Source organism: Molothrus aeneus, chromosome 15 (assembly GCF_037042795.1).
Source record: "Molothrus aeneus isolate 106 chromosome 15, BPBGC_Maene_1.0, whole genome shotgun sequence".
Taxonomy (NCBI): domain Eukaryota; kingdom Metazoa; phylum Chordata; class Aves; order Passeriformes; family Icteridae; genus Molothrus; species Molothrus aeneus.
The window spans coordinates 2,791,488-2,933,677 of NC_089660.1; the positions used below are offsets into that span (position 1 = coordinate 2,791,488).

Sequence of the window (142,190 nt, forward strand, 5' to 3'; positions counted from 1 at the left end):
TGTTTCAGAGCCTTACAGTCCATCTGCTCTGGAGTACATGTGAACGTTTTCTAGTTCAGCTCCTTCTGTTAATTTTTGTTTAGAGGGGCTGTTTAAAAATGTCTTTATCTGGGTTTGCTTGTGCCATGCTTGTAGGATTCTTGGGAGGAAGCCACGTCTTGGAATCCCACAACTTTCTCAGGCATGTTTTTCACTGCTTACTGTGCTCTGCTGCCATTATTTTCCTGGCTTTGAAATAAGCATTTTTATCCTTTTTTTTTCCCATCCTTTTCCTTTAGCATCAAAAAGCAGCTTTCCTCCAGTTCCCTTGATAAAATGTACAGTTGGACATTCTGCTTTCTGGAGCTGCATCTGAACCAGGAGTGCAGACCTGAGTGCTGAGCAGCAGGCTGAGACAAAACTCTGCTTTGTCCTTGGCACTCACATTTTCTGAGACTGTTTTCTTGAGACCACATCAAAATGCAAAACAGAGATCTGGACCTGTAAGTGTGAAAACTTGCTTACTTAATTGCAGGTGGTTTTGAAGGGCTGTTTATAAACACTTGAAAACTGAGTGTTACAAGAGTCGCCGTGCCAAGGAACAGTTAAAACTTTGAAAAGTCTTAGTGATTGAGAGAAACTAAAGGTTTTGGCATGGAGACCAAGCTTTAGTACCTCTAGGCAATTGTGTAAGACCAAATCAGTTTGGCCTCGAGTTCACCCCCTGGTTTTGGGGTTTTATACACTGAAATACTTGGTCTGCCAGGGCCGTGTCAAGGCTTAAACACTCCAGGCCCTTCACAAGGTGTTAACCACACCTTTAAGGCAGCAGGAAATGTGCACAACCAAGCCCAAAGACTACACACAGAGCTGAAAGCAGGAAAACTTGAGTTTAATTTGCACTGGGAGAGGAGAGGATTTGACTTCTGAGTGCTTGTGCTCCCACACTGCCCCCAAAGCCAGCACGTGTCAGCTGGAGCAAAGAGCTGCCAGGTCAGGAGGGTTCTGCTCCAAGGGCTCCCCAGTGACCAAATGACCTCTCTGAGCTGCAGCTTTTCCATCCAAACCCTGCTGGCCTGAGCCTCAATCAATGCCAGCAGAGCTCTCCACGTGAGTGCTCCCCAAGCCTGGGGTGCTCCTGCAGCTGCTGGGGCTGGCCCCAAAGCAGGAATAGCAACCAGAGGTGTCTGTCCTGCCTCTGACCCTGCAGCTTCTCACTCGTGGGTCAGAGCCCTCTTTCCCTGCCCTTCACCTTCCCCTCACACAGCTGCCTGCAGTCCCACCACAACGAGCATCCATTTGACTCCAGCCAGGAGCTCTAATTAAATTAAGCTGCTTCCATGACCAGCAGGTCAAATTTCTCAACTACAATTGACATTTCCATTCTTATTGTGTCTTCCTTATTGGATTAAGGCTTGATCAAGGGAGATCATTTACTGGGGCAGCATCCAGAGGGACACAGGCACGTCCTGGAGCCTGCTCCCTGCTCGTGTGCTGTGAGAGGATCTCAGCCTGGGGGGTCACACAGGGCAGTTCTCCACAGCCCTTTGCTGGCCAGTGGTCAACTACAATTTTTTCCTGACTGAAAGCTGTTAGCATTCAGGTAGGTTTATTTATAGGCTTGTTTGTGCTGGCTGTGTCATGGATGTTTATGATTTTAGCTGCTCTGCTCTCTCCAAGAATGTCCCATTCTGCTGGCAGTGTTCACAAAGGCCAAGGGGAGACCATGTCTTGACAATAAATTCTCTGTCAGGAGCCCTTGCAAGGTCAGACCTGATATATCTGTAATGTAGATTGCATTATGCTTATGTTTGTGTGTGACACATACATATATTCTGTATGTTGAAACACCAACACTTAGCTCTGCAGCCCCCAGCTTCTCCTGCAAAAAATGAAAACCTTCTGGTTAAAAAATGTCATGTGCTTTAGCTTCTCTCTTTCTTTTTTTTTTTTTTTTTATTTTCTTTAATAGGGATGTTTGGGCTGAGTTTAAAAAAGAAAATTATTTAACTTCTGATTTATGAGGCTTAAGGGTTATGTCTTTAAGCTTTTCTTTGCAGTTGTGGTATCTAGGAAAAATGAAAGCGAAGACTTTTAGTTAATGAGAAGAGTCCAGCAGTTTAGACTTCATGAAAATTACCCAATTCCACGAGGCTTGCAGGAAAACTGCTGGGGGTGTGAACCCAGCCATGTCCTGGGCAGGGCTGTGAGGAAACACTGCCTGGGCTTCTGCTCCTATGAAGTGAGGGGGAACCAAGAGAAAGGGCTGTAGCACTGGGGCAGCGGTGCTGCCCAAACCTCGGTGCAAAGGAGGCTGAATTATTGATGTAGCCCATCCTAGCAGAGCTTCCCAGCTGCATCACAGGCTGGCAAATCCCCAGGCAAACCTTCCAGGCCAGGCTGGACAGGACTTGGAGCAGCCTGGGACAGTGGGAGGCGTCCCTGCCATGGCAGAGGTGGCACCGGATGGGGTTTAAGGTCCCTCCCAGCCCAAACCACTCCGTGATCCCAATTCATGGCACCACCTCCCTCCTGCACCTGCAGCCAGTGATCCTGTGCTCCCAAGGCAGGAATTTACAGCTCAGCCCTGCTCTGCTCAGGTGTTCAGCTGCTGGTTTCCATCCTCAGCATCTCCAGCCCCGTTTCCTGGATGGCACCAGAGCCAAGCTGTTCCCTCCCCAAGCTCCCAGGCCATTTCCAGAGCTCAGTGCCAGCTCCCCCAGGTGCCCCAGGAGCCCTGCACACCCCGAGGCTGCCCGGCCTGGCCAGAGCCCGGGCTCAGGCAGGGATGTTCTGTGCCCAACGAGGGCTGTGCAGGCAGCTCCTCATTTCTATGGTAACGCTGCTCCTGCTCCTGCTCCTCCCTGTGCTCACACAGCCCCATCCACCATCCCCAGCCCCTGTGATTGCACCACTCCCAGTCCTCCACCCCTCGGGCCAGGATTTAGAAATGTCCCTTCTCCTCAATTCCTGTAGCAAGGAGGAAACAGGAATGCCCAGGCTATGGGATTTATGTGAATTCTTAATTATCAGAGGTTTTCTTTGCAGGAGTAGGGCAAGCAGAGCATGGCTTCTCCTTGGGACTTTGCAGGAGGAAAGAAGGTGATGGCTCTGCTACAAATGGACTGGTTTAGCCAGCTTTGGATTGTTTTGGATACACTCAGGGATGCTGCAATGACTCAGAGAAAATTGCTGCTTTGTCTGAGAGACACGTTTACTTCTCAGGGTAATGAGTTGATCTCCTCTCTGATTAGATTTCTCTGCAGTGCTCCTCACCAGTGGGTGTTGGCAGCCATGGGAGTGGTGGAAGGTTTAACTCAAAGGAGACAGCAGAGAGGAACCTGCTCTGCAAAGGGATATTAAAATAATAATAATTTTTTTTTTTAAAAAAGAGCTTTAATTGCAGCTTAAGCTGATCATACATAACAGCCACCTCCTCCCAGCTTGGTCAGCTTCTTCAGCCTGAAGCAGCCTGATCTCTGTCAGCTCTGAGATCAGCAGGAAGCTGAGGTGGTTCACAGCCCTGCCAGCACTTCCTCCAGCTGGCAGACTCACGGGTGTCACCAGGGCAGCTCAGTTCCCCACACAGAGGGTGCAGAGAGCTCTCAAGGTGGGCTGGGAGCTGCCTCTGAGCAGGGAAGGAGCTCAGGAAGGGCTCAAACCAAAGCACATCCAGCCCTGTGGAGCTCATCCCAAGCTCCAGCTGCTGGGGAATGTCACTGCTGAGTGTTCATCTTCAATATTATGATTCATTCCAGAGCACGGGAGAACTTTGTTTCAGGCAAACATGACATAAGAGTACAGCTGGCTGAATAATAGCAGTGACATTTTCTACGGCAATTAATTAGAACTGAAATTCCAGTCGGATCTGCCCCTCTTCAAAGGCCTTCTCCAGGCATTCCCACACAGGCACGGAGTGCTTGCACAGGTGGAAATGCTGAGCTCACATAGGCAAGGGCTTGCAGAGGAACAAACTTGATTTGGGGAGTTTTTCAGCGAGGGAAAACTCCCCAGCAGTTTTATTTCTCACGTTACAGAGCAGGAATGAATTCCAGCTGACACCTGAATATCAAACAATAATAATTAGAGGGTGAAAAGTAAATAGCTTGTGAAATGGTTTTGAATAATAGACAAAAGCACTGCTTATGCAGGGGTTGTTTCAAATGGAGGGAGAAAAGGGCTTCTATGGCCACGTCTCACAGCCCATGTGGGACAGGCCAGCAGGGTGGTTGCACTTTCAAGGCTTCCCTCTCCCTTTCCCCATTCTTCCTCAAATTCCTCCTCAGCCCAGCAGTGCACTGGGAACCTCAGCAGTGGTTTGGCAGCTGCCATGTCACCTCGACAGCAAGGCTTGTGATCTTTACAGGGAGTGGGATACGATGCTTTGCCTCCAGCCCAGTTGTTTCTTCTTGCAAGAAAATAAAATTTGGAAGGACAAGATTTTCCAAAAGACCATTTTGGCTTAATTTTGAAAAAGGCACAGAAATGTCCAGGCCATTTCAATTGACATTTCAAACACATCTTTTTTTTCTTCTCTTTTTTTTTTGGTTTGTTTTTAATCTTTGTTTTGATTCAGGCTGACTCTTCCTTTAAAAATGTTCTGGAGTTTGGTTATTACGAAGTCCAGCGGGAAACATTTTTTTGCCCAGTGCCAAGCTGCCTCTTTATAACTTCTAAAATATCAAACAAAATTACTCATTTGTGTTTACAGAATTGTCAGCCATCTGAAAACTCCCATGCCTGATCTGGCTGTACCCACTCCTCTCATCCATCCTTGCCACGTTTTGGTTGGGAAGTGCTGATGCACCACAGCTCAACGGAGCCTCCTTCATTCCAAGGCACATTGGGCTCTGTTTGTTACAATAATAATAATAATAATAATAATAATAATAATAATAATAATAATAATAATAATAATAATAATGGATTTGATCCAATTCCCTGAGAAGCCAGGAGTTGTCCAGCATTGTGTCTCTTCCCATTTCAAGCCACACCATTAAAGGTCTGAGGAATTCTCACTTTCCTGCAGTTTTCCCCCCCTGTGCTGCCCCAGAGCTGAGTCCTGGCTGGGCAGAGACTCAGTGCCAGCCTGTCAGGTGGAAATGCTTTCCAATCATTCTCTAGAGGGTTTTTCTGGGAGCAGGCAGAAATTTTAGTCTCATTTCAGTCTCTATCTGGTACCTCACAATCCCAAATCCTATTACTGGCTCTTCTGCACCAGCAGAAATTGCCTCTTCAGCATTTCAGAACACAACTAGTGAGTTCTAGCTCTGAGAAAGAAAACAAGAAGTTTCATCAGGGTTTTGTTTTTTATTTTATTTATCAGAGATGATCCCTTCCTCTCACAAAATGCATTCAAGTCAGGATGTTCCCCCAAGCTCATCCTGCTGGGATGAGAGCTGTGCCTTCAGCTGAGGGAATGCTCCTCGTGGAGGGAAAAATGTTTTCCTCCCTGTCCCCCTCTCTGTGCACGTTCTCCCTGTGCTCTGACAAACCCAAGAGCAGCGAGCAGTGTGTGAGCACAGGGGATGTGTTTGTTCTCCTGCAGGGGAACAAATCAGAGATTAATCAGCCTTCTGCTTCTTTCATTGCCCAAGGAAACCTGCAAACCTTAAATAGCATTTGTGGTCTTGTTCTTTACGTTCTGGAGGGGATTTTTACAAATTGCTGAGCGCTTTGCTTTGGTGGGCAGGTTAGTTCATGTTGCAGCATTGCTGGCTGGGGCTGTCAGGGCAAAGGATCAATAGCATTTTCCACTGGGAATGTGCCTCCCCTCCTTCTCCTCCAGTCCCCTCCAGCCTTTCTGACTTTGTGGATTCTGGCTCCAAGGCAAGCAGTTCCCTTTGCTTTGGGAAGCAGCATCTTCTCCCACATAAAAAAATCAGTTTAGCTTGGGATTTTCAGTGCAGCCTAAGATGTGTAGGTGCCCAAACCCCCAAATTAGATTAATCTAAATCCCAAAGCAGCTCTGAAACATCTCTGTCGAGGTTCCTTTTATCACTAAGGGACTTAAAAGCAGAGTAAGTTGATGATGACTTCGGGTGGCTGATTTAATGCCTAGAATGTGTTAGGTGCTTGTTTTTTATGCATTTCAGTGGGATGGATAGATGCCTCAGCAGCAAGCGGGTTCACCACTTGGTCTGCAGGGCTCAGACCCTCTCTGGTGTTTGGGCAACAGTGTGAGAGTTTGGGGGCACTGAGGCTGATGTGACAGAGGAACAGAGCTGGTGGAGAGCAGGCCAGTGGAGCTGCTGCTCTGAGGCACTGCCATGTCCACAGGTGACACAGAGGGGTCAGAGGTGGGCACAGAGCCCAGTGGGGCAGACCTGCAGGCTGGGGCAGAGCAGGGTGCTCGGCACAGAGGTGCAAAGCACCAGGAGAGGTTTCAGGAAGGATGAAGGCATGAAAGCCACGTGGGCAGGGCCAGGGGCAGGTGGGGAGAGCTCTGCTTTCCCTGCAGGAGTGTTTTGACAGCTGTGGGAGCTGGGAACTGGCAGAGCAGGGAGAGCTCAGGGCTGTGCAGAGCTCGGGGCAGGAGCAGCGGTGCCTTGGCAGGGCTGAGGCAGCCCCTGAGGCCAGCAGAGCTGTGCTTCACTGCCCAAAGCTTCCTCTGCAACCCCCTCTCCTCACCCTGCATCTCCCACCTGCTTCTCCATCAGCACTGCATGCCCAATGCCTGGGTGGGAGGCTGTGGAGCCACAGGAGGAACGGTGGGGAGGCTTTGAACAGGTAATTCTGGTGCTGCTGGGGCACAAAGGAGGGGCTGGCTGCAGGCAAGCCAGCAGGCAGTTTGTGTTTGGGAGTGTGGGAATAGAGGAAAGGCTGAAATGGAACATGTGGCAGGAGAAATGACGTGGATTCCACGCAAGGGTGAGTCAAAGACTGAGACAAGGAGGAAGCTGAGGCTCAGACTGGTAAAGAAGGGACATTAGTGCCTTCTGCAAAATGAAAACACACCAGGAGAGAAGGTGTGGGGGGAAGGAGTGAGAACATCCTTGGGTTCTTGGCCTCTGAGGACAGTTGTCCTGTGCTGTCACCCAGTGAAGTGAGCCCTGGCTATCTCAGGGTAGGAGTTACCTGTATTGAGGTGGGTAAAACCCACCCCTGTCCTAATAAAAGACAGAGACAAACCCAGAACCTGCCCACTGAGCATCTCCTAAGGCAGTCGCTCACAAAACACTTTGTGAAGAGCTCAGAAAGTCATTCCCAGAGGCAATATTCCTCAGGGGACTGTCACAGCACACTCACTCATGAATCTCTACACGTAATAACAGGTGAGGAATGCACAGAATAAAGCTTTTTCTAAAGACAGCTGAGAAAAGCTGAGTTGTCTCAATGTGGATCTGCAGCTTTTTCACTCAAATCAGCAAAGCCAGCAAGAGGGCCTGAATCAGGACCATCCTGTTTGGAAAGCAGGGCCCTGGGAATGGGAGCAGGAACAGGTACATAAGCAAAGTGGAAATCATTACACTACAGGCTTGCATGAGCATGGCTTAAAGAAGGCATTCAGGTCAGTCTCCACCCAGGAGGGATCCAAGCACACACTGTACTGGGAAGGGAAAAGTCTGAGCCAACTATGTAATCATTCTCCACCTTATCATTGCCCCAACATGACTAATGAGCCAGGGACAGACTGCAGGGAATGAGGAACGTGGAAGCAGCAGCAAAAACAAAGTAGGTGTTTGCAACACCTCTTACTCTGAGCAAGTGCACTGAAATCATTGGCACAAAGCAGGGGAAACGACCCTAAATCAGGTGTTTGGGTGGTTTTCTAACTTGTCCACCAAACTGGTTTTTATCCCACTGGGAGGGTGTGAGGTGAGAATGAAGGAGCTGTTATTGTAAACTTAACTTTGATCATCTTGTCTCGAGCCTTGGTTTCAAGCCCTTGCAGCAGACCCCAGCAGTGGAAATGAGGTCAGACTGACAGCAGGAGCTGCTGGTTCTGTGCACCAGGTGCTCAGCACATCCACCTGGCTGCTGCTCCTGGTTTGGAGCCAGGTCTGAGGCAGGCAGGGCTGGGAGACCCTGCAGGGCTGGGCTGAGCTGTGCCTGCCACTGCTGCTCATCTTTCTTTTCAAGTGCTGGATCCCACAGGTCAGGGGGGGAGATCCTCATCTCCAGTTATTTATAAAGTGTCTTTTGACAGAGCTGTGAGTGAGGGAGGACTTGGCTGTACTGTCAGTGACCAGAGGTATAAAAAAAGCCCTGGCTTTCAGGAACACTAAACTAACTGCGAAATAAATAAATAAAATGAAGAGCTCACTCTCGTTATTGTGCTGCAGGCATCATTTATTAGATGCTGCTGTGCTGTGGAGTCCTTATCTCTCCCTCCAGATAGTGTAAATCAGAACTCCTGTTGCTGACACCCCGAGAGCATTCTCATCTGTCAGAGATTTAGCTGCCCTTTCCTCGTGTGTTTTCCTGCAGAGTGATTTTTTATTTTCACTTTAACCCTCGGCGCTCTCATCATTCATGGCTTACACTCTCAGCAAATAAAGGGCTGGGGAGGGATGCTCCAAGGTCTTTTGTTGCTGTTGATGAACGTTTCTCTCTGTCCTCAGTGAGAGCATCTCTGTCACAGGCAGATGCTTCAGCCACACTGAAAATGTGCTGCTTTATGCAGGGCAACCCACAGGTTCCTCCCTCTCTTCCCAACCCAGCTGCAGCCATTGGGTTTTCCCCCTCCCTGCACTGTGCCTTTCAATATTATTCCTTTAATGGGCTTAATGATTTTTCCACTCCTGAAACATGAATCAAACATACAAATTACTCTTGAAGGTACTCGGGAAAAGCTGTGGTTTTATTGAACTCTCAGTGAGAATCAGCAGCACCTCAGCCAGAGGCAGGAGGAGCAGACCCCACGTGAGGGGTGATCCATCTCAGCCAGGCAGCAGATTTGGTGATTCATCACTGTTTACCACCTTTAAACACATTTTCCATTCATCCTGATGATTTACTGTGGCAATGGGGCTAAAAAATCTACTTTAAATGAGTGGCTCTCAGACTAGCTGGACTCTAGGAAAGATGTCAACTTCTCTCACAGTGCTAAGGCACTTTGTGCAAAGTCATAGAGCATGGGCTGTAAGTGATAACTCTGCTTTTGCTGATATTATTTAAATACTTGTGTGTGTGCTTACTTTTATGACCTTTCTCATTTCTCTCTTGCCAGTGGGTGTCTTGGCTTTATTAAAATTTATGTGTTTCTCCAAAGTCAATCCAATCTTCCCTCCTTTTGCCATCACACTCATAACATTCATAACTCAGCTGTAAAAGCTGTCAATAAGGAAACAATTGAGTTTTAAAGGGAAAAAGGGCAGTGCCTTCTTGCCCATAAAACTATATGCAAACTATCTGGGTAAAAGCCCCAGATTTGGACTGCAGCAAAGAACTTTGTGCCTTCCTTTCAGCAAAGGTCCTGAGCACACCAATTTGCTGGATCTAATTTCACCCATTTTTAATCTGTCTGTGAAACAGAGATGTCCTCAGGTTCTACTGTCCAACCAGAAGGACAGAAAGGGACTTTCTGAGGAACTCAGATTAAAAATTAGGGTAATGTGCTGAGAAACAATCTGAGTTGTGATTGAGACATTCAAAAGTGTAAATTGATATAATTTTGGTGACCAGGGACTATGAAAAATTAGGTTGTGCCTGGCTCTCTTGGGAGTGTTCTGACAGCTAAACCACACACCTGAATGCAAAACCAGGCGTGTTTGTATACCCTGTAAATATATTTATATTCACCTGTGGCTTTAATGAAGATAGAAGTGTATATTGTGTGTGTGCTCCATACATTCTGCACTGAGATACTCAGCTCCCATCTTAGTGCAAACAATAGTGCCAAACCCCATTTTTCATGCTTGAATCTTTCAGAGACAGATTCAAATAGTTGTTTTGTGCCCAGAAAATACTACTCTCAGGAGATGGTGGGTCACCAAATCCAATTCCCTTTTATGGTGATTCTGATCCAGCTGTATTTAGCTCCCAAAATTGCTTAAAAATCCAAACAAAGCAACCCATCATTGGAGGAGAACTTCAGAAAGTAGCTCTGAAGCCTCCCAGCAACAACTGCTCCATGCTCTGCAGGTTGGAGCTGCTGTTTTCAGCACAGGAACACAATCCATCACCAATCCCAACACCCAGTGCTGCAATTCCCTGCCCAGCTGCTGGGGTTCAGCAGGGTTTGACTGTTGCAACACATTTTGCACAAAGAGCGAGAATTTGGCCTGCAGATCTACAGAGCCTTGGATGAATTTCAGCCCACAGCCTGCAGTAGTAGGAGAAGCCTCAGGAAAGCTGCCAGAATTAAGTCAAGGTTGCACAAGAAGTGGGTTTTTGCTGGCCCAGCAGGTCAGATGTAACACCTCTACTGTCCTGAAGAACCATTTATTAGGATCCCAAACCCTCAGTTTGTTATTTTGGGTGCCAGTAGATGACCTGGGGACACTTGAATTACTTTGCTGCAGATTTATTGGGTGAACTGTGTCCAAGTCAGTTGGGTCAAGGTAGGAAAAGATGTTTAGAGGCTTGAACACAGTTGATACCAAGACAGATTAAATTCCCAGTTCCTGCTGAGGTGCTCACCTAATCTCCCTCCACTCCAGCTTGTCAGATGTGTCCTGCTTCATTTCCTTGCTCGTTTTTCATAGGTTGCCAGGGATAAAAGACCAAGAGGCACCTGCTGCAGGGGTAAACAGCCATTTAGAAGATGTGTGTACAAAAGTGATCCGATAGATCAGAACTGATACAGCAGGAGGTGATAAAACCACACGGCAAATTGGGCTGGCCTGTAACAGATTGGGATGTGGCTACTTTTCCTTACTAGTGGTGTACTGTAGAATAATTTGGGTTTTTTTTCTTTTTTTTCCTTTCTTTTAAGCTGATGCTTTTAATGCTGTGATTAAAAGATTGTTGTCAGAATGAAAATTAATTACATGCAGTGCACTTGACCCAGGTATGGTGAGAACTTGGAAAACATCTCAGAGACATGCCTTTGGAATAGAGAGTGTTCAAAAAGCACCAGGACACCAACCCCAAGTGCCCTTCAGGAGAGGACCTGCCTCCAAAATATAAAATTGTGTTGACACTGAAGCTTAGCAAAGGTATTTTCAAACCTGTCAGCACGCTCTGGCTCGTAGGATTAGCTGCCAGTCAGGGTGTCCTGCTGCCAACTCGTTAAATTTACTGATAATTGTTGATTTCCCTATGTTTTGGAATTAGCTGCATTCTGAAAAGGTGGATAAAAGTGAGGAATGAATCAGATGCAGGAAGTCAGCAGAGTCAGCTGTGGGTAACATAACCTGGAAACACAATAGAGCTCAGAAATGGCCCCAAGGATATAGATAGCAGCTTTTATCTCCCTCAGATATAGGCCAGAGCAGCAAAGTTCAGATCTAGTTTTGGATCACTGAACTAGTTCAATATCATCCAGCAGGAACCTGACCCCAGCAGATTCCCTGTTTGTCTTGGGAGGGTTTTGGATCTGCTTCCCTTGCAGCTCCATCAGACCTCGTTTCACCCATAGCAAGTGTAAAACTGGGTCCAGATCTGCCATCCACAGAACAGGAAACCCACAGAGAACATCTTCTGCCTTTTCAGGAGGTGGAGTTTAGTCTGCAGCAATGGAAAACTCAGTTCTGCTGCTCAAACATTCAATTATTGCATTTCTGCTTATTGCTAGAGGCGTTTGGGACATCAATATGTTGTGGGTTATGTACAAACACCAGGGAAGGAATATTCTGGAGAAAGCAGAGGGGAGAGAAGGGTTAGGATGAGCTGGAAGGTTCTCCAAGGTAGAAAAGCCACCATGGCATGTAGGATGATTTGTGTAAGGCAGCAATGCATGAAGCTGTGGCAGAGAACACTTCAAATTTCAAACCAGAACTGCAGATATTGGACATTTCATGTTCCTGGTGGTTTTTATGGTCCTGTCCCTTTGCATGGCACACCTTCCATTTATTTTTCAGAATTTCAATTGTAAGCTTCTAATTTCCCCCTCACCCTGCCTTTCTCTTATTTACATCCCAGAGATTCTGTGTTTCTCTGAGGGCTGACATGCCCTGGCTTAAACTGGAGCTGCCCTGAGGACGATTTTATATTTAGTAGCTCCTTATGAGCTGCTCTCATTTGAAGCAGCCCAGACTGCCTGATCCAATATTTACTGCAGAAATCTCTCTTGCCTCTCCTGATTGCAGTCTAATGATAAGGCTGAGCTTGAGAAGGGGCCAGGGCCTTGCCCAAAGTGTGCCAGGGCAGCAGAGCCTTGCAGGGCACAGTTCCTACCCCCTTTATGCCTTCAGAGTAACCCACAAGATCCACGGTAAGGGATGAAATTCTGTCCCACAAAAATTGCTGCCAGGAGAGCACAGCTCTCAGCTTCTACCATTGTACATCTAGGAGAGGCCTAACCAAGTGCAACCTCTGATATTTTCCTCTCATACGCTGATATTTTTCTGCATTTATTACAGGTTGGCCTTTTTTAGAGTGGTGTATTGATTTAAAGGGTTTAAGAGAGAGATGTCTTAAGAGAGTGCAGCAGGGCTACAAACACAAAGTCACCTGGCTTCTCCCATCCTTGGGGTGCCAGCTTTTAACAGGGAGCTTTCTGTGTCTCAGTTTTATACAAAGCTCCTGGTTGGAGTATCCAGGTGCTCTGATCTGACTCTGGCCAAATCCTGGTGATAGTGATGGGCTGAGCTCTGACCTGCAGCTCTCCTCTTTCCCAAGTCAGCCCTGCAGGTTCACAGGACAGTGCAAGACCCTCAGCTCTCCCTCCAGAGATCCCCCTGGGCTGCAGGCTGCCGCAGACAGACCAGTCCCTTCTAAAATATTCCCAATTTTGAGCCTGTGATGCTTTCAAGCCTGTGAGCTTGTGGGGGGAGGTGATGCATCACACAGAGCACTGCCTCAGCTCTGACATCCCGAGCCTCTGGAATAAAGGAACAGCACAGCATTGCCTCTGTGGAGAGCTCCCTTCCTGGAACACTGAGCAGAGCAGCGAGGTGCTAACACAGCCTGCTCTCTCCTGATTGTGTTCCTGGAAAAGCTGCTCCATTATCAAGAAAGTTTGCACCGACAGCACCAAAAGCCAACGAGGCTCTTGCTGGCCTTTAGTAATATCTTACTCAGCAGATGTTTCACTTCCAGCTCAGCAGAGTGGGCACTGCAGGCACATCAGCTGAAATACAATCTCTGTGCTGGAAAGACAGACTGCCAGGCTGTTCCATTGCAGACTAGGAAGGAATACAGAGCTGACAGCCCGGGCACTCTGCTCTGCACAGCTCGAGCTGCCATCGTGCTCTTGGCACTGCCAGCTTCTCTTTCCTGCTGAGAACGTTTGGTCCTTGTTCATTGTTCACAGCTGCTCTTGGGTTCCTCCTCCCCCACTCACCACATCTGCTGGAAAGGAGGATTTCCCAATAAAGGTGAAGAGGAGGGACTGGTACTCACGTTCCAGATCTAAATCAATTTAGCCAGCACTGCTCCAGCTAGGAAATCTGCTGCTGTTCTGTGCATGGTATAGTGCTGACAGACAATGCAGGGAGGAGCATTAACCCCCTGTGTCCCTTGCAGGAGGTTTACTATTCCAAAAGACATTTTTTTTCATTAAAGAAAAAGCTTTAAGCCTAAAAGTCTCTTTGAGATCTCAGACTGTCCTGGGTTTGTCCCTGTGAATGTGCCCTACAGAATCAGCACCAAGTGGGAAGCAGAGTGAAGTTTTGGAGAACCCTCAGGTTTGGGCCAGAAGTTGAACTGTCACCTGAAATAAATGCATATGAAGGGTTCCTTTTTTAACCTGTATTGTTCATAGACATTTCTGAGTGTCCTGGTGGCTGCCATTCACCTTATTCATGGGATCACTGGCTGCCTGTGACATAAGGAGGCTAATGACTGAGGCTCATCAGAAAATGGGAAAGACTCTTGTATCAGCAGATCTGAATGTCAGGCAGGGCTTCCCATCACTTTCAAAATGTGAGAGCTGAAACTTCCCAGGAATTCCAGTGTGTGCTGCAAAATCCAAACCTCACACCAGGGTCACACGTGGGGGAAGATCCCCCTGGCCCTGGGCTTTCACTGCAGCATTTCCATCTTGTCTGAGGCCTCTGCAGCCCCAGGAGCCGCAGGCACTCACGCCACCTGTGTGGGGGCTGGTCTTGCCCTCAGGTGTGACAGCCAGGGGTCCCTGGGTGTCGAAGGAACCTGGTTGGGGTGCCCAGGTGCAGTGCCAGGTTCCAGCTCCTCTCTTGCTGCTCTGCTGGAGGTAGATGCAAACATTGGGTTGCCAGCGCTGCTGCGTCACTGATACAAACAATTTTCATCAGGGCAAAAGCCCGGATGAAACCACCATGGCAACCAATTTTAAATAGAAACAATAGCCCAGCTCCTTCTCTGAAATAAAGGCACAGGACCCAGGGATCTGGTTCCATATTCCTACAGCAGACAACACCATTTTTTGAGCATTCATATTTTCTGGGTTTTTATTGCATCTTTCAGAGCACCTCAACGAGCTGTTTGCAAATTCTATGCAATAAATTCTGATGGAATGAAGCCATCGCTGTGGGGCCAGCAGCAGTCAGAGAGCAGCATGGTGGATAAAGCAAGTTCTTGCCAACTCCTTTATCTTTCCAGTTCCAGGATCTCTAAGTCCCACACAGAGAAGTCAGTCCAGTTTTTCCCTTGAAGATCTGCAAAAAACAAACAACAAATCATTAAAACTGAAAAGATGAAATGCTGAATCATGCCTTCCACTCTTTGGAACCCTGTGTTCCACTGAGTCTAATTACTTCACACTTGCTACCTAAATCTTTGAGCAGTCTCTCCCAAGAATATTCACTATGAGAGTTGGAAAAAAATAAGTTCTGATGAACAGTCTAACAGGGGGACAGTAGTTCTGGTCAAACTCCCTGGAAATTAATGTTGGCTTATCTCATAAGAATGGGATTTTATTTGGCCCAAACAACCTCAAGCAAAGTTGAAATTGCACTGAGGGCAGTACAGTCAACGAGCAGCTGAATGAGCGAAGAGAAACTGCCAGGAAATGTCAAACATAATTTTAAGCATTTAAACCAGTGTCTTTTGAGTATCTGAAATGAGGTGAAAATGCATTAAAATCCAACCAGATCCCTCTCTCTCCCTTGTTGTAGCCAAAACCCCCTGAACAGAGTCAGTGGGTGCAGAAATAAGAAACTACATTTTGCTTTTGCTTAGGTAGTGGGGGTTTACTATTTTAAAAAAATCAAAATAAAAAATGCCTGACCTACAGCACATTCTGGAAGGGCACATATCAAATATCCTCAGCTCTTAATCTAAGAAGGAACTTCAGTGCTCTGGCATTGTTCTCCCCTGTGCCATTCTTATCTGACACGTAGTATCAGTTGCCAGAAACGCTGTGGGTTTATTCTGTACTTTGTATTCTAATATAAATGGAGCTGAATAGTTGTCATAGTCCTCCGGGCAGGGCTCCTTGCTGCTGCAGAGTTTAATATTGAGGTTGGCAGCACGAGGGTGGCTGATGTAATCCCTTCCATTACCGATATTTACGGCACACCACGTTACAATGCAAAGGTTTGCAGACTGGGAAGATGTGACAAGCCAAAAAGCCAAACCATTCAAAACTGAGCCTGGCCCTGCAGGGGTCAATTCCCCTCACTGGATGTTCACTGAAATGTCTTTTAATGCCTTCAGGAGCATTTGTGATGCAGAATTCAGGCATAAAGCACTGATGGCAAAGTCCCCATTGCACACCCCACATCTGACTGCAGGTCTGACTTTAGAAAGAGCCAGTGACTCAGGATCACCAGCAAGTGCTGTCCAGAGTCACTCCTGGGTTTCACCATTCTCTGGCCAAGCATCACAAGCCTTGGTGTATTGTAACCCAGGGGGAAGGGGCAGCACAGAGGAGGGCTTGTTCCTCTTTCCAGCAAACTCCTACTCCTGCAGCAGCCCAGGAGCTGATATAGTGACCTGCATGAGTCAGAAAACTCCGTGCTGCTTCTTTGTGCTTTCAAAGTCCAGGATAATTCCTTCCATTTCTTATTTACCTCCAAGTTTCATCAAACCTGCAATTTGTTCCTGAGGGGCAGAGCAGGGGCAGCTCTGATCTCTGCTCCCTGGGACAGGGACAGGAGCCAGGGAAGGGCTGGGGCTGTGCCAGGCAGGGTTGGGGTGGATTTTGGGAAAGGTTCTTCCCCAGAGGGTGCTGGCACTGCCCAGGCTCCCCAGGGAATGGGCACAGCCCCGAGGCTGCCAGAGATCCAGGAGGGCTTGGACAGCGCTCCAGGGATGCCCAGGCTGGGATTTTGGGGCTGTGCAGGGCCAGGAGATCCCTGGGATGATCCCTGTGAATCCCTTCCAGCTCAGGATATTCTGTGCTTCCACAAAACCTCCTCAAGCAGCTCTTTCAGGTTTGAGGGTGGCAGCTGAGTGACTCTCCACACGTTTAAGAGCCCACTTCTGTCCTAGAGCTCTCCTGGAGGATTTGCAGCATCTCTTCTGCAGAATCAGCACTTTTGTTGGTCTTAATGGAGCCACTTCTTGTGGAAGACACTGGAAAGGCTTTGTGTGGAAATGAGTAATTTCTATTCCAGCGAATACAGCCCACCCTGCCTGGTGCTTGTGATCTGATGTGAAAATAACTCTGCTGGTGTGCTGGGAATGCAGCATGGTGTTTCCCACACAGATGGGCCCAACCCAAGGGTTTTTTCCCCAAATTTCTTAAAGTTCAAAGGAGGTTAGAACCAAAGTGCTTCCCTGAACAGTTTAATTTTGTGTTTTAGTTGCCATGGAAGTGGCAAAATTGACTTTATCAAACAACTGCTCTTTGCCATACCATCCAATCAGTTTCTTGCCATTTGCAATGGCTTCCTTGTGCTGTTGGTAAAAATAATATTGCTTTTCCAGTATGTCATGTAAAGTGATTTCAGCTGTGTTTTTTCCACTCCTGACCTCTGCAATGCTTGCATTTCAGGCAATTTTATACATTTATTGATTACAGGAGGTACTGTTCTAATTTCTAGGAAGCAAGAACATAGCCCTTAAATCATCCAGACTCTGAAATGTTTTAATTTCCTCAAGTAAATAGAGCATATTTTGCCAGGAATCTTAAATGTATGATACATGGATTTGATTCCACTTTCACATAGGTCTTGTATAACTCTCTTCACTTCAGTGAAATTACTCCTGATTAGCATTGAGAAACAGGTCCAGAATATGGGGAGGGGAGTGGGTTAATGCCATTTTTTCTGACACTGAGTGCTCTAAAAGCACTCTGAGACTGTAAACCATTACCATTTCTCAGTAAGTGCCCTCTGAGAGGACTGGGGAGGACTGAGGAGTTTTTAACCAGTAAGTCACCTCTGTTCTTTCACAAAAGAGTAGAGATTTAGCCTTGTCCACCTCATGGCTGTCTGCTGATTACGTGGAGTTGGAAAACCGGCGTTCTTGTCATCTGCTGTGACCACAACTGCTGCCATTGGGTTAATTCCCTTCCTGGCAGCCTGGAAGCACAGGTCTGGTCCTCTTCCCAGGCTTTGCAGGTTTTCCTGTCAACCAGGAAGGGAAGAGTTGTACAGAAGAGCTCCACAGAGGTGGATGATGTGCCTGCCGCGCTCGTCGTGCCTCAGCGCCGCGGCACCAAGGATGTTACTCACCAACAGCGCCGTCAAACGCCCCCTCCTCGGTGACTGCTCCGAGTTATGAGCACTCCCGAAATAGGGCTGGATTTTCACAGTGATAATTGAGAGCCATAACTTTCCATCAGAGAGGCTCTGTAGGTGGGAGCAGCAGCACAGACAGCAGTATCAACAGAGTCAAGGCTTTTTGTCAGGATGTTATCTAATTTTGTGGCGGTATTTATCCCATAATCCCATCAAGGTAGAGCCTTTCTTTAAGGGGTGTCTCCTGTGCACAATTTTGGACCCATCTTTGACCTATGTGAGAAAAACCCTATGGGGAGCTAAAAAAACCTGACTTTATGATGGCCCTAAGCTTTGGTTCAGGAAAATGTTCATATTCAGGAAGGGGTTTAAGCTTTTTGAACATTGTTGAATAGTGCTGGCTCCAGTGAACTGATGACTAGAAAAAATGTTCATGCAGGGTTTTGTTTTGCTTCAAAAGAACTTCCACTGCTCAGGAAACCCACTCATTAGCTCACTTCTGATGCAAATATCAGAATATTTAAATGCCAGTTAATAGCAGAGCAATATTCTCAGTCACTGGAAAAAATAATTGTTCTTCTTTTGGAGCTACGTGGCCAGAAAGGCTGAATCAAAGAACATTTATGGGTCACATTCTTATCTGGTGCTCTGCCACCTCCATCAAGTAACACCAGAGCAGCACTGCAGCAGTTGCTGTTGAGATCAGAATCTGCATATAGAAATTGTGTCTCTCAAGTTCTAAAAGTACTGTTACATTTGAAGTCAAAGGGAAAAGAGAGAACAAATAACACAATTTACTGCTGCAGATTATTTTTATGCCTGTGTGCTCCACTTAAGAGAATACTCTGTAAATGACTTATTATCAAGAAAAGTTATTTGTTTGCACTAATCAAGCCTTAAACTTGGAGGCATAATACGGAACTAATTATTTTTAACTAACTAATCAACATGTTTCATTCATAAGTTGGGATTTATCAATATAGCACATGAAAGGAGAGAACATATTATTATTTCAATTTAGATAATATGCAAAAAGCAGTGTGTTTGTAATGACCTGCTTTCACTGAATATAATCAAGCTCCAAAGCTCTATTACAGGCTGGAAATAGCAGCAGCTTACTTTAATGAGATTTCTGGCTCTGGGCCCCAGCTGTTCTACGCAAGGCTCTCCCTTTGCTCTATGACCTACCAATATGTGCTGTCACCAGTAATGAGACAGGACCTATTTCCTAACATGGGGAAAAATTGGAAAGCACGAGTTCATTCTATTCTGAGGAAACACACCCTGTTCCCCCTGCAAGGCATGAGGAGGGCAACACTGAATATGCAACATGCCCCCCTTCCCTCGCCAGCAGAAATGTGACAGGAAACCCATCAGGTAAGGAACTCCAAGGGAAAACTGGAAGTCTCTCCTGAACTGCTTCCCTCAGCACACAGAGACCCAATATTCATTAAATTTATCCAGAATATCTTTGTCCCCTTCAAGGACCCCAGCAAAGGACCTCCCATTACCTGCAAGGCACGGGAAGGGGGAACAGTGGCAGCCACGGGCTCTGAATCTTATGGATTTTGTGGAATTACGCTCGTCTCAGGGCCGCGTTGGGAATGTGCCAGGAGCCAAAGAGCTGCACTTAATTTGCCTAAAATGGAGCAGATTACCACTGCTCTCCTGTTTAATAATGGAGATGCAGTCTGGAGACTACAAATTCCAGCAAGCAATGCTCCAGAAGGAGAAAGGAGATCCTGGGGCTGGAGGTACTCTGGCTCCCAGGTGGAAAACAAGGCCAACCTCATTTTGATCTCTCTGAATTGGACTCCTAATATTGTTCTTTTTGCTTTTTTTATTATTATATACCAGACTAGTCAGAAATTCTGTTCTAGAAAATGTTTGATTAGCTACCATTTGGGGGGAAGGGAGGCTTATGCTATTTTTATTCTTAAGCTGTCACTTGAGTTCATTAACACTTTGCACGTGAATCTGGGTTTTTTAGGACAAGAAGCCTGTGTTTTCTTCCCCCGAATAACATTGTTAAGTATTTCAGGAATCTAAAATCCACAAACTATTTCTGTGCCCTGAATATAAACCTCTTTGGAAAAAGCCAACGAACATTTTAGACAGAAAATTGGAAGGCGTGCGCTTAATGCACTTTGAAATTAAATGATTTGATGCTTTTCAATTTGTCTTTTTGCCCTTCCCAAATACCCAAAGGCACTAGCCCACTTTGTAAATGAGCAGGCTATGAAATCTTACTTTGAGAAATGAAGGTGTCACTGAGTTGCAGTAAAAATTATACTCGGCACCGGCGTATTTCGCAAACCCCGACAAACTGGCCCCTGACACTGCCCTGCATTCCTCCTTTATTAAGAGGAATTAAATAAGCAGTTATTTATTTGAGAAGTGGAGGGAAAAAACTTCCAAACCCCGAGAGATTGAGAAGCTTAGTCTCCATGGGATAAACAGCTTCTTTCCCATGGAATTCATTGGATGGCCATCGCTCTCCAGGTGCCTCTGGTGGTGTCCCTGGACACGCTGTCCTTGCTCATCCCCTGGGTGCTTCTTCCCTTCAACAATTTCAGAAATAAGATTACAAAGTGAGTTTTCAAATTTGAAACTCTGTGCCTGTGTGGATTTTTTTTTGTCCAGCTCAAGGAAGAATTCTTAAATGAGAGAAGAAAAGCACATTTGCAAAGGTCACATCGACAGATTTTGAAGTGCAGTGGTAAGAAAACCACAGCCTTTGCAACACTACCTATTTCCTCTTCTCAATTATTTATGTATTTATTGTATTTTACATGAGCCATGGAAGCTAGAGGCATTTTTGCAGTGTCAGGTCATTCTAAAGTACATGCCATACAAAGAATAGGCCTAGAAAATAGTTGTATGTAATACTGTTCATTAATATTACATAATTACTGCACACAAAATAGTTCTCTGGGCAGTGATAAGGATTTTTTTCATAAAAACTAAAGACTCCAAGGCAATGTATTCCATTAAAGGGTTGCTTAACATATGAGGGTATATCAATATATAGTACTTTCACCTAGCTGCAGCAAAATGACGAAGCCAGCTTAGTCAAATGAAGCCATTAGCATGTATAATGTGCTTTACACAAGAGTTAAAAGGTTTATAAAATCATACTTTGATATTGCAATGACCAAGCTGAGATAGGATCTAGCAAACAGCAGTTTGCAGCTGCATCAGCACAAAAATGAACTGTTGGGTTTTCTCTGCAGTCTAGAGAACATTTTCTGCAGTCTTTGGAAATTGCTCTGGAATTAAAAAGTTTTCTGTATGTGTAGGCTAATATTAGCTACTGACAGCTTGCCTGGGGTTTTTAGTTCAGCCTTCCCGGAGCAATTGTTTAGGATAAAATGTTGATGCAGCTTTTCAGGTCTGTTGGCTGCTTTTATTAGCACTGAATGTGAGCAAGTCCTGTGTCTTCTATGATACACCAGACCTAAAGGAATGTGGAGGAACATCTGAGTGACTAACAACCCCATAAATGATCCCTTTGAATTTTAATATATCCCACTGCACCCTTCCTAAAATCCCTGTGCTGTAAGTGTAGGGTTAATTTTGACTTTAAATTTGATTTACTAAACTGTGTTAATATGCTGTTGGGTGGACAAGATACAGCAACAATGTTTAGTATAAAACTGAAGATCTGAACATCCTAATAGGTCTTTTGACATTCAAGAAAACATCAGTTGCAGTTTTTGAGACATAAGAAACAGCTAATAATTTTGCCTTCAGAAAAGAGATTTTTATCCTCTTTCTGCTCCTTTTCTTCTAAGGCAGAAGATGACTTAAATGAGACTTGAATTCTGTGTTTCCCCACCAACAGTGTGAAATAGATGCAGCAATCTGATGTTTCTGCAACATGAGCAGTGTCAGCGTTTGATGTTCGGGTGTTGAGTCACCAAGGGCTCACCTTTCCCTCCGGATGACACCGTGACAGCTGCAACCAGCAGATGCTTGAGAGCTGGCAGTGCTTTGATTTAAAAAAGAGAGGGTTGCTGGCAAGGCATTTTCACAAGGAGTTCCTTCTCAGCTCTGCAAGTCCTTTCACTTCTCAGCTCAATGGGACCTTGATTTGATAACACTGGGAGCGTATCACAAACAGCACATCTGCTGTGCCAGGATGAGCCGTGTGACTGAGCTGGAGAGCTGCTTCCTGGGGATCCCACTTGCTTTCAGGTTCAGTTTATCTGTGAGCTTATCCTACTAAATTATCATTAGAAATTCCACCTCTTGCGAGGCACACGGCCTTTTGAGCACACCTGACAAACTGAGGATGTTCCCTGTGCTGTGTTTCAGTGGGTGTGGGGCACTGAAAGGCTGAGCAAACCACAGACCTCAGGGTGACCTTATCACTCTCTGCAGCTCCTGAAAGGTGCCTGTGCCCAGGTGGGGCTGGGCTCTTTCTCCAGGCAGCACTAACACAACCAGAGGACACAGCCTCAAGGGAAATTTAGGTTGGATATTAGGAAAAAGTTTTTTCATAGAAAGGGTGATAAAGTTCTGGAATGGCTGCCCAGGGAGGTGGTGGAATCCCCATCCCTGGGGGTGTTTAACAAAGCCTGGATGTGGCACTGGGTGCCAGGGTTTAGTTGAGGTGTTGGGGCTGGGTTGGACTGGATGATCTTGAAGGTCTCTTCCAACCCAGTGATTCTGTGAATTCTGTGATTCTGTGATTGCTTCTGACTGACCAAAAGCAAGCACATGCATTTCTCTACATCAGTTCAGCCACACTCAGTTTTTCCTGTGACCTGAGTCACATTCAAGCATTTATTATGTGACATTCACAGCGAGAGTGGCAGAATAAAAACAGGCTAAGAAATCTAATCCTCAGAGGAGAGCAGTATGTTCCCACTTGGGGTTTAGTCTCACAGTGAAGAGGTTGTTAAGGGGTTTGTGATCCTGGAGATTGATGCTGGGGGGAGCCTGGGTAGAGCACAGAGCCATTGGCAGTCATCAGCTAAAGCTGCCTCATGATGGCAGCTGGAATGGCCAGAGGAATCCCCTCCTCCAAGGAAGCCAGAAGAGTTAAAGTGCTTCCAGAAATGAATCCATTAGATGCTGATGGTGATTAGCAAAAAGTACTGTGATGACTTATAGTACTTCAAGTGTCATTCAGACTGAAACCTCTCTCAGGTGAAAAGTGTTGGATACATCAGGATTGAGCTGCAGGGACCAATCTGGGGGATGTGGCAGCAAATCTGGGCATGAATCTCACCAGTGTTTGTGAGCAAATGCTACTGAGAGAACTCCCCCCTTTCCTTCCCATTTCAAAAGTCTTGAGTACTTACTTTTCTGGTGAAGGTTTTCCAATTATTTGAATCTTATGTTTCAAATTTTGTCCAAAAGTTAGGTCATGGCATAAGCTACAGCAAAATCGGTGTGATAAAGGGGTTAATTTGACTCTACAGGGATTTGAGCTTACAGCTTGAGTGATTTAAAAAACTGGAGCAACCTGGTTTAGTGGAAGGTGTCTCTGCCATGGCAGGGGTTGGAACGGGATGATCTTTAAGGTCTCTTCCAACACAAACCATCTGTGATTCTGTGACCCTATTGTCCTCTCTATTCTTTGAGACTCTCTTTACATCATCCAGCCACCAAAGTGAGAATTTCCTCACAGGTGGTTAAATCCACTTATTTATAGACAACCCTGACTTTCTTCATTAATTTATTATTCTTGGTAAATAATGCCTGCAATCCCTGCACATTGGTCAGGCATTTTTCTCAAAGAGGTTGAATAAACAGCCATGAATCCTGCTGGGCAGCTGAACCATCCCAGCACTGGCCCTTGAGGAACCTCCCATGGTTTCAGCAAACAATGTTTGTCAGGCAAAGTGATTAAAGTCAGATTTTAGAAATTCTGCTCGTATCACTCCAGTCCATCTGCATCTACCCAAATGCACTGCAAGGGTGTGCCTGAAATTAAATTAAGGCCATAGACTCAGTCTTTCCCAAACTATGCGTGGAACAGCAATCTGCTGCTGGAGCCAGGTCCGTGGCGTTCGGACAGAAATGCCTGTTAACCCTGAGCCATAAGAGGATGATAACAACATTATGACTAGAAAAATGCAGAGGAAAATAATGCCCAGTATCAGATGAGCTCACAGAAGTTGCAAACAGTAAACAAAAGGGGAAATTATAACCCAGTCATTGCATTTTCACAATGTTTTCACTGTCTGTAAACAAGGCCGTTTTCACATATAGAAACAAGGTGTCTGTGATTGCAGAGAAAAAGGTTTATTTAATAAAATTTCTGGGAAATACTTGGTTTGGTAAAAGTATCATCCAAATTACATTCGCGTTTGACAAGGAGTCTGCGAGCAAAGAGGACAGCCCTCTACTAAGAGAAAACTTTTGAGGAAATGTCTCTGCATATTTCCTTTTAAACTTGATTTTTCTCATGGTGAACCTACATATACTTATTTAAATGTCACTATATTTTGATATTAATTTCTGAACTATATTTTCATTTGCATGCTGTAATATGTCGGTGTGCAAAAACAGCACCCATCCCCAAAATGAATTAGTGTATAAACCAGATCTGTAGTAAACAGACTTTTTGATTCTTGCCCTTGGACTACTTAGGTTGCATGGACGGAATAAACTGTTCCCTGTGAGGGTGGTGAGGCCCTGCCACAGGCTGCCCAGAGAGGCGGTGGCTGCCCCATCCCTGGAGGTGTCCAAGGCCTGGTTGGCCGGGGCTCGGAGCAACCTGGGACAGCGGAAGGTGTCCCTGCCACGCAGGGGGTGCAGTGAGGAGCTCTTTACGGTGGCTGCCGAGCGCGGCCGCTGTCTGTGACACCGGGCTCCGACAGTGACAGGTGACGCCCTGCCCTGCACAAACATGGCGGCCGCCGCGCTCCTCACTCCAAGATGGCGGCGCCGCCGGCATCCGCCTGACCTCCCGCCCACACCTAAGATGGCGGCGGCGCCGCGGGCGGTGCGCGCCCAGCCCCGGGGTGGCCGCCCCGGCCGGGGAGTCCCTGCCCGCACCAAAGATGGCGGCGCGGCGCCGGGCGGAGCCGGAGCCGGTGCCGGGGGCGGGCCGGGGGCGCGGCCGCCACCGCCCCGGAAGCGCCGCGCGGCCCCCGCCAGCTGGTTGTCATTTGGTGCGGCCGCTCGGTCCGGGCGGCACGGGCTGGGCAGCGGCCGCGCGGGGACCAGCGAGGCACCGGCTGCGGCGGCCGCCGGGGGGGTGGGGGGCGGGGAAGGCGGCAGAAAAAAACACACGGAAAAAGACGCAAAACGAGGCGGCGGCAGCGGGGGCTGCGCGCCGGGGACACGTCGCCGGCTACCGAAAGCTGTCGATCGCCTCGTCCTTCCAGCTCCCCGCAGCATCGAGCCCGCGGAGACCCCCCCCCGGTGCGGCCGGTACATGAGGGGCACGGCCCGGCCGCAGCCCAGCCGAGCCGCCGCAGGGCAGGGAGCGCCCCGAGCCGCCGCCGGAGCCCCGAGCGCTGCGCCCCGAGACAGAGCCTGCCCCGACCCCGCCGGGCGACCCGGGAGAGCCGCTTAAACACCTTCCATGGGGGAGAGAGGAGCCCGGCCGGCCGCGCCTTCCCCTCCCTGCCGGAGGCTGCTGCGCTGCTGAGGTAAAACCCCTCCTGCCTTGCCCGGCTCGAGCGAGGGCGGGGGACGCGCGGGGCACCCACAGCCCGGCCCCGCTGGATGCCGAGTGCCTGAGGAGGGAGCGCGTTCCGGGGGCTCGCTGGGCTGCGGGAGCCGCGATTCCCGGGGAAGGAGGCGAGCCCCGCACCACAAAACACCTTCCCGGCAGCAGAGAGCGAGAAAAAACCTCCTTCCCCTTCCTCCTGCACAACTCGCTGTCCCCTCCCTTCCCTTTCCCGAACGGTGAACGCTGATTTCTGAGATGAAAACCTTCCTCCTCGGACAGTCAGGACTCATATGAAGGACACGCAAATATTGGATCATAAATAAGAAGCGAGTCTGGCGAGCTCAGAAACCCAGCCCAGAAGGAGCAGCATCAAGAATCCACCCTTCTCCTGCACAACTCACTCCCCACCAACACACAGAGAATACTGATTTCCTGAGATAAGATCTTACCCCTTTAAACAACCACACACGCACACACACGGTGTATATTATTGCTAAATATAATAGGTTAAACCCCAGCAGCACGGGATAAAGCCTCTTCTGCAACTCACTCCCCCATTTCACCCTTCTGAATGCTGAGATCCTGAGGTAAATTTTTCCCTTGTCCACAGCAAAGACTCTCTTTTTGAACAGGACACAAATATATATTAGATTATAGAGATGTATTAAATTATTCCAGATTTAAATCTATTTTTTGCTGCCAAGGGGTTGAGGGACCAGACGTCATTGTATTTTTTTTTTCTTCCCTCTTAACTCATTTATGGGCGAGTCAAGGCTGCTGAGGAGGAAAAAAACAGGATAGTTAGAATCTCTTTATCCTTATTTCCCAGAAGCTTATTCTCTCATTGCTGTGCATTTCCTTTAGAAAAAGGAAACCTCTTATTTTGTGAACCAAAGATTTATTTTTCCCTTCCTCCTGGCCAAAGGAAGGAAACGGACGCAAATTGACACATTGAAATAGTCAAAGAGATCTATCTTTTGCAAAAAGAAAAGAAAAAAAATAAAAAAGCAAACATCTTTATCCAAATCTGAAATAAATAGCGTGGAGGGAGACACTGGAATATCTAGCGAAAACCAGGATACTTGCTAATCTTGCCTCACAAGAGGACAAGCTAAACACTAAACATCAACTTGTTCTTGCAGGGAGGATTCAAACCCTAAATATAATAAATGGGGGATTACGGGTTTGGAGTGTTAGTGCAAAACAACACTGGAAATAAGTCAGCTTTTCCAGTCAGATTTCATCCACATCTGCAGCCTCCACACCATCATCAAAATGCAACCCCCAGCCCTGCTGCTTTTATAAATAATAACACAGCTGCCAATGGCAGTAGTGCTGGGTCAGCTTGGCTCTTTCCTGCTCCAGCTGCCCATAATATTCAGGATGAGATTCTGGGGTCAGAAAAATCTAAAACTCAGCAACAGGAAAAGCAAGAGTCCCTAGAAAAACAGCAGCTTTCCCCTGGTCAAAGTCAGGAAGCAGGCATGCTCTCTGAACCTGAGAAAGCTAAAACTGAAGAAAACCAGGGCGATAATTCTTCAGAGAATGGCAATGGGAAGGAGAAAATAAGAATAGAATCGCCGGTTTTAACAGGATTTGATTACCAAGAGGCTTCGGGGCTCGGTACTTCGACACAGCCCTTGACATCCACCGCATCTTCTCTGACTGGTTTTAGTAACTGGTCTGCAGCTATTGCTCCTTCTTCCTCTACAATAATCAATGAAGATGCAAGTTTTTTCCACCAGGGAGGGGTCCCTACTGCCTCAGCTAATAATGGTGCTCTGCTGTTTCAGAATTTCCCACATCACGTCAGCCCTGGCTTTGGCGGTAGCTTTTCCCCCCAGATCGGACCCCTCTCTCAGCACCACCCTCATCACCCCCATTTCCAGCATCATCACAATCAGCATCAGCAACAGAGGAGGTCTCCTGCAAGTCCTCACCCACCTCCATTCACACACAGAAATGCTGCTTTTAATCAGTTGCCTCATTTGGCCAATAATCTTAACAAGCCACCTTCTCCGTGGAGCAGCTACCAAAGCCCATCGCCCACCCCGTCCTCCTGGAGCCCCGGCGGCGGCGGCTACGGCGGCTGGGGAGGGTCCCAGGGCCGAGACCACCGCCGGGGACTGAACGGAGGGATCACCCCCTTGAACTCCATCTCGCCCTTAAAGAAGAATTTTGCAAGTAATCATATCCAGCTGCAGAAGTATGCACGACCCAGCTCAGCCTTCGCTCCCAAATCCTGGATGGATGACAGCTTGAACAGAGCTGACAACATTTTTCCTTTTCAGGTGAGCGCACTCTGTTGTATCCATAAAAAAAAAAAAAAAAACAAACTAAAAAACCAAAGCTCCCCAAAGAGCATTAAAATGCCCTGCTTGTGGGATTTCTGTGCTTGCAACTGAAAAAAACCATATGGCTAACTCAAAATGTCATAGTGGGAATGATCCTCCAAGCTGTGATTCATGGGGTTTTTTTTAACAGTGATGGTCATAAATATCTATTGCACACCAGCCATCTGTATTGGCCACTTTGCTTCAGCATAACACTTACACACAGAAATAGCCAATGGAGAAATTCACTGACAAGTATTTCAACAAAGAGGAAAAAGGAGAAAAAAAAAGTGCCTGGTGGAGTATGAGAGATCTGAGGCCTTTGAAGGCATTCAGCAATGTACCACATCTGAGAAAAAGTAATGGAGTGATTTTATTTGGTTTTACAGTATCACATGGGCTTGCAGTGCAACATAATTTTTGTAGCATTTTTGGGGGAAACTTCGCTTTCTACAAATAATGGTAATCAGTGCAGTTTGCTCTCCTCAGGAATGGCAGCAAATTTTGGTTACAGGCCATTAAATCAGCACTAAAAATAGATGTGGATGAGATCAGTTGGTGGTCTCCTGTATTTTGCTGTGGCCTTCTCCTGGCAGGAGGCAGGTTGTCTGGCAGCTCAGCCTCTCCTTCTGGGCTGACTTGTTATGAATTTGAAAAGAACTGTATAATGTTGAACCTAATTTGCAGTAGGAATTAAACCAGAAGTCCCCTTCTTTTCATCTGACCACCAGTCAAACCCAGCTTTTATGTGTGTGTGTGCTTTCTGTAAACTCCTTTAGGGTGAATTAAAAGACCCAAGAGTTCTTTTACATTTCCAGGGTTGTTTTTCAAGCTCTTCAAATGAGGGCAAAAGTAAAATTCTCAACGTGATTGCAGTATTTCTTGCCATGCTGCAAGAACCGGGGTGACCTACTTAAATACAATTCCAGAGATACAAACTGTGCAATGTGTCTCATGATGGAAAGAAACAGAAATACATTGAAGAGTGACTTTGTGGATGTGGGGATAGTTGGGTTCTTTGCAGACTGCAGGTTTTTGGTGGTGTGCAGGCCCTGCTGACAGCACAGCAGCTGCTGGCAATAACTTTCCTTCAGAGCCTTTTTTTTCTGCTGCAGTGCTACTGACTGGTTCACTATCAGGTAGAGCCCTTCCAAATTTAGAAAGCCGAGTAATAATTGATTTTAATGTCAGGATTTATAATGAATACAATGAAGCTGTGTCAAGCATACTCAATTTATCCAGTGAAAGCATTAGAAAAAGGGACCCAGCTGGAGCTGGTCTTTTTTCAGCCTCACTGCAGCGAGCCTTGGCTCACGGTTTGATTCACTCTGTACCCTGACACGTAGCTGATGTTGAGAGTGACAGAATGAGATCAAGTGTGTCCTTGCTGCTGTGTGTAAGCCCCAAATATATACACAGGCAGAGCAATGTGCTTGGATTGGCATCAAGGAAATTTCAGGAAACTGGCAAAGTCAACCTTGACTTCTGGATGGTGTTCCAGACACAGAATAGCAGACACACGTAGTTTGATCATGGTAAAGAAATCATTTTGGTGTAGCATGTTGGTGTCTGTTTACATAAACACTCTGATGGAGCTGTACATGTCAAGACCAAGTCTGACACTCCTTCATGCCAAGAAAAGGAAAGTGTGGAGGGAAGTGCTCTCCAGTCCTTTGCCATCACTTGTGTGAGGAAAAGGGCAGGGCAGCAGAGCAGGACTTCAGCACTGCAGCCCTAGAAAGATGCTGATTAATTTTGAAGCCATCTTGGACAACTTTTTGTTTTCTTTTGTAGAAAATCTTTAGCTCTTTTGGTCACTTTAGCTGAGTGTTGAAAGCACAGTGAATTTTTGAATCACTGGAAACAAATGATGTAAAATTTGACCTTTGATGTCTTTTTATTTTTTTTTCTTGACTATGCTGATTCTATTCCTGACTCAAAGCAGAGTTTTGCTTATTACGTATTTGTGTTCATGCATCTCTCTCTGTCTTTCTCTCTCTCTCTGCCCCTGAAGTATCCTTGCTGATGCAATCATGTACTGGACAAGGCTATTTTGTTACTGGAATCTTCTTAGATTCCTGTTTAGGAAATAATTGAAAGCTGTCTTTGCTGCAGCAACATAATGGAGTAATTTGATACAACAATCCCTTTCATTTAATATTTATGTTTTGCTGCTTAAATCATTAACAAGTGGTGCTGCAATCTAGTGAAAATGAGTTTCTTTAGAAGGCAAAATGTAAGCCAGCAATTGCAAACATTTGGGGATCGCTTTCTTTTTTTCTTTTCCTCAGAGGTTGTGTCTGTTCCAGAGCCTGGTGGCACACAGGATTCTGGCTGTGTTTTGATGGAAATCTTGGGGTGACCGGGACCAAAAGCTCTTTTCCTCTTTGGAGAGGATGGCGTCACATAATTTCCCTGTAAGCCACTGATGTGAATTCCTGCTCCCTTCAAACATCCCTGCCCATCCCATGGGATGAAATGGGTGCTCCAAATGGTGCAGATGAAAGGAAAATACTGTGGTGATCAGTTTGATAACCTTGCAATTTGATGATGCCTTGCCTTGGCACTGAGAGCTGCATGCAAACCCTGTGCTCTCTGCTCTGAGTGTTTTGCATTTGGAATCCTGTCTCCTGCAATTCCCAAACGACGCTGACTGTAGGAACCTCTTGCAGGGATGGAACTGGCAGCAAGGTCAGAGAAGACTTAACCAGATCTGTTAATGAAATTAAGTTTTGATGTTGTGCTTTAGCCACTGGGCAGGCTCCCCCCTTCAAAGATCTTTTGAAAAGAGAAAAGCCATTGTTCTTTGTGTGTTCGTTTGAAAAGGAAATGGTCTCCAAATGAAAAAATGGTTCCTGAATTCAAATTAAAAGGCAAAAAACCGGAGTCTGTTGGCTCTCACAGCCTTCCATGAGAATTAATATATGAAAATGCTTTGAGTGTGACTGTGGCACCTTACCAAGTTAGTGATTTTTAAGAATAATTCCTTGTCCTTCTCTCCCAGCAGCACTGACAAACTTGGTGCTCAGTAATTGCGTTTCACGGCAGCGCTGCCTTCAAGATTGTTTTGGCTTTCCTTTGGCTGTGTACTTGCACTTCCTCATGAGTGGAACATCCTGCCTGTTATGCAATGCATAAATCTTGCTTTGATAGGCATTTCCAGCTTTCCAGATCTCATCTTCAGTGCGTGATGATGTTTTTTAAATGGCTCTCTGAAGGCACAAGCAAGTGAAGCAATAACGCTCAGCTTTCTGTAAAAATGCTTAAAAAGAATTTGTGTTTCTTCCCGGAATCAGGCTCAAAAATAACTGCCCATTTCAAAGAATTTTGTACATGAGAGCAGTTCATTGTATCCACTTGTTCAAAATGTTTTTTCCTTTCTTCCCCAGTGGCTGGTTTCCAAGTATATAACCCCTTCCAAATCCAGCCAGGGCCTGTGCCAGGGAGACTTGCTCTTCCCCCAGGCAGATATGGAATGTTTGAGAAAACACATTCGTGATTACAAAACGTGTTTGAATTCCGACCTCTACGTCAGCATTTGTTTGCCCATAGAAATGGCCTGATTTAATAAGTGCATTAAATAAATTCACAGGGAGCTGGAATTAAAAAAATAGCCTCTTGAGCGAGTTTGTCAAACTTTCCTCTTGAAGGGATCTTGCAAATAAATTTCTTTACCATTCCTCTTTGTTTTAATATTTGGGTTTGAGGAACCTTTTCATAACTCGTGATAGCTGGCTGCACAAAAAGAGCTTATTTGTTTTGCAGAATTTAATTTTTTTTATTCTAGCAACAGCAATTATTCCCAATCATTTCAAGGTATCATTTGAAAACAGGGCAAATCCTTGAAGCTGGGTTTTTAAAGCCATTCCCCCATTCTTCTCTAAGTCCATCAGCTGTGCAGTAATTAGTTTTTTGTGTGCTGTTCCCCACAGCTACTCATCTGTGGGATTAGCAGCACTCTAATGTGGTATGACATGCACAAGTTAAGTGCTGTGGAAGTTAACACTGTTCTTGTTTTATAAACTTACTACTGACGTTCATACTTGGGCTTTGGCCCTCCTGTGTGTTTTTGACCTCAGGGTTCCTGTTTAAAGAGAGCTTTTGTTAAGAAGCTATTTGAATTATGTTTGTCTTCTTCCTAAGATTAAAAGGAGTACTCTTATTAAGCATTTTGCTTTGAAAGTTGCAGCCCAGCAAAGAGTGAGAATGCAAGATATTGTGGAAAATCATTGTGGAAGATGCATGATAAACTTAATGTGCAGCTAAAATAGAATCACACATTACAACCATTTCCAGTAAAGGTTTGTCATTTTTAACACTTAAAAAGTTGGACTAAACTTGGTGCTTTGTGCCACTTCATTTTTCCAGCTTTCTTATTGTTCCCTGGTGAAACTATAAAAGATGATCTGGGCAGAATGCAGCAACATCCTTTCAGGAAAAACCTGTTTATTCAAAGCCTTTAATTCACTGGATACTGGACTGGGAGCTGGAATACAGGCTGCCGGGGAAGGAGGAGAAGCTTCCCCAGAAGCAAAATCCAGTCCAAATTTGTGTTGCAATTGAAAGAGAAATGTGGAAGTTGTGTTTATGATAATAAATATGGTGATACTGGCTCTCCTGTGCCTGAGCCACGTGGCTTTGGAGTTGTGGGAAATGGGAACAGGGTTTCAGAAAGTTTCAGGCTTCTCCTGCTGTAATTAAGGTACAAATGTAGCTGTGAGGTTTTTGATTTGCACAAATGTTCTGGTTGGACAAAGATTTAAACATCTAAAACAAGCCCCACTTCTACAACTAGACCTACTCCATAAATGCTGATCAATAAATTGCTTAATGCAATGACATCTTTTGCATTATTATTACTGATGCCTTAGACTTCAGATCAACCTTCTTTTAAGAGATCAGGCCCAGCCTTAGCTACCAGCAAGTGTTCAAACCTTGATTTTTGGTGCAGTTTGGGATTTTCCACTGGGAGGCCCATCCTGGGAAGTGCTCTCAGGTTCTGGCATCTTAATTATTCAGGTGAAGGTAATGCTGTGGGTGCAGACTAAATATAGTGACTTTATAAAGAGTTAATAGCTAAATTAAATGTGAATTTTTCTGATGTGCAGGGCAATGAATGCATGGGATTTTTAAATTCAAAGTATGATACCCCTGTGCAGGAGAAATTCCTGTGGAATTTCTTTTGCATGGGAGGATGACCCATTGTATGTCAGACATGTTATGCACCAAGTGACTTTGTTTTAGGGATGAAATATAAACAGGGATGAAAAATAAAGTTAGAATAGGGATTAGAATTTAATTGTTTTGTAGGCAGAGATGGCCAGGGTAGAGTTCACAAATGGTTTGTTGGTTATTGTAGACATTTACAGACTCAAAACTAATTTTTCACCAGATCTGGAGTCTGTCACCTCTTGTACATTGTGCAAACAGCTCTGCTTATGCCAAATTATGTTTAATGAATCTCTTCTGGGATGTTGGCTGAAATTTTCAACACTGTCATGTATTAAAACTGCAGGTTGATTTCTTTCTTTTTTTGGTTGTTTTGTGGCTTTAGTTTGTTTAATTTGCTTTGTGCTTTGTTTGTTTGGGTTTTCTTTTTTCAATTTTTTTATTGTGTTCTCATGTTTAGCTGATGTCTGTACGCTTCAGTTCTGTTTCCCAAGGGTAAAAAACTCTGTAGCCTTTGAGCCCTCTGATAAAGCAACATTTTAGATACCCTAAACAAACTTGTGTAAAGCCAAGTTCTTTTGGAACCCAGGTAAATAATATCAGGCTGTGGTTGCCACGTTTTGTTACTGAATTGTGCACACTCTGCTTTCGTCCAGGGTAGTCATTATTACCCCTGTATATTTTCTTTATCAATAAATAAGTGTAAAGCACCAATACAGCTCCAAAGTGCTGTAACTTTGGGAATTGCTCCATTAAAACCATCACCATATTGTTTTTAATTCTCTCTACATGAAATCTTTTAAAGAAAACATTTTTTCCCTAAGTTCAGTGTGGTTTATGTGCTAAATAAACAATATGTATCTGAGAAAAGCTCACATTTAGCTACTGGTTTGTGATCAATATTTTGATTATTAGAGCTATTTTTGGATTCATTATTAGAGCTATTAGATGGATTAGCTATTATTTAGATGGATTATTAGAGCTATTTTTGGATTAGAGTTTTTGGGATGAAATGCAGAGTTATAAATTTCTTCAGCGGTTTGGCCACTCCCAGTAACCTTCACCAGCCTTTATTTTTTCTTTAGGTGCATAATAAATGGATACATTTCAGATGTGGTTCTGGTAAAATGTCTTGCCAGATAAGACTGATGAAATCTGTGCTGCTGTTTTCAAAGGAGTTTCACTATAAAAATTACTTTAATTTGTATAAAATTCTCAAAACTACCAATGGTGACTTTCTCTACTAATGTTCAACCTGTCAGTGCAAATAATCAGCTAAATAATTGGATTTATTTTTTTTTTAATAATAATAATAAGCACTGTGCAGAGCTGTGACCCAGCTGAGCTTGGCACCTTGGCTGGTTTTTATTTAGGCCTGACATCTTTTCACTGGGTGGATGCACAGGGTTCCTTATCCATCCCAAGTTTTGGCCATTCCTCCTTTTCCTGGGTGGGAAATATCACCAGTGAATCTGTTGTATCACTGTGCAGGGCTGTGTTTTAAAGTGTTTGCAGTGTGATTTGCAGCTTAAGAACCTCACCCTGAAAAAGGGACAGCTTGAAAAGGAAAAGAAATTCCTCAGCACCAAAAGCTTCCATTGGAGAATGCACTTCCTTGTGAGCCAACCAGTTCAATTCCATTTTTTCCCTTCAAATGTTTAAATTCTCTGTTCTCAATATTAAAAATGAGCATTGCAGCAGCTCAGGCCAACATGACACAGATATTTTAGAGAGAAGAGAGTTGCTTCAGGCTCAGGTGCTCAGCTCAATACACTGGGAATTACTTGGCCTGGGTCACTTCCTTTGTGTCTCTCACACAACTGAAATGTGAAGTGCCACAAGTCCACAAAGATTTGGAATTACTGAGGTTCTGCACTTTGTGAAATTCGAGTTTTGTAGCTGTTCGTGGGGTGGCCTTGAGGTTAACACAAGAATTCAGGAAGGAGAAGCTGCTGAGGGACATCAGGTTTGCAGTGAATGCTCCCACCTGTGTTTTAGGCTATTTTGGTCATTTTGTGAGGACTGCTGGAAATGCAGAGGTTGCCTTTTAATATCCATTCCTGAGTTACTCAGCTGTTGGATCCTGATGGATCCAAAACCTGAGGGCTTGTACTCACTCCTGCTAAGGGACTTGAATGTAACTAGAGTTTGAAATAGGTGAGAAATATCAATGTTTCAATGTTTAAACCAATCCAATACATTAAATCTGCTAGGACAAGCAGAAAACTGTAGGAAATCTATGAAAGAAAAGCACAAAATTGAAGGATTTGAATGCTCCTGATATTTTCTCTAAGGTGCCTCAATTATCTTGTAATAGAAATGACCACGGAAATCAATCCTGTGGGGAGACAGGGCAGTGCTGTGCTTTTTATAGCAAATTTGATATTTGCTAGACCTAATAAAGGAACTGGTTCCAAGCTCTGGCCTTTTTAATGCTATTTGAGACACAGCACATCCGGGTTGGAATACGTGGCGTGTTCTGTCTCAGTAATAAACTGTTCTGAAGAGAGGAAAAATACCAGGAAATTCGATTGAAAAATGGTATTTTTTAGTGATCAGAATGTAATTTACAACTTGGAAATGGATCAGGAGCTGGTGAGTTCCTGCTCTTGGAATAGTTTGAGGTATTTAAAGTCCAGAATGGGGGATCAGTGAAATCAGGAATGGCCCTTGCAACACGCAATCACTGCTGCTTCAGCACTGAAATAAAGCACTTTATAACTCACCACTGCCTTTAAAAATATTCCAAGCTGGATCTGTGTGCTTTGGAGAAATTTCAGCTTCACAGCCAGTGTTAGGGACAAAAAACACACTCAGTGCTGGAATAACAAGAGTTGTGGAGAAGGAGTCAAGAGCAAAAATGCCCAAAATTTCTCTTTCTTGTTTGAGCAGAGACTTCCCAATGCCTGAGCTCAGTTCAGAGAGGATTCCTTAGAACAGGAATGAAATAAAATCTTTAAAGCTGATGGTAGAGACAGAAAGAAATTAAAATCAGGGTGGATTAATGTAATTGTATAAAAATCTATCCAATTCCAAATGTATAAATACACAGAAAGCATGGATATGTGAATAATATTGGGAATTAGTGTGACTTTTGCCTCCCTTTTGGACCTTTTATGATCCTGTAAAGATTTCAGAGATTACAAGAAATTTCAGTTTTTCTGAATTTCCCAATTAAATTAAAGCAGTGCCCAGGGTATTTTACATTGTGTTTTGCTTTTATCACATCAGATTTGTACTGTGTGGGATTTATTGTTTGGTTGGAAAGTCTGACCTGGGCATGTGTAAAATGATGGCTTGGGTTAATAGGAATGAGAAAGAATTGGTGTTAGACTTCATTGGTTATGATTAGATTATTCTAGATCAGATTCATATTTAATAATACTGTAATTTTTAATATTCCTCTATCAGAGGAAATTTGTAATATTCCTCTATCCTTTGGTATATGGTTTTTGCTTAATTCTGCTGTGGTTATGTAGAAGAAAGTGGAAGTTTTTGTGTTTCAGGTGCTCAGTTTAACACTGGCTGTGTTTGTGTTTTCTTGCAGGATCGCACGAGGACTTTTGACATGCACTCACTGGAGAACTCCCTAATTGACATAATGAGGGCTGAAAATGATTCACTGAAAGGTAAATTTAGACTGAGACTATTTCCTGCAGCAAATAACTGGGGAGAGGGGCTTACTGAAAATAAGAGACTGCAGTTGTGGCTAGGAGAAGTGAATTTCCCTTGTGCACCTGATGGGTTTTTGGTTGTGTGAATGAAGCAGTTTCAGCACTCAGCTTGTCTGTGCTTGTCCAGAGCAGTGCAGAACACAACCACAGCCTGACCTTTTTGTTATTGGTCAGGGGTTTTGATCAACTTCAGGAACCTTGTGCAGCTCAGCAAGAAGTAATTTTTTGCCTAACAGGGTTTTCTTGATGAACTCATAGTTTTTTCTGTCTTGGGAAAGAATAAGGTTTATTCATGTCCTTTGAGAAAAACAGAGTATTTAGTCTTTTTTTACCTTCTTGGAACCATTGGGAAAGGAAAAGGGAGGTTGAAATTATTTGGGATTTATCTCTTTTTTTTTCCTTTTGTTTTTTGGCAAAGGTAGTCGTGCTTTGGAAATACATCAGCTTACAAAGTATTCACAGTATTGTCTACACATAATTTTGTCTGAAGAAAAACTGCTTATGGTCAACAATTCAGAGCTGTAGTTTCATGTCCTGTAGGATGAGTAATCCATTGCAGTTCAGTGGTTACATGTATGAGTGGAGTAGTCAAATTCTCACACACACTTCTTATCTAACCACTCACTTTTGTTACCAGTCATGAGACCACTAAAAAAAAACAAACCTGCACTTGTGGTTTCTGCAAGTAAATTCCTTTTGATATCAAGGCTTGTGGTGGTAATGAAATCTGACTTGTTTTAATAGTGATTCTTGCTCAGAAGACCAACCTTTGATAAACTGGCAAGAACTTGTGTTTGTTGCCTTCTCTGTGGTCTGGAAATGCAACTTGAGTTTCCCATCCCCAGAGCTGTGCAGAAATTCAGTGTGGGGAGAAACACCACAGAATATTTCCCTGTTGAAATGGCAGGGAGAGCCTGATGTGAATGAAAGTGATGCCAGATGAATTAAAACCCCAAAATTCCTTCCCTCTTTATGCACTGGGGACCAGGTTTTTATTAGTGACAAGTATTAACAGCTTTGATTTGATTTGTGTTCTGTCTGGCAACATCCTGCATCCCCAGAATTGCATGTAGAACCAAGAGGGAGGTGTTCTTCCTTGACTGAGCACCTGGGATTTGCCCCAAAACTCTCTATCCAGCTGCCAGGCACTCCCAAACCAGGTTACAGCTCTGAAATCTGGCCCAAGGTGACGTGGCCATGGGATAAATAAAATCTCCCTTTAAATCTGAATTTAACAATTCAGCTTCATATGTATTTATGGTCAGCTCCTAAGCAAGGGTACTTCTGAAAGCAGCTTGATGTTTAGTTGAAATGCTTTGGAAAGGTTCTTTGCAGTTGAAATATTTCTTTTTGAGTGCTTAGCATGTTTCAAGAGTGATGGAATAAGTATGTCAGCAAGGAATACAAATAGTTCTGACACGCATTAATTCCTGCTTTAGCCTGAGTGTTAATCCCCTCTACAAAGTCATCTGTGGCTTCTCCAAAGTTCTGTGTGCCTTGTCTCACACTGCTTGAGGCACAGGGATAGCAGTCAGGTCCTGGGCTGGCTCAGATTCCTTGTGAATTATTCTGTTTCCCAGTTAACAGTTATATAACTGTACAGAAAAAAGCCTCAAAGCCCAGATGAGACATTTAAGTGACTCTCCATAAAATACTTTGTTCTGAAGCCTCATTTTTCAAGGATCTCCTCAGCAAGAACATGAACTTTGCTTCCAGAAAAGTGTGCAGTGCCTGAGTTTGGCTGTGCTGCTCTGGCACAGCACTCAGTGACTTAATTCCTGTCGGGTATTTAAGGAATGGATCCTTATTGAAGCCAGCATCCGCTGGGCCGTGCTAACTGCAGAGATCATCCCTGCCTAGGGTGGGGTCTGCAAGGAGAGGAAATACCTTCAGTTAAACCAACTGATACAGCTGGAAAAAAACTGTCAACTGCTGGGACAAAACATTCCTCATCAGGCCTGGAGTGGGGCTGCTGATCACGAGCCCTTTGTGTTTATTTTCCATCTGCTAGCACAGATCCTGTCTCATGTTTTCTCTTTTCTTGCCCCATCTTTATATAAAACTCGGATATAGAAATCTTTAAATACGACAAATTATGGCTGTCAGCTCAAATCTTGTTTGCTGTTTCAACCACCTGCATTTAAATCAGCAGCAGCAGCTCCATAAGAAGTTTTTCAGTTTGCATTTTAAATGGGTTAATCAGTGCATGCAGTGCTTTGAACTAAAGTTGGATACTCTCAGAAAGGAAAAGCTTCTGGGTTTGAGACTTTAAAAATAGCCTGGGCAAGACAGTAATAAAACATACTGTGGAGAGCAAGCTCAGAATGGCATGGAAATAATTCAGATGATCTAATAGGTCTCATTGCTATCTTGTGAGAGGTTTAATCCTGCCTCAGCCTGAGTTTAGTGTGTAACACTAACAGCACCCCCTTCACATTGTCAGGGACTGCCAGAGAAAGAGGAACTGTGTAAAATACCCCTTCAAACCAACTGGGAGAATGGGCATGGTAAGAGACACCAGTCCCAGTTTGGAACCTGCTGTCTCTGGGACATCATTTCCATCTTTAAATGACATGTTCGGAGCAGCAGGCTGGGAATTCTGTAATAAAATCAGAAGCAGGAATTCTTCCAAATGTAACAAAAATCCATCCATGGTGTGTTCTTTGTGACTGAGGTGATTAAGCTGTGCTAGCATTGGATTTGTTTAGGTCAGTAATTATTACATTCTTAGGTTGTCTTGATGTATGGAATAAATAATATTTTCTGCATGAGGTTAAAAGGTGAATCTTACAGTGATTCAGTACATTCAGCATTACCTTTTAATGCTTTGAGTAGGCATTTTACCATTCTCTCCCCTTATTTTAAGGTATATTTTTATCCCTGCTCAAATCCTCTTCCTTTGCTGAGCAGCTGCCATTTCAATATGTTATTTTTATCCAGCCCAGTGAGTGTGCTGCATGCTGCACAGCCAATGTCAGCCTGCAGAAGCCTTTCCCTGGAGACTTAATTGCATCTTCTTTACAATGAACTCAGCCTCCCTGAGCTGAGCCTGGGATCCAGAGCCTGATTTTTGAATCTGGGTCTTCCAGATGGCAATTTGAGCTTTACTGTAATAGTAGTAGATTGACTAAATATTTCCTTGTTAAGTGACACTGAAATGTCTTTAAATGCTTTATGACTGGTTTGCTAGTGAAATATCCAATATTTCAGTTCACATTATGAGGTTATTGCCTGGAAATGATGCAAGGTGGGAGGGATGAAAGCAGCAGGCCAGGACGTCTGCTTCCAGCACTGCAGAGCCCTCCTGTAAAATCTGGGTGTGAACAGCTCAGTGTCTGCAGGAATCCTATGGCTGTGACACAGTCTGAAAAACTGAACACACTTCTGCACAAAGGGAAGGGTTAGGAGTGGGGTAAGGTTGAACAGCAGCCCTAAATTTTAATTTTGAAAAGGCAGAATGCTGCAAAGTTGCACCATTCAGGGTTTCTCTGAGCAAGCAGAGGAAGCAGAGAGACCAAGCTGTATTTTTAAATCATCAGCCTCTTAATATTAAGCTGAAAAATCGTGGCAAGATTGAAGAAAATATGTAAACCTTATAAAATGTTCTTTGAGGAAAGGGATCCAAATAGTTTTGAGAGCTTTTTTGAATATTGGATAAGAATCTGAACTGGTTGGGGTTTTTTTCAAGCTGTATGGATTATGCAGCATATTTATAATAATGGAGTAGAGTGGGACATTTGGGTTTCTGTGTGATCCAGAATATTAATGAGAAACTGCTGAGAGTCAGTCCCAGTTGTCTTTAGGGAAGTTTAGGGTCCTTTATATATGCACAGGACAAACTCTGACCTCTTTTAAAATGTAAAATAATAGATTGTGAGGTTTTTTACAGCTGCTGTGGTGGTTGCACCTCAGACTTTGGGGTTGATCTCCTTGGCCAGAACCTAAGGGTTGCTCATTTGCAATTTTTTCATGTATCCAGCTTCAAATAAAATGAACAAACCTTTCCTTTCAGGCTGTTCAGGTTTGCCTTCATTTTCTTTGGAAACGGATGAGTTGATGAGTTACTGTGTGAATGTTTCATTCTCAGGATCTTCCTGGATTTTACCTCTTATGCCAGGAAGGGCTAATGGCATTTGCAGGCCTGAGTGCCTATTAATTAAGAAGAAAATTAATTGTTTTACTACGTCAAAATATTGCTGAACTGGGTCTAAGAGCACTGAACTCCAGCCCACGCTGAAGGAGCTGGGATGGGGGAAATTTTGTGGGAATTTTATTTGAAATCAGCTGTTCCCATTCCTGTTGCAATCCACTGATTTCAGGTGGATTAAGGTAGAAGTATTAAAACTTTTGCTATTCTATATTCTAAAATATTAACAAGCCAGGGCCCACTTTCTTTCCAAATGCAGCTAATATTCAAAATTTGGGGGCAATATTCAATATTTTTATTTTTTAATTAAGTGGAGTGTTTGTTGAATTTTCCCTGCCTTTCCAATATTTGGGATTTATCACAGCTTTTGTTTAGAAACAGCCAACAATCTTGTAAGAGAATGAAATCACCTGGGCAACAAGGAAGGGACTAAAATCTTCTATTAAGAAACACTGAGATCAGATTCACAGATTGGATTTGAACCTGCCACAGAAGTAATGGATACAAACCATGCATAATGTATGATTTTACACTCATTACTTCCTAAACTTCCCATTATTTAAATTTGGGTTTGAGGCTTCAACAAAATTGTTCAGAAGAGATGCTGGATTTGGTGAGGATTAGAAAGGTAAAAGTAGATTGGGAAGAAGAAAGTCATGTCTGAAACTTGCAAAAAAAGAGGAAAAAAGGGGAATTGTTCTTAGGTGGTACACAGGGAGGAAAGATCTCCAGTGAGGAGAGACTCCAGGAGCTGGGCCTGCTCAGTCTGGAGAAGACTGAGAGGGGATCCCATTAATCCCATAAATATCTCCAGGGGTGTCAGGGGATGGGGCCAGACAAGAATTCCTGAGCAGCTGAACCTTTCTGATAATAGCTGTCTGTTACAGAAATGCTGGTTTTGACAAGGCACATATCAAACAATCATCAAACAACTCTGGTTTTACTTCAACCCTGCAGGATTTCTAGGTGGGAAATGTTGATTTATGCTCTGTCCAAAATGGAGCCATTTAGCACTGAGCCACAGGGTATTGATGGAACCACCCTTTGAGACCAGGAAATTCCTTTTTCAGCCACCTCAGAGCAGTACAAAAATCCCAGGGTTTTCTGATCTTAATCCAATTTGGGCATCAGATTCCTGTGCAATTCACTGGAGCAGACCTGTGTTTTTGTGTCCAGTCATTTCTCCCAGACCCCTTGCCATGCTGTCCCATCTCCAGAGCCTGCTGGAAAATTAAATGCCTCTCATACTTCTCAGACAAGATATTTCCTTGGAATGTATGTGCTGTAAATGATGTGGCAGTCAGAGCTCTTTAAAACACAGCAAAACATTGAAATAGTGCTGAATATTTTCACATCTACCTCGGTGATTTGATCTTCAGAAGTGGCATAGCCAACAAAATCGTTCTGAATGCCGTGACAGCAGCCTTGCTAATCTGATTAAAACCTTTCTAAGGTTTTCTTGCTTTCTTTTTTATATTTGTGGCCTCGTGAAATTAATTCCATCCCCCCTTTTTTTTTTTTAGAAGTGTGTTCAATCTTCTGCTTTGTTTAATGTCACTGTCCACCAAATAGGTTTTGGTTTGGGTTTGGTGTTTTTTGATTTTTTTTTTCTTTTCTGAATTCTTGCTTTGATAATCTCTGACCATTCTGGATCATCTTCAAAGCTGCCTTTAATTTGGAGCTGTATTTCATGAGTGGTGTCTGTTCCTTGTTTTAGAAGACACTGAACTCTCCTGCCTCCCTGCCCAAACTACCTGGCTTTTTGCTTTTTGCTCACTTTGTTCACTTCTTGCCTTGATGTTGAATCGTTTGAGTCTTTTGTTAGCCACGGTTTTGCATGATCTCTGCTGTCATGTTTGTGAGCCTTGAAATGGCATGAAAGAAGCAGGAAGAAAAGCCTGAAGTGCTTTTCTTAAAACTGGAGTTAAAGAAGAAATGGGTGTAATGAGAAAGGGGATGAGTTTTGAGCAAAAATAAGGAGGTGAGTGCTGAGGTGTGAGTGTAAAAGGGAAAAATTTGGTCCTAAGAAAGTCATTGCCAAGAGTGACTAAAATCTGAATTTTGCATCCATTATTTAAGATACTTCAAGAAAGAATCATGATGGATATCGAATTTTTTTATCGAGTACCCACTTATTTTAATCCAGAATTAGCTAGAATGATAACAACTCTTGCTGAGGTGACTTTGAAAACACATTTTAGAGTGGATTTATCCATCCTTGGCTTAATGCCTGGTGTGTTGGAATGCAGATTGGTCAGCTGGGAGGAGGGCAGGTTTTTTGCACTGCAGTGTTGATGGCTGGGCTGTCAGGTGAGAGCAGCAGTGACCGTGCTGCCTCCACACAGGCACGTGTCAAATGAGGTGCAGGGAGTGCTATTTCAGCTCTGCTCAGAAATCCCATTAGCAGGAATCCCAGCTCAGCACTCACATTGGGTGTGAGAAAAGGATAAATGTTGTGCATGGAATGTGGGGATACTTGTATAAATATGTACTTACAGAAATATGTACTTAAAGAAATCCTGCTGGTGCCTGGTTCTGTGCAGCACTTTTGAATCCAGGCAGGGGAAATGGGGATTCTTTTAAAATAATGTTTTCATTTTCTCTTCCCATTTGGATTGGGTGTGGGGAAGTGTGTAGTACACTTTTGTCAGATGTTGCTGGAAAATGAGTGTCCTACCTGTGCTCTTCACTGGAAAAATGGGGAAATGTTCCAGTGCAGAGACTTGAGTGTGCTTCATCACAGAACCATGGAATGGGTTGGGTTGGGAAGGACCTTAAAGTCCATCCAGTGTCACCCCTGCCAGGGCAGGGACACCTCCCACTGTCCCAGGCTGCTCCAGTTCCCATCCAGGACTGCTCTGGGCACCTGTGCCAGGGCCTGCCACCCTCACAGGGAGGAATTCCTTCCCAATATCCCATCCATCCCTGCCTCTGGCAGTGGGAAAACATCCCCCCTTGTCCTGGAGCTCCATCCCTTGGGAATTGTCCCTCTCCTTGTTTCTTGTTGGCTCCTTCAGGCACAGTTAGGTCACCCCAAATCCTTCATTTCTCCAGGCTGAACAATCCCACTTTCCTCAGCCTTTCCTCATGGGTTGCTGTTGACTTGCTTGTGTTCCTGTTCCCTTCTTGTTTGGGAGTGAATCAAGAGGATGGTTAAAAAAGGAACCAAGGCCTCGTGTTGCATTCCAGGCTGTCTTGTGATCATTCCTTCCACAGACAAAAATAAGTTGCTTTGAACCTATTCTTGTACTTAAGGAACTGCAGGTTTAGATCTTGCAGTGTAAATCCAGTTCTTGCAAATCACAGGCAGGTGATGCAGGAAAAAGCCTGGACAGAATTCCTGGTGCAGGAATTGCTGATGGGGTGGACAGATAGCAGAGCTGCTGGGGGGAAATGCTGCCTATAAAGAGGCCAGGAGCACAGTGACAAACCATGACAGCAGAGATTTGGGAAGGTTTTACACCTTCTCAGAAGTTGTTCAATAAATTCTCTGCTAGGTTCAATAAATTGTTCTTGTCACTTACAAGATAAATTTTATCTAGCAATTTTTAGCATATGACATCCTTTGCTCCTGTCAGAAATGCTGTCATTAATGAAGTTACCACGTTTGAAGTAGTTTTGTGGCTGAGAAGCTGATTCCTGTAATGCTTTTCCTTCTCCCAGCTGCAAACTCTGCCTTTCATTCCTTATTTTTCAAGTGAATACAGTAATAATTGAAGTGTTCAAAAGATAAATGCTGCCAATTATTCCATATCATAAACTAGAAGATGTATTGAGGCAAAAGATGGGATGTTTTTATAACTTGGTGTCTATTCTCCAGCAGTCATACATGAATATAAAATAAAGCTCAGTGCCATGAGCAGCAGGGTGCCTGCTCTCCTGAAATACACTATAATTCCAACTAATATCCAGTCTCCAGCTGCTGGTTGTGCTCCATGATTTGCTCCTCTGCTTTTGGTTTCTTATCTCACACCCTGTAGGGGATCCTGGAGAAGAGTTGTAATCAAATACATACAATATTTAAAGCTCCCCACTTCAATTGATTTGCAGTATCCCACTGGAATATAATTGGAATTAAGGAACAAATATTGATCCCTGGTAGACAAAGCTGGAGCTGTGTCTAGGATTTGTAGCAGGTTGGTTTAGGAGATTTCTCTGTGTTCTGCTGTTTTATAGCAAAGAAAGTTCAAAGTTACCTTTAAAGCTTCTGTAGTTTGGAGATGAGGAAGACTGAATTGGGTTTGTCACATTTCAGGGGTAGTTAAGTGGTGGTGGAAATGGAGGAAAATCCTGTCTGGAGGTGCCTTCAGTGCAGGGGCCCTGTTGGTGTGACAGAGCAGCAGAGCAGTGACACTAGGGCTGGGTTTAAAGCCCTCACACAAACTGAAAACTCGGGGTTTCCAGAGTTCCTCTTTTTTACCCCATTTCACCTTTAGGCTTGAACTGTGGAGTGCCCATCCCTGGAGGGGTCCAAGGAAGGCCTGGACGTGGCACTCAGTGCTCTGGGCTGGGTGACACAACTGGGATCAGCCACAGCTTGGACTCAATGGCCTTGGAGGCCTTTTCCAACCCAAATGATTCTGGGATTCAGTAATTCTGCAAGCATGTCCAGGGCTTTTTGGCTCAGTTGCCCAACCCAGGAGTTACTGGAGCAGGATGTTCCCTCCTGTCCCTGCAATCTGGGAATCAGGGGATCCCAGGGGCTGGAAGGGACCTCTGGAGATCATCCCCTGCCCAGGCAGGCTCACCTGGAGCAGGTGGCACAGGGACACATCCAGGTGGCTTTGGAAAGGCTCCAGAGAGGGAGAAGAGTGTGGAGGCTTCTTCCCAAGGGTAATTCTGTCCTGGCTGTGACTGCCCCATCTCTCAGTGGGGCAGATTTTCTTCAGGCAGATGAAAGCCCTAAAAACCTTGCAGCTCATTGCACAAGCCTTGGAAACAGTCACTTTCCTTTCAGTGTTCTCAGCCTCTCTCCAGCCCTGCTTATTTGATGTAGAAAGTTGTCAACACTCCCTGTTTGCAGCTATTACGCTGAGAATCTGCTTCCTGCCACTCACTCAGGTTCTACCTTTCTACCATGTGAACCCAATTAATTCAACATAATCACAGGTAAAACAGTGTTATTTACCAAAGGATTTTGCAGGATGATTCTCCACAGGGTTTTTGAAGGAAAGAAACCTGTTTGCTTTTTGTCTCTCAGTTGTTTTGTGACAGTGACCTGGAATTGAAAATTAAAGATTCTAGTCAGACCTGTACTTGAGTGCTATGGAATAACAGAAACTTCATTTTGTTCCTGTTCTTGACAGAAGGAATGGTAAATACTTGTCTTCAGGCATCTGGCTTTACTTGAAATAAAGCATAATATTTGCATCTACAATAGTACTCCTGTTTTTCAGCATTTGTTTGGACATTTTGGACATAAGGTAGAGCTGTATTTAACAACATGTTTTTTTTTAAATCTCTTTTTACATTGTGTTTCTTTAAAAGTAAATTAAGAGGAAAAGTACAAGTTTTGGCAACTCTGCTGCTTAATTTTGCAGACTTAGTAATTCCAAAGGTGCTAATCCTTGGTTTTACTGTGCAGCCAAATTTAGGCTTCTTTGCTGGTTTCATGCTGACTTTGACATTGCTGAAAGTGTGTCAAATATACATTCTTCAGGTGTACACACAGAGCTGCTTCATTTTTGTAGGACTGTTTTAAGATTAATAAAATATTATTGGAAGAGTTTTCACTCTTTGAAGTTTGGTAGCGTTTGAAATCCACAAAACAGGGAATCTCTCATATTCCCTTTTAGTGGCTTGGTTTAGAAAAGCATTTTTAGGACAGGGATCTCATCTGACAGTGTCAGAAATGGCTGGGACTGTAAAATGCAAAGTTCTGACATGGAATACATTGACTGTCAGTGCAGATTCGTTAGCATTTTGTTCAGTTTATTCTGTATGGAGAGAATTTCTCCTGGATCAGGTGTCCTGGGCTGGTGCCATGGAGGGGCTGCTGTCCCACAGTCAGCATGCAGTGATTCCACATCATGTGCTTGGAAAAATTTGCCTGGAATGAGATTAAGAGCCTGAACCAGGCAATGCTTCTGCACACGTGCAAATGTCTCAGTTAACACTCCTGGAAGTCCTGACTGATCCTTTTGTGGTTTAGAACTGAAATCAAGGAATGTGTAAAAAAGAGAACCTTTTTTTGCCTGCCTCAGAACCTCAGAGTCACAGAATGCTTTGGGTTGGAAGGGACTTTAAAGATAATTTAGTTTCATCCCCCTGCCATGGCAGGGACACCTTCCACTGTCCCAGGGTGCTCCAATGCTGTCCAGCCTGGCCTTGGACACTTCCAGGGATGGGGCAGCCTCAGCTTCTCTGTGCCAGGGCCTCCCCACCTTCACAGAAGATTAAATTCTTCCCAAAATTTAATCTAAACCTTCCCTCTTTCAGTTTGAGGCCATTCCCCCTTGTCCCATCACTCCAGTTGAGGACAAACACAACTTTTCATGACATTATCTGCTTTCAAGCTGAAAATGTCATCTAAGAATTAAATTGTAAGGGTCTATTCAATGGAAAGAAATATTTCTGTGTGTAATACATGCAGGTAGATGAGATTTTCTATGTTCTGATTTAACAAGTGTATCTAGCTCTCTGCAAAATCCCTGCTTGGGTCTCTGATGGAGCTTATTTAACCAAATATGCATTAAATGGAGATGTTCTTTAGAATTTTCTGAACTTGTCTTCCCTTGGTTTGGTTAAGGAGATGTTTAATTTGTTCCCTGGTGAAACAGGGCTTGAGGTGACCTTACAGAACCTCTTGTGAAATGTCCTCTTACCTGTGGCAAACATGTGATCCATGTGAAATGTGTTGTGAAATACAAAGTGATGATAAAATCTCTCTCATTCTGGAGTGAGAACCAGCCCTGCCTGCTCTCAGAGAGTACTGGGGGGAAAAAGTACTAAAATATTGGAGTTCATGTTTGTAATGGCCTCGTGCACAGAGCTGGCAATCTTGATAGAATTGCAAAGTACAGTTGAATGTAAAACAAATGTAGGAAAAAAGCTCTGCTGGTATAATGGCTAAAGCAGATTGTGCTGCAGTTATTTTTCTAGAATTTAAAAGTAAAATTCAGGCAAGTCAAAATGTTTTCTCTGGTAGATTCAAGGATATCCAGCTCACTTTTAGAAATAATCCTGTGGAGCTTTGATATTTCTGTAAGTTATGTCCTAAGGGAAAAAAAAGACAGCCTGGCCCCAAATCACCTTTCCAGTTTCAGTGAAAGCCTGAAACTCTCTGATATTGGTCATATTTACTTTCCAACATAAACAACTGCTCACCAATGGTAGTAACTATAGAGAAAACCTTATTATACCCCTTAAAAAAAAAAAAAAGAAAAGAAAATCTGGCATCTTGCACTTCTCTCCATTTATGTAATATTTAACAAACAGCTGCTAATGGTATAAATACAAAAATACACCTGGAACCAGCAGGAGCCAGGTGCCCAACCTGGGCACAATTTGTGCAGCACAAACTTGGAGCAAGGTTGGGGATTGAGTGATTTAGGATCCCTGCAGCATTTTTCAGGGTTTTTCAGCACAATGTGCTTGTGGTTATACCCAATGTGCTGACAGGTTTTGTGATGCTTCTTCCTCTAGAGGGAAGAGAGCTCAGCACATTTAATTGGAGGTATAGACACAAAATATATGAATTTTAAAAAAAGAAAGGAGAAAGGGAAGGGACCAGGAGCCCATTAAGTGTCTCAAATGAGGAGAAGACAAATAAAATCTGAGTGGGTTGCTTATTCCTGATGTTCCTTAAAATGAAAAGTAAAAGCAGCAGATTTTTGCAAAAGATCATTGACTTTCTCTATGGCTTCATTTCCAAGACAGAAATAAAGGGAGGGCTGAAGGAACAAAATAATTGAAGCAGCTGCTAATAGCATTTTAAATTTCAGGCTGATTTTATTGGCAAAACATCTCTGCATTGGTTATTAACGAGCAGTTGAACCAGTTGCATGAACACTTTGTGTTTTTAGGTTTTGTAGCAAAATTCTTGCTCAGATACCTCACGAGATAAATAAATCTTGGGCCCTTTATGCAATTATCTGAAGCACTGAAGAAATGGGGAAGGGAAAAGCAGCTTTGAGGAATCCAAACCAAGGCTGCAGTTGTCTCATTTCTCAGCAAAGGATGAGCAAGTGTTGTGATCTACAAATTAAACCTTTTCCTGTGTTGGTGGCAGTTCAAGGCTTCATTTGTGCAGCAGCTTAGCTGAGTGCTGGTGTAGCAAAGCCTTCTCTTAATCTGAATTTCTGAAAGCCAGAAGGGGGGACTCAGCTGCCTTCCTGGCCTGCCAAGAGAGCATTCCTTGCCTCAATGCTGTTTGTATTTCGCAGAGTTTCACATTGTGTGAAATTAATGGCGTGTGATGAACCCTGCATGCAGGGAGCAGAGAAAGTTTGTATCTGTGCTGTGCTGGGCCAGTTTATAAACTGTGGCTCCTGAGAAATGTTTTGAAATGTCAGATGTTGGTATTTTGTGGCTTAGATGTGAAGCAAACGCTGAAAACAAGAGGCAAATTAAGAAGAGGAAGAGGAAAAAAAAATCATAGTGTTTGGTTCTCCAAACCTAGTATTTGGCACTGGAAATAATTCCTAGCTGGTGGCTGAGCTTTTTTGGGGTGTTTTTTGTCCTGGTAAAGGAGAAAAGTCCTCTTGTGGGGAGTGGCTCAGGTGGGGAGGCTGTGAGAAGTCCCCTGGCCTGAGTTGTGGTCTCACATCCACAGTGCAGTCGTGTCTGGGTGCTGGTGCCAGCAGTGAGTGTACAGAGAGAAGGAGGCTGTGTGGTTTTGTCAGTAATTCAGAAACCACAAGCAGGATTTTTCTGGCTTTGAGAGTGCTTGATGTGCTCCAAAACGTGCAAAGGCTGCTGGGCTCAGGCAGGGACACAGCAAGATTGCTGATGCTCTGTCATTTCCTTACATTTCTCCTTTGAGGACTGTATCAGCCTCCTGCATTTCAAAATTCAAAATGACCATGGAAAAACTGTACTTGGAAAGGCCCTCAGCCCTTAAGATTCTCCCATAAAACCTTTGCCTCAAGAACATGCTCCAGTCTGAAGACCAGGGTTTTGTTAATTTGTGTTCTTGGTGTTAATTGTGAATTTCTACCAGAGGAGTGAAATGATCTTATGGATGTTAAATAATCATGAAGTAAATTGGATTGATACAATTTTTATTTGGAAAAAGGAAATGACTCCTGTATTGTTGTGGTTTACAAATATTTCAATGCTTTAACTAATTGCCGGCCTCAACTTTGAATGGGGAAGCAAAATCAAACACATGATGTGCTCAGAGTTTCTCACAGCACTTGCCAGGAAGAATCCAAGTTTTGAAAACACTTGGCCTGCTTTCAGAAAGAGATTTTAATGAGATTAAAAGAGAAAGAATGTGCAAGTTTGATTAGAAAGTTTGGCCGTGCTCTGACAATGGGTTCTTGCAGGCCAGCACAGCAAATGCTGTTGTTTGTAGGGGTAGAATTGATTTCTTCTGAAACATGAAAAGTAGGAATGAGGGGGTAACAAATTATTGCAGCACAGTGTCCTGGGTTAGTGTGAGAGAATCCATCCTGTTGGACACTCTGCTGAGTCTAGAAGGCAACTTCAGTGGCCCAGTTTTCTCCTTGATTTTTCAGTTTTTCAGCTGGTTATTTGCCAGTCAGAATTGAACCAAGGATTTTGTGGCTTGTGCAAAGCAACCTGATTTCAAAACAGAAAGTGTAACACCACTCTGTCCCTTCCCTTGTGTCAGGGCTTCTCCTGCAGCTCGGGTGGAGAGCAGTGTTGGAATATTCTGGAGCTTGGCAAGGCAGGGACAGCCTGGTGCATGGGGAAAGACCCATTTGCTTATAGGCACACCCCCAGGAATAGCTCAAATAAATAAATAAATGTGCAAATTCAGGGCTAAAATTGCTTCCAAAAGTCCCTTGGATTATCCACATGCACTTGCTCAGGCTCCTGTCACCGTGGTTTATCAGTAAGTAACAGAGCTGGGCTGAGGAGGCCATGGGGGGTGGGAGGGGCAGCTTGTGAACACTTATTTGAAATAACCTGGATCTGCAAAGGCTTGAGAATCACTGAGTCAGTATAAAGGCAATAAAACGAGGTCTTTTGGTCCTTATAACAATGATTGAAAGGCTGTTTTCTTTCTCATTTAACATGCAGCAAGGACATATGGGAGAAGGCGAGGTAACAATATTCCTCTTTAATTTTCTAATGTTGACAATGTCTCATGGGAGAAATAACATTCAGTTTTTACTAGAGGGCAAAGTCCAAACTTTAAGCTTATAAGGGAGCAGTTTCACATACATTTACATAGTCTGCATGCCATAAATCAGCATTTTAAGTGGATTAGGGAGTACCTGAGCTGAAATGATCACAGTGGACATCACCTGGATGGTTTGTGACCCTGGGGGGCTGTGTTGCTGTGTTTGTGTGTGTGTGTGTGTGTGTTATGAATGCCAATGCTGGAGGAGTTTATTTTGGGAATTTTTGGTGCTGATGGAGCATAAATGCAGTGAGTGTCTGACCTGCTGGGTTCAATGTGTGTGTGAAGTTCTCCAGCAGCAGCTGAGGAGCCTGGGAAGGGGAGTTAGGTTTGGGAATTGCTCCCTCCCAATTGCAGGATTGGGGTCTTAAGAGATGAAACAAATCCCATGTGCAGCAGTTCCTTAGGAAGAAACAAGGCTGAAGTCAATATTACAATATTTTTATCATAGTAGGAATGAGGTTTGCCCAGCTACAGAGAGAGGCCTGATTATACTTGACTGTTATTTTTATTAAAGGTGTGTAAAAGATATTTGAAATTTGAAATTTCAAATAAGGCAACCTGACCGAGCCTTCCATTTTTTATTCATAGAAATTCTATGGACTGTGGATTTTACTACTTTTTTTTTCCTTTCAGCTTCTTAGCTGTTTTGTTTTTGTCACAGAAAATGTCTGTATCTTGGTCAGATTTTCTGTTTTCAAGATGTTTTCCTTTTAAAAACCAATTTCTTTCAAGGGGAGGAAGCAAAACCAGGATAAATTAACCTCACCAGTCATTTCTGTGGTAGATTGGGATGAATCCTGAAACAACAGACACAGTGTATCACATCATAGACAAAAGGAAATGTATCCTAGAACTTGTAGCACACCTCATTACTTACTCTCCCTATATATATTTATTCCTAAAATGCTCCTTAAATGAATAGAAGTCTCAGTTTGCTGTGTAGCAGTTGAATATTGGAATTAAAGAGGGAATTCATGGCAGAGAACAGCTCCTGTGCTCTATTTATGATATTATGGCATTTATAACAAAGAACCTTATTTAAAAGAAATATTATTAAGGAACTCTCTGATAAAGGATTGTCATAGAAAGATGTTGGACTGTGAAGGGAACATTTCTCATTTTACAACATTTTCTCTTAGAATAAGGCCATTAACAAAACTCTCTTGTAACACTGAAGTAAAGTTGTAGGGGGGACAAAATTTTCAGTCTTTGCAGTAAATGACAGTGCAATGTTTTCCTCAGGTTATTTTTGTTATTTACTAGTGGGTGGTTTATGCTATCTTTTGTTATCAGGTAATTTAAATGTGTAATATATTTAACTGGTAGAATTCTTGTTTTCCCATTTTCACCTTGAAATTTTATCTGTTCCCTGGAAGAAGCTGTTCACTGGAAAATGGAATAGATGGCTTGATACTGTGAGAGCCCCAGAAACCAAATTGGCTGTTCCCTTCCCTTTTTATGCTTTTTAAAAGAAACCTCATTGGAAACACAAAATATTATGGAAAGCAGTCAGCTCGGGCACCCGTTAGAAATCCTGGTTTGTTATGAGGAGGAACCTTTCCTCTGAAATGAAGCATTTGAGCTGCTGGATGGTGCTGGAAACCGAAAGGGTGCAATGAAATCGAGAACATAACTGCTCATTCAGAGGGCAAATCACTCCCAGTTCTGCTGATGCAGCAACTGGTGCATTTTCCCCAATTATTCCAACAGTGTGCGCTTTGTTCTGTTAGTATGGTTTTTTTTTCCCTGTTTTTCTTTTTTTCCAACCCCCTCTTCAGGTCAGTCCTCGCTGTTCCCCATGGAGGATGGGTTCTTGGACGATGGCCGTGGGGATCAGAGCCTGCACAGCGGCTTGGGGTCTCCCCACTGCTTCTCCCACCAGAACGGGGAGCGCGTGGAACGCTACTCCCGCAAGGTCTTTGTGGGGGGGCTGCCTCCCGACATCGACGAAGGTAAAAACCCCACCCAGGCCTGAGCCTTTTGTCTGCCAGCTCAGGGATGGCTGCTCTCCAAGCTTTGATATGGAAATGGATCTTTCTTTCTATGAGTTTAGGCCGTGGGGTTGTTCTGCCACCAAGAAAAAAAATCACGCGTCAGCACATTAAACTGACCTTCAGCAGGGTAAAAAGTACAAAAGTGCAAAATTAAACTAGCCAATATCACCTGTGGAAACTCATAAATCCATTGCCCCAGAACTCCCAGCAGCAGGAAAAGCTGCTCATAGTTTTGTAAGGTCTGTGTGGGGCAGCAAGTCCTAACTCTGTGTTTGGTTGCTCCTGTGTAGTTGAGGTTGTTTCCAGCAATGATTTTTGTCCTGTGGTGGCTCCTGACCTGTGCATGGTGAGAACCCAGACAGGAATGAATCTGTGCAGGGCATCCTGAGGCACCAGGGTTTTGTCGTGGTTCATCACACAAATACAGGTGGCAGAATACTGCAGTTGTTATTAAAATAAAATTAAAAAGTCAGGTACAGGTGTTGTGAAGCTTCCTTTCACCACAGCTCTGTGTTCTGTCTGTATGAGCCTGCTGGGATAGTGGTTAGAAGAAATGCAGCAATAAAGCTAAAAAGTTTTTTTCTTAATCACAGAATTGTTTTAATCCCCACTTTTTTTGTGTCAGAGCATCTAATGCACTGCTGTGACATGGTAACCTGAATTTCATGTCACCCATGAGAGCAGTTGACTTTTATAACAGTATAGATGCAGTGGCTCAGTTCCTGAGAATTAGTGGGTTATGAGCTTTTATTTATAATTATCAGTGAAAGAACAGTTTGAGCTTTGGCCTGTCTTGTTTTATAAGGAGTGTTCTGCCTTGTCACAAAGATCCCCCATCAGCTACTGAGCACAGCAGTGAGCTGCTGAACCTGGAGGGTCACAGAATGTTTATAGGATGAAGCTACCTGAAATCAGTGCCTTTCAAATGCCTTAAGTTCAATTTATTTTAAGCTCATGCCTTTTCCCTCCTCTCCTGTTCCAGATGAGATCACTGCAAGTTTTCGGCGCTTTGGACCTTTGATTGTAGACTGGCCGCACAAGGCAGAGAGCAAATCTTATTTTCCTCCTAAAGGTAAATACTGCAAACCAATAAGATGAGCATTTTAGAATAATTTTATGTGATAAAGCACAAGATTGGTCTGACAGTGACACAATGTTTAGGGGGGGGAAAAAGAATTTAATCATTGTGATTGTTCTAAACTGGTGAAGTTTCAAATATAGCTTTGCAGTTATTATTCACTGGAAGAACTCTTCCTTAACATCCTGTTTTTCCTTTATTCCATTTTCCCCTCTTTCCCCTGTTGTTGTACATGTAGTAACAGCTTTTTAAAGACACTAAATGCCTTCCACAGCAACTGGGAAGGATTTGTCCCTTAGGTGAAAAACCAGAGCACTTGTGGGTTGGAAATAAGTGCTGAGAGCACCTTAAGTCTTTTTCTCTCCTGTGTGGCAGCATGATGCCAAACCTAATTCTGAGTGAAATTCTGATCCTGTTGACAAACAGCAGCAGTGATGTTTGTGTTTTCCCTTGGCCAGGATATGCATTTTTGCTGTTCCAAGATGAAAGCTCTGTGCAGGCACTGATTGATGCATGCATTGAAGAAGATGGAAAGCTCTATCTCTGTGTTTCCAGCCCCACTATCAAAGACAAACCGGTAGGTGCAATTGTCAGGGCCTGCACAATTCCTGGGTGATAATCACAAATTGGGCTCTTCACATGCAGTTTTTTCTGTCTTCAGAACGTTAATGTTAAAATTTCTTTAAGGTGTCAAATTAAGAAGAGAAAAGACCAACTTACTGGTTTTGAACTAGACATAAGAAAGTTTTTTAGTCTAGTTACAATGCTTATTTTTATCAGAAAAAAATGTATTTCCACACAGGTATTTTTTGCTTGCTAATGATGAACTTGTAGAATTCATATTGTCTGAGTGTTGTATATAACAGATAAATCCTAAAAAACATACCATGGCATTGAACTGTAAATTATTAATCTACAAATGACTGGGGGGCTAACACAAGTCTGTCAATAGTTGGGGAGAATTCTGCTCTAGTCCTGTGCTTCAAACTTTGGCCAGCTGTAACCAAATAGAAAGCAGCACAGGAGCCAAACAGGCATCTCTGGAGCCTGCTGCACTGAGATAAGGCTGGGACAACAGGAGCAGTGCAGATCTGTGTGACATGGGGGGTTGTACAGCACAACTCAGTCATGATTAAGTAAATGTGTGAGCAGAGGGTGAGGGTTTTTTTCCCCAGAAATTTGGGTAACAAGGAAGTGATGAAATTTAGCATCCTCAAATGGTCTGTCTTAAGAGAGCTCGTTACCATTCCATTTTGCTGAACAAGTAGAGTTTAGAAAGTACAGCTGTTTAAGAAGTTTTCTTCTCTGTAGGACTCTGTTGTAATTTATATTACTGAGACACTTTGAATTGTGAATGGTTAAAAAAAACAGGCTTTTTGTCCATAGGTTCAGATCCGGCCTTGGAACCTTAGTGATAGTGATTTTGTTATGGATGGTTCCCAGCCTCTTGACCCAAGAAAAACCATTTTTGTTGGTGGTGTTCCTCGGCCTTTACGAGCAGGTACACACTGCAGCACTGGGCATGTTGGATGTGCAGCCTGGTTTGGGGAGCACTGGGGGAAGCCAGCCTGGAATTCTGAGCGTGGTGACACAGTGGGGGACACAAACCATCCTGAGGCGGTGCTTTGAGAGAAACGAGGCAGCCTAGAGCCCTGTTTGGTTTTGCTTTGTGGTGACACAGTGGGGGACACAAACCATCCTGAGGCGGTGCTTTGAGAGAAACGAGGCAGCCTAGAGCCCTGTTTGGTTTTGCTTTGTGCTGCAGTGGAGCTGGCGATGATCATGGACCGGCTCTACGGAGGGGTTTGCTACGCCGGCATCGACACCGACCCTGAGCTGAAGTACCCCAAGGGGGCCGGGCGGGTGGCGTTTTCCAACCAACAGAGCTACATTGCTGCTATCAGCGCCCGCTTCGTCCAGCTGCAGCACGGAGAGATTGATAAACGGGTAAGGCCTGGTCCCCCCTGCTCCTCTGCCCACGCCCTCCCTGCCTCAGAGGTGTCCCTGGAGTGTTACAGCAGGTTAATCCCGTTTTTAGTGCCTCTCGGATGCAGCACGGGATGGAAGCGGAGTGGTGGGGAGCTGCTGGTGCTGGCACGTGGGAGGTGACTGTGAAAAAGGCTTTTCTCGAGTTGCTGAGTGTAGTGGGAAGTGTGGCAGCTGCCTTGGCCTTTTCCAAGAATATTGAGCTCCTCAGATGCTCCCTCTGCAAGGATTTGGGGTGTTTGTGAGATGCAGGGAGGGAGGTGCCTGCCACAGCTCTTTCTCCTTTGGGAGAAGAAGCAGAACCGCTCCAGTGTGTGCTGGGTGTCCAAGAGCATCCTGGTAATGCCTTGTAAGCTTGTTACTGTGCCCTGCAGCCTTGCAGTCACCCTCCACAGCCTGTGCAAAGGCTGTGCTTGCTTATTTCTTTCCTTTATTATTGTATTCCTTATTATTTTAAATTAGAGCAATATGCCAAATGGATCAGCGCTTCACTTTCTGCCCTCTTCATCTCTCTAAAATGTAACTGCCAGTTACAGTGATACTCAGACCACAGTTTTGGGAAACTCAGATGCTCACATCTCCTCTTGTAATTCATCCTTTGTCTCTGGATTTTTCCTACATGACTGTCACTGCTGATCTTAATTTTAAAGTTAATACAGTGGAAAACCTCCAAACTTGGCTGATTAGCCCATTATCTTTTCACTTCTGCTTTAGTTATAAAGCAGAAGAATTGTAACAACAATTTGACTGTGGGCCTGTGAATTGGAATGTCTTTGTTCTAATCTTGGCTCTGAAATAAGTTCTGTACAGCTTTGAACAAATAATTTGGGCTGCCCTTGTGCAACTTGTGCTTGCATAAGCAGACACTTGGGTGAATAGGTCCATTGAAGCTGGTGGGACTACAAATTTAAGTAAGTACTTGTAAACTCTGAAAAAAAATTTTGCAATCTATTTCCCCTTCCTTCTCTCCCCCCACTCCCTATTTCCTCATTTTTTTGTATAGTTTTTGTGTGGGGAAATAATGCTCAGAGAGGATTCATTATATGAGAAATTGGTGCATGAGGGAGGTAAAAATACAGCAACACTAGTTTTTATTAAAGTTCTATTTATTTTTAGTTTTCCAATACTGCTTTGCTGCAAAAAGAAAAATAAAATTAGTAAAAAAAAAAACAGTAACAAGAAAGGATTTCCTGTAAAATTAGGCAAGGAGTGCTGCTAAAGGGTGTGCCCTGAGATAATGCACAGGAAGGGTTCAGTGGCTCGGGCTCCCACCCTGAGAGGGCCTGATGGAGTTGCTGTAACTGAGGCTTTCCCTGGAGCTGGGAAATCCTCTGTGCCCAGCTCAGGGAGCAGTTCCAGCCCTGTCACACTCAGAATTAATGTGACAAGGACACCTGAGCTCTGCAGTTTAGCCTCTGAAGGTGGCTGAGCAGAGGGAACGGAGCTGAATCACCACATGAAGGAGGGCCTGTGTGGCACCTTTGTCCTTTTAGCACTTGGAGAAGGCAACACTCCTCAAAAATCCCCAACCTCCTACTGCAGAGCAGATTAGGGAAATGGGGAATGTGGTGTTAGTAATATTTGCCTGCTTCTGCTCTTGTACAAATTGACTGAGTTGGCAGGGCAGGGTTTTGGGAAATGCAACTCGAACACTGAAAGAGGAGAAAAACAGGTCGTTAAAAAGGCTGCTGTGCTCTGTCTGAGCAGTTTATGTGTCCTGTAAGCAAAAATGACATCAAACTACTGCAGTGCCATCTGGACTGTGATAAAATTGGGTGGGTTTAAAAACCCAGCAAGTTGTGAATGTCCTTATTTGCCTGAGGTGTGTCTGAGGCCTGTGAGGTGCAGAGGGGAGCAGCCCCAGGCCAGATGCAGAGATAACAGCAGAGATACCAGTCACAGCCTGGGTGTTTGAAAATGTTGGTGAAAACATCACATTCAGTGAGCTTCAGAGAAGGTTCACAAACCCTTCTAGAGCAGGAACTTGTACCTATATTTATTTCTGCTGTTCTGAATTCCTGCCCATCACCTGGCCCTTAATGCCAGCAGCGTAGGAGGGCATCAGTCCTGTGGTAAGCCTCTCATTTGATCCCAACAAGATCAGGTGGATTTCCTTTTGCTGAGAGGACTAAGCCATGGAAAAAATACAGAAATGAAGTGTTTATTTAGAGAGTAAATGAATTGTCTTAACACTGGAACTTCAGACACATGTGCATATTTAATCAGCAGTTACAGTGTTGTATAAACAGTTTCCATTCCTGCCTGAAAAGGACAGAGATTAATTGGGTATCAAAAATAACTCCCATAATGATCCAAGGTTTTGGTGTCAGTCAATAGGTTGTTTCTGTAAATCAGTGACAGCAGGTATCAGACTGATGGTCAGCACTGAATTCTGGGGTTTTTCTGCAGGATCAAAGAGGGGGTAGAAGTGTTGAAGTGCCTGGAATTTGGGGTGTTCAACAGCCACGTCCAGGTGTCATGAGGGGGAAATCTTGATTTTAACATTCCCTACTGCATAACTGCTGTCTACCCTGCTAAAACACGGGTGTGGGATTAAGAATTTGCACTGAAGAATGACCAACTGTCTCGTTTTGTGGCTGCAGGTGGAAGTTAAGCCATATGTCTTGGACGATCAGCTGTGTGACGAGTGTCAGGGCGCCCGCTGCGGCGGGAAGTTCGCCCCGTTCTTCTGTGCTAACGTGACGTGTCTGCAGTATTACTGTGAATATTGCTGGGCTGCTATCCATTCCCGGGCTGGCAGGGAGTTCCACAAGCCCCTGGTCAAGGAGGGAGGGGACCGCCCGAGACATATTTCATTCCGCTGGAACTAAAGGATCGCTCATTTGCAGGCCTCCAATTAAGTGCACTCTTCTGTTCCTCCCCACCCCGCCCCTCACTCACAGCATGTCCTTTTGTAGTAGTCTGTAATTTAACAATAGTCTAATGAAAGAATGACCTATAATGGGTATTTTATAGAATCTTGTCATTGAAAACTGTATTGGGAACTCCTTTTCGTATCGATAACATGTTGCAAGTGAGTTGCATTCTCTTGTCTTTACTACCGAGAGAACACTTAATTTCCTGCAACGTTTTCTTAGAGGAGAGAAAAAATATTAAGAGAAGAGAATTGAAACAATAGAGTATTTTGGTTTTTTAATTAAATTATTGTTAATAAAGAACATAATAATACTTTTATTAAATAACCGTGTAACAATAACACTATCAGTCTGTTCTGACACTTTTCCCCCAGGGAAGCCTGTTTTTGCCTCTCTTTTTTTATTTTTCTTTTTGGTTGTTTTTGGATTTTTCCAGCAACAGATGAAGTTAGCATTTACCTACCAACAGGAAAGAGCATGTTTAAAGCAACAGAAATGCATGAGCAAAGTTGAAGCAGCACTATAATAATGATCTTTTTTTGTTTGTTTTTTTCTTTTAAACTCTTTTAAGGGTTTTGAGGCTGAAATTTTAGCTCAGTGTGTATCTGACCGTGCCTCTGGCTACCACCCACATCCAAATTACTAACGAGATAGGCAGAGCTTACTATATTTTCATCAAAATGATTACATTTTAAGAATTCCTGAATGTAAAAGTTGAGTAAAGTTACTACTGAGGGGGGAGTGCACTTTTTTTTTTCTTTAAGAGAACTCAATTGTCTGGTTACAGCCCTAGATATCCTACCAAAGCTAGAGTAATGACAACTAGTGAACTGGCATTTCCTCTCCTGAAGGATAAATATATAGATTTTATTTTTGATGGCTATATATAACTCTATATCCTAATATACTAACATTCATCAGGGGCCAGCCTTTGCTCTCCATTTTGACGTGAAAAAGTAGAAAACCTAAAGATACCTCAAGGATATCACTGATTTTTACTGGAGTTTTGCTATTCCATTGTGGCACACAAACTCAAATTGGCTGCTTATTGGTTTCCCATCTTGGCTATAAAGTCAGTTTTCTATCCCCTCAAATTTAGCTGTAACAGAAGGCATGAACCCAAGGAGTTCCCAAGTCCTGCTCTGCACCGCCGGCCAAATTTTGTGCACGGAATGGTGCAGGTGTGCAGATGCCTTTCTTACTCTTCCTGTAGAAAGAATCCCAGCTCAGATCCCAGCTCTTCAGAACTAATTGTGGGGAGATAAAGACACGCAGGTGGAAGTGCCAACATCGCCAATTAACGCCGGCTTTATTGGGACTCAGTCCTGCCTTGAGAAGCATCAGCCCAGGACACGCGAAGCGAATGCTGACGAGTGGGTGCAGAGGGTTTAGTTTGAAACAGATGAATGAAGGAGTAGTTCTGAAAATTTATTTTTAGTACTTTTCAACTAAATGCCCTGGCCAACTTCTCCACCAAGGATGTAGCAGTGTGCAAACAAAGTGATTCTGTGGCAATCTCTGCCCGGCCCCAGGGGCCTGGGACCACCCGAGAGTCTCCCAAACCAAAGATTTGCCCTGGCACTGCTTGGAAAACATCTGCTCCCTTCAAAGCCCCCCTCATCCCTTTCCCCCAGCCCCCATTATCTTTATGAGAAGCAGTTTTTCTGTTCAATACAGGCTTTAATGAACTGATACCTTACCAAGTTCCAAAGGTCAAAATGGAGACATTTGCTGTCTATTAGTCAAGTATAGCAAGGGAGCTGCTTTTACTGAAATCCCTGAAAATATTGACAACAGTAATGCAAATGCAGAGTGCTCTTGTGTAGATTGTCAGGGACTTTTTTTTCTCTGAAGTACATAATTCTAGTTGGAATGTTCCTTTCATTTTTTTAATGCTTGTAGGTGGCTTGGGGTGTGCTATTGTGCCGATCCTACCCAGCAAACAGGTGAGGTGGGTTTCCATTACAAGAAAATAACACTGTTTGAGAACTAGCTTTGAATAATAATTTTTTCCCTTTGTACATGACCTGCTGAATTTCGGTACAGTGTTTTTGTAGCTAACTTATTTTGTCATGCACATAATGTATATTTGTTATGCACTACTTTTGTATATCTTGTTTTTCCAACAGTGAGCATTTTTAGGCACACTTTTCACTGACGGGATATCTCTTTATGCAATACCTCAATTTTTCATATTGCAAAGAGTAGCTTTTTGTACTTTTATTACTGAGAGATCTTCATATACTTCATTTTTTAATATAAATAATTTTAATAAATTTTATTTTCTTATATTCTGCTTTTTATACATTTCAGTGCTCTGCATACATTTTGAATTATGGATGTTGTGCACTGGCAATGCTATTTTAGAATCTGCAGAGAAAAGAAAGCATGTTGCTTAAACATCTTAGCCCAGCACCAGGTATTTGGTGTACATATAATTTAAGAAATAGTATATGTAAAGTTGAGAATTAAAGAAGAAAAAGCATGAAAGTGACAAATGACACTTGTCTTTAGACCCATGAAATTTAAATGCATAAATATAGTGTAGAAATTTAAAAGTCAAGAACCATCAAAATTGTCTACCGCTTCTTACTGAGTTTTTAAAAATTATACACAAATGCAGACGTTTTTGGTGAATGTTTAGCCATTTTTATTATTAATAAAGAATCGATGTTAGGTGTTTGATGCAGAACTGTGTCTGCTCTTTTAAATTATATTTAAAGAATAAAAGAGAGCCTGCTAGGTGGCAGGCATGTAATGTTAGTATGCATGACTAATGTAAGAAATCGTTATTCTACTAATATTCACTTGTGATTGTGTGACAAGCGTGTTTACAGATCCTTTGGTTACACTTCGATTTACAGGGCATAAACAATTCTCTCCATTACTCTGTGCTTCAACCGTGCTGGCCCAGCCTCCTGATGGCACGGGGCTCTCTGGGGTTACCGTGTAGCCCCAGGCTCATTAACGTGTAATTAGCTACCGGTGGGGGGGGTGTCATTAATGAGCAGCGGCGTTCCCCGGGGGAGTGACAGAGTAATTCCATGGTTATTTTTGCAATGTAAAATAAAGTGTTTCTGATTATTTTATATGTAAAGGAACCCCACTGCCCCGTGCTTTTTTGGTATAGTCTCTACTTCTCCATACACAGACCTCTGCAGAATGCAAATTTCAACCTTGCAGTGACTGAATTTAGCGTTTTATAAGGATGCTGTTGGAAAGACTTGATAATTCACCCCTTGTGTTTTTGAAGAGTTCAAACCTTCTGTTCAAAGGTGATTTAAAACTTGAATGTGATGGATTGTGGCAAGTTAACTTCAAGTTATGTGCAATACCTATTTCAGACTTCTGGAAGATCTTTGCAGTGTAATTCTTTGTTTTTAATTGCAGACATTTAAAAATGTCATTTTCTACTGTTCTAGTAAATCCTCTTTCTTGCTGGTGTTTCTAAAGAAAAGAATCAGAAATCAATCTTTCTACTAATGTAAATTTGAGATTATTTTTAAAAAAAATGGAATAAAACGTTTTGGTCATTTGCTTTATTTTATTATCTTATTTTAAAGCTACTGTGATAGCATTGTAAGAATTGGGACAATATTGTATTCAACTGTTTTATTTTTTATATTTTTAAATTTTAAAGTATAATTAGTTTTTATAATTTTCATCAGATTTTTTTGTTATATTTTTTGGAAGTGAAACTTTTAGCAAGTGGGTGTCTAGTTTTTACTAATCCCTAATATGTTTTTCCCCCAATGTATTGCTCATATTATCAGAAGGAAAAGTTATTTAAGTATGTCAGTTAATTGTACTACTTGGCTGAATTTCCATATAGTTTTTACTGTGTATGGGGAGGTTGTAGTATTTATTATAGCATTTTAAATAAGGGTAATTCATTTTTTATTAAAGTCATTTTCACGTTTAAGTTCATATTTTTGTATGTTCTACTCTAAGTTATATAACACAAGTTACTTTTTTTAAAGAGTTCATTTGTTGAAGTGCTAGTGAAAATTAATGTTATTAAATAGTTTGCAAATGACTATTTATACCAGTATGCATATAATTTTTAAATATTTGTAATGTGAGATGTTGAATGAATAAAACTTTTAACTCAATGTTTCTCCTTAACCTTTTTCTTTTGAGCTTCCTGTAGGAACTCGTTCCTTTGCGGCTGAAGCTCGTGGGGCTTGGGGAGGGGATTTTGTTGGGCTGTGTGGGGTGAAAAAAGGGCTTTAGGTTCTGGTGTCAAATGCAGCAAAGGTTCCTTGGGGAGGTGAAGATGCAGCAGGTGAGGAGAGAAGCACCGAGGCACAGGTAAACCCACCATGGTTAAAGCTCATCCAGTGCCACCCCTGCCATGGCAGGGACACCTCCCACTGTCCCAGGTGGCTCCCAGCCCCATCCAGCCTGGCCTTGGGCACTGCCAGGGATCCAGGGGCAGCCACAGCTGCTCTGGGCACCTGTGCCAGGGCCTGCCCACTCTGACAGGGGAGAATTTCTTCCCAATATCCCATCTAACCCTGCTCTGTCAGTGTGAAGCCATTCCCTGTGTCCTGTCCCTCCATCCCTTGTTAAAGGGTCTCTCTGCATCTTTCCTTCAGCTACTGGAAGGCCACAGTTGGATCAACCAAATCCTTCTCTTTTCCAGGCTGAACAATCCCAGCTCCTTCAGCCAGAGAGAGACCAGAGGCCACTGAGCAGTGGGACAGAGAGAGAACCAGAGTGGGGCCAGGGCAGAGCCCAGCAAGGCAGGGACAGACAGGGAATTCTCTTTAATTGTCTCACGCTTGTGATCTGACCATAACACAGGGAAGGCATCTGACATTTTAGAGAACTTGCTCGTTTCAGCCTTTAATTTAAAATATCTAAACTTGAAATCTCCGGAAAGTCTCGTGAAGAGTTTCTACCCTACAGATCTGCTCTTCAAGGACTGTTCAACAGGTGCTTAAGGAATCCCAGAGTTGTGCTGCTAATCTGGAGAGCCATCACTGAAGGAATTGTGGTGCAAATGCTCAGTGGATGGTGAGTCTCCTTCCTTTGTGTGGTGCTCCGGGAAACGCAGGTCCTGCAGCTCTGATGGGATTAGTTCTGCCAGTGCTGATCCCTTCACTTGCTCCTGCCTTCACCTGGTGCACGTGGAGCAGCTCCTGCTTTTGGAAATGGGTTTTTAACAGGAATGTGCAGCTTTGCAGGTGCTTCCACACAGATATTCCCAACTCCTGGCCATGACTGAACAGAAAGCTGGGATGCTGGGATCAGGAGTGGCTGGAGGTGCATTGCCTGCCCAGTGAGTCAGGAATGCCCCAGTGCTACCAGACACCCTTGACCAGCTCCAGCTGTGACTTGGCTGGGAAACTTTATCCCTCTGTTCCCTGCACAGGGATTGTTGGGAAATAGCCACAGTTCTTGACATTGTTTTCAAGTGCAAATGGTCATTTGAACAACATGGGCTTATTTATGTGTTCATGTTTTTTCACAAGTGTGATAGACTTGAAGTCTGGTCCTGGAGCATGGAAGGTTTGAGGCTTTGGATGCTGTGGTGGTGGAACCAGCAATGTCCTTCACAAACAGGGCACTCCCTGCCTGACTCCAAAGTCCTGCAAACTTAGAGTTTCTCAGGATCCAACATCTGATTTACAGTTGGGGGATTACAGTGTATATTCATTCTAGAATTCTCCTATTCTGAAGATTGCAGAATACTTGGTGAATGTTTAAGTTTTCTTACTAGGCAGAATCTAAAACATTGAAATCAATAAGGGGAAAGGTCTGGATCATTCAAAACTCCAAATAATCTCTTGGGAGTGATGGGCTGATTCTGAATTGCTGGTAAGTTTCTTGGGCAATAACACAACAAATCCATTTTGGCTTTCCCTTTGCACCGAAGCTGTAAGTAAATGCTACAGGCAGACTCCAGAAGATGGAGGTAAGCCCTGCTGGGTGGAATTCCAGAATTCCCAGTGTTTGATTCCCAGCTTTTTCCTTCCAGCACGGCTGCCCCCATCACAGTCCCTGGGAGCCCTCTCAGGTGCCACTTGCTCTGAAGGAGCTGCCACATTCCAGGCTGGTGCAGGAGGTGGATGGACCCAATCTCCCCCGGGTTTAGAGGCTGAGCTGATCTCCAGGAGGGCTCTGGGCTGTCAGGTTGTTGTGGGACACTTCCTGCTCTGTCCTGACCCTCCAGCTGCTGCTCCCAAAACGCTCAGTGCAGCTCCAGGGAATCTGGGACGAGCCATCGCCTCGGAAAGGGGAGATGAGGAGAAAAGCTGCCATCCCTTCCTCTGTGTGAAATAAGCTGATTCAGTTTGTCAGAGTGAAAAACAGCCTGTGGGATAAGAATATCCTCACAGCTGTCTGTGCACTCAAAGGAACTGAAGGGGGTGAATCAGTGCTCTGAATACACCACTGAAAGTCTTCCTGCACCCCCGTGCTCTGATTGATGCTGTCAGATATCACCTGTTTTCATGGCACAGGAACTATAATTTCCTGACTTCTTGTAGGGCTTGTCAGAGAGACAATTTGATACTAAATGCTGGTTTGTTTGAATGCATCTCTCCCTAAGGGAAGCTGCCTCTGTCACTTTGTTTATGGAGCGTGGGAGACCATGTTCTGTTAAGGTTCCTCCACAAAATTTGCTGGTCCAAAGTTCTCAGTCCTCCTGGTATACATAAAATATAGAGATGCATTAAGTCAGTGCTTGATTGCATTTTTCCTCCTGAAATTTAATTTGGTGAGTTATGAAAGCTGAGATTAAATCCTCTGAGCACAGCACTGGTCAAGGATGACTGTGAGGACACTTTTTTGGGTTTGTATTATTCTTAATGTTTAAAATGGGTGCAGTTTTATTGCTGTCAGCTGTGGGATATTTTTTCATCCCAAAACTGAGTTGCTTTGCTTTTCATGGGAGTGAAGAACATTGGTTTTAAATGGCAGTGATGGGGCAGATGCAGTGGACACACACTGTGTGCCTCAATAACTTAGACCAGATCTGAAATCCATGGAAGGAGAGAAATGCATTAAAAAAAAAAAACAAACCAAAAAAATCTCTGCCAGCCTTGTCCAACCCAAGGCTTGAAAAGAATGTTTGCTTGGTGTAAATCACCATCTGACATCGCTGCTGACTCACAGAGCAGGATCAGTTTGCTCAGGGATTGTTCAGGCCTTGCTGTGCATTAAGTTGTCACTTTGGCCAAGTGTCACTTTGTAAGGCAATGCTTGTGGCTTTAAGCTGATGCCCAGTGCTGGGCTGGGTTGGGAGCACGTTCATGCCAAGTGTTTCTGAGTTTAAATGGGATTCCTGACGTGTCTGAGGCATTCTCCTGGAAGCAGCAGCAGCAGCCCCCAGCTCTGCTGCAGTGGGCCAGCTGTGCACGGACAGATGTTGCTCTGTACACACTGGCAAAATCAGCTCAGTTCATCTCAAAATCCACTCAGTGGAAAGGGAATTTGCTCAGGCGTTGCTTTTGCAGGGGGTGTCTGTGGAGGAATGTGAGGGCAGAACAAAGCAGTGACTGCTTCCATTTTCTCTGCAGAGGAGCAATCCATGGAGACAGAGCCGTGCTCTGCTCCTCTTCTGGCAGCATCCTGATGTCTCTGGGGGAGGGAGGGAGAGAGGGAGGAGGCAGTGCTCAGTGCCATTACAGGGTGGCCTTGCTGCTGAGAATCCCAGAACCTTTTGGGTTGGAAAAGACCTCAGTGTCCATTGAGTCACAGCTGTGCCCCATCCCCACCTTGTCCCCAGCCCAGAGCACTGAGTGCCACCTCCAGGGATGGGCACTCCTGCAGCCAGGTGTGTTGGTGGTCACACTTTGGCCTGGGATCCCCTTGGATCTCAGAGGAGAAGAAATTGTGAGCTTTCTGTGCCTGGTCTTGGATTATCTACATTAATGCTCAATCTGGGGATGATCTAGTGATTTTTGCATTTTACACCCTGCATGAGCCAGGATTCTTTGAGCATCTGGAGGGTTATGGCAGATAGGGCTGAACTTCCTCAGCTGTGTGTTCTCTCAGCATCTAACTGCACATTCCCCTGAATAGGAGACCTTTAATCTTTAATATCATAGTCTCTGCAGCCTAAAATTTGGAAAAGTTTCCCTGTCTCTGATTTGGAAACAAATACCGAGAACTTGCACATTTAGTTCATTTTTCATGTGGAAAATGAAATCAGTGTAAGCAAAGTCCTCACCTGCCTTCTGCTTCATCCACTTGGCTACCAGCCTTTCCTGCAAATCAGGCTGTGCATTCCGGTGTAATCTCAGGGCTCATTTGGTCTCCTTGTTTTCCCCATAGTTTTATTTCCAATTGGCAATCTGTTGAAATGCTGTAACACAAAGTTCTGCTAAGCCAGGGGTTTTGATCTCCTTGACGTGGGTTTTGTTGTAAAGCCCATGGATCTTCTCAGCGATTTGGAAATCTCTCCAGGGGAGGCTCAGGCTTTTATGTAACACGGTTTATAGTCTGCTAAATATTTTTATGCACAGCATGAAGAGATGGGAGAACTGGCTTCTCCTTATGAGTGGTGTGGAGGAAGGGATCCCATGTGTGTGGTTTGTAAAGCAGTGGGACCTGGGCAGGTTCACTGCTGTGAAATGCAGGTGCTGTTCCATTTTCTCTCTCTGCTGCCCCATGACTGCTCACACAATTAACTGAGAGTCAGGCCAAATGTTGAAAGAGGTAAGAAGAAGCTGAAGGCAAATTCATTGCTTTGACTTAGCAGAAGTCATGACTTTGTTTTTATAATGATTCCTGGTTACACTAATAAATGGTCCCCAGTGCCTTTTGTGCAGTAACCACATACTAATGAAATCCCTCACTCCAGTGACTTATTAAATATTCTGTGAAAATGAAGGTGATACAATAATTGTTTGTGCTACTGCTGAGGGTATAATTAACAAGGTTTGAGTGTAGCTGTTGTCAGAATGAGCACACTTTTCCCTGGTCAGTGTCAGAGTCCTACCTCAGATGTATTCATCCTTTGCAGTTCATCAAGGTACTGTTACACTTAATGAGCAATGGCCTTGCCTGAGTTGTGTTGAATTTTAGGGTAAGTTTAGGTGAGATGTATGGAAGGAATTGTTCCCTGTGAGGGTGGGCAGGCCCTGGCACAGGGTGCCCAGGGAAGCTGTGGCTGCCCCTGGATCCCTGGCAGTGCCCAAGGCCAGGCTGGACAGGGCTTGGAGCAGCCTGGGACAGTGGAAGGTGTCCCTGCCATGGCAGGGCCAGAATGAGATGATCTTTAAAGGTCCCACCCAATCCATTCTGTGATTCCATGAATTCTGTGGAATCATGTGAGTACTTTCCACTGCAAAGGATGCTCAGAGAAACCCAAATTTCCCCCAGCAGCAGAAGGGTGGGTTTTGTCAGGGAATCTCTGACCATGCGTGCAGCAATGTCCCAATGGCTCCTTCCTTCCTTCTCCTTGGCACGAGCTGTAGGCACCAAAAGCTTCCTAATTTTAAAAGGACTGTCAGGGCTCCTGGATGATGACGCATCGTTGGCCAAAGCAAAACTGAAACAATGGAATTCAGGAACCATGAGATGGAGGAGCTGCCCTTGCAGCACACAGCAAACACACAATGAGGTGCAGGCTGAAAGCTGGAATCTGGGCTATTTTTAACCAGACAGTTGCAGCTGTGGTGAAAAGCTGAGATGTTTGCTCAGGGTGATTAATACAGAGATAGTGGCCAGCTGGTAGTCAGTTCACACATGTGGAAAGGTGGGTGAAGAGCAGCGTGCAGCTAAAATAGCTGAACTTGACAGATCTGCAGAGAGATTTTAGGTGGCACTGATTTTTCTGCGTAGCAGCAGATCCTAAAAAGGATCTGAGCTGCATTTGCATCTGAGATCAAAGTGCTGGCAACGTGCTGTTGGGAAAAGTGGACAAAATGTGCCCCACGAGGTCTGTGTGTTTGCATTAGCAGGGTGGAAGCATTTCTGTGAGTACAGGTGCTGAGAAACCACTGCCTTGGCAGCCGTGGTGCCCCGAGGAGGCCGGAGGAAGGAAGCAGCTGCCAGCTGGCACAGGCAGCTCCTGCCCTGGCAGATACAGCAGCGAGTGTTCCTGCACAATGCCGAGACAGTCATGGAATGAACACGGGGCTCTTTGGGTTTGTGTGTGAGCATTCACTGGGGGGTTGTGGTGTGGGCAGCACTGCAGCTAAAGAAGGGATTTCTTTACCAGGGCTTTGGGATGGATGCACCTGGGGAAGTCTGTACGCCAGGACCAATTTTTAATGAAGCTTTTGGTTTTAATATCCCAAACTGAACTCACTGGCTGCTGCCTCACTGGTACAGTTGGTTAGTGCAGGTTTTGACAGAGGAGGGAGTCTGGGTTTGTGGAGGAGTGGAATTGAGAATTGTAGAATTACAGAATATCCAGAGTGGAAAGGACCCACAGGGATCATTGATCCAGCTCCTGTCCCTGCACAGCCCCAGAATCCCACCCCGGGCATCCCTGGCAGTGCTGTCCAAGCCCTCCTGGAGCTCTGGCAGCCTCGGGCCGTGCCCATTCCCTGGGGAGCCTGGGCAGTGCCAGCACCCTCTGGGGGAAGAACCTGTCCCGAATATAGGAGGTCACAGTTGATCTCAAGGCTCCTGACCCAGTGGTTGTGTCACCTAAACCTCCTTTTCAGCCCACACCCTTTGGAGCCTGTAGGAGATGCCCTTTTATAACTGGGTAACAACGAATTACTCTGTCAGGCCGTGCCTCTGCGAGTTGTTTTTCCTCGCTGGCGGCTGCATACGCGGCATGCCTTTAGCAGGCAGTGTGTACAAGGGCCGGCGACCCAGGGACGCTGGGCAGGCCGCGCTCGCTGCCGGCCGGAGCGGCGGCTCCGGGCAGCGCCGGTTCCGCGGGAGCGGCCGCCACCTGGCGGGGCCCGCCCGCACTGCGCCGGCCGGGCCCGGCGCGGGAACCGCTGAGGGGGGAACAGCTCCGGCATCAGCGAGTCCAGCCTGTGCCACATCCCCACCTTGTCCCCAGCCCACAGCACTGAGTGTCACCTCCAGGGATGGGCTCTCCAACCCTCCCTGGGCAGTGCCAGTGCCTGAGCACCCTTTCCATGGAGAAATTCCTGCTGATATCCACCCTGAGCCTGCCCTGAGCACCCTTTCCATGGGGAAATTCCTGTTGGTGTCCACCCTGAGCCTGCCTTGGTGCAGTCTGAGGCCGTTCCCTCTCATCCTGGATGCCCATCTGGCTGTCCCCTCCTGTCAGGGAGTTGTACAGAGCCAGAACTTCCCCCCTGAGCCTCCCTTTCCCAGCTCCTCCAGCTCCATTCCCTTCTCTGAACACACACAGGGACCCTCAGACTCTTCAAAGCCTGGGGAATGGCCACGGTTTGTTTTGCATCCATTCCCGAGGGCAACGCCATTCATGCTGCCAGTGCTGCTGAAACAATTAGGAAAAATAGGTGTTTTCATAGAATTTTTTATTTCTAATTTGCAAACTGAACTCTGGGAAGTAATCTGGAGCAGTATTTTAGTGACAAAGAAAACATCAGTGGGACTTGACGTAAATTCTTCCCTGTGAGGTCCCGGCACAGGGTGTCCAGAGAAGCTGTGGCTGCCCCATCCCTGGAAGAGTTCAAGGCCAGGTTGGATGGGGCTTGCAGCAACCTGGGACAGTGGAAGGTGTCCCTGCTCATGGCAGGGGTGGAACTTGATGGTGTTTAAGGTTTCTTCCAACACAAACCATTCCATGATTCTATGACTTGAGTTCTTCAGTGGTTTGAGAATGCCAGTTGTCACCATCCACCACCAAACAAACCCATGGCTGCAATGGGATACCAAGCACCTGCATGGGCTGGACAGACCCGCCAGGCATCCTTGTCAGTGTCACACATCTGTTGCTGCCTGAAGGACAAAAAGGTATTTGATGTTTCATTATTGTTCTGCACGTGGCTAGAGTGGGTACACTGCTTGGAGAGGAAATCCCTGTATCAATGCAGGTACTGCAGCAGCACCCACACCAAAGGGATGCCAGGGTTCCCCCGCTGTAGAGACAATCAAGACATCAAACAACCTTCAGCCCAGAGCCCCCTTACCACTGGTACAAACAGATCAATAACTTGCATGAAATATATCAATACGTGGCTTCAGGCAGCAGCAATGTGTGCTAAACTCTAGCACTGGACCCAGGGACAGGGGGACACGCAGCCCCTCAGTCCCCGGCTCCACTCGCCGACCCCCGGCTCCCCTCAGTCCCCGGCTCCTCTCACCAGCCCCTCGCTGCCCACTCAGTCCCGGCTGGTCTCACAGCCCTGGGCTCCTTTCACTGAGTTATCCCCAGTTCCCCTCACAGACCCCCAGCCCGACTCCTCTCAGTCCCCCATTCCCCTCATTGACCCCTGAATTCCCCTCACCGACCCCTCAGCCCCGGCTCCCCTCACCGCCCCTCTGTCCCCCGCTCCCCTCGCCGCCCCCTCAGCTGCGGCTCCTCTCAGCCCCCGGTTCCCCTCACTTAGCCTCAGTCCCCGGTTCCCCTCAGCCCCCGCTCCCCTCACCGACCCTCGTCTCTCCTCACTAAGCCTCAATCCCCGGTTACCCTCAAAGCCCCCAGCCCCTGTTCCCCTCATGCCCGCGGCCCCGGCTCGGATGGAGCGCGGCCGCCGCGCCCGCCCGCCCGTGCCGCTGGTGTACGTGAACAGCTTCGGTTCGCACCGCTGCGGCACCGTGATCCGCCTGGGCCGGGGCTGGCGGCAGAACCCCGGGCAGAGCCCCCCGGGCCGGGCCGGGGCCCCGAGGGCCGCCCCGGAGCCGCGGGCCCGGCGCAGTCCCCGGCCGGGCGGCAGCGGGAGGCGAGCGGGGAGCGGCGGCGAGGCGAGAGCCGGCAGCCGCACCAGCAGCGGTACGTGAGACCCCGGGACAGCCCCCTTGCGTCGGGCTCTCTGAGGGCTGGAGGTGGCTCAAGTGTTGTCTTGATTATACCAGGAATAGCGGGAACAGCAAGACCCGGGTGGGGCGGTGATTCTTCCCGTGTTCTGGGCACTGGCGAGGTCACACCTCGATTGCCGTGTCCAGTTCTGGGAAAGAGAGGGAATTAAAAGCTCCCAAAAGCCTGTTGTCTAATGTGTGGGTGCTGTGTAGTTTTGCAATCTGTTTTGTGGCGTTTGAGAGACGCTCACTTGCCCCATGGTTATAATGGAGTAAAGAAGAAGGGAACAAGCTGCAGGATGTAAAGTCACCTTAAGGTGACCAGCAATAAGGATCTCTGTGGAATCATAGAGTGGTTTGGGTTGGGAGGGACCTTAAAGACCATCCAGTTCCACCCCCTTCCTAGGGACACCTTCCACCAGACCAGGCTGTCCAGAGCTCCATCCAACCTGTCTTGGGCACTTCCACAGCTTCTCCGGACAACCTGTGCCAGTGATCAACATCTTCCTTAGGAACATATTGTAAATACTCAAAAAATGCTTTCTAAACTCTTTCCAGGTGACCCTCAAGAGGCTAAGGCTGACACCTTTGACTTTCCCATCCCTTCAAGAAACGTTGATAAAGCCATTAAACGAAAGAAGAAAAAGGTATAAAGTGTGGCAGCTCAATTAGCTGCCTTGGCATTTGAGAAAGCTGCTTGTTCTCTGTGTGTGAGAGCATGAGGGAGATTAAAAGATGGAATTGGTAGCCTGTTACCAAAAACCTTACTTACAGAAAAGAAAAAATGGTATTATCTTCCCTCTCTGGAGGCTTTAAAATTCTGGCTCTTATTCAATAAAGCACTTAAGTGTGTGCTTACCTTGAAAAATGAGAGTATGCTGTTGACTTAAAAAGCCTGTACTGAAATGCTTTGCTGGATTGGGGCCAGGGTGCAGCACACCTTGGGGTGAAACCCAGCAGGAAAAAGCTCTGCAGCTCCTCTTCCTCTCATGTTTAAACAAAGAAATCCCACGGGTTACAAATAAGTGAAGGCAGGAACCCGAGCTATTAACGCCATCCTTGGAGCAATGCAGAATTACTTTCTGCTTCACAAATGTGTTTCTGTTCCTGTTCAGTAGTTCGACAAATGCTTGAAATTTTAAGAGGAACATTTGTTAAGCAGTAACTCATTATGAGATCCTGTTATGTGTGAAGTACAAGTAATCAGCTGGACTAGAAGAGAGCCATGTCGTAGATACTTGATTTAAAAACAGCAAAATGCTACCAACTGCAGAGGAGCAGCTAATAACATCCTGGAATATGGCTCTCCTGGTGCATTGAGTAGTCTTCAAAAACATGAGGAATATATAGAATGTTTTAGCAATAAATGTCCTCAAGAAGGGAATTATCTTTAGATTTAAACAAGTTTCTCAGATGAGGTCCAGCAGAAGCCCAAACATCAGTGTGTCAACAGCCATTTCTGTTTGTTAGGCCACCTCTGCCTGAATGCTTTTGTCCACAATTCCAATTTAATCTTTCCAATGCACAAGTTTGAAACGTGCCCACTACGGACAGAGCTTTATGCCTCTAAAATAGAGGTTTTCAGCATCTATAAAACAAATTAATGTGGATTTGATATGAGATAGGCAAGAGCATTGCTATTCTGGAATCTCAGTTTGGGCCTCAGATGCTGCTGCTGAGGGACCACACGGGAAACTTTTTGCTCCTGGAAAACTACACAATCTTTTTTTGTCCCTCATTTTGGATGACTTTGAAAAAGCTTAATGGCTCTACACACGTTTTCATGAGCTTTGCTTATCTAGAAGGGCACTTCTCAAGTCCTGGATAAACACAAGAGTTCTAGGCAAGAAAGGAGGTGGAGATCTCATGTGAAAAATCATGGAGAAATTTATGTTTCTGACTTTTAAATAGAGGTGATTCTTCCAAATATCCCACATCCCTTTTTCTCTTCTTTCGCAGTCCTCAACAGAAAAATCCAGCTGGACTTCACAGTCATTGTGGGGAGTTCAAAGTTCTGCCCTAGAGATGTTTTAATGCAAACTTTTTATATGCTTCACATTTTATCTTTCAGTCCAAAGTCTGGCACAAGGTCTGGAAAGTGATTTCAAAAATGCTTGAGGAAAATGAAAGGTTCAGAAGTCGACTATTGACCTGCAGCCAGTTTGATGGAGAAGGTAGGAAATGAACTGCTAATGTTTTATTTTACTAGAGAAAACAAAATGTTAATACAAGTGAAGATCCCAACATTTAAGGTCCCTTCAGCTGGTTTTTTTTGGTAGTAGGTTTTACAACTCACAGATGGAATTCATTCCATACTTTAGGCACTTCCAGCTTTTTTGGAAAAAACCCTTTTGTTTCATGGAGGGTCTTGTATGTGTTAATTTGGAGGAAGGATGGTGGAAGTGTTTGCTGCAGCCTGACATTAAAGATATGTACATCAAACATCTGCAAGTTTTTCTGAACATGTGAAATACGTAATTAAACTTATTCACAGATGGGTCCAAGGCAGTAGTTGTATGAATAATAATTTATTTTTTCACGTAGGAAAATAGTGGTTGATTTCATACATACAATAAATAAATTAGATACTCCCCAAAGGTTGCTGTAACACAATTTAACAAAACCATGGAACATGTTCTCACTCTGTGCCCTGAATGCAGCTCTTTCATTACTGGAAAATGACTTGGGAATTAAAACTGGTGCTCTGCATTCAGCCAATTTCAATTAGAGGCATTGTAGCTGCTGCACAATTTAAGATAATACAGTGTATGCTTACAAATGGAATTGGAATTTCTGGCTTCACAGTTGGATGAATTATTAGGAAAAAGAATATACTAATCCATGAAGAGCTACCAGGAAAGTTTAAAATGCCACTTTCAGCCACAGCACTTTTTCTTCCCTTGCATTGGTGCTGATGGAAATTTTCCACATGGGGGCATGTTGGGGTGAATCCCAAAATGTAGGACCATTCCAGGCAGTGTCTGATTTGGTAAATGTTGGATTAGATTTCCACACACATGACAAGAAAATACACCCTCAGAAATCTTCTTCGTGAGAACAAAGAGGTGCAGTTCTGGTTCAGAACAGAAATCTCTACCCCAGTGGATATTATTGAATAGGAGAAATTCCACTAAAATATGCTTCAACAACTTCTTCTGCAATTGTTGTGCAAATATTCTGCATTGTGTGCAAAACCACTTCTTCTGTTGGCTTTAAACCCAATTCCTGATTAATTCTGGAATTACAACACAATATTAATTATTCATCATGTGCTATTCATATTCATATTCAAGGTTCCATTGGCCTCTGTCATATTTCTGTGCTAAGAAGTTCCAATGTAATAAACCTCTCCTCCCATGGAAGCTGTTCCATGTGCTTTCTCCCACAGCTGAGATCATTGCATTAGTGTGTGTGCAAAGCTATTCATGTATATGTTGGACACATATCTATGTGTAAGACACACACATCCATGGACATGCAAGACAGTGAATTTAAAAAAAATCTTCCTGGATTTGTCTGTTTGATTTCAAGAAAAAGAAGAACAAGTGTCAAGAAAAAAGGAGGAGAAATCTTTACTAGGTTATTAGATTTCAAGTTATTGTAAGAAAAAAACCTCAAATTCTGCTTATATATGATTTCCTGGCTGGATTTGCCATCTTACCCTAATGGCTGCTTTTCTGTTTGTGATGGATCACCATGTGCTGTTTAACCTTGGATTTATGGACAGGGCCTGTCCCCTTTTCAGCCACTCATTTCTTTTAGAGAAAGAGCATTTTCTTTATATATAATTTCCAGTGACTTGAAAAACCTCACCAACCAACCAATCCTCCTCCTCCTCCCCTCTTACTCTATTCTTTGTTATAATTTTACCCCCTTTCTCAGGAGCTTTAACTGAGAATCTCCTATTAAGTCCTATTTCAGTGAAAACCATCAATTCTAATACTTTCTTTCTAATTAGCAGATTTTACACAGCATCAAATCTAGGAGATAAGTCTGCTATTGATCTGAATTTTTCATTAATCAAGAAGCAAATGGAATAATTCTAGAAGCTATTTAGATAGGGATCAACAAGTCTGAATAAACTGGGTTCATTTTTATCTTCTTTTTTATTTTCCCTAGATTAATAAATCTAGAAAATTAATGCTGCATTTTATTGCCTCTATAAATAGGGGTTTTTTGAGAGAACAAAAGTCTACTTGAATTTTAATGCTACCTATTTACTCCTTGGAATGTTGCAATTAAGATTAGATTCCATGTGACTGCAAATGATGATTTTCCTGCACCTGATGTTCTCCTGCAGGCTCTGACAGCATCCAGAGGTCACAGAATGGGGCATACCTGGACAGGGTATGTAGACAGTCTATTAAAAGCCAAAAAAACCCCTAAAATATTAAATTAATAATACTAAAAACATGCACTGATCTTGTTTAATGTTACTCTAACAAGTGCCAGCTATATTCTAAAGTATTACTGACATTGAGCTCAAATATTTTCAAGATTTCAGATTTAGGGCCAGAGCAGCTCCATCCTCTCAGGGATCCTCTGTGCTTTGCCAGGGCAAAGGGAGGTTTTTTGCCTTCTTCTCGAGCTAAATCCTTCCCTGGTGCTCTAAAGTACAATCTGAAGAATCTGAACAGTCTTTATTTGCCCCACTTGATATAGAGACTTTTTTTAAATATTAATGGGAATGTACCAACTTGCTTTTATCACTCTTTTTCCCTCTAGGATGAGTCCATCTTTGGCTGGGTGTAGCAAGAAAATAAAGGAAGATTCAGCCCAAAAGGAAATAGAAACAAAGTGAAAGCTTTTATTTTGATCTAGTTCTTCCTGGAGTCAGTGCAAGACTGCAAAGTGACTTGAGGGAGCACAGGTTCTCTGTTGTTTGCTTGGTATTTGTGCTTCTGCTGTTTAAGAGGTTTGTTTTTACAGTGGCTTAAACAGCTCTGTTGCAAGATATTTATCTCAAGCCATTAAGTCTAGTGTTTCACTGAGCTATTAGTTTTAGAAAGCTTTTTAATGAGCATAATATTGTGACAGTTTTCTTGCAAAAGAATAGATACACATTTACTGTTGTCTCAGTATTTATATCTTTTATTTTTGTAGCTTGTCAGAATAATAAACACAAATTCAGTAAGGCAGAACTCCACACAAAACATAAACCCCACTTTCCTTTTTTCCTGGTTTGCATAAATTTGACTTTATGATATTAAAATATTACACAATAACCCTCTCTGTTCTTTCATCCATTTATACATGAATCTCAGCAAGTATTTGGAATATGAAACCAGGTGAATGTTTTCTCTCTCTGTTCATCCTGAGGCACATAATGGTACCATTACAATCAGGAGGTGTTGTTTATCTACCTGACTTCAATAACACAATATAATTTTCTTCTGTTCTGCAGCTTAATGCTTGAACCCTTGATTGACTGTTAAAGCCTTTTAAGCCAGCAAATTGTGTAAATGGAACATGAAAACTGCATAAAAATAGTTATGTATATGGGGTTCATCTGAGGAGTAAAACATTCACCTGTCACAATGAGACCTCCTTGCTTTCAATAAAAGGATTGTTTTCTCCTGCCATAATGTCTTGGTGTTTGCAGATATAATGACTGCAGTGTCAGAGTGTTGAGCTTTAATAACATGCTGGTGATGGTGTCATTAGGCAGCAAAGCACTTGGAAAGGTTTCATCTCTGTTTTCTTCATGGTAAAGCTGCAAGTGTGGAACTGGAATGCACCTTTTCAGGGACAGCTGCAGGTTCAAGGTTTTCTTCTGGTTTGTGGTTGGGTAATATTTGGATTTTACTTAAAATAGTTGACATTTCAGCTTGGAAAAGGAAATGAGAAAGCAAAGTATTCAATCAAGATGTGATCATTTTTCTGGCAGAACAAAAATGTCATAGTTCTTTGGTATTTTCAAAACACATGTTTAGAGTCACACGTGGGATTTTGGGATGGTGGGGGGGTGGGTTGAGGGTTTTTTTACTAAATGAGATGATCTCCGTGTCCCCACAGTTCCATCAATGAAATATTTGCACTGGGAATATTTAATTTATAATCCTGGTTTGTAAATTGTAGAGTTGTTGCTCTAACTTTTCTTTTCTTGTAAGTTGCAGCTGCAGTTGGTGCTTTACTGGCACAGACTTCAGGGGCCCTGGAAACACTTTTCTTCCAGATGCATAATTGCTACTTTAACAGGATAGATGAGGTGCATTAACCTAAATCTCTGCCTGAAGTTTAGCCAACACATTAAGATTCTTTGGATAAATACAGACCTCTGTCTGTGGGGCTGTTTTAAAAGAAATTATAAAAGATAAGTATGGCCTTAAATCATCCCTATATACCTCCTTCAGTCTAAAGGCTCTGTGTGGTGATGATGAGATAATTAATTGGTTGGGATCTACTAATCCAGACTTTCATTTGGCAGTACTTTGAAAGGCACTTAAATTTTTCAAATCACTTTGGGCCAGAACAGCTGTTGCACTGGGGAAAAACTGCTGATTCAGGTTTAATTTTTGACTTTTTGGGTAAAGAAGACTGGCTTTCTGCTGTAGTGACCAGATTTCAAAGGTGCAGTTGGGAACAAAGGTCATCAGAGCAGTTAAAGTGCTGGAAAAGGGGCCTGGAGAAGAACCCTGCAAACCAGATCACCACCCCAATCCACTCAGACCTCTGTGCATTCCTTTTTAATTTGTGTGATCATTTAAGTGTAAAATGCAAAAGAAATGTAATTGCAGTGCTGCATTAAAATATCTCCAAGTAAGTAATGTGCTCAACAAGGAGAAAAAGGGTTGGATAAACCTGAAAAAAAATCATTGAAACCCTCTTTGTTAAAAGGGGTGAGAAGTAAATAAAGGACCTTCAGGGCACTGGATCACAGAGTAGAGATTCAGAAAAGAACTGATTCTTCTCTGAAGACCTTAATCTTCACTGAGAGCCAAGAGCAAGTGTCACACTGTCCTGCTGTGGCTCCTGGGCAGCACTGCTTCTCCTTCACATTCTTCAAAATGCAGATCAGTTACCTGAAGTTTTTAATAACAAATCTCCCTTGGAGTGTGAACTGAAGCAGATGTGCAAATACAGAGGTCACACTTTGTCTTTGCTTTGCCCTGCTCTCAGTGCATAATTTACCTTCCTATACAGAACACAAACTCCAGCTTATTCTCAAAGTTTGACATTTCTTCATCTCAACTCTGTGAACAGTTGCCAGGAGATCTGAGGAGGCTCCTTGTGATACTGAGCTGGAAGGGAACAGCCAGGTCACACAGAGCAGCCAAAGGCATTGCTGCTGAATTTCTGGTTTTTGTAAATAATGGTGTCAGACACTTACCTCATGATCCAAAAGCTGGTCTGGACAAGCTCTTTTCCCTGTGTGTCATAAATACAAAAGACTTTGGATGAAGGTAAGAGTGGAGAGTAAAGCCTTTGGGGTTTGTATCACTGTTCCATGCTAGCTGGAGATTAATTGGTCCAAGTTCAGCTGGAAATAGCACACCCTGACATGTTTTGGTTGAAGTTATCCCATTTGAGGAGTTCTTGCCTGGTTCCTGGAGCAGCTCAACCAGGCAACTCTGCCTTGGAGCTCTCTGTCCAGGGCCTGGGGGCTCCAAACTCCAGCTGGTGACCCTGGGCTGCCCCTTCCAAAGGCTGTGAAGCTGAAAGCTGGCACGTTCTGGGAGCCTGAGCTCCACAGTGATTTCCATGGCTGGAAGCACTGGGAGCTTGGCTGAGGTCAGACTGCTGGAGCTCCTGCACTCCCTGCTGTGGGGCTGTGGCTCTGGGCAGCCTTGCCAGGGTGTCCTCAGCACCCTCTGCACAGGAGCCAGGGAGCTTTGGGAGCTCCCTCAGCTGCTCTGTGCTGCTGCTGCTGCTGCTGGGGACGATGTCACTGATCAGCTGCAGCCTTGGGAACTTGGGAATGGTGTTTTGGTGTTTCTGAAGTGACCCTTCTGGGAATTCTCAGTTTGTGGGCATTTTCAAAAGGGTTTGTTTCCTGCTTGATTTGGCCCAAAGCCACCAGTTGAGATAAAACCTCATTTCCTGCAGGCTGGAGGCTTGGCTTGCCCAGCAGCTCCTCTGCTCATGCCCCATCTTCTCTGGAGCTGGGATGGATCAAATTCCTGAGTCTCACCAAGTGAGGCTCTGCTGAGAGTCCCATGGCCTCTGAGGTTATCATAACTAGGCCATTACAACATAATCAATCACCAAGGTTAATAATATTTCACTGCTGATTCCTTCCATGAAAAGATTTCAGCTCTGAAGCAAAACTTGAGAGCAGGATGTGGAGTTTCCAACATGGTTTGATTTTGGGAAAGTAGAAGGTGACCTTTATCTTCACTGAACATTTACATCCAGTAAATGTCTTTGTCTTTAGGGCCCTCCCTGGTAGTCAATGTTCATGTTTTAACTTCAAAGCTCCTAATACAATTTTGCATGGACTCTGACTAAGGAATAGCCTTCAGCAGGCAGCTGAATTGTAGTTTTCTTTTTCTTTGGGAGGGGGAATTGACTGAAAGCAAATTTTGGGCATATATGACATTTTGCCTGTGCAGTAGGCCCTTAAATATAAAGCAAAACAGAACTTTGATTTATAGCTCTTGTGAATAACTCTCAGTGACATGGGCAGGTTTGTGTATTATGTTTCTTTTCATTGCATAAGCACTTATATAATTCTGATGGTTGGAATTTGCATAAAAACCAAAGCAGCCATGGATGGGTTTAACATCATGGGCTTTCCAGCAAACTGAAGCAGCAGCAGAACCTATGGTTTAAGAGGGGTTTTACTTTAGGAGGAAAAGAGCAAGTTTTATTGAAGTATATTAAGCCACAGTGGATTTTTAATAAATATTCACTGGAAATTTCTCACTCGTTAGTGATGGCATCAGACCCCTCTGATCTGAGGCAGAAAAATTCACATTTGAAAGCTTCAACCTAGGGAAAATTAATGTGGGTAGGTGCAGTTTCATTTTATTGGGGGAAAGTTCTGGAGGCCTCGAAGGGAAAAAGGAATAAGCCTTGATCCAGGAGGTGATCACCTCCTGGAAGATGCTGAGTGCTTTGACCTCCCAGTGACTGTGGCACCTCTCTTATCTGTTTCTTGAGCTGAATATGTGGAGCAGATTAAGAGAGGATCTCTCCTTCTTTCTCTAAATTTGGACTCCACATTTGTGTCTCACCCGAGGTGTTCAGCTGAGCTGTGGATGCTGCTGAGCTGGGCTGTGAACAAATCTGATCTGTGTCATCTCCCAGGGGTCAGGACAGGATCCCTCCATGCTGGGAATGTGTGAGATTTATTGCAGTCCTGCTTGAGGAGGGACAGAGGCAGATTGAAAGAAATGTGCAGGAAGGCTCAGGGTGGCACTGACAAATGTTCCCTCTCTTCCAGAATCTTTGTAATCTCCTGGATTTTGAAATGAGTAATAAACTAACATGGCTTTTAGTTTTTTCCCCTGTTCTGTATGATTGTTTTCTGGTTCCTACTGTGTGTGACAGGAAGTCAGTGGTGCTGGTGGAACTCTGTGGAATGGATGAACTCCTCACAGCAGTGACTAAGAGTAGTTAAACCCAGCTCAGAACAGACATGGTCACTTTTTACACCTCCTTGTATTTAAATTCCTTCAGCTACAGAAAGGGTAAAAAATTTTAGTATGATGCTAAGTTGTCTGTGATCTCCCAAGGACAAGAACACTGTACTGGTTTTCACTGCTGTGTTGGACTAATTTTGACATGAACTCAGGTGAAAGTTTGAGAAACAAACACAGTCTCTTGGTAGAACAGTCTGAGGTGGATGATGTTACTCTCGGATTGCCCTGTCATGGCTTCCTGAAAACTTGTCCTCACTCAGTGCCTTTAAGTTTTGTATTTTCTCTTCTTAGTAACCTCTACTTCCTGTTCACACATTTTCCAGTGCTTTCATTGAAAGCCTGGTCCCAGATTTTCAATGTATGAAACCAGATAAAATATTGTTCCTTCTACTAATGAGCAGGAACGTTATAGAGAAAAATGCTTGGTGTGCAGGAAATGTATTTTATGAAGTGAGACAACAAGTGTTTCATAGATCAAGGAGCAAGTGAGTAGAATAATATTCATTAACATTGAAGAGAAGTTAATTTATGTGTTCAGGCTTGAAGTGGGGAGAGGCTGAACTGTGCTGTGACTGATGTTTTGTTTACAAGCTGCAATGAAATGAAATGTTTATACCCAAGCCCTGTTACCCTCCTTTCTTCCTGGGCTCAGCTTCACTTGGGCTTCACCTTGGGCTTCAGGGGGATCTCAGCTTTGGCACCTGGAGCATCTCCTTCCCCTCCTCCTGGGTGTCTGCAGAGCTGTTCCTCTCACACATTCTTACTCCTCTCTCCTGCCTGCAGCTGTGCAGTTCTACCCTTAAATCTATTTTCCAGAGGTGTTACCCCCTTGGACCCACTCTGGGGACATGGGGGAAGCTTCCAGCAGCTTCTCACAGAAGCCACCCCTGCAGCCCCCCTGCCACACAAACCCAGAGCATTAATAATTGTGGGAGACTTATGAAAGGAATAAAGAGAGGCATATATTTTTGTTGACAGAAGAAATATATTGTTTATTCCTCTGGAGTCTCCTGTTGCTCATATTGCTGCTGTGTCTTATTGCCTGTCACTGAGCTGTGCTGTGTGGGCGGAAATGTCAGGCTCTGAATTGGCTCTGTAAGAAAATCTGTGTGTTACTCTGATTTCTCATACTCACTTGGGCTTGCTTTAATGTTGTCCCTACAGAATGTTCACTTTTAGCATCTTGCTGGCAACTTCAGACATCTATTTCTGCCGTGAAGCATCCTGCTAAGTAAATGTACTCCTGGTAGTGTCTTTGTTTGTTTGTTTGTTTGTTTGTTTGTTTGTTTGTTTGTTTGTTTGTTTGTTGTGAGAGAGGGATTTTGCAAAGAAGTATTTTCAAACTGAAATGGGCCACACTGACCTGAAGTAGTCACAGGGCTGTTCAGTCTCGTGGAGGAAATGGAAGTTACTGGATGTAATTCCAAGGGAGGCTTTGGAGATCTCTCTGCTCATCTCCCTCCACCACACTGCCAAAATTCTCAGATGGTGCCAGTGAAGAAGGTTGCTTAAAATGTGCTTGCACCCTGAAAAGTCAAAAGGTAAAAGCAGCATCTGCTCATTTTTCACAGGGTCTTGCTGCTGGCACTCAGAAGTAGAAGGCTTTTGGGAGAAAAGTGGTTCCTGGTGCCAGCGCTGGAGTGCTGGCCATGCTGAGCTGGGTTCTCTGGGTCACATGGAATATCTGCAGCAGAGCTGAGCTCTGGTTTTAGTTATCAGGAGATTTGCAGCTACAGGAAAGGTGTTTGTCAATGGGGGCACTGCACAAGAGGCAAGGGGATTCCTCTCATTGCCCCTTAGGTTTGTTACCATGAAGAGTATTCAGGCATAACCAAAAAAAGTTAATATATTAAACTCTGTGAGTTAAACTGAGTAGAGGTGTGGAACAAGCAGGTAACCTTATTTGCAATCTTATTTTTTCATGATGCAACCCCAGTTTCCATGGGTTTGCACAGGTGGCTCTGGAGATTTCACATCACTGTGTTTGTGAAGTGTTGCTTAAGACCTCTCTGAAGTCAGAGCAGCAGCTTAGGTGTCATTAATGTAATATTTTGGCTAAGCAGGATATTCATTGCCAGTGTTGACGTGAATGAAAATTATTTGGCATTTAGATCACAGGATGCATTTGAAAGCTATGAAAGACATCACTTTGCATTTCAACAGAGCCCTCAAGTTGGTAATTACCAGATAAAGGTGGAAAACCCCAATGCCATTTTCATGGAGTTGCAATGCAATGTTTCCTTTGCATTATGTAATAATTTTTCCTATTGCCTCCATTAAAAATAGCCATTTTGCTGACAGAGGAGCTAGGGTAGTTCAAATCCATATGTTCAATGGGAGGTAAGTATAGATCTTGTGGAGGGTGAAATCACTTCAGATCCTATAATGTAATATACTGGAATTTGGGGAAAGAGTTGCTGTAATTGCACTGTCTTGGTTGGAGCACCTGCCCCTCTGGGAGAGGCTGATGGAGCTGGGATTGCCAGGCTGGAGAAGCCTCTTCTCAGCTGTGCCCAGTGACAGCAAAAGGGACAAAGGGACTGAAACACAGGAAATTTCATTTAAACATGAGAAAATCTACTTTACTGTAAGGGTGACTAAACACTGGAACAGGTTTAATCCCAGAGCATTTGTGTCTCCACCCATGAGAGTTATTCAGAACCCAAGTGGAAACAGCCTCCTGTCCTTGCTGTCCCTGCCTTGGGCACTAGGAGCACCAAATGCTCTGACAGGGTCAGGGTCTGGGATGAGACCAAACTTCTGGCATCACTTGCAAAGTGTGGGCTCTTGGGTTTTCTTACAGCCTCCACATTTTGAAGGTCCTCCTGATCATCCTGGGCCAAACCAGCAGAGAGACATGAGAAAAGGACTTTGCAGGGTGCATAACTTCCTGCATCTCTGCACAGATCCTATCCCAGGTGGGCATGGATGGCTGATTTCTGGTATTACTGCAATATTTAAGCATTATATCACAGTAATTTAATCAGTAATCCTTAGTGAATGGGTTTTTTACATGCTTCCTCAGACCTATAGAGCCTAAATGCTACTTTCCCTATCTGTGGGATGCAGCCTGCCAGCTTTCTTTGTAGGCATCTCTCCCTGGTCTGCTCTGCAGCAGCCTGGAGCTGTAATTTCAGTGGAAATCTTGCTCAGTCTTGAGCTGAACACACTTCTGATGGATCAAATCTAAGGGGATCCTTGCTTAAGAAATGATTCCTGAATTTCCTGAATGTGAACTCCCTTCTCATGTGAGTGATTTTTTTTCGCCCAGATATTCTGAGAACATCAAAAAACTACCTGCCAAAAATTTGTAACACTCCAAGCAAAAGTTGTTCAAGGTTAAGTTGTATTTGTAGAACCCAGAAAAAAACCTCTTGGGTGAAATTTACTGTAGAAGTTTGGCTTGATCCAGAAATGTGATCGAGAAAATTCCAACTCAAGCATGAAAAACTGGTGAAACTGTTGGAAACAGGGTCTTTAATGGGCCATGTAAGGTGATGTTAGTAGCAGGTAGTCTTAGCTGCCCTTCTCTACTCCCTTCTCTCAGCTATTCCCTCTGTACTGTGAACAAGCTCTACCACTGCAGTCAGCACTTCCCGTCACTCTGCCAAAATACAGCTTTAAATGAGTTTTCACAAGTCAATTCTAAAAGGCTTTATTATGGAAACAGTTCACGCCTTCAAGGAGTATATTTAGGTCTCATGAAAAATGCCAAGTTTTGAGCTCTGGAGGCAAATTCTAAATTTATAAACAAATCAGGCTGAAGTCATCCCAAAGTATCCCGTGTCTCCAGGAGGAGTGCTCACCCTCCCACTGCAGGAGATGGTGGCTGTGGTCCTGTCCTGCCATGCCAGCATTTGAGAATCACAGAATCCCTAAGGCTGGAAAAGACCTCCAAGATCATTGAGTCCAGCCATTAACTCAGCACTGCCAGGTCTGTTAAACTGTCAAACGATTTTTGAACACCTCCAGGGATGGTGATTCCACTGCTGCCCTGAGCAGCCTCTCCCTGGCCACCCTTTCAGTGAAGAGATTCTTCCTAATGTCCAATCTCTTTCTAATGTCCAATCTCAACCTGCCTTGGTGCAACCTGAGGCTGTTTCCTCTCATCCTTGTTGGCTGGGAGAGGTGACTGACCCCAGCTGGCTCCAGCCTCCTGTCAGGTACTGAGTGGGCACAGGGGAGGGTGCCTGAGGGTCAGGAAGCTGAAAAAGGGATTGGGAAACCTTCCCTGTGGGGACAGGGTGAGAAAATTGGGATGTTCAGCCTGGAGAAGGTTGTGTGGAGACCCCAGAGCACCTTCCAGTGTCTGAAGGGGCTGCACGGAGAGGGATTCTGCATCAGGAACTGGAGTGACAGGACAAGGGAGAATGGCTTCACACTAAGAAAGGGGAAATTTAGGTTGGATATTGGGAAGAAATTGTTCCCTGTGAGGGTGGGCAGGCCCTGGCACAGGATGCCCAGAGCAGCTGTGGCTGTCCCTGGATCCCTGGCAGTGCCCAAGGCCAGGCTGGACAGGGCTCAGAGCAACCTGGGACAGTGGAAGGTGTCCCTGACTATGGCAGAGGGGGAACCAGGTGATCTTTAGGGTTCCTTCCAACCCAAACCATTCCACAATCCCATGTCATTGTGTGACACCCACACACAATGGAACACGCTCCTGTTGTGAAGGCCACAGAGCTCAAGGACCAGACGGTGACAGCAGGGCTCTTGTCGCCGTGAAGCCGCCCAGCATCACCTCCGCCGTGGAGCTGCCGGTGCCCGGGCAGTGCCGTGGAGCTCTCCGTGCCCGGGCAGTGCCGTGGAGCTGCCGGTGCCCGGGCAGTGCCGTGGAGCTGTCGGTGCCCGGGCAGTGCCGTGGAGCTCTCCGTGCCCGGGCAGCGCCGTTGAAGTGTGGCGGGTGCCGGTGCCCCCTCCCCGGCCATGGCGGCACAGCCGTTCCCACACGCGCGCGGCCTGCAGGGGGCGCCGTGCGCTGTGCGCGCGGTGCGGCCGCCAGGGGGCGCGCGGGGCCGCGGCCAATGGCGCTGAGGGCGGAGGGGCGGTGGAGGTGGGGGGGGGAAGGAGCCGCCGCCCCGCCCGCCTCAGTCACCGGCGGAGCCGCAGCGAGCGCAGCGCTGTCCCTTCAGCACCGCTCCCCCCGCGGACACCGCGGGCTCCACACCGGCCCCGCCGCCGCCTCTCGCCGCCTGCTTGGCAGTAAGTAACGCAGCCGCGCCCGCAGAACCCCCGCCCCGACCGCCGGCGCTGCCGCTCCCGGGGAGATGGGATGGGGGACCCCCCGAGCGCTCCGGGATATGCAGCGGAGGGTGTTCTGAACTTTCAAGGGGGGCTGCAAAAATGGGAGAGGGGCATCAAAAACCCTCCTGGGCTCAGTGCGAGACGCGCCGTGTCCCCGTGTCCCGCTGCGTGTCCGTGGTGGTGGCGGTGCCGGTGACACTCCCGGTGATGCTGGTGACATTCCCGGTGGTGCTGGTGACATTCCCAGTCGTGTTGGTGGCATTCCCACCAGTGCCGGTGGCTCTCCCGGCGCTTTGGGATCCGCCGTGTTTGGGCTGACAGCGAGGGGTTTAAAGGCTTTTTGTGGGATTTAAAGGTTTTTTGTGGTGTTCAGAGGGTGCTGGTGACGTTTAGAAGGCGCTTGTGGGGTTTAGAGGGTGTTTGTGGGGTGGCTGTAGTGAAGTGACATTCCCTGTAACCCAGGCACCTGAACCCAAAGCGAGCAGGGCAAGGCAGGAATTGTCGCCTTCCCCCTGCCCCGGTGACATTGCTCATCTCCCCCGGTTTCAGGTCTGGAAAGCCGGCTGCAAGGATGGTGAAGCTGGGGAGTAATTTGAACGACAAGAACAACAAACCACCATCCAACGAAGATGGTTTTCAGACAGTTCCTTTGATCACGCCTTTGGAAGTAAATCACCTGCAGTTCCCGGCTCCGGAAAAGGTAAAACAAAATCAGAATGTGCTCCTGCATGGTTGTGCACACGAACGTGCCCCTGGCTTGTCACTGGGCTCTGGTGATGGGAATTGTGGCACATTTATTCAATAAATAAACAGGGGTTATCTTTCACTGTGTGTTTATCTGCTTAAACACGGCAAATAGGCACGCAGCAGTCGCCCAGTGCCCTCCCTCCTCAAAAAGAACCCTAAATATTCCTAAATACAACGGGGGAAAAAAAGCTTGGTGTGTTTCTCTTGCAAGTGCTGGGGAAACTGAGGAGCAGGGTGCAATCTGTTATTATCAGTAAGATTAATGGCCTGCTTTGAGAGGAGGTAATGTGATAACTCTGCCGAAATAAGCAGCTGTTTTAATTATCCCAGTTAAGCTCCGTTTTCTTCTCTGTGGCTTTGAAAAGCTGATTTGGGCACTGAGGATGCTGATTTCTCTGGCGAGAGTGGCTGAGTTCCTGGGGCACAGCTCAGGGACTCGTTTGGCCCCGAGCAGGGGACATTGTTCTCCCCTGCCCTCTCAAGTCTCTCACACCTGAATGCAGCACTAAAACCCCCAGGAATGTGCGATTGGCTGCGGGGTTGTGTTGGGATTTTTTGGCTGCAGCGTGAACTAGGAAATCTTTTGTCTACATCCCCGTGGGGATGATGCATATCAGTATAACCTGGTGAGGACATGATGAGACTGTAAAAATCCGTATTCCCCAACAGCCCTCACCAAAACAAAGCCTGTCTGCAATGTAGTTCCCAGATACCACAGAGGTGGAGCCAGCCCACCCCAAGGTACAGACAGAATGATTAGATCTTGCAGGATAATGGAATAACAGCAAAATTAACACTGACGGTTATTGAGCATATATCCTGCTTTTACCGTGGTACAAAATGAATTTTCCCTAAATACATTAGGAAAACATGGTGATGGATGTGATAAACCTGTCTAGGTAGACAAACCGTGTTTATTTTAGGATAGAGCTGACTCAACTGCCTTGACATCCTGGGAGCCAGAGCTGTGCCAGACAAAGGAACTGGTCCCATTCTCCACGTGCCTCATGGCAATCAGGAGCAACTTGGCTTCGTTCGGGAGAGTTGGACTTCTGTGAATTGCTGTGAAACAGAGGCTAAGCCAGCCCTTCTCTGTGACTCTGATAAATGAGATTAAGCAAAATAATTCGGGCGAAGCAATATGATTTGTCATAAATGTCTGAAAAGTTTCGGGGAACCGTAGGTGTGTAAAAGTTGCTCCTTTGATGCCAATGCAAAGGGCTCGTTGAGATCACCCAGTGTCACATGGCAATGTGGAACTTAAATGACTTGTGGAGCAGGTGAGACATGGATTACCCGACAAAGATCTTTCCAAGCTGATCGAGTGGTAAGAGTGTGTTCCAGTTGCCTGTTGGTGAGCAAACACTGGCGTGGATCAGTGTGGTGTGATTCCTTGCTGATTTTTCTGTTCAAACATGCCCACATCAATAATTCACGTGTTGTTAGGTTACATTACCTTCATTAGCATATATTACTGCCAATGCATCTACCAACATCCATATTTTTCTTTGCTGGAAGTGTGGGCTGTATCTCCGGGCGTGCTGAGCGTGATTCAGAACTCATTAGAGTCAGAGCTATTGATTTCTGCAGGCTGTGGTTCATCTCCTCCGTGCAGCAGGCCCGCAGTTAACAGGCTGGAAATCCCTTCACCAGGAGGAGAGGTTATTTATGATAAAAGCAAAATAATTCACCACCTGTTTCCTTTGCTCTCTGTAGAAGGGGTTCTGGTGGGGTGAGTTCACCCCGGGGCAGAGGGGCTGTTGAAAGAGCTGCTAATAAGGAGCTGAGCCTCAGGTGAAAAGCTTGGGCAGAGGTTAAGTGAGAGGGGCAAATTGCAGCTTTGTTCTTGAGAAAGCAAAGCTGCTGCTGAATTCAGGCAGGCTGTCACCTTGGGGAGGAGTGGACGTGGCCTTCAAGTCTTTCAGGGTATGTTCTTGTTTGGACTTGCCTTGCTGTCAAGAGACTGGGTTAAGAAAACACCTAAAATTGACTTTTCTCCCCGAGCAGTTGATTTTTAGCCGGGGAGAATGAGATCTTGAGGGTTCCTGTGCCTGGTGCATGGGATGCTGCAGGAGCCAGCAGAGCCCGACGAGCCGCGGTGTCACCTGTGAGGGACAGCTCTGGTGTCACCTGTGAGGGACAGCTCCGGTGTCCCCTGTGGGGGGAGAGCTCCGGTGTCCCCTGTGGGGGGAGAGCTCCGGTGCCACCTGTTGGGGACAGCTCCGGTGCCACCTGTGGGGGAGAGCTCCAGTGCCACCTGTGAGGGGAGAGCTCCAGTGTCCCCTGTGAGGGACAGCTCTGGTGTCACCTGTGGGGGACAGCTCTGGTGTCACCTGTGGGGGGACAGCTCCGGTGTCCCCTGTGGGGGGAGAGCTCCAGTGTCCCCTGTGAGGGACAGCTCCGGTGTCACCTGTGGGGGACAGCTCTGGTGTCACCTGTGGGGGGACAGCTCCGGTGTCCCCTGTGGGGGGAGAGCTCCGGTGTCCCCTGTGGGGGGACAGCTCCGGTGTCCCCTGTGGGGGGAGAGCTCCAGTGTCCCCTGTGAGGGACAGCTCCGGTGTCACCTGTGGGGGACAGCTCCGGTGTCACCTGTGGGGGGACAGCTCTGGTGTCACCTTTGGGGGACAGCTCCGGTGTCCCCTGTGGGGGGACAGCTCCGCGGGGCTCCTGAGCCTCGGGGCTTTCCTGCGATCTCCAGCATCCCATCCTCGGCACTCCACAGCCAGCGTGCATTGTCCTGGCAGCCCCTCTAAGTGAAACATTCAAAAGATCCAACCCTGCTAAGTATTCCTTCCCCTTTCTGGGCTTCTCTTCGCTGTCAGAAAGGATCTTCATTTAGGAAACTCTGAGTTTATGACCTGCATCTAACCCTGGGGTCAGGGCAATCCAGGGTGCGTCAAAACCAGGGCAGGGAGGTTTGGGTGCAGCTCAGGGCTCTGTCTAGAGGAGAAGTAGTAACAGCTTTGGAGAGTGATCCAAGAGTGTACAAGGCTTGTGCTGGACAGCCCAGCTGCTGTCTCTACAATAATGCCTTCACCTGGTGTGTATTTGCACGTTCTGTTCCTTTATAGGTTTTTTGTTTCATTTGAGTCTTAGATACCTGCATGCAAGGTAGGAAGAACATCAAACCTGTTGTTTGTTGGATCCCTAAAAGCAACCCACAAAGCCTGTGGAATCTACAGACTGAAAATTGCGCTTTAAGAACCTTCAATTCTCGATTTTTGTCTTTATCTTAAGGACATTTTTGTAGCTGAATCACTTTGAGAGTCACTCAAAGTGACTCTCAGCATTAACCTATGTAGGTGTTTCACCAGAGCTTCCATCATCTCTTGCCAAGTGTTTTTTGTGTCTGGTTCCTCTGCCACAGAAAGGATATGGAGATAGAATTAAAAAATGAGGCTTTTACTGATGTGATGTAAAGCCTGAAGTCCAGCTCTTTTCAGATAGTTCTTTGAAGAAATCATATTGGGGGTGAGAAAGGAAAACTCTTCAAGGTGTGCTTAAATTTCCTGTCTGTCCTTTTGGGGGTGCTTTCCTAACAGGCTTGTTCTCCAAAGCACTGAGAGCTTAGCAGCTCCCTCTGACTTCTACCTTGCTGCTGTTGGAAAAATGCAGGCAGGATTTCAGGAGGCTTCAGTTTGGCAACCTTTCTTTTTTAAAATTGCCACTGGAATGTCTTCTTCCTTCTCCCACCAAAGCAGGATGTCCCCTCCTCGTGCTGCTCCTCCTGCAGCATCAGCATTCTCATCCTTCTGTCAGCACTTGTGTGGCTGCAGGGAGATAAACGGGACCCAGGGCAGGAATTGTCCCCCTGTCCCCTTAAGGTGCTAAGCCTGCTGTGCATTTATATTTATTGACAACCTTCAAGCGTTTCCCTTGCCCCCTGTTGGAGGAGAAGGCAAAGTCAGGTGCTCCTAAATCATTTTTGCATGGCCTTTTTGGAGAGGTCCATCCATGTAACACTAATAATAGCCCCATCAACAATGAAAAGCCCTTGACCTGGCTTTTTATGTCTCTGAATTTCATTTCTTCTGATTCAAAAAGCAAAAAAAAAAAAACAAAAACAAACAAACAAAATGAAACAAAAAAACCCCCAGAAGTCTTTTATCTTTTAGGACCAAAGGGAAAAAGAGGAGCTGTTGCCTTGTTTTCCAAGGCATAGACAAACAGCTTCAGCTGTGATTGTATCCTGGCAATGATAATGCTGAAAGATGTGCAGCTTTTCAGGGACCATTCTGTTCACTGAAATGTGAAATGAAACCAACAACTGGGGACCCCTTGGTCTCTTGGCTCGCTTCAGTGTAATCCATCAGGAAATGCCTCTGCTCTGGCAGTAAAATCCTAATTTTACATAACACAAAAGTGCATGAAAGCTCTTGTCAGGCTGTAAAAAACATCCACACCTCTTTTGTGATGAAGGCTGCAGAAGGCTTATCATGTGGTCCATTGTTCTTTATTTTGAATGCATCAGGAGGCTCGAGAATTAATTTCTCTAGTGGCAAATTCCTGCCACAAGCCCAGGAAAGAAAAAAAAAAAAAAAGAAAAAAAAATAGATGTAACAGCTCTCTTCAAATGCTTTCCCCACCCTCTGTTCCTGCCCCTGGCCACATCCCTCTCTGAGTGGCTGAGGCCATTCATTTACACAGAGTTCCTGGAGATCAGGAGGGTCCCTGGCGTTCACAGCCTGTCCCTGTTGGTTTAACAGAAAATAACGTTTGCTCCTGGCCAGCTGAGCAGGAATAATTCAGAGTAGCTGGATGAGTGCTCCTGTACCTCGGGGACTGCTGGGAGCTCAGTGCTGGGTAGCAGTGTCAGCCTGCCCTCTGTGCAGCCTGCGGGGGCTGCTTTTGGGGGCTGCTGCTCCTGCTGGGGCTGCAGGCAGCCCAGCATTCCCGGCTGAGCATTCCTGGGAAGCTGTGGGAGCTCTGCAGCAGCCGGGGACAGGCGGCTCCTGCTCCTCTGCTGCTGAGGCTGGTGGGATGCAACAAAAGGAGGGATGGGGCAGGGATAGTGACGGGGCAGGGGGAGGGAGGAGGAGGATGCAAAGGGAAAGAAAACAAGGATAAAACAAAGAAAGGGAATAACAAATAAAAAGGAACAGGCTGTCTTGCCTTTCCCCATCCTTTCCTCTCTCCACTTGGGATACTCTGCCTCATCCCCATAAATAGCAAAGTCTGAGCCTTCTTCTCATGCTCCCCTCCTACACTGTGCAAATTCCTTTGTCCTCTGGATGTGTATATAGAACCCGTGCTCATTAGGCTGTAATAAATCCTTGCAGCATCCCACTCGGGCAGAGCAGCATTTGGGGAACCTCCTTGGTGTTGTTTGCAGGATTTGCACAGCCCTGCTCATGTCCTTGGCAGTTCCTGCTCCTGTTTGGATGTCACTCTGTGCTGGCCTTCCTCTCACACACCAACACCTCCACTAGGGCCGTTCACAGGGTGCTCACAGGGACCTGGAGCAGCTTCCAGCAGCCTCCCATCATTCAGGGAATGTGCTGCTGCAGCAGAGCTTCACCCTGAACATCCCAGAATTTGTGTGGCCTGGGCAGAAATCTCCCTCCTTAAGTGCTCTGCCATCAGTGCCTGAATTAGGGGCTTTAAAGCTGCCTGGCTTTGTGAGCTCCATTACCTCTCTTGAGCCCAGCTTTGTCTGCACTGCAATTCCTGGAGCTGCATCCTGCAGAAACAGCAGGGATGGACTCAGGAATGGCTCTTGGGCTATGGAGGCTTGGCTGAGCCTGTTCTTTTTTCTACCATGAAAGCTCACTGCTGAGTGTGGAAGTGATTTCAGCAAGGTTGTCAAAGGAACCCCCCATGCCAGTTCCTTACTGGTCTGGAAAAGAGAACTGGGCAGGAATCTTGGCTGCTGTAAATCAGGGCAGCCGAAGGGAAATCAGTGGAGCTCTGCTAATTCAGCCTGGCCAATTTGTGATTGATTCTTTTGACTGCTTTGCTAAACCCTCTCCTGGATGAACCTACTGAAATCCTGTGGGTTCCTGATGGTTATGGGCACGCAGGGATTTGTAGGGGGACTTGGCTGAATAAATTCTGAGCCACTTTTGTTCGTGGGGCTGTGCCTTGCCCTTCTCAGCTGCTTTCAGCTCCCAGTGCAGCCTTTGCATTCTGTGCTGCCTGTCACTGGTGATGCCAGGGCTGATTACATTTGCTGTCTTTGTCCTTTTGCAATGTTCCTTATGCCTGGAATATCCTCCTGGCACTGAGTCAGGAGAGCACTTTTTTCCTACCACCCTCTGTGAAACTCATTTCCAGCACAACACCCATTGGATGAGCTGATAGGGGTAAAAAAATAGCAGAGTACTGACCCTGGCTTTCTCCAGGGACTGTGGATTTGATCCAATGCATCTTTTTCTTACATTTTTTTCATTTTTACTTTGTTGCTTGATATTTCAGGCACTTTATGTATTTAAATAATGACTAGGATGCCATCACCTACATCTCAAATGCCAATTTTAACATCAGCCTTTGGGAGGCCTGCCTGCTGAGATGTGTCCATCCTGTCGATTTGGAAGCATAGCTGCCATTCCTGTAGGATGGGTCATAGCCATAATCATTTCAGGAAGCTTTAAAGACCTAATTCTCTAAAAATCTGGGAATTTGCAGCATGGGGATTGCCAGGTAATCTGAGATCTGTCCACTTTATCCATTTTCTGGCAGTAGCCAGGGCAACAGTCAGGAGGAGGTACAGGAGATGCTGCAGGGAGCTGCTCATGCCTATCAATGTTTCATCCTAAGCCTGCCAGAGATTGTTTTAAGCCCTGGAACATGATTTCCCCATCTCCTTTCCTCTATTCTTTTGGTGATAAGTATTTTAACTTCAGCTGCTGTTGGCAATGTGCACATCTCATTTGCTCTTTGGAGCTGGCTCTGGGTGAGGATTAGGCTGGAGAATTGTGTGAGCAGGTGCTGGGTTCTGGCCATTGCTTGGCTTGGAGCACACGGGATGAACCTGCCCCAGTCCCAGCAGGTTTAGTGCCAGCTTTAGGCTGGGGACACCTTTTGCTGTCACCTGGTCCCTGCTGCGCCCTGAGGTCCTGCTCAGCTGCTGGTGCTTTGTTGGGTAACAAAGGAAACCATGGCAATGGTGCCGGTGAGAAGTTGATATTTCCCCTTCTGTTTCTGCAAGGAGTGGAGAAAGATGTGGAAGGGAAGGAAGCTGAGTCTCATTTTCATTTAAAAGTGAGCCTGACTAATCCGCCTGGAAACGGGTGGGGGTGTTACAACCATTTTGTGGGACTACAAAGTCCAGCTTTGAACTTGGAGGGAACCTTTCTCCTTGGTAGCAGCAACACATTTTGTTTATCACTTCTGTCAATCTGACAGCTCCTCTGACTGAGAGACTCTTCATTATTAATAATCCCAGGAAGTCGTATTTTAAATTTTTATGGTTTGCGCTTTGCAGCACCTGAACCACAATATATTACATGCACTGAGGCAGTGGAGTGGGAATTACAGCAGGGCTGCATGTCCTTTTCCAAATGAATAATTTAAAGTTTTCACAATGCCAGTTATGTTAAATATTATTACTCATTTCTTCAGGGAAAACCATAGAGCTCAAATGCAAATATAAAGTGGCAATAAATGATGTTAGATTTAGCCAGTTGGAGACAAGGCTCAGAATTCATATCAGTTCATTTTCCGAAACACTTACTTCATCCCTTTGCTGGAAAATCCTTTTCAAGGTTCCATGCTTAATGGGATATTTTTCAATTTGTCACATTTCACATCTACTCTGCTCCTTCCTCCTCACAGCAAATGCTTTTAATATAGCCCACTTGGTTAGAAGCTTGCTTTCTTTTCCCTTTCAGCAGCCCAAATCCCTGGATTTCCCAGCACTCTCCCACTGTTTACCTTCTCAAGGTTGTGGATGATGGATTTCCTGCTGGTGTAGGCAGACTGTCATCTGTTGTTTCTCACCTCAGCACACCTATAATTTTCCAAAGCATCACTACAGAGAGGGTGCATGGTCCTGCATCCATTAAAGCTGAGGAAAGATTTCCTATTGATCCCAGTCATGGCACTGGCATAAAGCCTGGAATAATAAGAGCATTTAGGTTTGGAACTCAATAAATGTATTAGCAAACAGCATCATTAGAAACATCTTGTGTGGAGCAGGGTGATGGATGTGGCTCGTGGTCCTGTTGTGGTGGGGTTTCACAATTTCCAGGCCATTCCCTGCAGGCTGCTCTGAGCTCTTCAGAAGTGTTTGAGGGGCTGGAATGAGGAACCAGAAGATCCAAGGAAGAGAACAGAATGTCAAAACCTTTCCAGACATGGAATGTTGCTGCATCTGCTGACCTGGGATGGCTGAGGGGCACAGGTCTGCAGAGAGCTGCCATTTTCCACAGGTTGTCTGACTGCCTTCCCACCCCATCGTCCTTTGCTAGCCCCTAATCCCAAAAACGTCACAATTATATGGAGGATCTGCTGGAGCTGCCATTCTCTCTCCTCAATGAAGGTCTGAGAAAACAGTGCATTGTGAGCAGTGAACCAGCCCTGGTGTGAACTCCTGACTCAGCCACCAAGTGGGACTCAGCACATTACTGAGATTCATTTTTTGGTCTTTTTTCCCCTACTCCTCCATGAGTAATATGGGATGCTGGGGTCATGCTGTGTGCAGAGCCCTGAGCCATCGATGAAGAATTCCCCAGGATCCCCAAGCATCCTGGTGGAAGTGGCTGTGGGAAGGAGCCTGAAGCCAGCTCCATAGGCCAAAGCCCTTAAATGCACACTTAACTTGAAATATCCAGCTCATCCTGCTGATGTTAATAGGACTGCTTGCATGCTTAAGTGCTTTGCTGAATTGGTGGTTAATTAGCTCAAATTCTAAACAAACCTGGTTAAGGAGGAAGCTGCAAGGACTGCAGTGAGGGTTTCTAAAATTAGATGTGACTTTTTGCTGGTCCATAACCTTTTCTCTCTGCTCATATTCTCACAATCTGCAAACCCCATCTAGGAAGCAACTTTGAACAGCTTTATTTTGGATGTAGGATGAAGAAAGTCCCAGGTAATTTATTGGTGTCCCCTTTACTGCATAGCAATGAACAGCTCAGTTCCTGCAGCTTGAAGGTGCTGGGAAATGGTGTGAAAACTTTAAGAACAGATCACAGGAGCAAGATAATCTGCAGGGAGATTCCCTGAGCTAAATCCATCTGGAAGTTCCCCTTCAGAGCATCTCTTTTCCAACATCCCAGAGGAGGGAAGGAGATGGAATTTCTTTCCAGGACCCCAATTTTCCCCCTCCCTTTCCCTGATTTCAATTCCCAAGCCAGCAGAGGAGAGGGGCTGGGGATGATTGTGGTGCTGTGGGCTGCAGTGCAGGGCAGCAGCTCTGCCAGGAAAGCTGTCCTGGTGTGAGATGGATGTTCCTTGTTCCATGGGAGCGCTGGGACCCGGGCTGGCTGCAGCTGCTCGGGGCAGGCGCTGATAAACGAGCGCTGAGCATCGCCCCGACTGCCGAGTCAGGAGCTTTTATTACTCCACGTTCAGCAGCAATTTGGGTGGAATTTCTGCAAGGCTTCACTGCCAGGAATTTTTTTTTTTTTTCCTCTCGCTGACAAAATGGAAAAAGAAGGTGGAGAAGGAGTGATGGCAGGGAATGGGGGAAGGCAAATCTTTCCCACCCAACTCAAATCAGAAGGCTGGAAAATGAAAACGGATCAAGCAAAAAAAAAAAAAAAAAAGAAAAAAGGCTAAAAATGCAGAAAGGTTTCTTTAGAAGATTGATTATTCCTTTTCTAAATTTGCACTTTTAACTCTGCAAGAGTGGAATCCATATCCATGCTCAGGCTGATTTATTTAGCCTGTGGGAGACTGAGCAAGAAGGAGCTCTGTTCTCCTCAATGTACACCCCATGCCCTCAGCAAAATTGCATTTTTATCGTTGCTGCCACTATATTGAATGGTCCCCCCCACTGCAGGTTTTCAGTTTTCTGTTTGACCTTTGTCATTTGATTTCTGTGCTCTCCTCTAAAAAGGAGACTTCACTGCCTGCCCTTTCTGCTGCTGAGTAATTCCAGTGGGTGTCTGACAAAGACACTTCTGGAGAGCAGGTTTTTAACTTCTGCCTGCTAAAAGCCCTTTAGCAAAGGTGCTTCTTCCCTCTTCTACCAAAGCTTTTTGATACCTTTGCAAAACACTGCCCAGGGTGACTGGCTCTGTGCACACTCATTTCACTGCTGGTACAGTCAGCAAATTGTGTTTCAAGTACCTTCTGATCTGGCTGGGGCCTGAGCTTGCTTATTTATCCCCAGATGTGACAGAATTGCTGCTGGACCTGAATCTGATGCCTGGTGAAGGAAGGGCTGTGTGGGTTCATTTTCAGACTCTGTATCCCTGCAGACAGCATTATTCAAACTTTCCTGCTTATTGGAGAAATGGAACAATTAAAAAAGAGCCATAACAAAATTGGTGTTGATGATGAAGACAATTAAATTGTAGCTAGAAACAATGAAAGTTTTAATTTTATTTTTTTCTTATATTCTGCCGTTCATTAAGACTCAGTGTTACAATTTGTGGAAAAGCTCTCATATAAATTTTAAAAATCGTCTGCTGCTAAGATTTATATCAAGCAGGAAGCATGAATTTGGGAGAATTGGATATTGTCTGAAAACAGAAAGAGAGCAATTTCTGAACACTGGCTGGCAGGTGCTGCTGGCTGATGCTCCATCATTTACTGTCCTGGGTGTACAAAAGGCCAGGGAGCAGAATGAAGGCTGGCCAGCTGCACAGGGTGCGTTTGCCTCCTTTGGAGGGAGAAAATGAGGTCATGGCTTGTTTGGAGCTCAGAGCTGACCTGGGCCACTTTGTCTTGGCTGCAGAGGGAGCTCTGCTTCATTTTGCCCACAATGTGCTGGGCAGGGTGGGCAAAATGGGGTTTGATCCAACAGTGGGTTCAGAGCAGGGTCAGGACTCACCCCAAACCCGCCCAAGCTTGTCCCTGTTGGTCATTTCCCCTCTTCTGTGTTGTGTTGTTACAGTTTTTCATTAATAAGGTATTAAATGGTTTAACTGGTTTTTGTTACAAGGTTTTTTAAGGCTAAACGATCTAATTAAGAAATGACATTTAAATTATTTTTTCTTTTAACTCAGTAACTAATTACTTGAAGTCCACAGTGCAGACTTTTCTGTCTAATTACAAAATATTATTTAAACTCATGAAGAAGGAGGAAGAAGGTAAAGAAGAACAACTTGCCTCCACCCTAAAATTTCTATCTTGTTTCATACATGTTAACAATCTATCAACTATTTTACACACGTTTCTAACCTATTTTTAACAATTTATATTACTATATTCTAAAGCTTCAAATTCTACATTTTTAACCTTGTGATATTACACACTTCTAATTAACTACACACTTGTAATCTTAGTGTTATCAATCAATTTTGGAAGTTTTTTTAACGGCCTCAGGTTAAATGTAATGTTCTCTTGGGAGTCAGAGTCTGTCAGTACAGAAAGTTTAAAATTTTTAGTATCCAGAACTCTAACATTGTGTCATCACAAATCCTGAGCTCCCAGCTGCTCACAGAAACACATTTGTGTGGCTTTTTATCCCTTCTTCTCACCAAATATTAATATTGCAAATGCTCCTGTAATAAATACTATTGAGAGGGATTTGCTGGAGGATGTAAATATTCATCAGTCTTTAATGATTTGCATTTGAACCCAGAAAATTGGCTTATGACTCCTCAGTGCTTTTCTCTCCCTCTGATTTCCACATGCATTAAATGCAGGAGGATTAAATACCTGGGGTTCTCTTTGGTCCAAAGCAGACTTTGCTGTCTCCATTGGAAATAAGTCCTTGATTAGCTGGGAACTCAACCTTGTGCTTCACTTAATCTGCTCCAATCCTTCTCCATGGTTTTGTTTCTAGCTAAGAGCTTTAGGATCACTCTTGTCACTCTCGTCTGGAGCAGCCTCCACTCCTGGAGTTTCTCATTTCCACCAGGCTGCAGCTCAGAAGGGAGAGCCAGAAAGTGGAAGGGTCTTCTGCACTGGTGTAAGGCACCTCATTTTATAAGATTAGTAGGACCTGGATTAATCAGACACACATCTTAGGGGAAAAGCCAAGGTGATAATACAAGATAAATATTGATAATCTGGAGCCTGAATGAATGAGACTCCAAATGGCCTAAATTTAAATTGGCTTCAGCACAACTTGTTTGGACAGAGCTTTTAATTAGTGAGGCTCTTCTTTAGGATGGGCTGTTCTTCTGCCTGTTGAGCAGGATATAAAAATTAAATACTCCTAAACAAAAGTGGGTGTCCAACATTTTGCTGTCAGCTGTTTTAAGGCTCAGTGTGATAAGCTCACTGTCCTAGTTCTGTGTATCTGCTGATTTATCTGCCTCTCTTATTCCTGAGGGGGTGATGGCTTGTGTTCATTTATGGTGCTTGTGTAGGTCCAAGGGATGGTTTATATGGAAAGGCTTTGATAACAACTCAGAAGTCTCTGCTGTGGGCAGAAGCCTCAAAAGTGTTGTTATTTTCCAGGTAATTGTGAAAACAAGAACAGAATATCAGCCTGAGCAGAAGAACAAAGGAAAACTCAGAGTGCCCAAAATTGCTGAATTCACAGTCAGTTTCACTGATGGGGTAACAGAAAGACTAAAGGTAAGAAATGGTTGTTCTGCTGCCTTCTGATGCAAATTCCATTCGTTTTAAAATAACTGAATCAAAGTGACAGGAAAGACATAACAAATTTAACACTTCACTCATCACCAGGGTCAAAGAGAGGTTTATCTGCATGAGTGTAAAGAGTTTATTTAGGACAGGCATGAAAATACCTTCTTAGTTACATCTCAAGTAGAAAATGCTTTTCTTTCCCAAGAAAATGATGAAAATATATTCCAGCCCAAACTGAAAATAAACCAACTTTGAATCCTTTTTCTTCCCAAACACTGGTGTTTAAAAATAATTTTTAAAAATCCAAGTGAAGATTGGTTGAAACATTTTGTTTAGCCTTTTAAAATTCCTTTTGTCTCCTAGCCAGTCAACCCTTTTCATATTTAAAATACTTTGTTATCATTATTATATTACTGCAGGTTAAAAACTACTTCAAGATGCATAGGAAAAAAGGTATTAGAGAAGAATCCAAGCTTATCCTGTCCTGTAAGCAGTTTTGCTGCACAGGAATTGGAATTTTCTGATGGAAAATGTTTCCTTGGGAAATTTTCAACAGGCTCTACTCAAACATGGAAAGAAACTCATGAATTATTGAGTGCTGTCGGTTCCTGTTGACTGCAGCACATTAGAATAGCTCAGTTCCTCCTAAAATTAGACTCCAAATGTGTAGCTGCCAGTTTTTCCTCCCTTTGCACTGGGAAGACCTGGTGCTTTTTCTAGACCACAGAGCATGGCAGTGGTAGAAATGGGAGATCTGATTGCTCATTTTGAAAGCCAGAGGAAACATCAATGATTTTGAGTAGAAAACAGAGAAAGTGGGCAGTGCCCAGTGACATTCCTGCTCCTTCCACATCATCATTTACTCTTAAGAGTTGTGGGAATAAATGTTTATGGTTCTTGGCTGTTTTCTTTTTCCATGAACATCACAATTTGATCTAAAATTTCTTACCTCCTGTTGGTACTTACTGAATTCCTCCCTGAGCTTCTGGTGTGTAGTAACTATTTACCACCAGTAGTAACTCTTTATTGTACCAGAGTAAAGTGAATTAACCACGGTTAAATCCCAGTCTTGGAAACATTTCCAGTGTCCCACATAAATCAGAACCGGACACGATGTGCCTGAAAACCAACAATAAATTGAGAGTCTCCTGCACTGATGGGTTGGCTTTAACCTGCAGTAAATGGCCTTGTTGCTGTTGTAAATTCTGGTGCCTCACTGGGTATTTAACTCTCAATCCTGCAGCCCTGAAGGGTGTGAAAGGCAGAGTGAAACCAGGAAAGATCTGGCTTTGTTATTTAAAAAAAACACTCGAGAACATCTCCTCCTTGCACACCTATAGCCCATGGATAAGTCCTATTTCATCTGCTCCTTCTACTGAGTATCTTGTTTTTCCTATTCAAATTCCCAACTTGCTGTTGCATTCAAACCTTTCCCTTGATGCATTTTTCCTCTTCCCATCCTGTTTTTGGTGCAGATTTCTCATTTCACAGCTTCAGCTGGGAGCCCTGGCAGAAGTGGGAGTTGGGCCTCTTCCTATAGAGCCTGGCAGCATCACAGTTTCATTTTTGAGCTATTTCCTTTCCCTCAAATCCATACGATTTTCATTCTCTGCTCTTCAATGTCAACTTATCCATCAGGCAGCCTCTGCTCTAATACTGGATAAGGCTCTAAGCCTCTCCCTGCCTGCTTTTCATAAGGCTTCCATGTATCCCATTAAATTTGTAGTATTATTTCCTGACAAAATGAGCTGAGATAATAGCTAATATTTATTACCTTTTGTACTTTTTATTGCACCACATTTTTGTCTCAGTGCATATTTTTAGTGAAGTTATTAAAAACCCTGCCCTCTGGTTATAAGCTGCCCTATTATCTGCTACTGATGAAATCATCTTACATTTGTTTTTTTGTAAGAGCAAATCACAGTAAATACTTAACTTCTATGATCTCATTTTGGCTACATTTTTAAAAGCTTTAAAAAGGATTATATAACTGTGATCATCATATTCTCTTTTGTCCTTTTGAGGGTGGAAAAGCCCTCCAAGACCACGGAGCCCAAGCTGTGACCCCATCCCCACCTTGTCCCCAGCCCAGAGCCCCCAGTGCCACCTCCAGCCCTTCCTTGGACACTCCAGGGATGGGGATCCAGACCCTTCCTGGGCAGTTCCAGTGCCTGAGCACCCTTTCCATGGGGAAATTCCTGCTGTGCCCACCCTGAGCCCCCTTTCCATGGGGAAATTCCACCCTGAGCCTGCCCTGGCCCAGCCTGAGGCCATTCCCTCCTGTCCTGGGGCTGGCTGCCTGGGAAAAGAGGCTGCAATTCTGTGGTTTTGTGCTACAAAAGATCAAGATATCTGGAAAAAGTTTTGAGACCACGTGAACCTGCCAGCCAAGTCCACAGATGCCCTTTTCCCTGCCTTTTGGGTATCTTTTATTGAAGAAACTAATGAATTATTAGACAACTTTCCCACATGAACAAGCCCAAGCCAGAATTTAAGCTTATGCTTGCATATTTTTCATCCATGCAGAATAGCCCAGATCTGAGCTCTTTAATTATCATAAAGAAGAGACTGTCCCTAGGCAACGGTTCTTATTTCACACCAGCTCTTCCAGGAATCTGAGCTAGCTCCTGCCTCTTGTCACATCCCCTAATAGATGAGATTATGATTCTCTCCAGCTCAGCACACACTGTCCTGGAAGTTTGACCAATTAGGCTGATTCTTCAGCGGCATGAGTCAGCCCATACCTCCTTTATAAAACTGTTTAAATAGTTGTGTGTAGATGGGCTACGAGAAAATGATGTTAAAATAACCTTATGGCTGAGCCATCTATGCAGAAAAGAAATTTCTTTTCTCATTTTACTCCTCCACAGAGAAGCAAAGAGAACATTTTTCTAAGCTGACAGGCAGTGATTTATAGACCTTGCCTTCTCCAGACTGCTTCCACCTTTGGAGTGTGTTCCTCTCGGAGGTTTTTGAGCTGCAGAGATCTTGTTCTGCAGTAGCTCTGTGAGCTGAGGTTTCCCGGGCTGAGGGGGAAGGGTGGCTGCTGTTTGCCTTTCATTTCCAGGGCTTTGAAGGGAGCTCCTGTTCCTGGGCTTTGCCATCCTGTGACAACACTGAGGTGCCTTGGAGAGGGTTTGTAGACGTGGCTGTGATTCCTCTGTGGGGTGACAGCTCTAAAAACCAACAATAAATTGATAGCCTCTGCCTCTGAGGCTTCCTGCTCCTTCTCACCAGTGATGCCCCATTGTGCATCTTTAAAGAACAATCTCTCACATGTGAGTAATCATTCTGCCCTTATTTCTATCAGTACTGAAGAGAGATTGAACCCCTTTTGCTTTTTAGGCAGATTCCCCACCAAATGAAGTCTTGTTACTTCTGGAGAACAGGGTTTCACTGACTCCTTTTCTCTTCCAAGCAGCCCAGATAGCCCAGAAATCATCCAGCAGCATTGATTTATTTGGATAGCACCAGAAGAGGTCTGGAGTGGCCTTTCTGTGTAGGCCTACAGAGCACTGGGTGACACCTGGAACTGCTGGCCCCTTACTGGTTTTATACAAACTGGTCTCTCTGTTACACCAGTCTGAGCCCTTTCTCACCACTGCCACAGAACTGTTAAATATTTTCAGAAAGGTAATGATTTATTGACTGTTAGCTGAGTGATAGTTACCTCCATAGTTATCTGACTTCTCAAGCCTTCTACAGTTCTTTCCTCTTCATGGATCAATTTCTTTTAAAAGTTTATGTTTTCAGAGTTGGAATAATTAAGCTCAGTACTTGTCTTTAACAGAACAAGTTGGGAGTGGGTGTACGGGGGAGAAGTCGATATATTTAAGATGTTTTTTGCAAGCAATTTATCTACCTGGAGAAATTAGCTGCCAGTATTGATGAAGACTGAGAACTTCATTCTTCTTGCTGCAATTTGGCAAGATGCATTTTCAGAGTCACTGGTTGTGTCATCTGTCCCTGTTGAGTGTGCAATGACAATTATTTCTTATCATTGGATCACCCCTCTCCTCCCTCCATCCTGAAACTGCTCTGACACACGCAGATCCAGGCACCAGTGGATGTAATTCTTGCCCACACTTTTCATCAGGTCCTTAAAATGTAGTGGAACCCATTCAAGTGCCTCTGTTGTTGAAATGCTCATACTGGAACAATTCTTTTCCTCTGACTTAATGTGGAAGATTTGGAACAAAATCTCTTTGTCTCCAGCCGCACCCTACCAAACAACGATGCAAGAATTGTTCATGATCAAACCCAAGCCAATACCTGAAATGCTCGGCTCCTGATTAACAAAGATTTTTCTGGGCCAGGGAATAATTTCCTGTTGGTAACAGCTTTGCTAAATGGAAGGTGCTCCCCTGGTGCCCCCACTGGAAGGTGAGCCACCAAATCCCCAGGGAATTCACACTTTGCTGCACACACAGAGCCCCAGATGTGCCGTTCCTACTCCCCCTTCCCAAACTTCCCATCCATGTCATGGATCCTTCAGACTCCTCCTGGGGTGTTCTGCTTTCACCTGAAGGCTGTTGCTTTATGCTGATAGCTCTTCCTCTAACCTGCAAAGAAATCCCAGAAAAACGGCTGAGGCTTTCCATTGTCCGTTTATAGATGAATAAATTTTAAACTCTCCTTTAATTGTTGAGTTCCCACGGGGCAGGAGCAACTCCTGGTGAAAGGACTCCCTCTGCTTCTCAATCCTATCAGCATCAGCGTTCCCATGGCAACTGCCACATCCCATCGGTTGTCTGAGCTGGAGGGGCCCTGCAGGATCCCCTTACCCTGCTCATGGCAGCGGCGCCCGGGGCTGGACGCGGGGATCTCTCCCTCTGCTGGGAATTGCTGCTGCTGCTTTCAGCATCCAGGAGAAGGAGGGACAAGCAGAGGATGTGGCAGGCACAGGGAGCAGCCACTGGCACCAGCAGCAGGGCTGGAACCGGGCTTTTCTCTGGGACCTTGCACTCAGAGAGGGTCAGTAGGAAGGGGTTGATTTGGGAGAATATTCCAATATTCCCTCCCTCTGGGAGCTCCCAGCTGTCTCCAGGCAACCTCCTCTCCCTGTGGATGCATTGGGTGAGTTCCTGCAGGGCTTTCAGGCAGCTCTCACTGCTCCTAAGTGTTCTCCAGACTGTGGTGGATGATCTGAGAGTGGAGCCAGAGCTGCCTCTTTGCAGGCTGAATATTTCCAGTGCATTCAGAAGGTCACAGGTTCTCTTTTCCCAAAAAAAAATCACTGCCCAGCCCTGCCTGGCCCTGATGCAAAGTCTCACCTGTGTGGTTCCAGGCTCTCACTCGTGGTGTGCATGCAAGCAGGTGAGAAATGGTGCTCCTCATCTTTCTGCCTGAGCTCAGAAATCCTTCCTCTGGGGATTTCTGAGAACAGGACAGGCCACATCTGTCCCAGTGCTCTCCCAGGCTGCATGAGGCAGATTGATGGAGCCGTTGGTGATCATCAGTGACAATCAGGAGCTGTGAGGATGAACTGAGTGGGGATTTGTGGCTCAGCTGCCAGGGAACAGATCTGTCTGATCACAGCCCCAGGTATTGTTATAAACCCTGCAGGTTTTCTCTGTCTGGGTAGGAGTCTGGGGGTTTTGTAAGAACTCCCAGCTAATTCCTTAATTGTTTTGTACAGGCAAGGGCCCAAAAATGTCATGTCTGTGTCTAAAACACACAAGAAAAATCTATTTTGATTTAACTGGAATGCTCTCTACTGGCTCAGGGACCACTTAACAAAGCCAAGGAAAAAACCCCACATACATTTTTTTTAAATAGGAAATGGACCATTCCTTACAATGCATTCTTGTTTTAGGTTAGTTTTACACACATAGATACTCTTTTACAAAGCCAGGAAAAGCCTTGGCTCTATTTATTTTTGCCATCTGTAAGCATTAACGGAATAGTCAGCTGAAGAGATTTGTTCAGTCTTGGTTTGGATTTTTTTTCCATTTAATTGATTTTTTGGAAAGAAGAAGAAAGTTAATTTTCTGCAGAGAATCTCTAAAAGTGGAAGTCACAGAGAATATTCACATGCCTAAATTTTTGTGGGGTACACTTGCTGAAAGTTCATTCTTCAAACCAGGATATATAGAAGGAAAAAGATTTACAGAGCAGAAACCTCAACTGGCTCTTGGCTTTGGAGCAAAATGCTTGAAAATATTTCCGTAAGTGACCACATGGAGATACCCTTGGTGCTAATTCCAGGGTGTAATTGCAGTTCCCACTGGGCCTGGAGGATTTCTTACACTGCCTCTCTGTCTCCAACACACTCTGCACTTACCTCTGGCACCCCACAGGAAATCTGAGTGTTGGGCAATTTTCCTGTCAGCATTTGAGGTGAAATGAAAGATATTTAATGCTGCTGTGGTCACTGTACCAAAAGAGACCAAGCAGGATGGAGGAGCAGGAAAGAATTTTCAGCTGAGTGAAACCAAAGCAAAGTTTATTCCCTGTTGGGAAGTGCATTTGGAGTCTTGTAGCCAGACCACTGAAAAAAAATAATAACCACAGAAGTGCAAATTTCAGTGACACAAATTTCTGCCTGCAATGTTTCAGTGTCTCTAAAGCAGCACAGGCTGTGATTGGATGTTAAGCAGAGCTGAGCTGCCTCTTGTTGGTGCTTGCAGATGTATCAAAGCCTGTTGGGTCGGATCCACAGCTAATGGAGCTGGCCTGGTGCCTTTGGAGGCAGCGTAATCACCTCGATTACTCATTTCTCTTGTTTGCTTTTAAAAGAGTAGCTCTTGTAAGTCATTTGCAGCAATAAAGCCTCATCTTTCTAATTCAAAATGGAAAGGCTTTTAATTCTTAAGTTACCCAGGGGACACTTTGCTCACCAAGTCCTCACTTTGTTCTCCTATAAAGCACCCACATAATAAATTTTTAAGGAGAAATGGGTGTACTGAACCATGAATGCAGAAATATTATTTCCTGCCCATGATGGGAGACATAAATGCTGAAATACAGGTGAATTTGTTTCCCTTCTTGAAGGAACAGTCTTCCAAGTGGTTATTTTCTTCAGGCACAAGAGTGCACTGAACAGAGGTGCTGTAATTCATGCAGGCCTGACCTTTGGCAGAAGGTAATTTCACAAAGCAAACGCACCTCAGCTTTTCCCTGGAGCCAGCCTGATCCTTGGCTCTGACATGGTGGTGGTCTTTGGGCGTTTTTGCCTCAGAAATAGCCAAGATTTGGGGAATTTAGATGTTTGCAGCTGTGGGTGCCTCTGGCTGGGGTTGTCTGAGTGGGGAGTGAGCTGTGTGGAGGGATGTGGCAGGAAAAGGCAGTAGCAGAGCAGGGAACACCACCTGCAGTTCCAGGTGTGTTGCCATGAGCTAATCCCTGAATCCATCCTTGCTCAGGGCTCCCAAAGCTTTCCCTGCACCAAATCCAACATCAGGGAGGCGTGAGAGGGGACGATTTTGCGTTCATGAGACTGTGCAGAGGTTGAGTCTTGGCAGGCAAAGGGCAGGCAAGGAGACAGTTTATTGATGCCTTGATTTATCTTGTGTTCCTGTTAATGCATTTAAAAAGGGCCTGTGATGAACTGAGGCATCCATTGCCATGTCCCACGTGGAGTGACCAGAGGAAATGTCCCAGCCAAGGCTGTGCCAGGGCAGCAGGGAAGGGCTGCATGTCAGGAAGCCTTGGAGAGGATGTTTCTGTCTGCTGCAGTCCCACTAATTGAAAAAACACCTCAAATTAGGGATCTGGAAGGAAGCCTCTTCCAGCATCGCTCAGCTCCTGAAATGGGCTGCCAGGTGTTCTCAGGATGTGGCTTTGGGAAGAAAAGCTCCTTTCTGAGCAGTTCTTGAGTCTCCCCCTTGTTTAATTTGCTCCATTTCTTATGGAGGTAACAGACACAGAATGACTGAATGGCCTGAGCTGGGACCTGAAAGATCACCTAGTTCCAGTGGGAAGGCTTCTGACAATTGAAAAAAAAAGAAAATATTCTTATAGGAGGAGGGGAAAAACACCTTTAAAAACCTGTCTGGTCTGCCAAAATGGCCATGTATTTATTTGGTGTTCCTAGAAACAACATCACCCCACCTCACTCTACCTGCCTGCTTGATGGAGGAATTTTTATGGCATTAAATAGCAAAAAAGAGAAAGCAAACCCAACAGAGCTTTTTATTTACCTAAATGGAAATTCACTGATATTCATTGCTGAAGCAGCTTTATTTAAAATGGCATTTAGAACTTCCATAAGGAACGGGGGCTTGGAAACAGAGCCATGAATTTTCCATCCAAGGGGTTTGACTTGGCACAGGGAGATGTCACGCAGCCCACAGCTGGCACCAGACACTGTTAAAAAGATCTGAGGCTATTAGTGCCTAAACAGCCACTAGAAATTATATTACATGGTGGAGACTGGCTAATATAATTGAGCCAGCTAGTTATTGTGTGCATAATTTAATTATTTGACAAATTGCTTAGAAACACGGTGTGCTCCTTCCACACTCGTGCTGCTCTCACAGCTCTAGGAGATGCAGAGCAGAGGAATTGCTGCTGCCTATCCTGGAAAAGTGATGTTTCTTTTTAAGATCTGCAGACTTGGAGAGGTTCCCTGGTGTTGTCACGGTGGGCTGGGGTGTGCAGGGATGGGCAGAGCCCAGGGGGACACGGCTGGGAGGGGAATTGGCTCCGAGACAGCCAGTGCTGTTTCAGGTGCACTCTTCTGAGGCTTTTGGATGAATGAGCCTCTCTGCACTCTGTGAGTGTTTTGGGATTGCATTGCTGGGCTCTGGCGGCTGAAAGGAACCCATGGGACAGTGGAGCAGAGACTCACAGAATGGTTTGGCTTGGAAGGGACCTTAAAAATCACCCAATGCCACCCCTGCCATGGCAGGGACACCTCCACTGTCCCAGGTGGCTCCCAGCCCTGTCCAGCCTGGCCTTGGGCACTGCCCACCCTCACAGTAAATTTATTTTTCCTAAAATCCAATCTAACCCTACTATGTGTCATTTTGAAGCCATTCCCCCTTGTCCTGTCACTCCAGGCTCTTGTAAAGTCTCTCTCCATCTTCCTTGTAGCTTCTCCAGGTACAAAAAGGCCACAACTGTGTCACCCCAAAGCTTCTCCTGTCCATGTGAACAACCCCAGCTCTCCCAGCTCCATCCCTCTGATCCCCTGGTGCCTCCTCTGGATCTCTCCAGCAGCTCCAGGTCCTGCCTGGGCTGGGGTCTCACCTGAGGGGGCCCAATCCCAGCCCCTTCCTGCTGCCCATGGGGACCAGCCCAGGAGCTGATGGGAGAAGGTCCTGGCCCCCAGGATGATCCCATCCTCATCTGTTCTTATGAGAACTGGGGCCAGATTGGTTTATGGTTATGAAATGTAAGTTAAAGGACCAAAAAATCCCACCCACCTTAGACCTTGATTAAGAAACCTCACAGCACTAAGGAGTATTTTCCCATAGCCCTGAAAATGTAGAGACATGACTAAGGACATTTTCCTCTTACAAAGCATCTCCTAAACAATTCTTCTTAAGAATCTGGACACCATCTGGAATAAAGCTGTGCTGTAATAATAAAGAACAAATCCTACATCTCCTTGAGCAGTACTAAGCAAATCTGAAGACCCAATTGTGTCACTTTTTTTTGCAGTTAGCCTTCCAAAATTTCAGAGGCGAAGCTGTTGCCAGAAGATCAGCAAAATCAGCAACTTATTACAAAAATATTTTTAACTGTGGGAAGTAAAATGACATTTTTGAAGAAGTGCAGTCAGATCATTTTCACTGCCAGGGTAGATCAGGGTGTCTGGGTGCTGGGCAAGGCACCAATAGTTCTTTGACAGAGTTTGCACAGTAGAGCAGCTCTTCCTGGGGTGACTTTGGGGATAGCTCATCATACCTGCTCCATGTCAGTGTCCTGGCAGCCTGTGGCCCCCTCCCTGCTGACACACCAGAGTTTCCTTGCAATAACAACCTGGATTTGTGTGTTTGCACTTGGATTCCATCCTGGGGTACACAGAGGCCACCAGGCTAGCTGGATTTCCAGGAGCTCCTGATCCCTTAACTGTGCCTTCCAAGTGGAGATGTGATGGTGTCAATCTTCCATCTCATTATCAGCTGAACAAGTTATGGCATGAAGGGGAAAAAATTGCCCTCCTGAATTTTTCATTGTCAAGCAGAAATCCTTATAATGGATTCAGGAGTGCATGGATGTGTTTGGATGCCCTTAGATGATTTTGTGATTTTTTTTTTCTGCAAGTTAACTGGATTGTCAGGGACTGATGGGTTTTCAGGTGTAATGGAATTGCCATAAACTACAGGAAAAGCTTTGCTACCTCTCCAAGCACAGCTCTTAAGCTCCTCTCTGAAATAACCTTGACAGAATTTCCACCAGTTTTGTTCATAACAAATTTTGCCTTGTTCTTTGCCTTTCTTCTTCTACAAAGAGAAAAATTAAAACCAAGAGAACTTCTTCAGCTGAATTGCCTATTAAAGGTCAGAAAATTTCCCAATACCCAGCAAGACTGAAGGTATCCTGTAGAACCAGACATGGCAGCAGCAGTGGGATCCTTTCCTGAGAAACTGGAATTTTGTGGAGAGGCTGAGAAGAGTGCAGGAACAAAAACAGGCAGCAGAGCCTTCTGAGATCCCTAATTCACATTACAGCTGTAGAGAGTACGAAAATGGTGCAGAATTTTGTAGGAATTTTTCTGTGATAAATGATTTTTATCTCTTCTCTGGGCCTGGCTGCTTTTCCAGTAGGCAGCAAGACTTTTCTTGGTTGGCATCTTCTTGGCTCTGCTCCTGCTTTAAGTGTATAAGCAGGGAGAAAAGTGTCCAGAGTCAAACACTGATTTACCAAAATTTAGAAATAAAATTATGCCTGGTATCTAAGAAGTGCCACCCACTCTGAAAGAGGGGAAATTTAGGTTGGATGCTGGCAAGAAATTCTTCCTTATGAGGGTGGGGAGGCCCTGGCACAGGTGCCCAGAGCAGCTGGGGCTGCCCCTGGATCCCTGGCAGTGCCCAAGGCCAGGACATTGGGCTGGGAGCACCTGGGACAGTGGAAAGTGTCCCTGTCCATGGAATGAGATGATCTTTGAGGTCCCTTCCAAGCCAAGCCATTCCATGATTATATATTATATGAATAAGGATTCAAACTGTAAAAACCTTGCAATGGAAAAAAGCTGTTAAATAAATGCCCTGCTGTTTGGATGTGCCATTGTTCTCTGGTTGCCTTTTAAATAAGGCTTTGTACTGGAGTGAGAGAGGGAAAAAGGGAATTTTTGATGAAAAAGGAGATCCTGGGCAGCTGATAAATCAAAGAGAGCATGGAGGATGCTTCCATGGGCTCCATGAAAGCCAGGTTAGCTGGAACACCACTGCAATTAGGCATCCTCTGCCTGGCACAAAACCTGCTGGCACCTGATCTCCTGCTGCCTGATGAGGATGGATCCTTTTATTCATCACTGCTGTGTGAAAATGCAAAAAATGTTCTTTATCTGTGGGAAAAAGGAGAACCACCCCAAGTGTGCTGCTGTTGATGGGAGCTTGATCCTTCATGGATGTTAAGGGCCTCTCCCACATTTTTTGGAGGATGGGGGGGAATGTTTTGGTGGGGTAATGATGTTCTCTCTTCTCTGTTCCCTCTAAAGGGAACCTTTGGGGGAATCATGTGAGATTTTTGAGGAGAGGGCAGGCAAATCCCCCCCTTCTTCCACACACTCGAGCAGTCACATGTGACAGATTCATGCCTGCAGCACTTCCAGGTTTTATCTGCTCGCTAAATTTTATTTCCCCTCTGTGAGTGTTTATATTGCTCAGAGACTGCCAAGGTTCGTGTTAATCATAAAAAAAAAAAAGTGGAGGTTTATTAGGTATTGCAGCTCTGTGATTCTTTGGTGTTTGAATGTTAATGAAGCTTTGTATGCTCTGGAATAGTTGGAGAGGTGGATCTTAGCTCTGGCATGCCAGAATATCCGGGGGTGGATTTCTCTTCCCTTTCCTTTGGGTTTTAACATCTTACATGACATTTCATCTGGAGCAATTTTCCACCATTTATCAGCAGGTGTAATATTGTCACAGCAATTCTGTGAGTGCAGGAAAGGCAGGAGGGTGAAAATGGGCTCAGTTACAGCCTGCAGGGAGGGGAGAGCTCAGCACAGGGCCATGATCAACTGGGTGTCAGCACTTGGCCAGAACAGAGGGGAATTTGTTATTTTTAGGGAACTCAGTGGGAGGACAAGAGGAAAGAACCCCTCAAATTGCAGTTCTAATGGTTATTTCCATAGGCTGTGCATGCACGTGGGATTTAGCAGAAGAGCCATGAAGAAACATTTATTCTCACTGCAGACAGCTCAGTTCTTTCTTCTTCTGAAGGCTGAGTTTCAAGCAACATTTATTTTCTCATTGCACATTTAATTTGGGGCACAGTAGCCAGGCTGGAGAGCTGAGCATTCCTTATTTCTGAATTTCTAACCAGGGCTGCCCCTCAGCATTGGCTTTGGTAGAACAAGATGAACATCTTGCTCTAGTGCCTTCAAATTAACCTCAAAGGACACTTGTGCCATTGTCATTGTGGTTTAGTACCTACACTGGAATTAGAGGGAATACCAGGCCCATCAGGCTCCCCTTTTAAATGAGGAGGAGATCATGGACATATGTTCTGCAGGAGAAATGCTCCTCCCCACTGGCCTGCCAGCAGGATTCTGGTGGCTCTTTATGGGGAGGGATCTGTTTTTCCCAGGTTTCCTGTTGGAAAAAGCAGAGTATATTTTATCCAGGAAGTCTCTCTTTGTTACCATACCAAAAGGACTTAATTTTTTTCTTTTTTTTCATGTGTAATACAACTTCTTTTGGGGACACAAATCATGTCAAATTCCATTTGCATCTGCCTTGAATCCAGAGAGCCTTAATCACCATGAAAAGGGACAAAGGGACAGAGTCCCCCAGGCTGGGAACCCAAGGGCTGCCATGAAGCTGCTTTGAAATATTTCTGTCCACCCCTTTGAGGGGGCACTGAGAAGAGGTGGATCCCAAATTTTCTTGGTTGGATTGGTGCAATTCATACAACTGCACTCCTTTAGTGCCAGATCCCTCTGCAGCACTCCAGGACTCCCTAACAGAGTTCTCCCAGGTCCAGCAGTAAATTCTGCTCCCTCGGTTGCTGCCTTTGGCTTAACTGACCCATTTTGCAGCAGATGAGGCCCCAAGGAGAGGTTAATCCAAGCAGGAACATTAAAAGGCAGGTCTGGGCTCCAGTGAACTCTTTGTCCTTGGCAAAGCCTCTTAGTGCCAGTCTCACCTTTTTACCTTTTATTCTAAAATATTCTGATTTAACAATGAATTCAGGAATCTCTCCTGCCAGATAAGTCTCCACAGCTGTCTCTTGCCTGAGGTTTGGGTGTGATGGGGTTTTTTGGAATTATGGGACCAAGAAAGCTTTGGAAAGGGGAGGGTGGGAGTGTTTGACAGCTCCTTGCTCAGTCCTTGAGGAACAGACAGCTGAGCAAAAATCAATGATCAGGGCCCCCATCCAGGCATGGAGTAGGGACAGAAAACTTGCTGTTGGATGAACTATTTAGGAAGGACCTGGAAAAGCTGAGAGAAGGGAGCTCCAGCAAAGGAACAGACAGGGTGACCTGCTGGGCAAGGAGGGCAGGGGGAATATTTGAACCCCAAAGAGGGAATTGTGTCTGGTACCTCCAGCACCAGCATCTGCTCTTGGGCATGCTGTGGGGTTTTGTCAGTATTCAGGATATTTTCCTTTCACACAGAAGGATCCCCTTTCTCCTGCAGGGCACAATTTATCCTGGTGGAGTTGCCCAGGAGGCACAAAGGGATGTGAGCTACAAAGGCCTCATTGCTCCTCCCTGTTCACTGCTCTGCCCCCAGAAAAGTGGGATCTGGTCACAGGGCACTTCATCCAACACATCAGACCTGGAATGGGAATTCTGCCTGCTGCAGGGTCCTGCTGGGCCAGAGCTGAGAGCACCAAATACTACAGCAAAATCTATCCATTTGCAATGGGTTAAAGACAGGAATGTTGGAAGTCTGTGGGGGGGATAGGAACGATGTGGGAATCCAGGATATTGGATCCAGCATTCAGTCAATTACCATGCTTAGTTAAGTACTGCACGGTGGAGTGAAGGCTGCAGTCTGTTGGAATGTCTGTTCCTATAAGTCATTTAATTATGAGGTTGCTCATATGCCATTTTAACATATGTACAGTAACATTATCCCTCTTTTCTAGGTCACCATCCTCATAAGCCTGGCTCTTGCATTCCTTGCCTGCATAGTGTTCCTTGTGGTGTACAAAGCCTTCACTTACGACCACAGTTGCCCAGATGGATTTGTTTATAAGGTAAGGAACTTCAGAAGGATGAATTGCCTGAGCTAATGACAGGCTCTAATTGCCTGCATGGTTACAGCCCAGGCTGCTGCTTTTTTTTTTTTTTTTTTTTTATTTTGACCAGGCCAAACAGAACATTTGGCAGGAATGTGTTGAAATGGAAAAAGTGTTCTGGGAAATGTGGACATGCATCTGCCTCCATCAGCTACTGTTACAGTGTAATTGTTGGGATTAGGATTTGGTGAACACTCTAGACAGATGTTCAGCAACAATCCCTCATATTTGTGAATGGATTTATTGCAGCTGGGATCCTGCATTTGCTTCCCACACTCCCAAGTAACTGATGTTTGCTGGCATACATTGTAATGCAAAGCAAACTGCTGCAGTGCTGACACTGTCCTTTGTGAAAGAAATCCAAATTTGCCCAAATAGTTCACTTCTAGGTGCTCTTGAGCTTTTATCAAGAGCAAACCCATGTAACAATTGCTAAAACCCAGTGATTTTGTACTGAATATTCATAGAACTGTTTGCCTGGTCTGCTGAGATTAAAAAAAAAAAATTGCAAAATAATTCACTGACTTCTCACTGTGAATAAACTCATAAATTCACAGTAGTCTTGACCACACTGGGGAGAATATGTGAGCTGGAAAATAGAGTAAGAAGTTGGTGTATTAATCATTGTGAATTACTCTCTTAGGTTATATAAAAAGGGAGAATTGGGATTGTTCAGACTGGAAAAGAAAAGGCTTTGGGGTGACCCAATTGTGGCCTCCAGTACCTGAAGGAGCTACAAGAAAGATGGAGAGAGACTCTTTACAAGGGGGGACAAGGGGGAATGGCTTCAAAGTGACAGAGGAGGTTTAGTTGGATATTGGGAAGAAATCCTTCCTGGAGAGGGTGGGCAGGCCCTGGCACTGGGTGCCCAGAGAAGCTGTGGCTGCCCCTGCATCCCTGGCAGTGCCCAAGGCCAGGTTGGACAGGATTTGGAGCACTCTGGGATAGTGGAAGGTGTCCCTGCCCATGGCAGAGGCTTGGAATGAGATGAGCTTTGAGGCCCCTTCATGGAGTCATGAATTTCAGAATTAAATCCAAACCTGAACCTCTGAAAAGAGCTGCCCCATTGGGCTGTGCCTCCTGCCATTCATTCCCAGCCAGGTGCTCACGCCACAGCTCAGGGGAGCACTCACTAACAGAGAGAGCAGCACAAAGCAGCTTTGCTGCTTCTGCCTGTCTGGGGATGAATTCTGGCCTGGGACCCGCAGGTGAGCAGGGCTGCTCAGCCCAGTCTGCCCAGTTTGGTCCCTCCCTCATTCCACATCCCCGATCTCTGAGATCTGCTGCCATCTGTTGCCAATAGCAACAGGCTTGGAAGGCCAAGCCCGGCTCGGTGCTCTCCAGGGCAGCTGCAGCAGAGTGAGTGCAAACAGGAGCCCTGGGAGCATCACTGGTGCCACCACTGGTGCCATCACCCCATCACTGGTGCTATCACCGGTGCCATCACCTATCACCGGTGCCATCACTGGCGCCATCATTGGCGCCATCATTGGCACCATCATGGGTGTCATCATTGGTGTCATCATTGGTGTCATCAGTGGTGCCATCACCAGTGCCATCACCGGTGCCATCACCGGTGCCATCACTGATGTCATCACTGGTGTCATCACCCCATCACTGGTGCCATCACCGCATCACCAGTGCCATCACCGGTGCCATCACCCCATCACTGGTGCCATCACTGATGCCATCATTGGCTCCATCATTGGTGTCATCATTGGTGTCATCATTGGTGTCATCAGTGGTGCCATCACCGGTGCCATCACCAGTGCCATCACCCCATCACCAGTGCCATCATTGGTGTCATCACCAGTGCCATCACCAGTGCCATCACTGGTGCCATCACCCCATCACCGGTGCCATCATTGGTGTCATCACCAGTGCCATCACTGGTGCCATCATTGGTGCCATCATTGGTGTCATCAGTGGTGCCATCACCAGTGCCATCACCGGTGACATCACTGATGTCATCACTGGTGTCATCACCCCATCACTGGTGCCATCACCCCATCACCAGTGCCATCATTGTTGTCATCACCAGTGCCATCACTGGTGTTATCACCAGTGCCATCAGTGGTGCCATCACCAGTGCCATCACCGGTGCCATCACTGATGTCATCACTGGTGTCATCACCCCATCACTGGTGCCATCACCGCATCACCAGTGCCATCACCGGTGCCATCACCCCATCACCAGTGCCATCATTGTTGTCATCACCAGTGCCATCACTGGTGTTATCACCAGTGCCATCAGTGGTGCCATCACCCCATCACTGGTGCCATCACCGCATCACCAGTGCCATCACCGGTGCCATCACCCCATCACTGGTGCCATCACTGATGCCATCATTGGCTCCATCATTGGTGTCATCATTGGTGTCATCAGTGGTGCCATCATTGGTGTCGTCACTGGTGCCATCACCAGTGCCATCACTGGTGCCATCACCCCATCACCGGTGCCATCATTGGTGTCATCACCAGTGCTATCACTGGTGCCATCACTGGTGCCATCACCCCATCACCAGTGCCATCACTGGTGCCACCATTGGTGCCACCACCAGTGCCACCACCGGTGCCATCCCTGTGCTTGTCTCTGTGCTCTCCCCTCCCAGCACAAGCGCTGCATCCCCGCCTCGCTGGACGCCTACTACTCGGCGCAGGATTCCAACTCCCGGGGCCGGTTCTACACCGTCATCAGCCACTACAGCATGGCCAAGCAGACCAGCTCCCGGGCCGTGTCCCCCTGGCTGCCCTCGGGCTCGGCCAGCCACGACAGCAAGGCTGCCAAGACAGAAGGGCATTAAAGGCAACGAGCTGGAGCGGGAGGGCGGGGGGACAACACCTGAGCGTGCCCTGCAGGGCAGGAGGGAATCTGAGCCAAGGGCAGGAGCAGCTTCATGGATATTTTTCTTTTTTTGTGCGTTGTTCTCGTTGATTTGTAACCGAGTTGAGCTCTTGTACAAAGGCATGTTTGATGTTGACTGTACCTTAACGATGTAAAAATATTTTTAAATCATTGCTTAACTATTTGTTAGAAAAATAAATTAAAAAACAAAAAAAGCAAGTTAGGTAAACAGCCAGAGAGGATAAAAGCAGCAAAGAGAATCTCACCAAGTTTTGTCAGTGCTGGAAAGCTGTGACAGAGGCTCCACATGCAGCGAAGGAAGAGCTGGAATCCTTTCAGGAGGGGTAGAGAGAACCTGGTACAGAGACATTGTGGTGCTGTTTGATTGCCAAAGGGGAGATATTTTGCTGTCAGATTGAATCCAGTGTCAGTGTTCATTCACTGACAGAGAAATACAAGCATCCCTTCCTTCCCCAGACATGCTCACGTGCAAACACAAACCCTGCACTCAGCCCCAAGGAAATCCAGAAAGTTCCTGGTGTTCCTAATGAGCCACCAGAGTGCTGCTGGTCCTGGCCAGGCTCTGAGGCTGAAATCCAGGCTGCTGTTGGAGATGGAGCAGGATGGGAGCAGGCAGAGGCTGCTGTAGTGAAATCTTGAATAAACTTTTGAGCACAGGACTCAGAGTCAGGAGTTCAGGACTCTGCTTCCTCTTCTGGCATAGATTCCCTGCATGAGCTTTGGCAATTTCCATGAGGCTCCATCCTTTGGGACCTCTCTCCTGAGGGTCCCCACAACTCAAAGAAATGTCATTATGATCAGAAGAGCATCTCAAAAGTTTGGATAGTATTGAGCCTCTAATTTTCAGCCCCTGATTTTCCCATTAAATGGGATGCTCCTGCTTCCCTCCTCCAGCTCCTTCAGCATTTCCTGTCATTCCAGGTCACTAGAGAGAGGTAAAAATCAAATCTCTGCTTGCAAACCCAGAGCAGACCCCAAGTTTAATCCAGTCCTGGCCAGAGTAACACATCCTCTCCCCACAAATGGCACTTGAGGTTAGTGCAGGCTGGTGGGATTTAAAAACCCCCAAGGATTCTCTTTTCCCAGAGCTGCAAGAGCAGAGTGCACAGGCAGTGCAAGGCTCACCTTGTCTGAGCTGCTTTTTCAGATTTTTGGCTAGACTGGGATGGAAATTAGGAACTGGCCCCTTCTTCCCTCGCATTGGGCAGTTTTGTCCTCCATGTCAGAGACCCTGGGCAGTGTGTGAGGGCAGAACTCCTCAGTCCTGCAGGCATCATGATAAATAACTGTATAGTGTAGCTAAAACTGTAGTGCCAAACACCATTGTCTGACTCCCTCTCCTCCCTTCCCTTTCCACCTGTAAATTCATTTCTCACTCAAAATGTACAAACCACCCCCTCCACCAACAACCCCAACTCCAGCAAAACCACTGAACAGTTTATAATTTTGTGGTGTATTTTTTGTCAGTAGGTAGCAGAGACTGAAGTATTTTTTGGTGTAATTCTTGAACTTTTCTGACGGGATTAAAATAAAGTTCGATGTGACTGAGAGTGGCTCCCGTGGGTTTTCTTGCAGGTGGTGGGTGGCATTTGTGTGGTGCTGCCAGGCACAGGCTGCTCCTTGCACCAGCCCCAAGGTGACTCTGGATTCAGGAGGCATTTCCAGAGCTTCCCATTTTCCCCTTTTAATGCCTGGATTTTAATCCCTGTGTTCTCACCCATTTCCAATAGGAAAACAGTAATTAAACTGCAGCTCACTGCTTTACAGTGGAGCTCTATTCCATTTTAATGGGAATTCCTTCCCATTTTAAAACCAATGAATTACAGGAACTTTTCCAGGCAGCAATGTCCCCCTTACCATCTTTTCCTGATGCAGGCACTCCTTGGAATGGGGGGTTAAAGGAAATCCAGCTGGCAAACCAAGGGCCACAGCTGAACTTTGGGAAAGTTGAGCTCTGCACCCAAACTCCATAGCTTGATTTGTAACAAACCCACAGCTGTATTCATCTCACATCCTTCAGAAAGCAGATTGTGTTGCCTCAAATCCTTTGGCTCTTTGAAATGGAATGATAGCCTGGCATTAAATTGACTCATTCCCAAAGGCTAAAGAACATTTTGTAAAACCTTCGGATAGCTTTCCTTCAAAAAAAAAAAAAAAAAAAAGTGTATTCAGAGTTGTGAAATTGAGCTACCACAAGAGAGAAACCACTCTGGTGTTAGAGGTCAGCCCTGAGTACTTGTGAAATATATTGAAAGGATCCAGTGCTGTGCAGGATTGAGTCAGGGGATAATTTAACCATGCAATTCTATTGCCAGTCTCCCAGTAATGCTCTGTGTGTTTACTTGAATCAGAAAAACCCAGGAATCAAATCACTTGAATTAAAAGGGTTCTAGCTATTACTAGATAAGTGAGTCAGTGGGGATAACCATTCCTATTTAATAAGGGAAAGATCAAAATCTGTATAGAGCAGAATGAAAAAAAAACCAAGAAAGACTCAGGGGGAAAGTAAAAGAAACCAAACTCCTGCTGCAAGTGCCACCACTGTGAATATTGTTATTACAGCTCCTGTGCAAGCTGCAGTTGAGCTTCCACGATTCAGCCACGTATTTTAATCACAGGAACAGGGAGAAAATTGGAATTGTAGTGCATCATCTTATTATTTCAGTCTTTAAAAGCCTCCTTCAAGGTTGATAGTGAGTTTTCAGCTCTGATTAAGGAGCGTGTTGGTGACAGCCCGGGCTCATCAGGGCTGTGGGCTCTCCGTGCAGCCTTGAGGGGCTCTGCAGAGCAATGTTCTCCTGAGCTGTGCCTGGCTGAGGGCTCAGCCTCAGCCCTGCCTCCTCGGAGCAATAAAGAGCCCTCCCTGTGCCTCTCTGTGCTGGCCGAGTCCATCAGCCCCAGCTTCCCAGCCCGTGCCTGACCCTGCTGCAGCAGGGATCTCCTTGGGTGACCTTCTCCCTTAGGGCAGAGTTTGAGCTCCCCCCAAAATTCCCCCGGCCTGGAAGAGCTGTCAGTGCTGCAGGGTGGGCGCTGGGCTGTGTGCCAGCCCCCCTGGAGCAGTGGGAAGGGTGGAAGGAGAACTGGCAGCACAGGGAGGAGCTCAGCTGGCAGGACCAGGCACCCTGGGCAGGCAGAAATCCTGGGGAACAACTGGCAGGACAGGTGGGGAAAAAGAACTCCAAAGGTGTGGTGGTGCCATGGTGGGAACTCAGCTGAGAGAAGGGAAGGGAGAAACTGCCAGAGCTTGAGGAAGATGGAGAGCAAGAGAAAAGGAGATTGGCACCAGGCAAGGCATGGAAGCAGAGCTGCTTTTGTGCTGTAACCCCATGACCCTGAGCCACTGCATCCTCCTCCCTGCTGGAGCCTGCCTTGCTCTGGAAAAGCCTCTCCAAACATCTGCAGTGCCCTGAGGGGAGTGACTGACTCCAATCCTCCTGCAAAACCAGGGCAAAGAGGGAAAGGTGCCCCCAGGGCTGGCAGGGCACAGTGGCACAAACAGCTGAGCTGTGTCTGTCGGTTCTGGAGGTGACTTTGTGCTCTGGGTTCCAGAGACAGCTCAAGGCGCTGCCTGAGATCAGAAAAGGAGCAGGCCCTGTCCCTTTGCATGTGATTTTTTATTCCCTTTATCCTCCCCCGTGCTTGCCAGCTGTTTCTGGTTTGTAATAATACCTCCAGTGATAAGTGTAAGGGTCGTGCACTGAGCTGTCTACAATCACATTTTATACGATTAGTCAGGGGTTTTAAAGCACCCTAATTATTACAGTCAGACCGGATTAAGCCATTCCTCTAATAGATTTTCAGTTCCTGTAAAATAGGCCAGGGAAAATGACTTACTGGAGGAGATGGGGGAAGGAAAGGCTCTTTCCTTCCATCTCTTTGGCCTTTGGTTTTTTAAAATGCCAGCAGTGGCAGGGGCACTGCAGGGATCCCACTGGGAACACTGGGGCAGGGCTGGGGTCTCTGCCACTCAGTTCTCCTTTTCACCTGCACTGGTGCCCTTTGAGAGGCAAAAAAAAGTCAAATCCTTTTGATTTAAAATGATAAAATCATTTTTTCACTGGGGAGGTGGATGACAAGTCATTTGAGAGATTGTGGGTTGCTTCCTCTCAGGAAATAATCCACGGGAATCCAGGAGGGAGGGAAGTGCAGATCCTCTGTGGCTGAACTGCTGTTGCTGGGGAAGGCTGGGCAGGATTAGGGCAGGATTTGTCCTGCAGCAGGCAGATGGTGATGGGGAAAAACAGAGAGAGGGGACATGGAAAAGCCTCTTAGCAGCAGGGCACAGAGTTCATCCTGGCACAGGCAGTGCCCTGCCTGCCCCAATGGGATCGCCTGGTCCCAGTCCTGATCCCAATCCTGATCCCAATCCCACTGCAGGGATCTGTGTGCTGGGTGTGCTGCCTCCATCCCGGGGCAGAAACAGCAGCCCTGGGCCTTCCCCTGCTCTGACACTGAGTGTGAGCCCCTGGGGGGAGCAGGAGTGGGAACCTGGGGCAAACAGAGCTGCCCCTAAGAAAATCCTGACCCCACACAGACAGGTCTGGACAAATCACCTGTGGAGGGTTCCTGTGGCATCAGGGAGGGATGATGGCACCGTCCCTCACTGCTCCTGCCCCTTCATCCTCACGGGCTGTGCAAGGACAGCATTCTCCAGCACACACGGGGCTACCAGAGCCGCCCACCCTGCTGGGGCTGTGAGGCGCCACAAGCCCTGGAGCCCACAGCTCCTGCCAGAGACTCCTGCAGTGCAAACCAAGCACAGCACACGGCAAACCCAAGGGAGGGTTTTCTGGGGCAAATGGGGCAATGCCAGCAGCACTTCCAGCAGATGCCAGCCCCTGGGGCAGGCAGAGGTGACACCCAGGGCCTGGAGCTGGGGCTCCACCTGTGCCACGTCCCTGCTGGTCAGTGTGTGCCTCCCCACGGCCTTGGAGCCCCCAAATCCAAACTCCCCAACCTTGCAGTCATCAAATTTGTGTCCAGACGAGGCAACAAGGCTGGTGAAGGGCTTGGAACACAAACCCTGTGAGTGAGGAACCCCTGAGGGAGCTGGGGGTGCTCAGCCTGGAGGAAAGGAGACTCAGGGCTGCCCTCATCGCTCTCTGCAGCTCCTGAAAGGTGCCTGTGCTCAGCTGGGGCTGGGCTCTTTCTCCAGGCAGCACTGACAGAATGAGAGGACACAGTCTGAAGCTGCACCAAGGGAAATTTAGGTTGGATAGCAGGAAAAAGTTTTTACAGAAAGGGTGATAAAGTTCTGGAATGGCTGCCCAGGGAGGTGGTGGAGTCCCCATCCCTGGGGGTGTTTAACAAAGCCTGGATGTGGCACTGGGGGCCAGGGTTTAGTTGAGCTGTAGGGGCTGGGTTGGACTGGATGATCTTGAAGGTCTCTTCCAACCCAGTGATTCGGTGAATTCTGTGATTGTGTGTGATTCTGTGAATTCTGTGAAATTCCTTCTCCACTCTCTGCTCTGCAGGCCCGGGGGAGCAGAGCCAGCCCAGGCCAGGAGCTGTCCCTGTCACCTGTGGCAGCAGCAGCTCAGGGCTCTGCTGAGCCCTCCCTGCCAGCCCCACCCGCCATGGCCACATTTCAGGGCTGCCTAAATTGATTTCTGTGTATATTTTGTATGCCAGGTTATTACAATTACTCTTCAAGATCCTTTGGGATGAAAGGCTATTACAGAGATGAAAGCTCATTAACAACAAATATAAAGGGTCACAACTCCCCATAAAAGTGTATTAGAAACAGATTTTAGTTTGGAAATGTAAATATAGCATTTGGCAGCAGGCTGGACTGGCTGGTCTGGTGTGCAAGAGAGCTCAGTCCATGGGGAAGATGGGGCTACTTTTATAGCAGAATTACTGGGTGAATTATGGAGTTTTGGCTCACTGGAAAAACAACTTTTGGCTACCATCAGTAAAAAAAAAAAAAAAAAAGAATTGTTGCAGTGGGGAGGAAGAAGATTTCTCCTGCTAAAAGTAGGATTTTTGTGGTACAGCTGAAAAATCTTTGGGAATTTACAAGTATAAATGATGAGGAAAAAAAATAAAAGATGAAGTGAATTTTGAAATTATAGTGGTAGGAATGAAAGTACCTAACTAGTGAGAAAAAACCCACCTTTTTTCAGATATGTTTTCATAAATTCATGTATGAAGGGGAAGCTGAACCTGGCTTCCCCAAAAACATTTGAAGCACCAACATTCCCAACACTTTTTCCCCTTTACCTTCAGCAAATTCCAGCTGCCTCACCCAGCCAGGGGTGTAAATAAAATGTCCTGGGTTGACTATATGATGTTTTTATTTTAATAAAAAAAATAATATATTTCTTTTATGAATAAAAATATTATATTTCATATTATATTATATTATATTATATTATATTATATTATATTATATTATATTATATTATATTATATTATATTATATTATATTATTTCATATTATTTCATATTATTTCATATTACATTATATTACATTGCATTGTATTACATTATATTATTTCATATTATATTATATTATTTCATATTATTTTATTTTATTTACTATATAAAACCATCATATAGTCAACGCAGGACATTGAGCCAGCTCCCCTCAGCTGCTGCTGGTGACGGAGCCTGGGGCTGCCAGGGCTGTCCCTGCGCTCCTGCCCTGGGGTGGATCCTTGGGGAACCTGTGAGCAGTGATTTGGGGACAAGGACTCAATCACAGCCTGCACTGGCAGGGGCCGAAGGCTCTGGGCAGGTTTCAGGTGGCACAAACTCACTGGAGCAGATTTTTAGTGCCTGGGGTAAAGGATATTCCACAGGATTCCTTTTTCCCCATCTCCTCCTCAGACTGAAGGTCTGGAGGAGCGCAGGCGAGGGAGCGAGGCAGGTTTGGGGTTTTTGCAGAGGAAAAGGCTCTGCCAGCAGCCGAGGGTCCCAGGGGCTCCAGCTCAGCTGGCTCAGCTCAGTTCACTGAGGTGCTGCAGTCGCTTCACGTTTAAAGATGCAGCATTCCCTCCCTCCCTGCTCCACGCCGTCCCTGGAGGAGGAATTTTTCTGGTAGATTTGATCAATTGGCACAATCGCCGAGACCTTCAGATGAGTCATTCAGACGTTCGAGTCTTTGGCTGGTACAATTGCATTAATCTGTGCCGCCCCTCCCTGCAGCCCACCCCAGCATCTGCTCCCTCCTGTGCCTCGGCCTGAAATGGGGACAAAAAGGTGTCAAAAAGGCGAGTGAGACATCAGGAGCGCTGCTGACCCCGCAGATTTGCTGGATGGCTCTCGGGGTCAGGTTTGGTGGTTCCCCTGGAATTACAGACATTTAAATGATGTTGTACTCATTTTTTTGGTGATTTTCCCTCCTTTTTCCCCCCTGAAAGGCAGGGAGGGGTCCCTGGGGACAGTGAGAGCACTGAAGTGCCACCAGCCCGAGCTTTGGTGCCTATTTAAAATCAAACAGCGCCAATAAACGAGCCAAGGCTTTCATCTGGGTGCGCCGAGGGTAATTTCACTGCTCACAGGAGGGAGGATCTCGCTGTAATCACTCGAGCAGGGACTCCACAAGACAAGCTAATTACCTTCAGGGAGAGCATTTCACGGGCTGGAATTGGGCAGGGGATGCTGCTGCTCCTGCATCCCTGATTGCCTGGGACGCTCCTTTTGCTGGGAATTGCCTGCTCAGAGAAATGAACCCGATTGCAGGAAAGCAGCACTGGGGCCGCAGCTCGAGGTTAAAGGGACAGGTCGGGCTCAGCGCTGGAGGGATTGCGGCTCCCAGGGGCTGAAGGAGCCTTGGAAGGGCTGGGTTGGGAGCAGGAGCAGGAGAGGGTGGCAGGCGCAGCCCCTGCATCCACAGCAGCCTGCCTGCAGGGCACGGAAAATTTCATTTTGCATTCTATTTCTCTGGGCTGCTTGAAGACCACTCACTCCACTGGAAAGAAGAGCACTGGAATTGAGATTAAATGCTCTGTCTGTTTTGGTTTATTTTATTTTCCTTCCTTTTCTTCGCTGTTTGTTTTCCTCCCCTGCTGCTGCACGGTTCCACTTGCTCTGACAGAAATCACTTCTGCCTTCCCCTTGTTTTGTCAGTCTGCTCTTCCTCCTCTCCTGGGATCAGGATTTAAAAACATCCCGAGGAACAGAAGGCAAAGAGCCCCTTTTGGTCCCAGTCCTGATTCCTTTAGACACATGGGGATGAGAAATCACAAACTCTGTGTCTGCTCCAGACCCATTCCCTCAGGGCTGGATGCCCTGAGCAGGGATTTTCCTAAACCAGGCACAGCCTCTCTCTCCTTTCCCTGCTGAAAACCAGGCCCAGCCTGCTGAAAGCTCTCACCTGACGCTGGATTTTCTTCATTTTGACTGAACTTTTTAATATTTATGAGACACAGAATGACCATTTCCATCCCCATTTAACCCCAGGCCACCAGATGCATCCCTTTAGTTCTGAGGGCTGCTCACAGCAGGAAGCTGAAGGAGAGGCTCCTTTTCCTTTTCCTTTTCCTTTTCCCTTTTCCCTTTTTCTTTCCTTTTTCTTTCCTTTTTCTTTCCTTTCCTTTTCCTTTCCCTTTCCTTTCTCTTTCATCCCAGGATCTCATCCACCTGGACTGGGAATGCCATAAGAATAAGGTTTGGCTCCAGAATTGAAAAAAAAGAAAAAAAAAATCCCATTTAACCCCCATAATTTCACACTGGCTGGCTGGCAAAAGGAGAAAAGAGTTTAGGGGAGCTTTTGTCCTGCTCTAAGACAGAGGCAGCTCTTGGATGCATTGAGATCAGCAAAAAATCCTCCATCGACTGAAACCCCCCAGATTTCTTCCTGCCTGATTTCCAGATATGAAATAACTATTTTTAAGTAATTCCAGGTGTTTCAAATGCTTCTCTTTGGCTCCTGCTTGATGCTGAGAAACCTTGCTGCAGGCTTCAGTGGTAAATTGCACAAAGGATTTATTTTTAGTTTTACAAAACATTTTTCAGATTTGTTTTTGGTGCCACACACAATGCCTGTGATGAAGCAGAGTGGCTGAAGGAAATTTTCAGCTCCTTGTAAGAGTCAGGGTGATTTACTCCCAGCTTCCCTGCTAACGAATTCCGTGCTCATCCCAAACACAACGAGGCAGGGTTTTTACTCATTCCTGTATTCCCCTTCAAAATTGGCTTGCTAAATCCCCTTGTAGCTCTCTGTGTATCCTGGCAATGCTGAGGACCAAGTGAATTCACATTAACAGAGGAACAGGCCCTCTGGTTTTTAATAATTCACACCATTGATTTTCCCCCCTGTCTGTATTCCTGCAGTCACCTGCAGCTTTTGCAAATTATAATGTAAACCCAAACTGGGCTGCACTCAGATCTATTTTCCTAATACAGCCCCATCATTTCTGCCCTCCAAGGTCCCTTTATGCCACCTATAACTCTCTTTAATAGTTTTGTCCATTTTCTGCAATCTTCCTGCTCGAGAGCTGAGAAAACTGAAAGGAAATGATTTAACTTGGAGAGGTTTACAATAAAGAGCAATTATCCTTCCTGTTCATTAAAGTCTTTTTATTCTCTGCTCTCAGCACCTGCATTTTGTGAAAATACCAACACAAGGTAACAGAGCAAACACTTTGATCCCATATTAATTGCATTAATGCTCAAGGTTAAACCTCTGGCATTCCAGGGGGAAAAAGCTGAAAGGATTTCTTCTGATGAGGCCTGAAATGACACATTTCCTCTGGCCTTGCTCTGTTTGCTGCAGTCTCCAACTGACTCGTGAAAAATTCCAAGTTTATGGAATTTCATGGAATCTCTCCCTCCTCTTTGCCACGGCAAACCAGGATGTGCAGTCCCAGCACTTTGGGAAATTCTGCAGGAAAACCTCCCACACCTTTTTTTTTTTTTTTTTCCCTCCTTTTTTAGAAGAACAGCTCTTTTTTTTTTTTTTTTTTTTTTTTTTTTGTTAAAGTCTGAAAGTTCTCAGCGATTCCACAGCGGGAGGAGGCGGTGGAAGGGGGTACAAAGTCGGGGGAGGAGCTGGGGATGGAGGATGTTTCTCTGACACTTTCCTTTTCTCATCACCCTTCTCCCTTTTCTCCCAGTGCCGGAAAGTTTAGCGCTTCCACCCACTCCCAGCGAGGGGTTAGGAAAAAGAGAGGGTTTTTGGGGTTTTTTGGGGTTTTTTTTGTGGGTTTTTTTTTGTTTGTTTGTTTGTTTGGTTTTTTTTTTTTGTGGTTGCCTTTTGTTCCAGCCTGTTCTGCCTTGTGTGAGCCCTGATAAATATCAGGATGAGCTCCGGGAGATTTTAAAAAGTGTTTGTGCTTCTCTTCAATGGGGGATGCCCCAAATGTCCTCTGGTCCCTCCCATTTAACCCCAGTGATGGAGAGGGATGGGCAGGAACAGCCTGGGCTTGCACTGGGGTGGGAGAGCCCCTCCTGGGACATCCAGGGATGGGGATCCAACCCTCCCTGGGCAGTGCCAGTGCCTGAGCCCCCTTTCCATGGGGAAATTCCTGCTGTGCCCACCCTGAGCCTGCCCTGAGCCCCCTTTCCATGGGGAAATTCCTGCTGTGCCCACCCTGAGCCTGCCCTGAGCCCCCTTTCCATGGGGAAATTCCTGCTGATATCCATCCTGAGCCTGCCCTGAGCCCCCTTTCCATGGGGAAATTCCTGCTGATCCCACCCTGAGCCTGCCCTGAGCCCCCTTTCCATGGGGAAATTCCTGCTGTGCCCACCCTGAGCCTGCCCTGGCCCAGCCTGAGGCCGTTCCCTCCTTGTTAGGAAAATTAATCCACAAACACCAGAGGTTTATGTCCAAAAAGGAGACAGAGGAGCCCTTTCTGGCTTTCCCAGGGGCATTCCTCTGGGATCTCTCAAATTTTTGGAGGATGCAGCCTCCTTTTTATCCCAATTTCCCAGCCACATTTCCCTTCTCTCTTTCCCCATTGGCTGAGGGACTTGAGAGGTTCAGACTTCCCCAAATGCCCCGATTCCAAAGGTTTCCCTCTAATGCATAACCCTGCCTTTTAATTTTTAATTCTTATGGAATTCAGGGGTTTTTCCTCCCCATTGTTTCTTTCATCTCTCAATGTCTAATTTCGTTCATCAGCAAACCTAAAGTTTATTTGTAAAAGCAAATATCAACACCCCACAGAAAAGGGGACCAACCTGATCCTGACAAAGAATTCTTGTAGGGAAGCAGCCCCAGAGAGCTGTGCCTGCCACGGGGTGAGGAACAGATCACAGAACCTCTTGGGCCATTACAGACCCAGCAAACCAAAAGTGCTGCAAATTCTGCCAAGGCTAATTCAGCTCTGATGCATTAAAATAAAAAGGGAGAGAACAGAAATAAATAGGCCCAAAGTCTCTCACACAGCAGCTCTGAGCTATTGCTTTTTTCTACCATCTGAAATCTTATTAACCTGCAAGTTGTCGAGGGTTTTTTAATTATTTTTTCACTGCACTTTTTTTTTTCTCTCCATTTCTTGGTTTGTACCACAGCCAAACGACTCTGGGGTGAATGAATTCCAAGCTTTTGAAGTAGTTTGTAAATGCAGTAGAAAATAGTTGTAAACTTAATTGAAAAAGGCAAGAAGAAAGCACTGTGTGCCTTTTTAAAAGGCATTGTTCCCTGGCAAGATCAGATGGACATTCAGCTCATTTTGCATGAAGGAATTAAAAAGAGGAAAGCAGAAACCTCTTGGTCTTTGTTCTGCTGGCCCAGGTGAGGGGCAGGCTCTGCTTTTTAGCACAGAAATTCCTCCTGTCCCCTCTTCTGTCACCATTTCCCCTCTTCCCACCAGCTTATTTTACCTTATTTTATTGTAGGAAGTGTAAAATAACCCAGAGCATTTGCTGTTTGCAGCTCAGTGCTGCACAAAAACAGCTTTCAGGTTACCAAGACCCTCCTGAGCAGCCAGCAGCTGTTTAGAAGAAATTTTGCAGTGATGTTATCACAGAAATTTCAGGTAGCAGAAGCTTTAAAATGAATGTTTTAAACGGGTTAAAGGCCATTTTCAAAGATCCCCAGCAGCTACAGACCCCAGCCATAAATCTAGACCCAGATTTCAACTTCCCTCAGTTCTAAATTAACTTTTTCTAAGGGCTAATGCCTCTATTTTTAAGCTCAAGTACTTCCAGGAAAACCAGAGTCACAGAAAATTGCAGAAATCTTAGGAGGAGATACACAGAGCAGTCTTGTCATGTCTGCAGCACTGAAAAGAACATTTTTTTTGTTGTTGTTGTTGTTGCTAAGATCTCCTTAGATTTGAAATAGGAAAAAAAATAGAGCAGGGAGAGGGAGGAGTCATTTTGGCTCTTCCCCATCACTGAGCTGGGATTTTGTGTCTAGAGAGGCTTCAAAATTCAGGGCAGGAGAGAGAGAATTGTGAAGGGAGGAGGAAACATGGAAGGGTTTTCCCTCTGTCACCCTGAACTCACAGTGGAGAGGGCTGAGGAGCTCCTGGGATTTCCCAGGAAATGGAGGGGAAACGCTTTCAGATTTCAGGCCCCTTCCAAGCCCAGCCATTCCCCGACTCTCTGCTTAACCAGAAATGCTCTGCCAGCACTGTGGAAGCTGAATTTGGCCAATTTTCCCTGGGCTGCTGTCACTGCTGTCTCTACCTGAGCCAGAAAAACAAGTCCTTCTCTTCCATCACTCACCCCACTAAAGGCCAAAGAATTTCTCTTTTGGCCACAAAAATCCTTCCCCAAACGCCCCCAGAGCCTCCTGATGCCCTCAGGGGCTCCCTGGGGTGTGAGAAATGGCCCTGAGGGTGTGAGAATGGTTAAAATTAGAGGATTTGGGGATTATTGATAAAGAAGGAAGTTTGGGTTGAAGAGGTTTTATGTTTTTAATAATTTCGTTGATCTTTTTTAGGCCATGAAGGCACGGAGATCACTGGGAATTCTTTTCCTTCCCTGACATCTCCATTTCCAGGAGGGGCTCAGTGACCTGGGGACAGAGGGGGACAGGGAAATCCCCCACAGAGGAGCCCCAGGGCTGCTCTGCCTCCAGGGCTGGCCCTTGTCACCCCCTGGCACCAGCCAGGGCCTCCCTCCTGCCGCAGCATCCTCAGCACTCGTGGCCACACGGGGGAAATGGATTTGCAGAGAATTTTCAAACTGGATAGAAAGCTCACAAATACAAATACAAATACCAATACAAACCATGTAAACCTTCTATTGAGCTTTAAAAATTCCCTACAAATCCATTTCCCACAGCCATATTTTATATATATATATATTTTATTTTTTTTTCTCCCCTGATGCTGATCAAATCTATTTTTCCTGTTGTGAGTGGAGGGGTTGCCTTTGGCAACATCAGCATTTGATGTCCCAAAAATGGGACGTGGAAGAAGGGCCAGTTGGCTGGAGAACAGCTGGGTGAGCTTGAAAATAAAAGCTAAAGTAGAAATTTTGGCTTTCCAGGGATGCCATTCTGCACAGGACTTGCGTGCTACAAGATGGAACAGGCAGTGCATTTTTAATCTGATAAATAATCTGATGTCCCAGATTCCTCCTGCAGAATGAAAACGAGTAAGACTTTTAGGATCCTTTCTAAATCAACATCTTCAGCTTTTCTAAGCCTGCCATCACTGAACTGTCTGGATGCCAAAATAAATAATAATCCTTTCTCCAGAGCATCTTCATAAGACTTCAAACATTTACAGAAATAAAGAAAACAAACCTGGTTATTGTCTGAGTAATCATTTGTTTATTGATGGAGACAAGTCTGCCCATTTTTCTTGCTCTCTGGTGATTAGATTATGATAAAATGTGACATTTAGTGATAAATTTGATATGGTTGGTTACATACAGTTTAAAAAAGGGACTATCCAATTATTCTTTCCTGTGCTGGTGGAAGGCTTTGGCCGCCTGTGCAGGAGATTGCCACAGCTCTGCAGCAAACAGCAGCCCCTTCTCCAAGCAGCTGTGACAAATGCAGAGCTCACAGGTGCTCCCTGGCCCATGGATATCAGTTTTGGTGTCTCCCTTCTCATATTCCAGCAAAACCCAGAGCCCAGGCCAGAGCTGTAATGAGAGCTCTGCTCTGGCTGGGCAGGGGATGAGTGTGGGGACAGCCAGGACAGAGCTGGGAGGGCCAGAGGAAGCCACTGCACACTAATGAGGGCATTAGCTGGGAATAACCTGCCCAAACCATCACTTGGAAAGAGATCCCGAATGGATCCCAAAGAAAAAATTCCCAAAGAGATCCCAAAGAGATCCCTAATGGATGCCGAAGAAAAATTCCCAAAGGGATCCCTAATGGATCCCAAAGAAAAAATCCCAAAGAGATCCTGAATGGATCCCAAAGAAAAATTCCCAAAGAGATCCCTAATAGATCCCAAAGAAAAATTCCCAAAGAGCTCTCTAATGGATCCCAAAGAAAAATTCCCCTTTCTTAGGGCAGAGCTGAAGTTTCTGCATTTTAACCCAATTTGAACCCAAAGCAAAGACAAAGTCATGCAGAGCTTGCAGTGAGGATTGCTGGGCACAAACTGCACCAGAGCAATGGTGGGGAGAGAGGATTTAAAACTTCTCTCACTCTCTGCAGCTCCTGAAAGGTGCCTGTGCTCAGCTGGGGCTGGGCTCTTTCTCCAGACAGAACCAGAGCACACAGCCTCAAGCTGCACCAAGGGAAATTTAGGTTGGATATCAGGAAAAAGTTTTTTCCAGAAAGGTGATAAAGTTCTGGAATGTTCTGCCCAGGGAGGTGGTGGAGTCCCCATCCCTGGGGGTGTTTAACAAAGCCTGGATGTGGCACTGGGGGCCAGGGTTCAGTTGAGGGCTTGGGGCTGGGCTGGACTCAGTTGTTATAATTCAGGAACACACAATCACAGAATGATTCTAGGCAGGTGCTTTTGCTGAAGAGCTCTGGGTGTCAGGGGTACAGACCCAAATCTGACTCTGCCATGGGTTTGGGATGAACATGTTTTTATACCCTTAACTACACATTAATTATTAAACTTATATTGCTCTATTGTATACATTGATGCCATCCAAGCACGGATTTTTGTAATTTCCATCAAACTCCCCAAACATGGTTTATCATGATTCTTGTTACAGTTAAATAGTAATTATATCCAATTACCAAACAATCATATCATTTATCATAGGCATTAAATGATTATACAGGTGCAGTTTCACATGATCCAGTAAAACCTAACATTTTCCCAGGGTCTACCAGGCCTGACCTTTCTTTTCAACCCTCCTCAATATCCCACGATTTTAGAAGCATTTTATCCCTATACTGTCACAATGGTCTTGGAGGTCTCTTCCAACCCAGTGATTCTGTGAATTCTGTGAATTCTGTGTGTGTGATTCTGTGATTCTGTGAATTCTGTGAATTCTGTGTGTGATTCTGTGATTCTGTGTGATTCTGTGATTCTGTGATTCTATGAATTCTGTGATTCTGTGTGATTCTGTGAATTCTGTGAATTCTGTGTGATTCTGTGATTCTGCGAATTCTGTGTAATTCTGTGTGATTCTGTGATTCTGTGTGTGATTCTGTGAATTCTGTGATTCTGTGATTCTCTGTGAATTCTGTGTGATTCTCTCTGAGCTACAAGGGATCAGCTGTTCAGCTGTGCAAGGATGAGAACAAATCCCCAGGGAAGGAAGGGGAACACCCTGGACATCACTTTCTGTTTTACAACAGTATTTGCCCTCTGGAAAAAGAGACATCCATGGCCAGGCCACCCTCCAAACCATCTGGCACTGCTCTTTTCTGTGGCTGGCTCCTCCTTATTTCCCAATGGCTCTGGTCTATTGAGAAAAATCATCTGCACCACCAGGATTCTCCTGCCATGAACATGAATTTTAGGATGCAGCAGCCTCTTGGCAGGAACAGGAGGCATCTGGGCCAGCCAAGGAGTTCAACCATCCAAACAAAGTGATTTGGATTAGTTTCAATGAGGAAAGAAACCAGCAAAGCCCCTGAGGGTGCAGGGCACGGGACAGGCTCAAAAGATGGCATGTAATTAAATTCTTGGCTGAGAGGAACATTTGCCGTGTCCTTCTCTGCTCCTTCCCCCGGGGCAAAGAGCCCTGGTGGGAGTTTGCCTGCCCTGATGGGGCTTCAGAGTTCTGGATCAGCTCCTCATGCTTTGTTTGCTGTGTTTTGGTGTCCAGGAGGATCAGGTTGGTGTTGGAATGAAGGTGCCTGGTGCTGGCTGTGTCCCTGTGTCCCTGTGTCCCTCTGTCCCTGTGTCCCCGTGTCCCTGCCTGCCTTTGCTGCAGCCTGAGAGCTGCAGGATCCTGCAGGAGGGCAGGATGGGCTTGGCTCCCCTGCTGCTCCACCACCTGCATCCCCCAGCGTGGACAGGGAGCATCACCAAGAGCCCTCCTTGCACGGGGCACTGCCCTCTCATCCCTGTGCTGCTGGCCTGAGCCCTGCCAGCTCCCAAAACAAGGGAAAATTTACAACTCAAAAACTCTTTGAAGAGGGCAGGAAGATGCCTGTCCATGCACAGTGAGCTGCCAGCCCTGGGGTCCTCCCTGAAGGGCTCATTCTCCCTCAGGAAGGATTTCTTCATGGAAAGGGTTGGCAGGGGCTGCCCAGGGAGGTTTGGAGTGCCCATCCCTGGAGGTGCCCAAGCGTGGGGGTGTTCACAGGGGTCTGAGGATGAGGGAAGAGATGAGAATGTTGACTCCACGATTCAGAAGGCTGATTTATTATTTTATGATATATTTAAACTATACTAAAAGAATAGAAGAAAGGATTTCACCAGAAGGCTGGCTAAGAATGGAAAAGAAATGATGAAATCTTGTGACTGATCGAGAGAGGGACACAGCTGGGCTGTGATTGGCCATGAATTAGAAACAACCACATGAGCCCAATCCCAGATGCACCTGCTGCATTCCACAGCAGCAGATAACCATTGCTTACATTTTGTTCCTGAGGCCTCTCAGCTTCTCAGGAGGAAAAATCCTAAGGAAAGGATTTTTCAGAAAATATCATGGCTACATCCAGGGAAGGGCTGGGGACAAGGTGGGGATGGACACAGCTGAGACTGGATGGCCTTGGAGCTCTTTTCCAACCTCCCTAACGCTGGGATTCCGTGCTGTGAGCAGTGGCACGTGGGATTGATCAGCAGTGGAAGAGGTCAGCAGCCTCTCCTCTTTGCCAGGTGTCAATAAAACACCTGAGAAAGCTGCCTGGGAGCTGAGTTCTGCTGAGCTTTGGGCAATGAAACCTCTCTGGGGAATGGAACCTCTCCTGATGTTTACATCCCATCCCTTCTCGTGTTTGACCTGGAATTACAGAGGCAGCAACACCCAGCATTTGATGCCTTGGGGTCTCTTACAAGTGCAAACAGAAAAAGAGAGACTTTGCAAAGACCTCAGAGGGAAAAGGAGGGGGAAAAAAAATAAGAAAAAGCACCTGTGAGTCCTTGAGGAAGTGGAATGTGAAAGACCAGGCTCCTGCCACAGCACAGAACTCTGATTAAACTGTGAATGCAGACTGAGCCTTGCTCTGGCACAGCCAGGACAGCAATTCCTGCCCCAGGAAATCCCAGGGAGGGACTCAGAGGCACTCAGGAAGGATTTTCCCACTCTGAGAGGAGAGGGAACCTGGCAGGAGCTCTGCTGCCACCAGGAATGGGAGCCAGAGGTGCCTTAAACAGCCCCAAAGAGGGAAAAGCAATTACAAAGTGCTAATAGAGAACCAGCCAGCATTTAATGGCTCTTCCCAGAGATCTTTGAGCATCTCTCCTACCCATATTTCTCAGAATTTATTCCATTTCTTTCATTATTCCTATTAATTCTGAATTCAGTGCCAGCCTTGGCTCCATGGGGGATTTCCAATGTTTTGACTCCTCACATCATCAACCTGCCTTGGAAATGAGAGAAATTCCTTGCCAAATATTTTGTTTTTATTTAGTAGAGGCCAGAAATAAAAAAGAAGAGGGAGGAACTGGGACACTTTCCTTGCTCTTGTGGCTTTAGGGGTCTTTGGAAAATCAGTTATCAAGAGGTAGCTTTTTTGGGGGAGATTCAACTGATATTCCAATGTTCAATTAAGTTCATTGAAAGAAGATTAAGGGACAAATTTATCCCAGTTTGTGAGTACCTACACAGGGAAAACATTTGATACAAGAGCATTCTTTAACAAGCAAAGGCATTGAGTTACCAGCTGAATTTAGCAAAATTAAATTAGAAATAAAATTATTAATTTTTTTTTTTAACCAGGGTGCTTTACCATTGTAACAAGTGATTGAGACAGTCAGGAAATCCTGATTTAGGTCAGGATGAGGTGAATGCTGTGCTGTATTCCCAGAGCTGCTCAGGGTTAGGGTTGGGAAGTGCTGACTGTGGGACATGGATGGGGAGGGACCCCAAAAATCCCCCCTTGGGCAGAGAGGGACCCCAAAAATCCCCCCTTCCACTATCCCAGGGTGTCCCTTGGAAAGATGGGACCTGAATCCTCACTCTGAAGAGCCTGGGGGAGCTGGTGGGGGGGTTTGATTGTATCACACAGAACCTGAATTATTCTGTCAGAGAGATGACACTCTCCAGCCCTGACAATCCAAGGATTATCCTGACCAGAAACATCGACTGCAAGGAAATTAAAGAGAAAGTGCAAGACTCTTTCAGCCAAGGTCTGAAATCCTAACCAGTTCCCATCCTAAGCTGCAAAAACAGGAGATTCCTTTTCTAAGCAGTACAAACCACTGGGAGCCATAAATCTCCCAGAAGGGAACTTATTTCCCCCTTAATTTACATCTTATCTGCAGTCCACTGTCTTCCCTTTCCCAGCTTTGGCACCGAGGTGCAGCAGTGATGTAAACATCAATATTTTAATGTCAAAGAAGAATACAAAATGAAATTGAATTCCAGTAAGTATAAAGGAAATACAGCAATGGCTCTCCTATTGAATCCTCTGCAGATTCCAGATAATGGATTATTCAGAAGCCTCCAGCTCATAAAAAGGTGCCCTTTATTCCTGGAATTTGATGCACTTCTCCCTTAAACTGTGATTATTTTCTGATTCCGTTTCCAAGTAGATTTTGACACAGTGGTACAATTTCCTTATCTCTCTCTTAAAAGTTGCTGCACTGGGCTGTGTAAATGAAAACAGCAGCATTTTCCTTGTGGATTTTCCCTCGTCTGTGTGATGTTTATTAAAAAGAATCAATCTGAGGGACACTTCCAGCACAGCAGAATGGGAAATGCAGCTGCTCCCTGCAGGTGCTCCCAGCTGATAAATGAGCCTCAGTGCCTGGCCATGCACAGCAAGAGGCTTTAACATGCAGGAGAATCATCTGGAACTCCAAATGCCAGGCTGGGAACACAGCAGAGATGAGGAATATCTGGAATAGGTGCAAACTGATGCCAGCTCAGGCAGAAATCATCACCTGGCTGCTCCAGCACCTCCCAAAATCCAGCGTGCACACAAACCTCCCCCTGCCTGGGGTGGAAAGCACCAGCCCAGGGGCTTCGGGGGTGGTGGGTGTTGTGTCCAACATGAGGACCTGTCTCAGTTTGGGTGTCCCTTGGGGATCTCATGGAAACCTGGTGCAACTCAGAAATGCAACGCAGAAATCTCATTTCAGCTGCCTGCTGAAATCTCTGCTGCTGTCTAGAAGGGAGAATTTGCCTCTCACAGACCTAGGAGTTCCCTAACCACCCAACAGTCCCCCAAGTTTATGGGGAGGTTTTGTCTCTAGAGCATTTTTTTAGATATAAAATAAGGGTCCAGATTGATTTCTCACTTAACAGCACAGAAAAATCACCCAAAGGCTTTTAATTTGGTTTTTTTTTAAAGGAGTTTTAAAAACCTCTGCTGCCTGCAGTGCAGCCCATTATTCTTGGAGGATAATCCTACATTAAAAGGGGAGTGACTGGATGTTCTCACAGGCTTTTCCCCTCCCTTGGCTTTTATGATCTTTGCCCACTGATGTTCAGAGTGGCTTTGGACAAACTGGACTTTGAGAGCTCCATTTCCATTTGGGAAATGCTCACTAATTTGACAGGGTATTAGAGGGCTTAATTAATATTGCAGCCCTTTGACAGGCTCGGATGTGAGGCCCTCCAGAAGAAGGGGTTGTAAAGCAGATGAAACCATCAGCTGTTCCTTTCTAATGAACTCCCAGCCCTGAGCAAAGGGATTGGGCTGCCTTGGTGCCTCCAAGGCTGAAATCCTCTGGCATCCTGGTGACCTGTTAGTGCTCCTTGGAGGAGAAAGCACAGCCAGGGCAAGCTTGGTGTGGAATAAGCTCCTGTTTAATAACAGAGTTCACCAGAAGCTGCTCACTTTGCAGGAGATAATTGACCCTAACACAGCTCCGTGCCTCCGCCTTTGATTTGGGCCACACAAGTGAATTTGTGGGCAATTACAGAGGGAGCATGAAGACATAATTGAGGGTTAGGAAGGGGTGGACACAAAAGGAGCAGCTCTGGAATTAAAGAGCACTGATTGACTCTGGCTGTGGGGACACAAACAAGCGCTCAGCTCTGCAGGGGAACTCTGGGGTTACCTGAGCAGGTACCCCCAGCTCTCAGAGACCTCAGGGCAGCGCAGACACAGCATTCACATCTCACTAAAGGCATGAAAGAGCCATTTTTGGGATGACTCAGTGTTCCTTGAGAATCCCTGAGCCCACAGCTGTCTGGAACCACAGCTGGCACCACTGCAGGAGGGCTGAGCCACCACTGAATGTCACTGCTGCCACCAGCCTGACCCACAGGGGGTCAGGTGTGTTCTGACTCTGACAGTGGTTTGTTTTCTTTTTTTTTTTTTTTTTTTTTTTTTGTACTATTGCATTTGTATTTTTAATTTTCCTAATAAAAACTGCTTTTCCTATTCTGCAGGAGGGCTGAGCCACCATGGAATGGGGCTGTGCCACCAGCCTGACCCACAGGGTGTCAGGGCCAGTCCTGACTCTGTCTGGGTTATTTTGTATTACCGTATTTTTATTTTAGTTTTATTTTTTCCCTAATAAAGAACTGTTATTCTTGCTCTTTGCCTGAGAACTCCCCTTAATTTCAAAATGATAACAATTCAGAGAGAGCAGGTTTGCATTCTCCATTTCAAGGGGGGCTCCTGCCTTCCTTAGCAGACACCTAGCTGTTCAATCCAAGACAGAAATACACCACCCAAAGGAGGAAAATCCACTGCAAAAGCAGCAGTGTGTCAAAAGTGAATTATGGAAATGGCCCTGAACAGCCACAGCACTTCCACAGAAACATTTGGGGAACAAGAACACAGCAGAGAGCAATGGCAATAACAATGCCCAGAATTGTTTCCACCAATATCTATTTTTTAAAGAGAGCCATTTTAGTTCTCTCTTTGCATCTGCAAACAGGAGTTGAATTGATGATAAATACAACCAGAGCAATGAAAAGCTTTTGCATGGCATTCTCTTATCTGCCCTCTCCTCCTGCCTGGGAGTGGCAGGGAGATATTCCTTACACCTGAACTGCAGATGATCCTGGGCCCAGCGAAGCGTGGCTTGTTCAGAGACACCAGGAGGCTGGGGAGGGACAGAAACCTCTCCAGTCACTGAGTGATTACCAGCAAGGTTGTAGGGAATCTGTGCAGTTTCATATTTCACTGGAATGCAATTTCCCTGCTGGGATCTCGGTGCACTTGGCAAACATTAATGCTGAGAGGCACAGGGGGTGATGGGGAATTGCCAGGGATGAGTTCTGCTGATGTTCCAGAGGCAGAGAGGGGCTCAGGGACCTGGTGAGAGGCAGCACTTGGGATCGGAGACAGGAGAGAGGGAGGGCATGATATCAGAGAGGGGGGATGTGGTATCAGTGAGTGTGGATGTGATATCAGAGAGGGGGGATGTAGTATCAGTGAGTGTGGATGTGATATCATCAGTGAGTGTGGATGTGATATCAGAGAGGGGGGATGTGATATCAGTGAGTGTGGATGTGATATCATCAGTGAGTGTGGATGTGATATCAGAGAGGGGGGATGTGGTATCAGTGAGTGTGGATGTGATAGTGAGTGTGGATGTGATATCAGTGAGTGTGGATGTGATATCATCAGTGAGTGTGGATGTGATATCAGAGAGGGGGGATGTGATATCAGTGAGTGTGGATGTGATATCATCAGTGAGTGTGGATGTGATATCAGAGAGGGGGGATGTGATATCATAGAGGGGAAATCTCCCCCGGCCTCAGTGAGAGGTCTGTTGATGCCTCAGGATTTTAGCTTCTGTGTTTTCCATCTATTTGTAATCCTGTGATTCTTCAGGGTGTAACCAGTGAAATGGTTATGGAAATAGTCAATGTGAAATATGGTTAATATGAAGTAGTTGTTTGTGGAGTTTACATGCACAGTGTGAGCTGCTGCCCTCCCATTTTGGGCAGACACAACAATTCCTCTCCAGGCCTGGCAATCAAGGACACCTCACTGCCTCAGGCCCCAGAGATTAAACAAAAGGGAGTTGGGGGAGCAAACTTGGGGTAAATGACTTCATTACCTGAAGCTGTAATTGTAGGATTAACCCCCAATATGCAAATGAACCAAAATTATAAAAGTGTGAAAACCCACGACCCATCATCCATTTTTGGGTGCAGCTCCTGGGGGCTTTGTCTGCCCCAAATGTACCTGAAGATCCACCAATAAATAGAAATGCTTTTTCTTCCCTTAATTTTGTCTGGCCTGTGTTTTTAGGTAGCCCCAAAAGAGAGTCCAGTGTGTGCAGCTGGACAGAAGGAGAGGCTGCCTCAGGGCCAGGAGCAGCCACTGCTGTGCAGCCTCAGCATGACACAGGGTGTTTTAGGCATGGGGGATTGTAATAATAATAATAATAATAATAATAATAATAATAATAATAATAATAATAATAATAATAATAATAATAACTATTGCTATTATTATTGTTATTATTATTGTATTTTAATTTAAATATATTTATTATTATTATAATTATAATAATTATTAATGATAATATGCTTGTTTTATTTATTTTTCTTTTATTTTTATAATTTATTTATTTATTATTTATTATAATTTTTAAATTTTCTAAATATAATGTTTTAAAATATAAAAATTATAAGAGTAATTTTTTATTATTTTTATTTTTATTATTTATTTATTTATTTATTATTTTCTGGATGCATCTGGGAGGTGGGTAAAGGGCAGCAGGGCCTGCCCAGGCTTCCCCAGCCCTTCCCTGGGAGCTGTGAGTGCTGGAGCAGCCCTTGCATCACCTCACCCTCTCAGTGAAGTGTGGAACCCACTGCTCTGGGTATGGGGAGCTCAGTGCCTCTGGCTCTTCTCAGGAAATCCCATTCCTGCCCCTCCTGCCTCTTCATCACAGAAACCCCTGCAAGCCCAGGGACCTCACCCTGGCCTTTCCCACTGGCATTTACAGCCTGAGGCCCCCCTGCTCCCCTTCCCCCCTCTCCCGAGGTTCTCATAAGCCCACGAGTGTGTTTGAAACCCCCAATCCGACCAGGCACAAAACCAGCTAGGACTGAGCTCATGTTTAGGCAGACAACCCTGCTATCAGCATCAGCTGTTGTTTGCCTCCTCCAGGGGCTCTGCTCCTCCACCTGCACGTTTGGGTTGGAGTAGGAGCCCTCACTCCTGAGCAGAGCCATTTGCTGCTGCTCTCTCAGCAATTCAATTTTTGCCCAATGTTATGGGGAACAGCCTGCCTTGAGAAGTGAGTCAGGGCATTACTTTACTTTTACCAGTCTGCTTTAAACAAATATTAGAGAGCAGTGCTCCCCTGGGCCCCATTACAGCAAACAGCAATTTTCAAGCAAGCTCCAGAGCAGATTGCTGCTGAGATGCTCCTGTGCTTGTAGGATGTCTATTATGCACTTATGGCACTTGTGAGAGGGGTGATGCTGGGCAAAATTTCACTGGCCTTACCCAGGAATCCCTGAGTGCCAAGCTAATAAACTCTGCACTTCCTCAGAGTGTGCAGGGACTGTGTGTGTCCCACACAAACTCGTTTTTCATTTCCTTCCAGAGTGCAGAGCTGGGCTCCTGTACAGATCCCTCTGCACAGTGGCAGCACACGGGGTGTTTGCTGTCCCTTCCTGTCACACAGCTGTCCCCTGAGCCCCCCGTCCCTCTGGGAATGTCACAGACATCTTTCATGAAGAATCCTCTCATTAGGATCTTTTCTCCTGAGAATCTGAGAAGCTTCAGCTTCTCCACATTTTGCTGCTTTGGGATGTGATCTGGAGAACTGTTTACCCAGCATGGGAAATTGTTTTTACTTGATGACCAATGACAGCCACCTGTGTCGAGGCTGTGAGCAGTCACAGGATTTTATTATCATTCCTTTCTATTCCTTGCTAGCCTTCTGATGAAATCCATTCTTCTATTCTTTTAGTGTCGTTTCAATATATCATTTTCTTTTATAAGAAAATAGATATATCTATTATATATAGATATAATATATAATAAATAAAACAAATATCATATTATATATATCATAAAATAATAAATCACCCTTCTGAAACATGAAATCAGGATTCTCATCTCTTCCCTCGTCCTGGGACCCCAGTGAACACCCCCACATGGGACAGCCTGAGGAGCAGCAGCATCCCCTGCTCTGAGCAGCATTTCTGCATTTCTCAGCCCTTTTCCCCCACATTTCCTTCCCTCCCTTTCAGTCCCCTCCTGCCTTTTCAGCTTCTCTGCCCTGCTGGGTTCATGCCCTGCAAATTGTGATGATTTCCATCCAAGTCAAGCCCTTCCCCACCCTTTTCCCATCTCACATCCCCAGAATATTTTCCTGCCCTGGGCCCTGCTGGCGTGGCAGGGTCTGTCTGTCCTGTCCAGTGGGGTTTGCTGGGACAGACTCCCTGCAGCAGCTCCAGGAGGGGAAATTCCCCCTCAAAACTCAGTTCAGGCAGGGAAATACCATTCCTGCAGATCAGCTCCTCCCTCCAGCAATGGACAGCTGTTTATTAGACTTCCAAAGCTGCAGCCGAGCTCTGCTGCACCAAGGGTCTCCCCAGCAGAGCTCAAAGGAAAAAGGGTTAAAAAGTGATTTTGTAATGAGACCCTCACACCAGTTAAACCTGCCTGTTCATAATCAGCTGCTAAGAGGGGTGAAAAACTGATCTGGGAGAGAACTCCCAGCGTTTCTGATGTGTCTT

General features: G+C 45.4%; 3 protein-coding genes across 4 annotated transcripts; all 3 read left to right on the top strand.

Moving 5' to 3' along the window:
- Positions 1-24,844: 24,844 nt before the first annotated feature.
- CPEB4 (cytoplasmic polyadenylation element binding protein 4) lies at positions 24,845-62,950 on the top strand. 2 transcript variants are annotated; one of them, XM_066560381.1, is made up of 9 exons: positions 24,845-27,557; positions 36,316-36,397; positions 50,799-50,822; positions 52,683-52,856; positions 53,881-53,970; positions 54,435-54,553; positions 55,363-55,477; positions 55,742-55,923; positions 58,566-62,950. In XM_066560381.1, exons 1-9 carry the CDS (start codon positions 26,436-26,438, stop codon positions 58,791-58,793), a joined length of 2,136 nt encoding a protein of 711 aa, XP_066416478.1. In that variant the 5' UTR covers positions 24,845-26,435; the 3' UTR covers positions 58,794-62,950. The 2 variants fall into 2 exon arrangements, with proteins under 2 accessions (XP_066416478.1, XP_066416480.1); XM_066560383.1 differs by lacking the exon at positions 50,799-50,822 and having other exon boundaries at positions 24,846-27,557.
- An 8,455-nt stretch (positions 62,951-71,405) lies between these two features.
- On the top strand, positions 71,406-77,272 carry C15H5orf47 (chromosome 15 C5orf47 homolog). The gene is made up of 5 exons (XM_066560345.1): positions 71,406-71,679; positions 72,264-72,352; positions 73,777-73,879; positions 76,006-76,052; positions 76,431-77,272. The coding sequence occupies exons 1-5, from the start codon at positions 71,406-71,408 to the stop codon at positions 76,455-76,457; spliced, it is 540 nt and encodes a 179-aa protein (XP_066416442.1). The 3' UTR covers positions 76,458-77,272.
- Positions 77,273-86,357: 9,085 nt separating this feature from the next.
- On the top strand, positions 86,358-118,694 carry NSG2 (neuronal vesicle trafficking associated 2). The gene is made up of 5 exons (XM_066559950.1): positions 86,358-86,488; positions 87,080-87,230; positions 99,791-99,910; positions 114,128-114,238; positions 116,893-118,694. Exons 2-5 carry the CDS (start codon positions 87,102-87,104, stop codon positions 117,082-117,084), a joined length of 552 nt encoding a protein of 183 aa, XP_066416047.1. The 5' UTR covers positions 86,358-86,488; positions 87,080-87,101; the 3' UTR covers positions 117,085-118,694.
- Positions 118,695-142,190: the final 23,496 nt, after the last annotated feature.

Bases quoted from the DNA above. Each gene is read 5' to 3' on its own strand.
- C15H5orf47 (XM_066560345.1), top strand. From the start codon at position 71,406: ATGCCCGCGGCCCCGGCTCGGATGGAGCGCGGCCGCCGCGCCCGCCCG. The intron at 72,353-73,776 runs GTATAAAGTGTG...TTTATCTTTCAG, and splicing joins TTAAACGAAAGAAGAAAAAG to TCCAAAGTCTGGCACAAGGT. The intron at 73,880-76,005 runs GTAGGAAATGAA...GTTCTCCTGCAG, and splicing joins CAGCCAGTTTGATGGAGAAG to GCTCTGACAGCATCCAGAGG.
- NSG2 (XM_066559950.1), top strand. From the start codon at position 87,102: ATGGTGAAGCTGGGGAGTAATTTGAACGACAAGAACAACAAACCACCA. The intron at 87,231-99,790 runs GTAAAACAAAAT...GTTATTTTCCAG, and splicing joins AGTTCCCGGCTCCGGAAAAG to GTAATTGTGAAAACAAGAAC. The intron at 114,239-116,892 runs GTAAGGAACTTC...CTCCCCTCCCAG, and splicing joins CAGATGGATTTGTTTATAAG to CACAAGCGCTGCATCCCCGC.
- CPEB4 (XM_066560381.1), top strand. From the start codon at position 26,436: ATGGGGGATTACGGGTTTGGAGTGTTAGTGCAAAACAACACTGGAAAT. The intron at 27,558-36,315 runs GTGAGCGCACTC...GTTTTCTTGCAG, and splicing joins ACAACATTTTTCCTTTTCAG to GATCGCACGAGGACTTTTGA. The intron at 50,823-52,682 runs GTAACAATATTC...CCCCCTCTTCAG, and splicing joins GACATATGGGAGAAGGCGAG to GTCAGTCCTCGCTGTTCCCC.